At 39.4% G+C, this 144,179-nt stretch overlaps 3 protein-coding genes across 9 annotated transcripts in view; 2 read left to right on the top strand and 1 right to left on the bottom strand.

Annotated features, from left to right (window-relative positions):
* rps6ka5 (ribosomal protein S6 kinase, polypeptide 5) overlaps nucleotides 1-55,579 on the bottom strand; it is a 91,348-nt gene extending 35,769 nt beyond the window's left edge. Inside the window, 6 exon segments of the mRNA XM_028822168.2 lie at nucleotides 490-573; nucleotides 1,109-1,216; nucleotides 1,544-1,659; nucleotides 3,372-3,590; nucleotides 11,872-11,943; nucleotides 55,203-55,579. Of these exon segments, the coding sequence (XP_028678001.2) occupies nucleotides 490-573; nucleotides 1,109-1,216; nucleotides 1,544-1,659; nucleotides 3,372-3,590; nucleotides 11,872-11,943; nucleotides 55,203-55,260 (657 nt within the window). The 5' untranslated portion in view covers nucleotides 55,261-55,579.
* A 5,895-nt stretch (nucleotides 55,580-61,474) lies between these two features.
* Nucleotides 61,475-119,543, top strand: LOC114666679 (D-glutamate cyclase, mitochondrial-like). Of its 5 annotated transcripts, XM_051919771.1 has the most exons (15): nucleotides 61,475-61,718; nucleotides 67,829-67,976; nucleotides 69,743-69,847; nucleotides 82,022-82,133; nucleotides 82,770-82,923; nucleotides 93,534-93,732; nucleotides 97,712-97,850; nucleotides 99,406-99,528; nucleotides 101,234-101,434; nucleotides 101,733-101,993; nucleotides 104,000-104,099; nucleotides 107,259-107,407; nucleotides 115,294-115,413; nucleotides 116,581-116,732; nucleotides 119,019-119,543. In XM_051919771.1, the coding sequence occupies exons 4-15, from the start codon at nucleotides 82,031-82,033 to the stop codon at nucleotides 119,157-119,159; spliced, it is 1,842 nt and encodes a 613-aa protein (XP_051775731.1). In that variant the 5' UTR covers nucleotides 61,475-61,718; nucleotides 67,829-67,976; nucleotides 69,743-69,847; nucleotides 82,022-82,030; the 3' UTR covers nucleotides 119,160-119,543. The 5 variants fall into 5 exon arrangements, with proteins under 5 accessions (XP_051775731.1, XP_051775733.1, XP_028677462.1 ...); XM_051919773.1 differs by lacking the exon at nucleotides 67,829-67,976; XM_028821629.2 differs by lacking the exon at nucleotides 69,743-69,847.
* Nucleotides 119,544-125,576: 6,033 nt separating this feature from the next.
* Nucleotides 125,577-144,179, top strand: part of LOC114667178 (D-glutamate cyclase, mitochondrial-like) — a 71,246-nt gene continuing 52,643 nt past the window's right edge. The window contains exons 1-4 of one of the 3 annotated variants that reach the window (XM_028822374.2): nucleotides 125,577-125,820; nucleotides 128,208-128,322; nucleotides 129,167-129,320; nucleotides 136,254-136,452. In XM_028822374.2, coding sequence (XP_028678207.1) covers nucleotides 128,220-128,322; nucleotides 129,167-129,320; nucleotides 136,254-136,452 — 456 coding nt within the window. In that variant the 5' untranslated portion in view covers nucleotides 125,577-125,820; nucleotides 128,208-128,219. Of the gene's footprint in view, nucleotides 125,821-128,186; nucleotides 128,323-129,166; nucleotides 129,321-136,253; nucleotides 136,453-144,179 lie in introns of all 3 variants that reach the window. The other 2 variants (XM_051919769.1, XM_051919770.1) reach the window with 2 other exon arrangements.

Genomic DNA, 144,179 nt, shown 5'->3' with positions numbered 1-144,179 from the left:
CATATGCATTTGTATGTCGGCATTTTGCTTCACCACATTGAACCATTTATCAAACATCAAAGCTCGTACATTGATCCTGTACGATCCGCAAAGTGACTTTCTGTCACAAGAAGACAGTAAACGAAGACTCTGGCGTCACATTCCGACTTGATCACACTACTCCCCATGACTTTTTGCTGGTACTGCAACTTGCACAGTCGTCAAATTAATTTCTGAGGACATGCTCAGAGGATGCGTCAAATGAAAGTAGTAAATGTGTGGCAGCCATGCTGTGTGTGCAAACATGTTCTGAGCGTGAAGTATAAACCGGCCCCAAAACCAGACAGATCATTAATGTGTCAAAACAACTTCACTTCACTTACAAACCTTTCAAACCATTGCTCATACCTGAAGATGCCACTCAACTTTTGGCAAACAAGCAAACAGCAGCAAACCAATATGAACTCTGGCTGATCGGAAAAATATCTGAAAAATGATGGAGCACAATACCTTATCATGCCCAGAGTCACCTCCTTGGACTATCTCCGGTGCCATGTACTCTATCGTGCCACAAAAAGAGAATGCTCTCTCTTTCTGGAAAAATTAAACAATAGTTAAGTATTTCACATTTCCCATGATACATCTGAAGTGAACAAAGCACTACTTAAAAGAACTGACAGAAGATCAATCAGACTGCCAAAAAGCTTTTTCAAAAGCCACTTCCCTTTGTTCATAGCAATTAACCTGAAGTTTTGTTATTGAGGAAAAAATTAAATGCAATCTGTACAGCCTTCCCAAACACTATTATTCTATAGGAATTTCTTTAGTTGATGACATTACACTTTAATGAAAGCAAGGGAATAAATAGCAATGACTTAAATAGCACAGGTCTAATTGCAACAGCCTCTCAAGTTTGCTCTTTAACATATGCATAATAATGCTGTTAGGCTTTAAATTTCAAAATGCAATAAAATTAGTTTTATTATGGAAATAGAAAGAAAATGTCATTTATGAAGGGCTGCTGTGTGTCACTGCCAAAAGGATTTTTGCACAGCTGTATTTTCCTCATATTTACATTTCTCCATATTTAATAAGGCAAATCTAGTTTTGAGAAGTTACTTACACCCACCTCATCAACCACAAACTCTTTGCTTAGCCCAAAATCAGTCAAAACTACATGACCACTGGAGTCTAGGAGAATATTTTCAAGCTTGATATCTCTATATATAATGCCAAGCTGCAGAAAGAAGACCAGAAAACATTATTAAATTACATTTTATATAGTCTGAGAATAAGCAAGTTTGTAAAAAGGACCACAGTTAGGGAATTAATCAGCTCATTCACAATTAATCCACACGTCCAGATAAGTCTTGTTGACTTCGACTTCAGTATATTATCCAGCTAAACAAAGCCAACTAACCAATTATATCAATATCTGCACCCCTTCATGAAGCGAAGACTTTCACAACAGGATAGGATTGTAAGTGAGGGATACAATGAGAGGAACCCAGTAGTACAAAAATTACAGAGAATGTGAGAACAGTACAGAAGCTGCCTATCTTACCTTGTGTAAGTGTTCAAGTGCTAGGACTATCTCCCCACTGTAAAAGCAAACCTCACTTTCTTTAAAGCGCTCCTTCTGGGAAAGGTGTGTGAAGAGCTCCCCACCATTCACATAATCTGTAGCAGAAGACAGAAATATACTTTTTTTATATAAATTGCCAAGATGTCCTTATAGTGCACTCCTGTTTCTGACATCAAACACCATCAATGAAAGACAGCGAATCCAGGCACCTGTTCTCAAAAATTAAAAAAAAAACCAAAAAAACAGCACTCAAAATGGGGTAGACAATGTTGAAACAGTAGTGAAATTTGGAAATTATGCACTGAAATAAGGGACTGAATCTCCTATCATTTCTTTATTTGAACAGAGGACCCCAAGCACACCATAGCAGAGTCATGAAATACAGTTCAAACTCAAAGAGTTCAACTAGTAAACAAAGGGTTTAAAAAGCTTTGAACATAGATTCAGTGTTGTATATTTGGGCTCCAAGTTCACAAAACTAGTTAACCAATGCATGATTGCAGTGAGGGCATATAACAATATTTAGACCTGGCAATGCAAGAGACCAGTTAATTTATAGTCAATGATGATTTCTAGGGTCTACTGATGGAATGGATTGCATAAAAATAAGATGAAGTCCATGTATTTGTTAACAAGAGGAGGTGTATATTATTAGAATAAATTTAGCAGATTTAAAACAGATTCTATAGTGGAAATTATGGGCATTAGGAGACTGGAAGAAAAGTAGGCAGCCAAAAAAAAAAAATCTAATCACTTATCCAATACATATTCTGAACCTGATAAAGACAATTCACTATTATAGAATTTTACGACTTATGCCAGCAGCATTGGACACCATGCAGGAAGCAATCCTGATAGGCATTCAGTTCCACTGCACAGTACACTCACTAACACACAAAACACTTTATAGAGACGTCAGTCTGGCTAACCTGCATGTTTTTAGAATGTAGGAGGAAAGCTATGTTGTCAGTGAAAATGCATACTTACAGTATATCTGTACTGTTGAACTAGCGAATTCCAAGATAATTCAGGACATTTTAATTTAAACAAACTCTAAAGCAGTGTTTATAATAACATGCTTTTAAAATTTGGTTTGTCAGAGAATTATTCTTGTAGCTGTTTAACATTTTCTATTATAAGTTTTATATTAGCATAATATGTAACAGATGAGTCAAACTGAATTCATTTTCAAGTGTCACAACATCCTGGTGCTATCATTTTCCAAATATGACCCTCTTTTTTTTTTTTTGCATTTGTCCAAAATTGAATGCTTCCTGATGGAAATCAAACTTATCAGTTTTACATTAAACCATTGCTTCATAACTCCTGTAAAACAGTCTCTGTTGTGCTATTTTCAAAGTATCTTGTAATTAGACTGTTATTGCTTAGTCTGTGTACAAATACAGGATTACAATATTGAGGTTGCCTGCAGTATAATTGGTAGGCTGCATTACATTCACCAACATACCTTTCAAATATATAAACACACATATTATCTCTACGTTCATCAAATTTTAGATGTTATACCAATGAATAATAGTTTTGTCTATTTAAACTCCAAAATATTAGTAAGTAATGCTCTTGCTTTACCCGGAGAGAGGAAAAAAAATCTCTATATTAATATCAATGTTTAGGTACACATTATTCTCAAGATAATAAAAAGGTTACTAAATAAGCTAAAGGTTCAGCCATCTACCAAAGACATTGTGCATTAATTAGCTGGAATATATGACAGTAAGTAAAATCACATTTGTATGATACTTCTGCTTGATTAATAACCCATAATTAATTCACCAAACGCTCTTACCTAGAATAAGATGCAGCTTGGTATCAGTTTGGAAAGCGTAGTGCAGGGTGACCAAGAAGGGAGACTGGCGGATGTGTTCCAGCACCTGCCGCTCTGTCCTTGTGTGTTCCGCTGTTTTGGCTTTCTGAATGATTGTCGCTTTTTTTAGCACCTTCATGGCATAAAGCTTTCCTGTGTCATGTCCACTGATTTTCCTTACTAAAAACACTTTTCCATAGGCTAGTGAAAACAAAAAAAAATATACAGAGTTAGTCAACGGTTTAGGGCATATGGATTCCTTTTAACTCGACGAACTCTTTTCTGTACTAATTTAACATATAAACATGTGATTACACAGTATGCATAACCAGGGAGAAAAATTTCACAGAAAGCAAGCCTTAATATACCTAGGTGATCTGAGATTTCCATGTCTATGATGCACCAATGCTTTGTGAGAATTTTTTTTTTTTTTTTTAACAATTTGGCAGCCCGGCTGTACCTCAAGGACTGCACGCACATTAATTTGCCACTGGTAATCGTCTTAAATGAAACTTTATTTATTTATAAATGTAAAACAATACTATACTTGTTCTTGCAGTTTAAATTGGACTCTACAGAGCATAGGTGAAAATGTGGACAAAAGGCTTTCTCAATATGTCTATTGAATACTGAGCTACATCTTGAGATTGCGCACACAATGTAAAATCAACATATAATTTGGTGTTTTTTAAAAATTTAGAAGGTATACTTCATGAGATTTTATCGTTTTAAAAGAAGTCATGCTCTGTTCTTTGTCTCGTTGCCTGTTTCCCTGGGTGTTGTTTCTAGTAGTTCATTTTAATGCAACTGCCGTTTTTGCCAAAAGTGATTGTAACACTTAGGGTAGAGCCAGCTCAGACCAACACCCCTATCCAGACAAAATTTCCCCCCAACATAATTTCTTTTTCAGATATGTATATATGTTTTTTAATGAATGTGGTTTGATCATGACTGCAGCAGAGATTCAGTTCCCAGACTTGTCAACTACAATATCACACATCAGACTTGATGCAGTGTTACTTCATCTATAGTGATGTGTTTTGCCAGCTAAATATTAAGCCAACAGTGCATCAGCAGTTTTGTTTTTGTAGCCTTGTTAGCTGTATGCAGTGGTAGATTAAACTACTGAAGAATCATTCTTGACCTTGTGTGTCTATAATTATCTATTTCCTATTATTTTTTTAACATTATAATCTTGTGTTGCACAAAATGGTATATTCAGTGCTGTGTTGAATTTTCTGTGTGAATGAGCCCATTTACTTGCATGTGCCACCCCACACATAGATAACAACCTATGCTTTATTTTAGGCTTGATGAGCCCTGGCATATGCAGACATTCTTCTCAGGATTTAGATGAATAAGTCAACTCTCTGAAGCAACCCCTGAAAATAAAATTGCTTATTCCAATGTCCCACTCTTGTGCATTTAAATACTACTTGTGCAGAGTCAATACTAGCTCTCAAAGCACGAATATTCCTGCATCAGGAACAAAGATAGCCCAGAACAGCAAAACACTTCATGACTTTGGCAATGCAGAAACAATGTCTTGAGGCAGTCTTCAGTTGTATATACTGTCCATCTCAATTACTTTCATCAACTGCAATGTTCACGAGATTTGTTGTGTTGTTTTTAGATCAGTGTGCTATTGTTATATTACACAAAAAAGACCACTGTCAACTGCTTTGATCAATTTCACCTCCCCACGTAAAAGATTTTATGAGTTAAGGTTATTGGACATCTGTCAATGTGACTCACCCCTGAAGAGTTCAAAGTGTTCCTGTGTCTAATAACAGATGAAGAGAAGGTACTGGCAGCAAGCAACTGAGTGAGCAAGCAGTATCCACAATAGTTCAACAATTCTACCCAAATTTTCATAGCACACACTACTGGAGTGCTTAGTGGATAGCCTTACATTGTTTATTCTCTATTGCTGGCAAGTTAGCTTGTTTTTCCCCTATTCTACATAAATACTAAGTTTTCATTTCACAACTGCTTCTTCTTTCGGCTGCCGTTAGGGGTCTTCACAGCAGATCATCTTGTGCCATATCTTCCTGTCCTCTCCATCTTGTTCTGTTATACCCACCACCTTCATGTCCCCTCTCACCACATCCATAAACCTCCTCTTAGGCCTTCCTTTTTTCCTCTTGCCTGGCAGCTCCATCCCTAGAGTCCTTCTCCCAATACACCCAGCATCTCTCCTCTGCACATGTCCAGACCAACGCAATTTCGCCTCTCTGGCTTTATCTCCAAACCCATACATAAGCTAAAAAGTATAAATTACTCAAGAACAGGAAGCAAGAAGGAGGACTGTGGAGAATGATTAACAACATTAATAACTTCCCATAAGCTGTAACTCATATGTAAAATTAAATACATTTCTTCAAATTGTCTTTGTGCAAGTTAACTTTTAAAGATGGAGAAAAAAGAAAAATACACTTTACAAGTCACTGGTTTACATGTTTCTGAGATAATACATAAAATGAATGTGCTTGCACTATACAGTTTGATTATTTGTTTGACACACCATGTATCAGCTGACTGGAAACCTCTACTAATATTCCTTGCATTACCGCCTTTAGAGTTAAATAAGTGAACAGGCCCACAAATAAGGAATGAGAACAGAAAGTTTGAAGAAATAAACGTGTTGTTCCACAATGATTTGATTAACAAAATGTACTGCAAGAAGGCACAATTTGTTCCACAAAAAACACGTCGCTTGCCCCTGGGCATGCAACCAGGCACAGACGGTAGATCCACCCCCTGCAACCACCAAACAAACAAACAACAATCCCCACTTAAATACACATCAGAATAACTAAAAAAAGACACAAAAACATCTTGACTTGCCTAAAGATAAAATAGACCAGTCACAGTCACTGCGAAGCATTATAATGTCATATTAACATGGGATAGCACCAGCAGCAGTGCTCAGTAATGCTATAATGATTGTAAAAAATAATTTAAAAGTTGATTTAAAATTACTACAAAACCCACAACTACCCTATATTATGTGCTTGACAAGAAACATTAAAAATGTATTAATTACTTTTACTCGCTCAAAAATGACCCCAGTTCTATTATTAGAATATCCTCAACAAAACCGACCAATTTTATTTTCTTGCCTCTAATTGGGGATTTTTTTTTATACCTGGTATGTACTCATTGTTATTTTTAAAATGTCTTGCTTGTTAAGAGGTAAATATACCTTTTTTTTTCTTTTTCTTTTCATTTCTTTAATGTTCTTCAACAAATGCTGATCTGGGACGTGTGGCGAGTGAGTTAAACAGGACAAGTGTTGGTCATGTTACCCCATAAGATTTCTTTAAAATACTGCTATTATTCTAGCGGTATTTTCAGTGTGGCTGTAATGGGCTTAGTTGTTCTCCCGGGGTGGCAGTACAAAACACATGGCCTGTCCTGGCATTCATAATTGTCATTGGTCACAGAATGGAAAACAAAACCTTGAAAACTTTCTGAATATGAATATTTTCAAGCCAAGAAAGTTATTAAACCTTGATCTGCATTTTGAGATTACACACACAATAGAGATGCTCCAGCTGCCATTCTAAATTGGCACATTTTCACTAAAAAAAGACTCAAATAGGCAGATCACAAAAAACGATCATTTCAGTCATGGCTTTTCTAGGCTTTACAGTAATTTAGTTGTAGTGCTCCTTTCACGTGAGGTATTACAGTAATTGAGCAAGTGAACACGGACACCATTTGAGTTTGGAGGGAAAGCTTGTTTTAAGTGCAGCAGCTTACATTTTCAATTGGAAAAACAAAAGATAAAGATGAATTTGAAATTACTGCTTAGTTAACAATAGTCCTGTTAGCTTAACAGAAAATATAGTCTTTTACTGTACTTATAAACCTCTTAAGCATGTTAGTCTTGTGTCTTCTTGATAATAACAATAATAATACATTTTATTTATATAGCGCAGTGTTTCCCAAACTTGGTCCTGGTGAACCCCTGTGGCTGCTGGTTTTTGTTCCAACCAGCTTCTGTTTTTAATTGAACTACTGGGCTAATTACGTGAACTGATATTTCCCAAGTTTTGTGTTTAGGGAACAATATAGAAATTAGAAAACAAAGTTTGCTTAAAAAAAATATATATATATTAAAAATGTACCAAGCAGTTATATAGGAATAATGTATTTTTTTTCTTTTTAACAGTATTTTCATCTTGATTTTCATTCTACTTTTCTAGGTGTTCTAATTGTTGAATTAGTGGGTCTGTCTCTAAAGTAGTTGCAGCCTTTGATTATTCAGTGTTGTTTGTCTGGGTGTCTGATCTGCTCATTTTAAATTGTCATTATTAAGATACAACAGAGGGGGAAAAACTGCACAGAAAAAGGGCAAAGTATAATGAAATCAACAAAAGAGTTAAGCATTTAAATCTATAGCAAAAGCAGAAATATTTCTAAACGTCTTATAAATGTAAAAACCATGCTGCTGTGCTTTTCTGAATGTCGAATAAAAGAAAAAAAAAAACAGCTAATTAAATGAGATCAGTGCTATCAGGTGTTGTCACTGATTAGGAATCCGGTTGGAGCAAAAACCTGCAGCCACAGGGGTTCACCAGGACCGGGTTTGGGAAACACTGATATAGCGCCTTTCCCATGCTCAAGGCACTTACAGTACATAAGAAAGAACGGCAGGGTATACAGTATATAGTACTGTACAAACCTGATAAATAAATAAAGAAGAATATGATAGTAAATTCAGAGAAAAAAAAAGCCTAACAGACAACATAATTGATGGGTCTCGCGCGCACACACACACAGGTTACATGTGCATCTTGACAGAGAAGTAAACTGAGAGAAGGGTAATAAAGTCAAGTAGAGCTATAAGCCTTCCTGAACAGATGAGTTTTGAGTTGTTTTTTAAAACAATTCATGGAGTCAGCTGATCTAATTAATTTCGGTAGGTCATTCCAGAGTCTGGGCGCTATACAGCTGAAGGCCCTGTCACCCATGGAGTGTAGATTAGTGAGGGGCACAACAAGATTGCCAGAATCAGAGGACCTTAGTGGGCGGGCAGGCACATAGTGATGGAGAAGGTCACTGATGTAGTTTGGCACAAGGTTATTTAAGGCTTTGTAGGTTATTAGTAGGATTTTATATTCGATTCTGTAAGACACAGGGAGCCAGTGAAGACAGCAGCAGGATTTACAATAATTGATGCGGGATGTGATAAAAGCATGGACAAGTTACTCAGCATTAGAGAAGGAGAGGAAGGAGCAAACACGGGATACGTATGGAGGTGAAAGTAAGAAAGTTTCTTAATGTGATTTTATGTGGGCAGAATAAGAGAGGGAGGAATCAAAAATGACACCAAGATTCTTTACAGTAGAGGCAGGTCTGATGAGATCACCGCCAAGATGGACTAGGAAGGAGCTCATTTTATTAAGTTGCATTTTAGTCCCAATTTGCAGGAGTTCAGTTTTGTTGCAATTTAATTTGAAAGAGTTCTGCTCCATCCAGGTTTTAATTTAACTAAGGCAGGTTGTGAGCTGAGAAAGCTCTGATGAAGTTCCACTTTAACACTAGAATTACCAGAGCCTACGAAAAAACTCGCATATCCGGCCCTCCTTAAATCGCTTCTTAACTCCGTTCACACCTCTCCGCCAGCATCCTTTGTCCTCTAAATGTGCTGATAAAAGACAAGCTGCCAGCAGCTGGCTATTCCATCCCCCCACCGACTTAGAACGTGAGCGAAGTTTTCCCAGCTCACGCCTTGATTGATTATGTGGGAGTGAAGTGGAGTTTAAAGAGAGTCTAAGTAAGATCGGGGGAGGGGTGATGTTAGAGCGCCTGCGCTTATTCAGTGCAGCAGGGACAACGCACATGTTGCGTTGCATGTTGTGTGCCTCTCTTGACGTCACTTCCGGGACCGAGCCAATGGAAGGAGACCTTACCGGCTCCGGCCCTTGTGATCTCACGTCCGGGCTCGAACCATTGGCTAAAGAACATGGGCCCGATCCTTACAACCTCACTTCCTGTCTTCCCCTTTAAAAGCCTGCCCCTTTTCCCTATTTCCTCAGTCTTGTTTTGGACTCTGTTGTATGCACATCAGTGCTATATATTTTGAAAAAAGCAACTTTGCCTGGATACCAGATTATACGGGTGGCTGCCCCAAACCTTTATCTGAGTATGTCTCGCTATTGTGACAATAGTAAATGTATACTTTACCAGTAAAAAAAGCTGTAGTGCAATTCATGATTACAAATAATTAAAAGCTAAAAGTGCAAGTATATTTACATTTCAGCAGTTTTTCATTACCAATACCAATTTATTGATTGTGTAAATGTGTATACAATGTATACATAGTTTTTTTTGTTGTTGGAGAAATGGTGAAAACTATTTTTAATAAGCGTTGTTTCAAATTACAGAAAAAAAATTAATGTGACAGCTTGCAAATTATGAGAAGCATTTTCTTTTCTTTTATACGATATGCATTACTGACAAATATTTTTGTATATATATATTATTTGTATGTATTTTAAGGAAATTTTGTTTTACTATTTTTATGGTCACTAAAAAAATAGTACTACAGAATTAAATTTTAAATAAACAGTTAACACCTGTGACCTATAGTTTAATCATAACAATACACTTTAATATAGGACATAAGGTTTCTATGAACCTGATTATGCAGGAGTTTAGTGTAAAAAGTTATTTAAAAAAAAAAAAAATCTGAACCAGTATCAGAATCGGACAATTAAATAACATGAAACTGGTGATCGGTATCGGCCATAAAAAATTTGACCTGGAGCATCCCCAATACACACGGTAAAATAGCTTGTACATGACATATCATTAGTGAAAAAAAAGACAAGATTATGAGATTCAGCCATTTTAAAAGAAGACCAGTTGTTCCATCTACCTTAGTGTTAGTCTTCCTCCACTACAAGGGAGTGTGGTTTCCACTCAAAACACACTAAGCTGTTACTTCTTTATTTATGTCAGAATTCCACCTACGAAGGCCACTGCTGTCACACAAGCAACCCGAAAATATATTCTTACCTCAAGAAAAATAGTAGGAAAATGCAGTAAAATTATTATTTACAGATCCCTTTTGGTGTCACAAAAATGAACTGTAAACATGGAGGGCATTTTTTCTTGTATCAAAACTTTTCCTGTTTCAAAGTGAACACATTCATTAAGTTTTTAGGCTTATATTTTCTTGTCGGGGCCCCCTGCCACTTGACTTCCATTTTAAAATACCAGGTCAGGCTATGTATTTTTTAAAATTTAAGAAAACTCTTAAGTATTAGGATATACTTTCATGAGGCAAATGCAAATATTCCATTATTTGTAAAGCAGTAACTTTGACTTGAAAAATACTACACGTATCCTTTAAATGGAGCACACAAAAATCTTTTAATAACCATTGGACAGTTTGCATCTTTAAACATTGATTGGCAGGTAGGAGTGTGGACATTCTCGAAAGTGTATGAAATTTTAATTGAAAAAATAAATAAATAAACCAGAGTCACTATGGTTGCAGAGAATAAAGAATTAAAGTGTTTTGGTCACTGGCAGATCCACAAAATATTCGTAACTGCTTACAGTTGTGAAAGGAGGGTATTGAAGGTTTTGGAATTTGCATGCTTTCACCTTTTCCAGACAAATTCAGAGTGTTTGACTCCTGTCACAGTCATGATCACAAAGGAAATGGGGCTAAAATGGAAAGTTATTTAGAAGCAACAGGATGTTTCTGCTGAATGCGTACATACAAAACTTTCATTTTCAACTGTCATATTCATCAAAATCCTTAAGGATGATTTAATTATTTTGTATTTCTTTTTCAAAACATGTATCTGCGTATAACAGGAATGTTTTGCTTCCTAATGTTAATGATTATTTTTTTATATATTTAATTTTTTAAAGACACAAATTAACTAATTTCTTAATATTTTAATTAATTTTCTGAAATGGTCTTATTTTAAAGCTGGGTTATAAGAGGCAAGGATCAATCCCAATAACACTATGCAAAAGGCAAAACAGAAAGGAATTCCAGCGTGTTACAGGGTACAGCTCACTCACATTGGGAAAGGGTGAAGGTGGCGACAAATCAAACTTGTATATCTTTATGATTTGAAAGGAAATAATTCTGAAATAATCCACGCATATACAGGGAGCACATGCAGATTCCACACAGACAGCAGTTGGAACCTAATTCTCGGGAGTTGTGAGGGAGCAGTGCTACCTACTGTACCACTATGCCACCTTTATGACACAAATAAATATGTATGGATCCACTTCTGCTATCTGTGTTGCATTAAAAACTAAAATAAATTCCAATATATGAAACTTATATTAAAAGTCTAATTTCCTTTAATAAATATAGGTATTATATATGATCATAACATGAAAGCAGTAAATGAAAAAAGGAACCATAACATGAATAACATTATGGCAAATACGAAGTCTTCTACAAGAGAATATTTTTTATTAATTTCAAAACTATACTTACCTCCTGTACCAAGGACCTTCAGTAGCTCAAAGTTCTCGATTCCCACTTTTTCTGCATGGCCCGTCAAATTAGCTACAATAAAAAAGAAGATGCATTAATGGAGTTAAGATGGCACAAAAAGCAATCGCTATAGGTCAGCCTCCACTAACATCTGCTTTATCTCTAGCCAGACATTGAAAACCTAGTTAACATAAGTTACCCTTCAGCACACAAAGCAGCACCTGGAGCTCATTTTCCATGATGGGCAGCATTATTTCACTGAGACACTGCGTGGTGGTAGCCTACATGGACATTAGTAAGGATAAAAGCAGAGCTAAGCTGCTTAGTATAATGCGTCTCCTTCAGTGGGTCAGCAACAGTTAGTGTAGCGGAAATGACCCACCACTTATGTAACACCAGTATTACCTGCCACGCATTTCATTACCAAATGCAGCAGCAAACAATTGTACCTAGAGGCATAAATCTTAGATTTTCTAAGACAGGCCACCTCAACAGACACTCTAAGGCTACTGCCTACTGATGCATTTACTATTCTCATTTATAAAACATCTGTATGCAAGCCCACATCATTCAACCATTCATTTTTGCATTGATTCAAAATCTATCTATAGGCTTATGCTTTGTTCCAAAATTAATTTGATGTTCCCACCCCGGAAACAACTATGTGCCCTTACTATTACAAAAAGTAACTGTTTTAAGACTAGCAAAACAATGCAGACTTCAGCAGTCTGTGGGTTATTTTCCCAGGTATCATAATTTACCTCTTGATCGATAATTTTTTTTTAATAATTTGACAAACAGGGCTCCACAAGAATAAGGTGATTATGTTGACTTAACTTGGCGTGGTACCTTTATTTTCAGTTCTTTCATGTAATCATTTTCTACAACAGCTTATACAGGTGAGACAGGAGGTGCTAACAACTGGAGATCAGTATATTTGCTTAGAAGAAGGTTTTATCTAAAGAGACTTGCTCAATTATGTTGGTCTCTTTTGTAACATCGGTCTCAGGGACAATTTGGGAACAAGTGCTACAGGACAATGGTACAAAATTGATTTCCACAAGTGAAGAGCTCAGAATAAAAATACAACTAACAGTTCTCAGATTTACAAAGCCTAACAGCTAATATCAGTTAGACAGAAATTCATATTTACTAAATGAGTCTTCAAATACTTCTTAAACACAGTGAGAGTCAGAATTTTGCATGGAGGTTGGCAGCTCACTCCACTATCCAGTAGCTACACATGAAAGAGTCTAGACGGAGATTTGATACCATACAGAGGTGGCATCACCAGACGCTGTTCAACAGCAGCCCTAAGTGGTTGAAGAAAGGCATAGAACCTCACAAGATGCTCCACTTGTGCAGACACATCGACTACTCTGTAAGCAAACATTAAGAATTTGAATTTAGTACAGTACATGCTGTTACATGGCGGTGCAGTGGTAACGCTGCTACCATGCATTAAGGACACCAGAGTTTGCATTCTAAGTCCTTCCTGCATGGATTCTGCATGTTCTCCCTGTGTCTGAGTGGGTTTCTACCAACTATTCAAAGACATGCAGTTTACATGAATTGGAAATGCTAAATTGGTCTTAGTGTGCATTTGGGGGGTGTGTGTGTGTGTGTGTGTGTATGTGTGTGTGTGTGTGTGTGTGTGTGTACACCCTGTGATGGACTGGTAGGTTTGTTCCTGCCTTGTACCCCATGCTAGCTGTGATATGCTCCAACACCCAAACCACGCAACTCTGGTCTGGGTTAAGTAGGTTAGAAAATTACATGGCATGCTACTACAAGAACCAGTGAAGTGATCAGAACAGAGGAGTGACATGTGCCCGAATTGGCAGGTTGAACACCAGATGTGCCGGTACATTCTGAATCATCTGCAGCAGCTTTGCGACACATGCCATTGCTCCTGCCAGCAGTGAGTTGCAGTACTTCAGCCCTAAGCAAGAATCTCTTTCTCGCAGGACTTATAACGCTGCTCGCGTTTTGAATGGCGGTGGGGGTTTTATGAATGCACGCTTAAGAAATGCGATCGGTTCAGCTGCTGTCTTGCTGCTGCTGGCCAGATGTGTGTTCTGCTTGTTCGCGCTAAGCATCAATAACTTAAACGCCTGTACAGCAGCTGTCATTCCGCCACTTCACGTCTCTGCCACTAGCGTTCTGAAGGGGGGTTGGTGGGGGCTGAGGGCTGAACGCATGCTAAGGAGAAGCACTCGGATCATCTGCTGGCTTGCTGCAGCTGGTGAGCTGCATGTTCTGCTTGTCGTTATTTTAAGAGCAGGGAGCACCTGAAGTGTGTCTGCCAAAAGCATTCCAACAACTGCTAAGTCAGATGTCAGTGAACTTGTTTTAAATTGTTTGCAAGTAGGGCGTGATGTGCAAAATTCACCGTGTCACGGGTTTTGCTTCCTAAGGTTGCAATGTTTAGTCTTGTGTGTCGTCAAAGTGTCTCTCCGAGATGATCTGGTCTCGATCGCTTCACTCAACCCAACCCCAGAGGCATGCTACGCTCCTGCCACTTCGCATCTCTCCCGCTCACGTTGTGAAAGGGTGGAGCTGAACGCACGATAAGTAGAGATCAGCTACTGGCTTTGTGCTGCTTCTGCCAAGATGCCTGTTCTGCTTGTCGCTATGCGCGTCGCTCATTTAAAAGCCTGTACAGCAGCTGTCCTTCTGTCTCACTGCCTTGTCTTGCGTGACGTTAAAATGTCTCTCATGGGATGTCAATTGTCTTCCGAGAAAATCAAGCTTCGCCTCCCTGCCAAATTTTTTTTTTTTTTTTTTTTAATAATAGGAAGATGTTACTCATATCCTTAGCCAGAAATCCACATTTCATATGTGCTTACAAAGTGTGTTTTAATAAGTTGTTTGTGTGTTTAAAGTGTGTGGGAGGGATATTTTAAGGCTTAAACTATATAAAAAAAAATGTTTATTTATATGGTCTTTCTATATCGTGGATTTTCACCTATTGCTGATGGGTCTGGAACGTAACTTCCGCAATAGGCGGGGGATCACTGTACTTGGCTCTGATTCAGGTTACACTTTCAGTGTGTCAGTGCCTGGCACATATCCTGTTGCTGCGGGTTTCTGCTCCTGAATGACCACAAGCAAATAAGGTATTCCGTATAGTAACAATGTAAGGTATAGTGAATTGGGATGTCAGAAAACCACAATTTTTGCATTTGATTCTAATACATGTTAAATTATACAATACTCAATGACTATTTGATACCACAGCAAAAAAAGAAAATTCCATTCAACAGGCTTTTATTAAAAGTACCTCCATTACTCAAGTGAACAAAATTGTGCATTTTTCGGTAACAGAATATAGAATGTATATATACTAATAGTAACACAAGTTTTATAACAGTGGAATATCCATCAAGCAGTTACCAAGTTATCATTTACTGAAAGTAAACTAGGATTGGCATTCATAAATATCAAAATACAATGCAGGGCTTGAATTTTAACATGTGATGGACATGGAGATTCTCCAAGTGTAAGAACTTGGCGTGAATTTTATAATCTTAGGGGAATTTCAGTACAGGATTTATAAAAAACAAAATCATCGTGGATTACTTGTCTTATTTTACCATGTGCACATTCTAAATTTATTGTCCGACATCTTCTCTCCAGTAACTGAAAAATACTGGCTAAATTAATACTAAAAAAATTGTAAACATTATTATACCTGTACTGTTGAATAAGTGAATTTCAAAATAATTCAAGATATTTTAGTTCAAACAAACTCTTTAAAACTTTTTATAAACAGCATACTTTTAAAATCTAGATAATCAAAGAATCACTCTGTTAGGTTTGTAACATTTGATTTATATTTGCATCTTTAGCTGCTTAAAAAAATAAATAAATAAATAAAACTTACTAAAAAGTAAAATTTAATGGATGAATCAAACAGATTCAATTTTCAAATGACACATAATCCAAATTTTCCAAAACTGACCCTCCATTTTTTAACATTTATCCAAACTTTAACACTTCTAATGTGAAATCAAATTTGTCAATTTTACATTAATTCACAGTTTTGGAACTCCTGTAAAACAACTTTGCTTGTGAAATTTTCTAAGTATCTTATATGAGTGATCAGACTTTGGTATTGCTTAGCCTGTGTACAAATCCAGAATTAGAATACTAACATCACCTGCAGTGTAAATGTTAGACTGCATTACATTCACGAACAGGGCCTTTCAAATATTAGATATACAGTGTCCAGATACTAGCCATTGCTATGTCCCAAACATCATGTTGCCCTGAAATGGGGGGAACCATGTAGAAAAATTGTCATTTCTACATGGAGTGACGAAAATGTGTGCAAATCCCCTTAAATGGAGGTCTGCAACGTGCGCATATAAATTGATTTTTAATTTTAAAGTGTGGAGCAGAGGAATAAATCAAGATTTTATATATTTATTAAATTTTTTAAATGGTATTATACCCGCATCATGCTAAATTCATATTGGAAGTTAATGGTTTATATAGTCACTGCGCATTCTGACCCCTAGGGATTCAGCCTCCCCTGCCACACTTTGCAGAAATATTGCAATATTTGTATATTAATGCACTTGAAATTGTAAGGACCCCCCCCCCCCATTATAATATGCGTATATCAGCATGGGGGAAGCTCAAAAAAATTATGGGCTTCAGTTGAACCCAGAGAACAGTATGGCAGTCAGGTTGCCTCTAACCCCATGCAAGGGAAATGTGGTAAGGCAGGTCAACATGCATATGTTTGGGCTAAGGGATGAGGCAGCTGGAAGCCGCGGGAGTGGCACTTATCCGTTATTTACTTTGGTATTATTTTGGTACAGGTAGTGAGCTGCAAAAGATGGTATCGGTACCTAAATTGAAATTTTAGTACCAATCCAACAGTATAACATTATATGTGTATGTGTACACATAACAACAGCTGTGCATATTTCATTAAAGGGAGATGCAGTTCTCAATAAACAAATACCTGACTTGAAACATATATAGCAAATAATAAAAGAAAAATGCTAATTTGTTCAACCAGAAAGATTCACTGTAACACAAGTTAAACTCCTGCAGAAATTGGGAAGCCATTTCAAAAACCACCAAACTTTGGTGAGCTAGATCACAATGTAGAAATATGTCTTCCATTATATCAACCTAATCATCACACCATGACCTTTTTTTCCACTGTCATTGCTGCTGTGAAGAATTCTATTGCATTTTCACTTATCTGAACAACCTCACAAAAAACTAAGTCTGGTTGTGATGTTGAGGAACAAGCCTGTATACAGCTGCTGACTAATGTTCATATTATTTATGAGTTTTACACAACAGAATGGACTCCATTTCATCACGTAATTTTCAAATTACACAAGTCAGTATTATGGACCGTATTTGATTTGATTGCTGTGATAAAAGAATTGATTTGAAATTGAAAATTAAGAGAGCTCCTCTAATGAACAGAATGATAGTTTATTAGAATGTTCACATCAACTGGAACAAACATCAAACCACAAGATTATTAAGAAACCAGTATTGCAAAATATGAGCTTCCTCTTGAGATGCACAACTTTAACTTCTTACTTCTGCTGAACCAGCACCATTGCCAGCCTGCTGGTTTCTATTCTACCTATTTTTTAACCTCACAACAAACAGTTGGTGGTAAAACACATGCTCATGTTACTTTTTAAAGTAAAGGTTTTCAGACAAAATATCATTCCAGTAATAGCCTTTGATTTCTAAAAGATGGCAATATTTTATAACTTAAGCACAAAATAGCATAAATAACATACCAATCAAAATTCAGTGACTGAATTAACAGAATATACTTGAATTATACATTTAATAATAAAATTTAAAATTGAGAACACTGCAAAACAGCATCATGTTAAACATAAATTTCTGCAAATGACTTAACAGAAGACCACCAAGGCATTTCCTTTCTGTGAACCTTCCATTCCACACTTGGTGGATTTGCTATTTCTACAGACCATCTCCTTTAAGTCTCATCACCATTAGTGGGTCTTAAAAGCGTTTACCAATGAACCACTGCATGACCTGTACAAATGTGGTGCAAGTAAAACATGTTGGGCATGTCTAGTAGATTTTTTTTTCTTAAATATCGAATATGCAGAACTTAGTAGGTTGCCAGTAAATGCACCCTGCAGCAGAGATCATTTATAAACAGTTGTGTTCATACTGGTAAAATAGCTACATAACCACTTTTCACCAGATTTCTGTGTTATGTTGGAGGCCAGCAGGTTGGTAGACTTATTCTTTCAGACAGTGGCCCAACCATGCTCACCTTAAAAAAATAAAGTAAGATGCTGCAGATGTTCTATCAGATGGTTGTGGCGAGTGCCCTCTTCTACGCAGTGGTGTGCTGGGGAGGCAGCATTAAGAAGAAGGATGCCTCACGCCTGACAAACTGGTGAGGAAGGGCAGGCTCTATTGTTGGCATAGAGCTGGACGTTTTGACATCCGTAGCAGAGCAACGGCACTCAGCAGGCTCCTATCAATTATGGAGAATCCACTACATCCATTAAACAGTGTCATCTCCAGACAGAGGAGCAGTTTCAGCGACAGACTGCTGTCACTGTCCTGCTCCACTGACAGACTGAGAAGATCATTCCTCGCCCCAAACTATGCGACTCTTCAATTCCACCAGAGGGGTAAATGTTGAACATTATTCAAGTTATTGTCTGTTTTTTTACCTGCATTTTTTATTACTCTTTAATTTAATATTTTTTGCTGCTGGAGTATGTGAATTTCCCCCTGGGATTAATAAAGTATCTATCTATCTATCTATCTAAACACAAGTAGACACACAGTGCCTCAATTTATATAAAAGAAAGATGAGCAGTGAGACCATACAACTTCTGTTCTCAAGGACCAAAAAGCCATGTAGCTGGGCAAAAAATAAAATATTGGCTGTGTTTAGTGTGTTTAAATAATCATGGCTTTTGTACAGTATGTATTATAGGCAGTGCTAAATGTGTCCGGTTCTACTTTCTCTTTGACCATGTCACTTATATGTACAGAGAAACCTGTTTCTGTGAAGAGCTGGGTTTTCCACTGTCACTTTCTTGTGAATGTTACAGCATTCACACAGGAGTACATGAGTGATTAGTACTCCACGCTCTGCAGATGTACCACAAGAAAATAGTGATAGATAGATAGATAGATAGATAGATAGATAGATAGATAGATAGATAGATAGATAGATAGATAGATAGATAGATAGATAGATAGATAGATAGATAGATAGATAGATAGATAGATAGATAGATAGATAGATAGATAGATAGATAGATAGATAGATAGATAGATAGATAGATAGATAGATAGATAGATAGATAGATAGATAGATAAAAAAAGTTTAAATCTATTCAAATATTTACTTATTGTTAATATGAACATTCAATTTGTAGGCCAAAGTGGGCACTGCTCATTCTGTTGGTTTTCTGTTATACAGAAGGCCAGTTAAGACAGCAGATTTAACAGGAATGCAAAAATCCAGCTTCACCCCCAACCTGCACTCCTGAGAAAATGGCTTAACTGCAGCTCGTAACATTCTTGGTCAAGCTCTGTACTTCATTCGATAACAAAGGTGTAAGACAGAGTTGAACTGACATCCCTGCATACTCCTTCAGACATGAAGGAGCCCAAATGGACACCTAAATTTCAAACAAAGAGCTATAATTCAATGAGTGGCGACCTTGATGGGCAAAATGATGTGCTTATGACCAGGCAATGATTTTGTAACTGGAAGTGACTTTAATCCATCACCAGAGGTTTTAAAACTACTTGCATTCATCTCTTCTGTCTCTTTGAAAGTGGAGGATGTCTCTTTCTGAAAACAAAAAGTGGATAAGCCACTATCTCTTTGTGGACCTAAAAGCTAAGATCCAATCTCCCAAGCCAAGCTCTGTGCCAGTTGACTGAGGCCAGTCTGAGAAGACAAAGAGCCAGTCATTTCTTCAAGAAGGGAACATCAACATCTAAACACTTGTGCCAGAAAAAGTAATGCTTTTCCTTATGAAGTTGCACAGGACACAGCAAAAAAGCCTAATTGAGAAAAGCACAGCACAACACAAAGAAGGACCACATCACAAAAGCAAAAAATGCACTCCAATGCAAGAAGAATCCTCTTCTTAAACACAGAAAAGCAATAGCAACAACTCCACACAACATTGGACATCATCCTTAAAGACTTGGTATTGTAAAACTGTTCACAGGTATCAAGATAAATTTGAATTCTAAATAGCCAGTAAACAGCCAGCCTCTTCTGCGTTAGATGTATGTCTGTCTTGTGTACAGTCATCTATGTCAATATATATGCAGTTACCATATTTCTATAATCCTTGCGCTTATCAATAATTTATATTATTTAGTTTCAAAAATGAGTGGGTTCCAGTTACCTTAATATATGCCTAATGGCTCGAGACTGCAGAAGGCAAAAAAAAAATAAAGTAGGAGCCTTACCAAAATATTTAATTAAAGACCATCATTGCTGAAGGCAAAATTGATCATTAATTATAAACGGAGTTAAAATTCTCTCTCCTTCCTGCATTATTTTTGACATCCCTAGGGATGGGCAAGTTAAAATCTATCATCTTCTTAATAATCCTTATTTTTTGGCTAAATACATTGGTGTTACCCAAGTTGAAAATAGTAACCTATCACAAGACATAACATAAGCTAAAACATTTGTTGGATTTTACCTTAACTGTGATTTGACAAGCAGCATCAACTATAGAAAAATAACTACAATGGAGTAGTGATACTTTGGTTTGTCTGGATTCTGTCATTTCAAACACTGGTGGTGCTTTGCCTGGAAGCTCCATAAAGGACTGATACACTTCAGTTACTCAGAGTTACGCCATCCAGGTATTTTTAGGGACAGCATGTACTGCAGTTTGAGGTTTCATACAGTAAAACTCTCTTGCTAGCATACAAATACTTCTGAGGGTTGAATCTTTGCTTCAGCATACTAAAAATCTCACTATGAGATTAACAGGGTGTTGATTTTTCCAGCTGTGTCTCTGGCCTTGTGCATCTCATTTTGCTTTATATGAGGCCAGGCTGGGCAGCACCCATGCCACACTCGGTAAATTGTGTTCACATACTAAAGTCTCCCTTTGTATAAGAGCGGTGTTGAAATCTTTTGTTGAGGGCTATACCCAAGGCAGCCAGCTAGTCTATAGAGGAAAGAAAGCAGTGGTTGCACTCAATTTTTATTGGAGGAGGTAATAACTCTTACTGGGCTCTTTGGTTATACAGAAGTCCAACCTTATGAGTGATAACTTATGTACAGGTTTATGTATTAAGTATTGCAAAGACCAGTTTATGATCACTGTTGTTTCTGACCAGGTCAAGGACCCAGAACTTGAGCAACAGTAGTTGATGTCTCGATATGACTAGATAGAGAGATCTCTTTATATGCATTCAGAGGTCCATTTTAGCCAGCCTCCATGCAGAAACTGAACTTTATTTATTTATACTTCATTTTCACAGAGGTGTGGGTTGGTGTTAAGGGTAGAGCACAGATCTGCAGACGAAAGGAAAAGAGGTTAATGCCACATTGTTCTGTGACTGCATGCACAACTCTAAGGAATTTATCTTTGGCAGTGAGGTTTGTAATAACTTTATCAGAAGCAAACATGTAACATTACAAAGTGTGTTACCAGTATTCAAGATACAATTTGGATGGACACTACAGTAAAACGTGCACGTATACAGAAAGAACTGAAGTTCATGACATTGACAACTGCCACATGAAACTGCAACCCCTAAAGAGGGGAAAAAAAGAGCAGCTTACTTTAAGCTACATATTTTTAAAATGCTGGCACGGTGGCACAGTGGTAGCGCTGCTGTCTCGCAGTTAGGAAACCCGGATTCGCTTCCTGGGTCCTCCCTGCGTACAGTTTTCATGTTCTCCCCGTGTCTGCGTGGGTTTCCTCCCACTGTACAAAGACATGCAGGTTAGGTGCATTGGCGATCCTAAATTGTCCCTAGTGTGTGCTTGGTGTGTGGGTGTGTGTGTTGATATAGCGGGTTAGATAATGGATGGATGGATAAAATGATTTGTCTTGATAACAAAGCTCAATAGGCCAGGAACTTTTAAAATTAAATTCAAATGGTGGAAAATAAAAATATATACATATTACAATATCAAAAGGCACCAGCACTTGCAGTGTATTATGTATTAACAGAGAATGGTATATGGGTTTTCTTGCTGAGCATCATGCATTTTTTTTGCTTTACTCAGTTTTTTTTTGTTTTTATAAATTGAACAGCATGTTTTATAGCCAATTCACCTGCTTTAAAATCCACTAAATCCAAATAAGAGGCATGAAGACTATAGCACCCACAGCAAGCCTGATACACCTTTGCTTCTCATTGTGTCTCACATTCGCACTTCCTTCTCCGTTGTTTCACCAAAGCCAGACTGACCAATCAGATTACTCAAACAGACCGATCACACAGACCATAATGTTTTATTATATAGTAGATACGTAATTCCAGGAAACTTGGCATACAATATAAAAAGGGGAGGTGCATTCCCATACTGTAATGCTCTGTGTTCAATTCAAAAGCATAAAATATTTTAGCAAAAAATGCATGCATTTTGCTAAAAACTACATGGGGTAATATATAAAAAAATATATAGTTTTTGAGTGGAGTATCCCTTTAGGGAATTCACTCGTGTGGGTCTAATTTAAAATCACCAATCTATCACATTTTTGGGATGTAGGTGGAAACCACAGTACTGCTAAAAAATCCACACAATCACAGGCTGAACAATAGGACCCCACACATACAGTACCCAGCTAAGTTCTGAACCCAAGACTGTACCATCAGAATGAAGCGTGGAATATGAAATATCACCATTGTGAGTTGACAACTGATGATACTGTCAATTACCAAGTTAAGGATTACTCATCTTAATTGAGAAATCATCAGTAACTCTCCCACTTTTTTGTCTAAAAGCTGTTAGAGCTTAAGTGTGTTTTATATATGGCCTGGACAGCTCATTTATGGAAGTCAGCCTGGGCAACTGCAATATTGCTCATTGTGCAAGACATCCCTGTTGAAAACCCAAAGTGCAATTTTGCAAACAAGGTTTTCCAGCCTTTTGCAAAAGACGATTAGAAGAGCAATATACAGAAGACCAAAGGAAATAGCACCGCAGAGTTTAAATGCCACAAAGTAGAACATAATAAAAAGTTAAGCCAAAAAAAGTATACAGTAAACCAAACAACCACCAAAAAAGCAAAGTCGTGTCTACAGACCATTCCTCAAATGCCACTTGATTTCATTAATGGATAAATATGGAAGACAAGGTGCTTGGTACTTCTGTGATCCTCCAAAAAGAGCCATCTCAAAGTAGTATAAGCAGATAGAGTAATTTTGAGAAACAAATAGGATATAAGTGATGAAAACATTTTATCTGCTATCATTTCACGGATGTGTAGCCACCACAAAAAAGCCACACTGGTGATTTCTCAGTAATGATGTGTACCAGACAGAAAAATAAAGTGTGTTATGACCTAAAAAAAAAGTACACTGAATCATAGTTCAAGCATGAAAGTAGTATTCTCTCTTCTGTCTACGTAAAGCCATGAGGTGAAGTGTAGCCCATAGAAATTCACACACAAGATAATGTGCTGCAGCAGACATTTGGGGACCGCACTAAAAACAACTGTAACTCAATTCACTACTCACTTTAGGAAGGTGACTTCACAATATTTACAACCACTGAAGTCTGCTTCTGTTATTTGTACATGGTTGGATTTCTCAAGCAGAGGCTATGGACAGTGGATTTTTGTCTTTCTTTACCGTTTTGTTGTCTGGTCTTGGATTACTGTTGTGGTATAACAGCCCCCCATACACAGACAGACAGACACCAAATGTCCAAAACATGCATGTTTAATTTCTTTTATTTCTTTAACACCACCACACAATGCCTTAACAGCCCCAAATGCTCACAGTCTCTTCTTCTCTTTTCTCCAAATCTATCGCCCTCACTCCTCCTCTCACAAGCTCTGTCTTCCTCCTCCCGACTCCGGCTTGACTGATGGAGTGAGGAAGCCCCTTTTATAACACCCCAGATGTGCTCCAGGTGCTTTGTAATGATCTTCCGACAGCACTTCCTGGTGTGGCAGAAGTGCCACATGAGCACCCAGAAGCACTCTGGGTGTGCCTGGAATTTGTTCCAGCAGGAATTCCAGTTGTGGCGCAAGTGCTGCAGTCCAGGGCTCCATAGTTCTCCGGGTGCCCCCTGGTGGTGGCCACAGGCCCCAACAGGTTTGAGCTTCCAAACTCTGATCCAATGGCCCCCATGCAGACCAGGGCGGCTGCCCTGTGCATCCCATCTCTCTGACACTGCAACACTGCGGGCTTACAGCCAACAAATAATTCAGCACAATTGTTTCAAGAAATGCCAAGGGGGCTTTCTTTATGCTAACTGCAATATGCCTGTATAGTGCCTCACTGTGATTGTTTTCTTTCTTTTTAGTCATACTGGTGTGTGTTTAGACTACAGACGTATATACAGTTAGGTCCATAAATATTTGGACAGAGACAACTTTTTTCTAATTTTGGTTCTTTACATTACCACAATGAATTTTAAATGAAACAACTCAGATGCAGTTGAAGTGCAGACTTTCAGCTTTAATTCAGTGGGGTGAACAAAACGATTGCATAAAAATGGGAGGCAACTAAAGCATTTTTTGAACACAATCCCTTCATTTCAGGGGCTCAAAAGTAATTGGACAAATTAAATAACTGGAAATACTGTTCATTTCTAAACCTTGGTTGAAAACCCTTTGCTGGTAATGACAGCCTGAAGTCTTGAACTCATGGACATCACCAGATTCTGGGTTTCCTCCTTTTTAATGCTCTGCCAGGCCTTTACTGCAGCAGCTTTCAGTTGCTGTTTGTTTGTGGGCCTTTCTGTCCAAAGTTTAGTCTTCAACAAGTGAAATGCATGCTCAGTTGTGTTAAGATCAGGTGACTGACTTGGCCATTCAAGAATTTTGCACTTCTTTGCTTTAATAAACTCCTGGGTTGCTTTGGCTGTATGTTTTGGGTCATCGTCCATCTGTATCATGAAATGCCGTCCAATCAATTTGACTGCATTTAGCTGGATTTGAGCAGACAGTATGTCTCTGAACACCTCAGATTCATTCGGCTGCTTCTGTCCTGTGTCACATCATCAATAAACACTAGTGTCCCAGTGCCACTGGCAGCCATGCATGCCCAAGCCATCACACTGCCCTCCACCGTGTTTTACAGATGATGTGATATTCTTTGGATAATGAGCTGTTCCCACGCCTTCTCCATACTTTGTCTTGCCATCATTCTGGTAGAGGTTATCTTGGTTTCATCTGTCCAAAGAATGTTTTTCCAGAACTGTGCTGGCTTTTTTAGATGTTCTTTAGCAAAGTCCAACCTAGCCTTTCTATTCTTGAGGATTATGAGTGGATTGCACCTTGCAGTGCACCCTCTATATTTACTTTCATGCAGTCTTCTCTTATGGTAGACTTGGATATTGATACGCCTACCCCCCTGGAGAGAGTTGTTCACTTGGTTGGCTGTTGTGAAGGGGTTTCTCTTCACCCATGGAAATGATTCTGCGATCATCCACCACTGATGTCTTCCGTGGACGTCCAGGTCTTTTTGCGTTGCTGAGTTCACCAGTGCTTGCTTTCTTTCTCAGGATGTACCAAACTGTAGATTTTGCCACTCGTAATATCATAGCAATTTCTCGGATGGATTTTTTCTGTTTTCGCAGCTTAAGGATGGCTTCTTTCACCTGCATGGAGAGCTCCTTTGACCGCATGTTGTCTGTTACAGCAAAATCTTCCACATGCAAGCACCACACCTCAAATCAACTCCAAGCCTTTTATCTGCTTAATTGATAATGACATAACGACGGACTTGCGCACACCTGCCCATGAAATAGCCTTTGAGTCAATTGTCCAATTACATTTGAGCCCCTGAAATGAAGGGATTGTGTTAAAGAATGCTTTAGTTGCCTCACATTTTTATGCAGTCGTTTTGTTCACCCCCACTGAATTAAAGCTGAAAGTCTACACTTCAACTGCATCTGAGTTGTTTCATTTAAAATTCATTGTGGTAAATGTACAGAACCAAAATTAGAAAAAAAGTTGTCTCTGTCCAAATATTATATATATATATATATATATATATATATATATATATATATATATATATATATACACACACACACTACATACACACACACACACACACTAGTCATTTAGCCCGTTACAATAACGGGCGCTAGAACAGTAGTGCATAAACATTAGTAGGAACAGTCTATATTAAATGGCAAGGAACTTTGACCTCATTCTTTTTGTTGGTCGTATTTTTCTTTCTTTCAGCCTTTCTTTTGTTGATGTTTACTTGCTGAGCTGACCGTTCTTCGTGGCTGCCGCCGTGTATTGTGTGTCTTTAATTTTCTGTGACAGTAATACTGTCCTTGTACGGCTCTATTTAATAAGGGCGCGCACAAAAAGGCGAACTTCAAAAGGGCGATCTCAATTGAGCGCGGCGAATAAAGGCATTCGTAGATAATTTAGTTCAAATGGCTCTGGAATATGTGAAGAGCAACAAAGGTGCAGATCTTTATTTACGCGCGCCTTTATTCGCTGCGCCCAATTGAGGTCAACCCTTTTGAGGCTAGCATTTTTGTGCGCGCCCTTATTGAAGGATACCGTCTTGTACGTCCGCTGGCTTGTATGTCCGTAATATACCTTTAATTTTCCGTGGCGGTAATACAGGTGTGTGCGTCGGTAATATGCCTTTTAATCTCCTCTGACAGTAATACTGGCTTGTATGTGGCTGTAATATGCGTCACTGTATTGTGTATCTTTAATTTCCTCTCGTAGTAATACTGGTTTGTATTTCCGTAAAACACCTCTAACTTTCTCTGACAGTAATATCACGCATCGCACCGTGCCCCGCGCATGCGCACTTCATCAGAAGACACCCACACACGGACACCTGGACGCACATAGGGATTTTTTATATTATATATATGTATTTATCTATTTATGGCTTTGTTTTATTTAAAGAGATTCTGTAAAAAAAAAAAATCCAATACAGTGTTTCCGTTCAGCCATGTTTTTGTGTGTTTTGCTAGCCACCTAGTACAGCTATATCAATATGTTGCTCCTGAATAAGGAAACACACTATGTATGAATTATCTGACCTGTAGTGCATTACTTCACATAAAGTTCTCCAAGGATTTATGAGCAGACTCTTATCTTGTGCAAGTGTATGATGTACAAAATGACAAAAAATAAACTTCATGAACTAGGCAGTTATGTCATTTTAAAAACACAGTTTTCCGTTACAATTTTGATCATCTTACTATTGGCAACCTATAATTAACTAAAAAAAAAGACATTTGACTTTTCCCTCTTATCCACCAGTTTTTGTATCTATCCAGTCCTATTCAGAATTAGCTATATGGAACAACTAACCCAAAATAAAGTGGTTGAAATGAAATAAAAAGCAATAGTGGAGACATCAGTACATCTTGGTACATTGACACCCAGCCACACACTCAACAGCATTTCTGACTTATCATGTCTTTGAATGTGGAGAAAAAAATCTCATTATCGTTAAAGTAAAATAATACAAGCATGAAAAAACACTGAAACTAAACCCAAAAGAATAACAAATAAAACCTGAATTCAAGTACTGTTGGGCAACAACACTAATAAATCCACACTTTCTGAACCTGTTTTTCTGGTTAACGGCACCAATCCCAGCAACAATAGGTATGAACTGATCCTAGATAGGGCAATAACTCATCCCATGATACACTCTTGCGAACAGCCACTTAGGTGATGTTTTCCACTTCTAAACTATCAAACAAGTAGGAGGATGTCCAAGTACCTGGACAAAACCCAAACAAATATTGGAAAATTCACACAGACAATGAATGAGTTATGAACTACACCCAGGTCACTGCGGGTTCATGGTAGCAGTCCTAGACATAGTGTCTGTGTGCTGCCTTCTAGTATGAACTGCAAGCAAAATTTTAAAAATGTATTTACTTTTTCCTGGAACAATACTGATCTTGGGCAGCAGTCGATAAATACAGCTACAACTTGGAGGGGATTGTGCCCCTTGTATACATTGTCCCTGTTCAAGAATTTAAGACTTTTGTTTATCTGTTTGCATTATATACAGTATATCTATAGGAAAACCTGTTTTATATAAAACTTTTATTGGTTCGTTGATGGCATAGGCCATTCATGAGAACCAATACAGGATCTGGTGGCTCACTACAACTCTTCCCAGGATAAATAAGAGGAGCACTTACAATACCATTTCTAGTTTAAAAACACACCAATATATGTTAATTTCTCATGCATGCCCAATTTGGTTAACACCTGTTTGAGGCCAGTCAGTGCCAGTTGCAGTCTATACACCAAAATGTGCACAGCAGTCTCAGGGTGACTCAAACAATTGGCAAGGGGAGCAGCAATGTCTCAGTATTGCAACATAATATAGTATGTGGGAAAGAAATAATAATACATGAGTGACAGTTAAATGAGCTAAAAAGCTCTGCGGCTTGTCCCAGAGGATACAGCCATCAGACCAATATAGGACTGCCAAAAGAGTGCATGGGAAAAAGAAATACAAAGCCTACAAGAAGAGTAAAGCAATGGAAAATGTGAGAAAACTATGACACAGAATGCCAGCATTTAGTGCTACTGAAGAAAAATGGCTAAGATCGACAAGTGACAGCAAGAATGTATACTGGTTGCTAGCGATGATGCTCACTCGATGATGTGCACTCTTAGAAAAGTTGTAGCATGAAATGTGGGCACACTCTGTTGAGGTTCAGGAAATATTTTTGCTCTGTTGGGCTTTGACATTGCCTCAGTGCTATTAACATTATTCAGACTTTCTGATTGAGGAATAAGCTCAAGGCAATGAAGGCAGATGTCCACAAAGTGCCTTTGTTCCAACAGCTATGAATCAGAGATAGTGGTCAACCTTACAGTGAACATTCCGGTATCCATTTTATTTCTTCCTTCTGCATCACCAATTTTAAGTCTAACTCCAGATTATGTCATCTACAGACATTCTCAAACAACTCCTCCAATGTAAGCTTTGTCACGTTATGCATACAGAAACATCTGAAACTCACCAATCACCAAGACGAGGATTTGGTGTTGAACTTTGGCCATGCCAGGAATTTTCTGTGATCGGTCACAATAATGAGAGAGGATGTGGTGGTCGTCCAGTCCTATAAATACAGGATCTTGCTAACCATCTAAAGACAAGGCTGGATTTTAATGGATAACCTACACATGCCATAACAAAACAAGGGCCTGACAAGGCTTTGCTTTTGGAGGAGGCTCAGGTTTTTAAAGTGTGTGGCAGGCTGCTAGGAATGTTCTTCCACTCTAGAACAGCATTTGTACCGTTGTAAACTATGGACTGATGTGGGCGTATCACCAGTTTAGGGTGTGCCAGTGGCCTGAATAAACTGATAAGGAAAACCAGCTGGATTATAGAATTGAGTCTGAATTCACTAGAGGTAGTGGCAGAAAAAGAGGATGATGACAAAAACCGAGGCCATCATGACTAATGCTGCCAATTCACTCCATTAAATGTAGCCACCAGATGAGCTGTTGAGTTCTTTTCTGTACACAGTCATCAAGCACATCTTCATCCAATTTAGCTAAAGCAGATGCAGCATAAAAAAAACATGGTTCCTGCCTTGTGCCCTGTGTTGGCTGGATTGGTTCCAGCAGACCCCCGTGACCGTGTTCGGATTCAGCGGGTTGGAAAATGGATGGATGGATGGATGGATGTCTCCAGTTCTACGTTTTGCAGTTATACAATAGTTTGTACTTTTTGATTTTTTTTTATGTTCTTTGTTAGAGTAACTGAGTTTCTGACCATCTCCTTTGTGACATTGAGGAAACTATAGTATAAAGATGAAAAATTATCATACTGTATTTAAATCTGCTGCGACTGTAAACAGTGCTACAGTAGCATCTCAAAACAGGAACACCACAACAATCGTACTTTTTTCCAAATCCTACTTTTACATGCGTTTCCCCTTGTTATACTGTATCTACTGTAGATCACAGAGGAAATGCATTCACATGGGAAACAGCTTTTGAATTGAAGACAGGAGTCTTGACCAACAATTGTGGGGAGACAGGTTGGTCTTCAATGCAAAAGCTTGATCTCATCCGAACGTGTTTCCTCTGTGTGCACTGTTCTGATTTTCTGAAAGTATTTAACTAATCATATTTCAGCAAAATGTGCATACATTTTGTCTGCTAGGAGTATATAACTGAATGGTCTGACGTGGATTATTTGACAAGATCATTGCGAGATTTGTTTTCTCACGGGCCTTTTTGTATTGTGTACTGTGGTCCATCGGTGTCCATAGATGCCCATTCTATTTGAACGATTGTCATCTCTGTTCTCATGAAAACATGAGCATAAACCATCTTGTCAGCCATCACCACAAACCATACTAGTGAGTAACATAAAAAATACCATTTTTGGATGAAGTTTTCCTTTAAATACGAAACAAGCAAATAAAATTTTAGAGTGGTAAATAGTTAGAGGTTACTGTTTTCACCAGACCATCAAAGTAGGCTCTATACCATCAAATAGGAAGCATTTTAATAGAAAGTTTATATCTATGCCTCAATGGACGTGACTTGTCCAAGCTTGGTCATATCTACGGTGTAGTGTTTGTGTTCCTCCCAAAACAGAGTTTATATAGCATAGTACCACATTCCTTTATATCTCCAACCCCTGCTCTTCCTTCTCCCGTTTTAGGGAGTACTTGCCTCACTTACAGTTAACTCTATACTGAAGTAAATATCTAGACTTGGGATGCCTTTAAAATCCTGTTCTGCAGTTATTTCCCAGCAAATCCCCAAACTTTCTTTCTTAGGGTTGACCTCCTAAAAGTATAGGTGGTGCTGTGATCTTGTGGTTCCTACGGTTTTTGCACTTCTAGAGGCCCAAATACCCATTAGCAAGTTCTTAATGCTACCATCGAAGTGCGTCAGACTGCCTGCCAGACTCTCACTTCTCCATGATATTCCCCGAATATTCCCTTGGAAGCAAACAGTAAATCAACTATAACATGGCAGTTACCATTTGACCACACCAGTAAAAGTGCCAGTGTGAATCTTCTGTCTTGTGCGACTTTATCAGTCAAGAATCCCTTTCCATTAACACTGTGTGTTTAGTTTCCACACATTTTAGAACCATGTTAACGAACATCACAGTCCTAAGTACGTAAGTGTTGATTAATTTAAACAAAAAAAAAAAAGGTGACACAACTTTGAGAGTCACTGTTTGAAAAAGTAATTTAAAAAGAAAATTGGTATCAGTGCAAAAAAAAGTAATATATACTTTACTAAGAATTTCTAGCAGAACATAGTGGTCTTAACTTTCTGTTACATTACAAGCCACATGACAGTACAAACAGGAATTTCTTGAAGATCCTTGAAAAACTATTTGCAGTTTGCATCTATGAGGCGAAGGAAGCTTAACTTTGTCCAAAAAACAAGGGAAAGTTGCCTTATCGGCTAGTACACAGGGGACAAAGAATCCAGGAAAGGCAGCATCCAGCCTCTGATGAATTTTCAGAACAAATAAGAGTTTGGAGGGAGAACCATTTATAGTAAATATGCCAGTAGTAAAAATAATAGACTGGTATGGAAAAACAGAGCGCAAGTGTGCAAATTAGTGTGTCCATATACTGATGGCTGGTCCAAATTTGGTTCCTAACTTCTAACTAGTGCTGCCAAGAAACATTCTGGCTCCCATGACCTTCAGTTTGATTATTCACTTAATGGGCACACAGATGGACTATATGACAGGAAACATGGACATTACCATACAGGCAAGGAAACAGAAGACCATTATTATCCTTTTTATTATGTCAGCTAACTCAGAGATCCAGGAACTGCCATTAAGGTAATACAAATTCAGCACAAGGTGGTAGCCAATTAATTGTTAGATGCCACCATGTATGGTAAATATTAAGAGGCTGCAAAAGTAAAATTTAGAAAGAAATACAAAAACCTAAGAAATGAAGCATGTTTAAAAGCAATAATTTCCTTCAATGAACAGAACACAAATAACTATACTCATACAGCTTTACTGAATGGTTTAGAAGGGTTAAAAAAAAAAAAAAAAAAAAAAACATAAAATTAACTAAAAGTAGAGCAACAGGAAAGCAAAGGCTAGCTGATAATCATCATTGGCTTGCCTCTGTTTTCCTGTGAACTGCTGCTTTGGGCTTTCTTGTGCCTATCAAGTTAAAGAGGATACAAATATCTGAGGGTCAAAGAACAAACAAGAAAGTGCAGACATTCTGTTTAAAGCTAAGAGGTGGTATAGTGGCAAATACCATACTGCACGTTACCTCCCAGATCCAGGGACCCTCTTCAGTTCACAAGCTGGTCTTTTGTCTATTTAGAGTTTTCATGTTCTGCTACTGCTTGCTTAGCTTTCCTCTAAATCCACCAGTTTCCTCACACAACCCAAATATGTGCATGTTACATTAACTGGTGAACCGAAACTGGCACTGTATGATCAACTGTAGATGAGTAAATGTGTGCCCGAAGATAAATGAACATCTCCTTTAGGACACCTCAGATGGGGTGTAGCTCCTTGAGAATTTGTAACGGTTTATACCTTTCACCTGGCAACCCGTTGCCTCTGTCAATTTAAAAATATTAATGGTCAAACAAGCAGCAGTTGGTTCCAGACCTGAACATATTTGAGAAGGAAAGCTAGCCACATGCTACATACAATACAAGGCTATAGAATACATACTCACACAAACTGGCCTAATTAGTAATTGTACATAGAGTAAGACGCACACTGATCAAGTTCCCTCTAAGTTTAAACAACTGGCAGGGCAGAATTATTAGTAGTTAAGTGAATACTCTGGTCACCTGAAGTTTACTACACAACCAGCTGTTGTAAATTCACAAAGGAGAGCTGATGGAATTTGTGCTCATTTTCCCTTTAAGCCATTTCCCAATTACAAAACTGAATTTTTTTTTTTTTTTTTTTTTTTTAACACTAGACAAAGAATTTTACCACAGCTGGCAACTAATTATTCAATAATCATTTTCCCATCATTCATTAGCAACAATATTTAAGCTAGCAGGTTCCTTTCTCATTTGTAGCATCATGTAGTTTTTTATTATTGTATTTTCTATAGCCCTGTGTTGCTCCTATGACATAGACAACTCATTTGTATTTCACTTGATAATACAGTGGAACCTCGGTTCACGAACGTCTCTGAACAAGTACAAAATCGGGTTACGACCAAAAAGTTTGCCAAAACTTTTGCATCTGTTCACGACCACACACTTGGTATATGAACAAGCCAGTTTCCCTTTCGGTTTGTGCACGCCGATGATTTCCGCACATGTTCAGTCTCTCCCTGTGCGCAGAGAGAGAGGGCTGGCCGCATAAGGCCAAGAAGGCAGTTAAAGAATGCACCGGGCTTGTTTTTAAAGAGACTGATTCTAGCATTGTTTTAACCTCGTTGTATTTAATGAAGACTTTTTTCTATTGGATTTTAACCTCCACTTCACTTCTGTTTACAGCGATCGGTTTGTAGCGTGCATTGTTGCAATGTTACTTTTCTTAGTTGTTTATTAAATTACAGATTTTTCAAATGTTCATGTTTTTCCCTGTGCTTAAAACTCATTAAAAAAAAAGGCGTTTTTAGCGAGCAGTTCGTAGCGCTATAGCGCGAACTCTTGCAATGTTAGTTTTCTCTGTTGTTCAAGGTTTTACATTTAGTTTACTATTATGCTGTGCATTCTATGGTATAATTAACTATATTTGTGCTTAAAAATCTTTAAAAAATATATATTTACATACAGTTTGTAAATACAATTAATCCGTTCCAAACCGTACATACAATACTATGGGGGAAATTACTTCAGGTCAGGACCAAATCGGGTTACAACCAGAGTTTTGGAACGAATTACGGTCATGACCCGAGGTTCCACTGTACTGTATTTGCCCTTGTGTTTTGATTATTGCATAATCAGAATGCTGGTCTTGTCCTAAGTGACAATGCTTTTGATTCACTCTACTAAGCTGAGTCACAATACTCAGACATTTCCTTGAAACTACTTTCAAACATCTAAGTAGTATGTACAATATGTAAAGGGTGTTATCTAAATAACCTTTATTCCACCAGTGAAGCAGAGCATCACCAAAGATGTAGTTGCTATTATATGATGAATTATGTGAAGCATGTCACGATCATTTGTTTCCCACTTCCAAAATTACAATCTGAAACTTCCTTTCTGAACAGACAGGGAGGGTCTCTGAAGCTTTTCAAATACTGCACCTAATTTATTTATTGTGTGTTATTTGCCCAGGTTCCTTTCTCAATAGACACTGACAGAGAAGTGATCAGAGGCCTCTCTGCACATCTTTTTGTAAAACTCTTTAATTCATCCATCATTTAATATGCTGATCCAGGTTATGTTCATATGAACGGTTCTTGACACTTTGGTGGGCAGCTAGAGCCACTAACAATCAAACAGCAGTCTTTTAGCCAGTTCTCCTCATAGACCAGCAAGCTACAGTGCTGAAACAGGACTGTTTCTACATTTTTTGTCCATGTTTATAGGTAGGATGACCAGAATCTTCCAGAAATAATATGGGATAGGACTTCCCTCCCCAATATATTCTGCTCCTGTGCTTCAGTTTTTGTACAGTTTTTGTACCCTTGGTGTTAGATGCTCATCCATTCATTCACCCTTCTAAACACTGCTAACACAAACAGCACCTCTACAGAACTAGGAAGAGTACTGGCACAGCCATTCAGACCCTACAGGTTATGTTAGTGGTGCATGGTGAACAATGCATTACAAAAGGCACATCAACAACAACAGCTGGCCACTTTGTAAGACACAATCCACCAACCACAAACTCTAAAATTTCACATCAAAACTAGACAGTCATTGTACTGACACCATCATCAAGGGCAGAGTTATAACTTACAGAAGCAAGATCTGGGGTGCCTGGGGGCTCGATTTTCCATGGACATGGTTAAAGCAAGCTGTCTAGAAAGTGAACAAGTCAACACAGATGTAAGCTTTGTATGCTGTTATGCACTTGTCGGACCAATGCAGCATCACAATGAAATCTTTTGTATGATAATTTAAATAACAAAGTGGTTCAAACCCAACTCATTGCACTAATTCACATAACAATACTAACTGAAATGGCAACAGGGTTAACATGTACAAATATTAAGAAGTCTCAAGGAGAGCTCTAGGAATCACTTGCTTGCTGAGATTGCCTCTAAAGGTTGTGCAGTAAAATACTAGGTGAAGGGTCCCATCATTTTTCTCCATGCTGTTTTAATCTGCTTTATTACTTGAAATGTTCTATTGAATCAAAAAGTCTGCTTTTTGTTAACTATGGAATAAACAATGATGGGTGCCAATTAACTTGAAGCTGACTAAAGTATTTCATAGACAACTGGTTCCTTTTTTTTTCCCATGATGGGGTATCAACAAATTTGTTTACATCTGTAACACTGATATAAAATTGCTAGCCTTCCAATTCCCACCAGGCCCTCTTGTATTTATGAATACTGTAAAGATGTGCTGTCAATTACTGCAACCCAACTCCAGAGTGCAAATTTCTTCATTTCTGTTGGCTATTTTTAATTTTACTACTGTAAACTTTGTAGGCAGACTGCATGTGGAGGTGGCAGTAATTAGAGCTAACAGCGCTTATTAAGTAGACTCTTTCTATAAAATTATGGTGGCTAGCAACCAGAGAAAGCCATTGCTGTTCTTCATTTCTTTTGGATGCCTAACTTAGTATTCAGCACTGAAGTCAAGATTCAGGAATGTCTGTTACCTGTTTTAATGATTCAAAAAATGCAGTCTTGTGAAAATGTATGCACACCCAATGAAGGTTTTTTTTTTTCTTTTTTAATATATATGGACATATAAATATTTGATATTTATTTAAACAGTATCTTTAGATAAAAATGATGTAAATTAAGAAAAACAAAAAAAATAATAAAAATGTGACTTTGCAGTAATTTATTACACAGAAAATGAACACATACTTTTTCTACGAATGGAAATGGCAGAAGTACACCCTTGGCTCTAATAGTTGGTGTTGCCCCCTTTGGCAGAAACAACCTGAAGCAGACGTCTCCTTTAACCATCTCTTCCAGTTTCTGACGGGTTTTTTTTTTTTTTTCAGCCATTCGTTGGTGGATTTACTGATATATTTAAGGTCATTCTTAAGTTGCAGGATACTCTTTTGGTTGAGATTCAATCTTTTGACAGACATTCTCACATTATCCTTAAGCACCCTCTGGTACAATGAAAAATTCATACTGGACTAGCTGTGCTACCCGTCTAAGAAGTCAACGTAGACTTCAGTGTGAAAGTTTGTAGTGCACTATACAATTCCTATGGTGTTTTTGAAAAAGCAGTGTTAATGTCTTGGATACTCCATCTACTGGAATAACAAATTCAATGCATTTTACTGTTGACAATGTTTGTGATGCACCAAAAAAAAGTATGTGTTCATTTTCTGAATTTTGAAATGACAGCAACATAGCAACGGGGTGAACACAGACACTTAAACCTTTAGTGAAGGTGGAATCTAAGATGGCAAGCTTCCTAGACCATGATGTAGCAAAGCAACCCCAAAACATAACATTTCGACTGCCATTCTTTACAGCTGGTATCACATTCTTCCAGTCAAATGCCATCTTTGGTTTTAGTCTAACAAGTCTTCTGGTTCTGTAGCTATAGTAAGTAATTATTTCTACCTCATCTGTCCAGAGCACATCGTTCCAAAAGTCCTGACCTTTACCAACGTGTTTAAGTTATTTCAAAACAGCAAAGGTTACCGCTGGCACAATTACCATGTAGATCTAATTTTAATTAGAATGCAGAATCTTTTTAATGGTAGAATGACAACAACAGTGGCAAGAGATACTTGCAGGTTATATGATGAAATTCTGGGGTTCTTAGAGATTTCTTTCAGCATCTTGTGTTCTGCTCTCAGGCTGGACTTGCTGGGGCAGCCTTGCCTAGCTATGTTGGCAGACGTTTGAAATGAATGATCACCCAAGACAGGTTGGAATGTTTGATTACCATTTGTTTGGAAATCTTTTTAAATTCCTTCTCGGACTCACAGACATCTTTAACATTTTTTTCTGATGGACCTTAAGAGAGCTGTTTTGATCTCAGCATGGTGATAAAACACACTTCGACAATAAACAGCAAACTAAACTAAATGTCTGAGGTTTAAATAAGAAGGTTCAGACAGGATCTTCTCTTATGATATCCTAATCCGGTGCACCCGATTCTAATCTGAGGTAGTTGTAAATGTCGGAGAGCACCTATTTTAATCATATGTGAAATTTGCATTTATTTTTATTTATATTAAACATTAGACTACAAAATGTAAATGTGTTATGATGTTTGTCATGTTATCCATTATCTACTGTTTAAATGAAGATCAAATCTGGATATTTCCACATAGGTTAAAAATAAAAAATATTTCAAAAGATGTTCTTACATTTCAACATCCTTTAATTGATCCCGTATGTACCTAACAAAACACAAGTAAACATTATATATTGTCTTAATGTGAAACTATGCCACCACAATTCACTATAAATGTATTATTTGGGACTAACTAAAACAACATAGGAAAAACTGATGAGAACAGGCCATTTGGTCCAATGTGTCCTTTCCAACTTTAAAAAAAGACTGTCAAGGTAACATTTGAAGGCCCTCAAATTAACACTATTACACAAATGTCTTCCAGGTAGCTAAATGCATTAGCATAGATCAGGCATGCGCAACCTTTCCGCTATTGACGGCCGCACTACAGACTTTTTACTTTAATAACGGCCGCACTACAGACTTTTTACTTTAATAACGGCCGCCAGTAAGTCCAAGTAAACTTAATAATGTTTTATGATTTATGTAAAAATTTACAGATTACACATTAAAACAAGAGTATGATATATCTGACAATATTCAATTTACTGGTCTACATATGTAAAACAATGTCTACGAAACGTCATATAGGACAAAAAACCTTTACAGCAATTGTTTCAGGAAGTTTGGAAAACATCGCCATTAATGGCTTCCTTGCTCTTGCATGTTTGCAGACAGACTTGCAAAGTCAGGGGACTCGCTGGAGACCATTAGCCGTATTCCAGACTCTAGATTGCTGTCTACCAATCGGGTTCGGTACTTGTTTTTCAGATATTTCATTCTGGAAAACGCTGCTTCGCACATATGATGACCGTTTGCTAATGGCGATAGGCAGTGTATGGACTTAGCCACAAGGCCGTACAGGCGTACACTCCCATTTCCTTCTCAGTTCCATATTGGCTAGCCGCTAGTCACGTGACTTCACATGTACTCCTGGGTGTCAGCCCATTTCAACCGAACTTAATATTCAAGTAAGCAAATCGGCTTTCGGCGTCACCATACCGACCCGGCCGACAAAGATTCCGCGGCGTTGAGACCCCTTACTCGCTGGAGTCCAGAGACCCTACACCTGCACGGCCGCCATTACGTACACTTTAATATACACGTCCACGGCCGCCAAAGTCCTTGCCCACGGCCGCAGGTTGCGCACAGCTGGCATAGATTCTACAAATTTCTGAAATTTAACAGGAGAGATTCTTCCATTCAAGATTTCACCATTTAACATTTTAATTAGAGTAGTGGAAAACACTGTTTAAGGTGCTGCTACAAAGTGTTGAGCTGGGTAGAAATCTGGAGGCCGAATAACCACCGTATATGGTTTACACTTCTGTCAAGCTCTTTTAACCACTTATACTATAACTTGTGCAAAGAGATGATGTGTTCCTGGAGGATTCCACTACCACCAAGATAAAAATGCTGAGGTGTGTGTGACGCGTGTACTTGTCTGCTTGTTCAGATCGACATGTAGAAGGATTCATGTGATCAGAACAAGTGTTAGTCCTACTGCTCAGGAGATCACTGTTGTGTTCTTTGGGCACTTTACCTAAACAATTTCATTTTATGCAATAAAAAGGAGTTTATGCAGTACAGTTGAACTTCATTATCCCTCTCTATGAAGTTCTTGAATAAACTTCTCAACAGGAAAAGGGACCTTTGCAGTCAATTGATCCAGAGTTACTTCTGTCTAAATCTTCAACCAATTAATACATACCATAATCAAGAAATTTGTGTTTTTCAGTACTATTACCTTTAGCCAAGGTTTTCAATACCAGCAACATCTTAGCCACTTCTTCTCATGAAACATCACCAAGTTGAGCTGTCTTGTATACAAGCCATAGCAGACAACATACCAAACAAAAGGGTCAGCCTAGCATTTTTATTTAAGAACTTAGGCATTGGGGGTAGCTAACTATAACATCAAAATATAAATGAACATACTCACATCACCATATATAGAAATCCTGCTAGCAGCATGATGTGTATACCTCCTTTACTCACGCCTTTCCTTTATTTTTTCAGTTAGCTGTACATGAATGTGGTGGCTTTGTGAAATCTTGGGTAAACCACAAGATGTTGGTTCACTCCTCAGCACTGATGGCATAACCCTAAGGGGTCATTACCAGTGATTCAGCTGGGCAACAAGGAAATAGCCATTGTCATATTCTTGGGATTTTTCATATTAGTGTCAGCTAACTAAATACAAAGAAATATAAAATCGATCAATCTTAGCTCAGTTCTTCCATTACAGATTCCACCTACAGGAGCCAATGCCTATATTGGCAACACTGGACACGCGCGCACACACACACAAGAAATGAATCCTAGATGCAATTCTAGGCCACAGAAGGGAACATTCTCAGACACACACTCATTCATGTCAGGTTGATACAAGGTTATATTAACAGATAACATGCTGTCTTTAGGTTATGTGACAAGAACAACATAGAAGAAAACAAACACAGAAACAGGACTCAGATAGTGTTTGGGATGGAAATCAAAACCTAGGTCTCTAGAACTGTAAAAGAAGAAAAACAAAAACACTGAACCCCTCTGAAAAAGGTATATATTTGTCTGTGACTGAAAAAAACAATGTTATTAAATGTTGTTCTGAATTGTGGAGATGAAGAACTCTCATACATTTCATAATAGAATGACTAATTAAAACAATGAAAGAACATAAAAGAAACCAAATGCAGTTAATTATACTCATTCAGTGAAATCCAAAACTGCTTAATGTTTGCTGCTTTAATATTACACAGCTGTAGCCAGGAAATAAAAAAAGCTATACTTCAGCAATACCACTTTCACAAGAGCCCACCCAAACAAGAATCTAAGGTCCATCAATCCGAGACCTGGGAAATCATATAACCATTTTTTTTTTTTATAGGAAATTAACATAACAAAGCCCTTTCGAACCAAGTGTGGATGCAGAAGCCCTAATCGTGGCCTCTCTAAACATGAGGCCTGCTACTATAAACCTAAGCACAGAAACGGGTTGCTTAAGAGTGCAGAGTTACTAGTGTGTGTATTAAAAGGGAGGGTTATGGAACGCAGTAGGACAAAAACTGAGTAAACACTACTGAAAGGAAGAAGCAGAGAACAAATGTGAGACACTTGTATATTAACTGTTTCCTTGGAGTTGTGCAATGTTACAATATTCTCAACAAGAGAACAAATAATTTAAAACAGTACAGTCAACTTTATAGGTCTACATACCCTTTCAGATTTCTACATCAGAATGAAACCAAAAACACATTAAAATTGTGTATCTTCTCCTTCTATGTGTTCAAAGGCAAAACACCCCAAGTAATAATGAAAAGAGTTTAATAATCATGAAAATACAAAAATGAAAAATGTATGTTATTCCACCTTATAGACTATAAAATAAGTGACCTGTGTTCAAGTGCAGTGCTTCTTGAACAGCGCTGGGAAACTTTTTTTATATATATAAGTAATGTAACTAAATTACTTTTAAAAGTAACTAAATATTTCATATGCTGTAGTTACTTATTATAAAATGTGATGCATTACAAACAGTGCATTAATTTTGCAAAACTTTTTCTTCTTTGTAAAATTGTTAACTGCACACTTCACTGACCAGTATTTGTTATTAAATCCAAAGCCCAAATAAGAACCTTCATGAAACTGACAAGAAACTCTGCCATATTTGATCATTTTCTTGTGTTTTATAAACATGTTTAGTCCTTCATGTGCTGTAAAATAAATAACACTCTTCCCCTTTTCCCATCCCCACTCCAAACCCCTAAAGATTCGCAGTATGAACACCGGCCACTGTGCTACCCGATCACACAGTTTCAAACTGTCTACAGAAAATAACTGGTTTAAAACTACAGTAATCTGACACTTTATTAATATTTTTCTGTTACTTGATTGCACGTGGTACACTATCTTCTGCTTGGGTGAGTAGTTTGAGTCCACCAGGTCTGCCTCCTGCTTTACACAGACTGCTGCTGTGATAATCACAGGCTCTCTGTGATCCTAAACTGAGCCAGTTATTTTTACCCCTCAACACATGCAGGATTACTTGTATCCTTATAACTTTTGTTCAGTTTTTTTCACTTGACTGCATGCTACGCCCATGTTTAACCTCTTCCTGAGCTGTCACCAGACTGACAGAGGATGCACATGAACAACGTTACAGTGACAGCAACATGCAACATCTTTGGATTAAAATGACACTACTTCTGCCAAACTACTTCTGACAAATAACACCAAGTTGGTTTTTTTTTTTTGCTGTTGGAGTGGCAAAAATAAGCTGCTTCCCTGGTAACATATATCTGCTGGTATTATTACTTCAATAAAGTATCGAGTTAGGTTACTTGTTTCTTTAAAAAGTAATTGGACTACATAACACGCTACTTTTAACGCATTACCCACAAAATTTCTCTTAAATACTAAATCATTTGATAGAGTTAACATCTCAAAATATAAAAGTCATTTGTGTGATTAATTATTTTAAACAAATTGTAACTAAGGAGATTTTAAATATCCCTTAGCTCCCACTCGAATCTGTCATTAGACATGGACGACATATTATACCATCACTATCTTGCCTAAATCAGATGGTGGTTCCAAAATGGATATCCAACGAAGGAGGAGACCTAAGGTCCTGTAAGATGTCATACCAAAGACTAAGCAAGATCTGTCTCTTGTCGTTGTATCCCAAGAAGTTCATTATTCTGGTCTATAAAGGCAGATGGAAAACATAAAAACTACTTCTTAAAAAAGTCAGCACTAGAATCCTATTTGGATTTTGCAAAAAAAAAAAAAAAACACTTTGGAGATTCTGATGCCTTGGGGGAAAAGACCTTTGTAAACTGATGAAACAGATTTAAATAAAAAAAATTACGCATAAAACTAAAGTGGCTAAAGAACAAAACATCAACCACCACAAATGTACCAATTTAAGCCCTGATTCAACCCAATCGAAAACATGTATAATGGTGCTGGATTGTTCTTAACCAAAGAAAAAAATTACTGTGTATGTTCAAAGGTCTGTTTATCCGTCCAGTTGCTAGGGTTAGAAAGAAAATTACTAAACAGTGATAAAATGTAAAAGACAAGTGAAAAAAAAATCAAAAATTATAACAACAATACCAAATAAGGGTATAAAAATAAGAAAATTGGTTTTACTGGCCTATTCCATTTTGAGTGACATTATAGGCCGCCAACAGCAGCATGGTGGCGACTTTCTTGCACTCGCTCGACCCACGTAATGTTTATATCTGTAATGCTAATGGCTGATGACATCACATGGTGCTCAATGAATGAGTGAAAATAACAATAAGTCAACAAGCACGTCAGAAAACCAAAGCCCCGACACAACTAGGCTAGAGCCACTAAATCAGACCAATGTGGTAATGACCACTGACACATTTTACCAGTAAAACACTAACTATAAAAGTGTTTGGTTCAACGAGTGACACAGATTGCAGGAGGAGAAAATGGGCTGCTCTACCTAAAGAGAAAATGGAGATCAGGTACATTTTATTATATCAAACAAAATGGACAACTCATGCACTGTATCAAATAAATAAATAAATAAATAAAATGCGAGGTCTAGGTTGATAATATAAATATTCCCTCACTGCTGTGTAGCTCAGAGTCAATCTCCAATCTTTTTGCTAGCCAGCAGCTGATTATAGTAACCATTTTACGTTGAACAAATTTTAATATCTAAGAAATACTATGCATCCACAGTTTTGGAATTAATGTGGTTTTCAGCATCAAAATGAAAGGCTTCGTTTTTGCATTTGAAAAGCAAGGACTCTAAAGAGGATTTGTAATGGCCATGAAATTCGAGGCAGCTGCAGATGCCAGCACTCATGCACTAGTTACCACAAGGCAACATTGCATTAATGGTATAAAGCAAACTTTTATAGGAATACAAAACTATTTGAAAAACAAAAAACTGCCTCACCTTCGGAGAGGGTGGTCACCCTCCATCCACCTATTCAAGTGGCATTCGTTTTATTTAGCTTTCTTGAAACTCACTTGAAGTTAATGCATTTTGTATTTTCTTTAGTAATGCACCAAAAAATAAAGAAAATGCTGAATGTTGCCCTAAATGTATTTTTAAATAAATGCTGGGCTTTTAATACAGTAATTGTAAATAATGCAGTCGTCTTCTTCCTAATACTACATTGTTAAATAATCAATATTAGGTTATTCTGTCAAAACAAACATCACTATTTTTTTTTGTTTGTGTAACTTTCATCTGTATATATTATGATATATAAAGGCAAATGAGTTTTAAATTAAGGATGATGGGCTAAAAAAACTACATTATATGAAATAATTTACTCTTGCATTCACTGCTCATACATTAATATTCTCAACAATAAACATTAAAAAAAGCCACAGAAAAAATTCACTAAAAATTTAGATGATTTCACCATCTGTTCCTTCATTGAGTAATTATCCACAACTTGAGGATGGTGGGCTAAAAAACTAAAATATACTAAATAATGTACACTTTAAAGACACCACTCATAAATTATTATTCTCAACGATTAATCAGTAAGCATTAACAAACACCATACAGAGCAATGCACTACAAATTTGAATGATCACACCGTCTGTCTCCTCAGTGAGTAATTATCCACAAACTGTTGACTGGTAACAGATTTGAAAATATGCCATTCTAGCTTCAGCCACAATGAGTAAGACCAAGCAGATTTCAGGAGGAGGCTGTTGATAAATATTTGGCCGGTGGCTGTTATCACTTTGAACACAAGCAGAAGCTTCCGATTGCATCCCTGAAAACCTCACTAGACACTGAAAAGCCATTTGTACACTCTGAGGCTCAGTCTGAAAAGGCACCAGCTTCCCGTATCACACTTTTCACCTTGGCTTTGCTAATGCAGGTACACACAAACTGACCAAAGCCAGAAACTCTGCTCTGGGTTAGATCTAAAAATAATGTTGTAAACGCCTAAAGATGTATGCTAATGTGACGAGAATGTTTGAAATTGCTGAAATTTTACAATATATAAAATTGTTTCCTGGACAATGTGCATTTCATAGAAGTTCAGAGGTGTGTTTTCCCTAAAGTATCTAATTTTTCTTTTATCTTTCACACTTTTTTTTGTTGTAAACCATACTTCAGGCTTGTCAACACATCACCACAAACTCACGTTTCCTGTGCTCTCTTCCTTTTTGTTAACCAAAACCACATCAAAAACAGAAGAAACTAAACTTGTCCAAAACTCACTGGGGGTTGGATAAGAAAAGGAAAAAAAATGAAGACCTGAAAACTAAACAGCTGCTGTTACTATACCCTCCAACCTTGACATAATCCAAGTAAGTGAAAATGTAATCCAGGGCAGTGAGGCAGCAACCTCTTAAAGATGTTGACCACATAGTGACTCATCTCTCTTCCAGCTAACTTCTCAATTAATGGAGATTTCATTTCCTGTTTTAAGACTATTGTTAAGTAGAAAGAAAAAAAATAGAAGAAGAAGAAGAGGCATTAGAATACCACTCCATCTTCAGATGGCCGTGCTTTCTTCAGGTTTTAATTGTAGCCACACGGTTTACACTAAGATTTTAAGCAGCATCTTTTCTTTAACTTGGCCTCCAATTTCTTTGCTTCCTCACACCATTCAACTCAAAACCCTCTTCAACTTTTAAATCGGATACATGTTGTAAGACTGCACCTACTTTCTTGAATGCTCACGCAATCCGCTAAATTCACGTTGTGACTGGTACACTGTACAGTAAGTGACAGTCGTCAAATTATTAAGGGAGTCTTAGAAAGGGCCCAAGTTTTTTTGTTTTTTTTTCCCCTTTTTGGGGTCTCATACCCACTGATGTGCCTTAACCAGAACTAGAGGTGTTCCAGTAGGCCTTTGATTTATTTATTTTTTATTGGATAAGGTACTGTTTTGGTCATTTTTTTATTTACACAAAATATTTAAACATGTTTTTACTTTCAATGTAAACACTACAAAGTACTTCACTATCAACAGTAGCCTATAAAATATGCAAGAATAAAAGTTACTTTCTCCCATTTAAACAAACACTTCACTGCAAGTAGTAGCCTATAAATAACAAATAAAAAGCTTCAGGTTGCAAGTGCTTATAAAAATGAATCATAAATGTGATTCCCCAGATGTAGCATTTGAAGCCGACAACAAAAAATCAGAGTGCATATATTTGAGAATTTAATGACTAACTTTTTTGAAGCAATACCAGTGAACAGCATCTTTAAAGTTTTCTGTCTCTCCTTTACCATTTGGTTTGAAACTGCGGATGTTGCATTTGACTTTGAAATCTTATTCATCTCAACTGTCACTTGTTTTTATTATTCTTACATAAGGTCACTAATGGAAGAGCATCTTTTGTTCCAAAAAGCTATGACTGTGACTAAGGGCAGAAAGTATCTAATCATCTAATGGAATGGGATTTTGGAACTTTAAGAACATCATGTTCGGTCCTGAATGGCCCATCCAGGTCCCTTTGGTGATGCCTATGTGTTGTTTAGTATTCTAGTGTTCATTACACATGTATTCCTTATACCCTGAGACTATTTTCAAATTAATTCATTTTAACTTTCACTGCTTGATTACATTTTACCAAAGCTGGCTACCAATTCATTGTTACTGCTAGCAAGTCTGATTTTACGTGAACAATGGACAGGACTCTGTGGTGAGTCAATTAACTGTTTAGCAGCATAGGCCTAACCACTACATTGGTAGGTTTGGAAAACATAGCCAAGTAATCTTCGGAAAATCTCAGCTTCACTCAGAACATTACCTTTACAGCCTGCTAATACTCACTTGCCTTTTACATTATCCAATATATCCACCCATACACAAACACTTTGCACATCTACTAGTCTTAAGACTTATTTAATTTTGATTCACTAAACCTTCCTCCAAATAGCAGCCTCCAGGACACTGTCTCACTTGTTTCACAACCTTCCATCACTGTCATGATGCAGTCACCCTGTTCTTCATTTACTTAATTGTTAGGAGATCTGACCCCATGTGTTTTAAGACCATGGTCAAGCCATAGGTACATGACAATTCCCTGCAGTTAGTTGTTGCTAGTCACCCGACAATGCCACTGTTGTTGAACTGTAAACTCTTCGATTGCCAGCCCTGAAGTGAGGAAAGAGACTTCCAATACAAATTAACAGTGCTGATTCCATCTCTGCTTTTCAAAAACAACCCATCTCCTCAGACTTTTGTCTTTAAACCCAGTAGTCTGACATCTCTTATTGTGAACTGTTTGCTTTTAGGCTATTTATATAATTTCTTTCACACTACACCCTTTATCTCTGGATTTTAAACTTTGTTGGGTTTTGTCCCTGTAATTTGACCACACTTTAAAAATAACATAAGTAGTCAGTCTAATTGTTCTGTTTTACACTCTGGAATTCTCCATAGGTCTGCTCTTAAAGCTCCATCTTTTAAGTAAAGACTAAACCATCTTTTGCATCTCCATCTGTAAAATGCCTGCCCTTGCATGTGGTCTTGGACACATACTTTGCCATACCTCACAGTGCCACAGTTCCACTGGGGAAGGCCATGAATTTACAGTGAAGGTAGGGATTCTGTGCTGTAATGTCTAATCCATATTACTAACCGAGAATGGCAAACTGGATGGCATGGACCCAGGTACACGGCGATGGACGCAGGAGACGTACTGCGCAGGCGTCAACAGCGCGCGTCTCATAAACCGCCAGCGAAGTGTGATCCACCGCGCACGAAGGAGTCACTGTTCAAAAACGAAACAGCTCATGACGTGAATGAGAAATGAAGCAACAACGCGCCCATAGCTAACAACTACCGACACGGACACACAAAAAAGAGGATTAGTAATATGGATTCTGCGCTGCAGCCCAGATTCAAATGGAAGAGGCTACGGAGGCCCCACAGGTCCACAAAGATCACCGCCATATTGTGAGTGGCACTACTGCGGAGTGAAGGCGCAGGCGTCACTGCCATATTGTGAGTGGCACTACTGCGGTGTGAAGTTAGGAATGATGTGCTGCTTGGGATTGCACAAACCAGCTCGACAAACGGAGCTACAAACACGAGCCCGCATGGATAAAGAAAATAAACGTGGGCGCCTACTACGTGCGTCTGGAACCACGGAAGCAAAACTGTCTCGGCTCCAGAACCAAACAGCTCAACTAACACAGCTACAAAAACACGCCAGCATGGGCAAATACAATGAACATAGGCGTCTACAACGCACATCTGAAACTGCGGAAGCAAAGCAGGCACGGGGGGTTGGCGAGGGAAGCCCCCTACTTTATTCTCATTAGTGTGACTCATTTTGATGAACTGGAAGAATCCTCATGCACTTTCCATAGCTCAATGGGAAACCAGAACTTAAAATTATTAAAAATTGTTTTTTTTAAAAAAAATGGATCTTTCTTTGTATGAAACTAAGTTTCTTCAGAATCTTGCATGCATTTATTAATGTAATTCTAAAATAATTCTGCCGGACTCCTGACAATATTTCTGTTGTTTTAATTAATATAAGCAAGGACAATAAAATGAACTTATTGTTAATAACTAGCTCTCTGCGTTGGATAAGGGTGGGGATTTAAGCGTTTGTTTCAGATTATTAAATATTTAACTCTTGGTATTATTTAACCTAATGACTATATTTCAATGTTAATATGTCTTATAATTCTTTTATTGTAATGTACATATTTGAAATAAATAAATAAAATGTACTATAATAAAAAAATGTATATTTAAATGTGCATTACAATAAAAGAATTGAAAGGAATGTATTGACAGACAGACAGACAGACAGACAGACAGACAGACAGACAGATAGATAGATAGATAGATAGATAGATAGATAGATAGATAGATAGATAGATAGATAGATAGATAGATGTGAAATGCACTAGATAGATAGATAGATAGATAGATAGATAGATAGATAGATAAACTTTGTAGCTAGAGATCCACAAAAGGGGAAAATGTGTCACGTATATTAAAATAGTTTTTTATACTTAAGCTTTCAACAACCTGCCAGGGGTCATCATCAGAGGAAAATGAATAGACATACATAAATCAAAGGCAATGTGTGGCTGGTGAAGGGTGGAGATGGAAGGGGGTTGTAAGGGGGTTGGGGGTGGATTAGTAAGGTGGAGTTCGGAAGGTGCTGGTCATAAAAGTCTTTTTTATTATTTAGATGTTCTTCTTTTTAAGCCTGCATAAGTTAAAGTCCAAGTGTCTATTAATGGCATTTTCATTAGTGAGCTATGATTCAGCCAGCTCTCTGGCACTCTTAGTATTGCCCCTGAACTTTACTTTCACAGTATCCCAGTTAAACGTGTGTCCGGTGGAACGTGTAGGTGTGTAAATCATAGACTGTGGGTCTTTCTTTCTGATGGCATTGTGATGTTCCTGTATACGTGTTGTAAGCCTTTTAGATGTTTGTCCCACATATGCCGCTGGAAATGTATTGCATGGAATGCTGTAAACTGCGTTTCTTGTCTCTGTTGTTGACTTTTTGTTTTTAGCACTGAAAAGGACAGTCCATAAAGTGTTTGCCAGTTTGTGCACTATCTTGATCCCAGATCTGGACAGGACACATGCTGTACTTTCTGACATGCCACAATGATAACAAAGGGTGTGGTATGTGGAGGGGGGTAATTCAAAATGCTGCAGGAGACACGGTTATCCTGACCACTGCACAAGTGACTTTTTAATATACTGCATTAAACTAGTTGCTCATCTTCTCCCTGAAAGTCTATTATGATTCCTCCACTGACATGTTGTCATTTTATTTCGTGCCGATATCAGCAGCCCTAATTATTGCTAATAAGTTTCATATTTCTTTATGGTTACATGCATCATGGTTATTAAGGAAGGTGTTATCTATTTTTATTTCAAGGCGTACATACACAAAACCATAAGTGCACGAGTGACATTACACTTTGTGAAGTTAGTTATAAATCCACCTCAATAGTACTTTCCTGTAACAGATCTCAGATCATTTATTGTGATTTCTTTCTTCACTTAGTCTGCTTAGATTTATGTTGTGGCACGTTGCACTGTCAATAACAAGGACAGCCATGTTCTGAAAGTGAATAAAACGAATACTGTAAACTGAATACTTTTAACTCTCTACCAAAAAGTGGGACGAGTGAACAGTTTCCTAATATTACCTTGCATGTTTTTTTTTTCTTTTAATACACAGAATTGGATCTTGTCAGCTATAAATGAGTATGTTGATACTAATGCATAGCCACATCCTGGAGCTGCTGTAACAGTACATCTTTAATAATGTTTCAGATAGAGAACTGCATACATTGGCCATGTTAGTAGGGCCACAAGTACTACTGGCAGTGATACTGCACCGGGAATCAATTTCAGTATTTACTAGGAAATGAGACTCTGTCCTCTGAACTGTTCATGCATGCAGCAGTCATTTTACTATTTTTAAAGTCTATATTAGCACAACCAGTACAATTCAAGATTTTTCTGGAATACTGAAATTGCATCTTTATAAAATGTGTTTTAGAAATTAATGTTTTGTTTCAGTATAAATAATGTTTTCATTTTAATCTATTTTAATTTCTGATTTTTTGGTTTCTGGTTACATCTACAATGTACTTGGCACCTCTTTTCTTGCATCCACACCTGCCCGGATTGCCTCCAACTCACCACAGCCCTGCACTGGATTAACAGGAATGAAAACAAACAGATGACTGGATTAACTCCACTGGCTCCAGTCAAACTCACTTAAAAGTTTCTACTGTTTAAACTGTATTTTTCACTTATCTGGATGCCAGTGATTTTCACGTGCCTATAGGTGTTAGTTAATACGGAATTTTTATTTTTTAATTAGGCGACATTTTTATTTTTAATCAACTTGTTAGATTACACTTTAATCTTGTTTGCTCTGTAAAGCATTCTGTGATGTTTCTACAAGTATATAACTGATAATGCATCTGATTTAACACTTTTATGATTACACAAGAATTACTTTTTATTTACTTGTTACTTGCAAGTCCCTTTGAATGGCCATGGTAGAGAAACAGAAAACTGTTCATTCTATTAAAACTGAAGTGTGAAAGTATTAAATCAAAATTCATTATTGCCCACATGGTGGAGAACTCTGTATAATTCTGTGTGCAAATGTAAAAGGACCAAAACCCCTTTCATAAATGCAGGAGTTTATGTGGAAATTCCTATGCTCTGCATGTGTGTGAACAAAATTCATGGAAAGATGACAAGGTAATTTCCCATGTCAAGAACAGTATAATGTCTAAGAACGTCCAGGCATATCACACAAAACCTCACAGAATATTAATGTACAAACATATTTAAGTAAGTGAACCACTCATAAAAGACACATCCAACAAGCATAACAGTTTTGCTGAGCTTACTTTTCTATAATCTGCTCTCTGGAAAGTGTCAGTAAATGGGCTGTGGAATTATAGCAATAAACTTCATCCAAGTAAGAAGGGCCTACATACTACAAAACACACCAGTGAGCTGACCACTTCATAGCTGCTGTTTTCCACCAGAGAAGAAAGTGCTAGGCTTTGTAGAAACCCCTTTGGCAGCAGTTACAGCCTTGAGTTTTTTAGGTAGGTTTCTAAAAGCTTTATCCACCTTTATTTGGGCAGTAAACCCAAAATAAAGGTGGATATTCCTTCTGCCAGATCCCCTCAAGCTCCATTAGACTGGATGGAAAGTACCTTTAAACTGCTATGTTCAGTCTCTCCACAGATAGCCACTCAAAGACAGTCAACGAATCATCTAGAAGCCACTTGAGCATTATCTTGGCTAATTGCTTCAAGCAATTGTCATGCTGGAAGGTGAACCATCACTTCAGTCTGAGACCACATACACTCTGGAGTAGATTTTATGCAATGATCCCTCTGTATTTGGCTGCATTCATCCTTCCCTCAATTCTAACCGGTCTAACTGACCCTGCTACTAAGAAGCACACTCACAGCACAATGCTGCCAACACCATGCTTCACTGAAGGGATGGTACTGAGCAACTGATGAGCAGTGCCTGCTCTTTTCAAACAATACAATATTTTTCCTAATGTTGTTTGGCAAACTCTACTCAGGCTGTCATATGCGCCTGACTGGTGAAGTGCTGCTAAGATGGTCATCCTTATGATAGGTTCTCCCATCTCAGCACTAGTCTTCTGAAGCTCTCTGTTAGAGTGACCATTAAGTTCTTGGTCATCTCCCTGATCAAGGCTTTTCTTGCCCAGTTACTCAGTTTGGGCTGACTGCCAACTCTTATTGTGGCCACTGTGTTCCTAAGAACACAAAGTTTTGAAAAGGTTTTATCCCCTTGCCCTGATGTATACCTCACAACAACTTGCTCACAGATATCTACAGAGAGTTCCTTGGACTTCACAGCTTGGTTTCTGTCCTGACGTACAGGGTGGATTATGAACTTTATATACACAAGTACATGTGTGCATTTCTAAGCTATGCCCTATTAATTCAATTTGCTTCAGGTGGACTCCAATCAACCTCTAGGCATATCTTAAGAATAATCATAGCAAACAGGATATACCCGACCACAATTTGGAGTGCCACTGCAAAGGTCTGAATGATCAGATGAATGAGAGATTTCAGTTTTTGATTTTTAATAAATATGTAAACCTTTCTGAAAACGTTTTCACTTTGTCATTATGGGTTATCGAGTGTAGAATGATAGTCAAAAATTGTAAATTTATCCCTTTATTATGTAGTACTAGGGTGTTGTACCGTGTTAGCCATTATGAATGTAGAGAAAAGCCAAGCAAAATGACACCTTTTATTGGCTAACTAAAAAGATTACTTGCATATTGTAATCTTTTTAGTTAGCCAATAAAAGGTGTCATTTTCCTTTATTATTAAATCTACAACACAATAAAGTAGCCAAAAAGTGAAGGGGTCTGAATACTACCTGACCACCCTGTATACCCAGTCATTTTTATATCCCACCTAGACAGTTATGGGTTGTGGAGTGCCCAAGTCTGTTACAACAGCATGCCCAGCAGCTTCTGTTTTGAACTCTGGTTGTCGGGGGACACCTGTGGGTATGCAAGAGCCACACACACTACAAAGTGACAATACAACTCACCACGCTACTGTGCATTCAAGGCAAAAGAATTCTCCTATAAAATGACTTTATGAACTTGCCATTTTGTGGAATTGGTTTGTCTGTTATGGAAACATCCAAAAAATGAGGCAGGTGAACTGCTTTTGTTATTTAAATACAACTTACTGTCATGTGAAAAAGTAAGTACACCCCACTGAAAAATATTTAAAAAGACAAACAGCAGATATCTCATGCAAACGGTGCCTACAGATAAAAGTGGTCGTCTTGAACAAATAACACATAAAACTGACATGGTGTATTCATTCTCATAATATAAATTAACAAAAATGCATAAATGTTTTATGGAAAAAGGTAAGTGCACCCCTACATTTATCTCTTCTACAAATCCATCAAATTAGAATCGGGTGTTCCAGATGAGGTGCCAATGATTAGACCCTCCTTTGGGAGTATGCAGGTGGACCCTGTCTGTCTTATTTAAACCACAGACACTGAGGGTCTGGTGTTCTCTTCGCTGTTGACATGTGTGGTGTCATCATACCAGGATCAAAAGAGCTCTCTAAGAGCCTCTGATAAAAGGTTGTCGATGCCTAGGAGCCTGGCAAGGGATTTAAAAAGATTGTCAAATTACTTGAAATCAGTCAATTAACTGTAAGGAAATTTATCTACGAGTGGTGTAGATTTCAAATTACTTAATTTGTCCAGGTCTGGCCAACCCAGCAAATTCAACCCAACAGCTGACCTTTTGATACTAAAAGAAGTCTCCAAGAACCCCAAACCTTCAGCGTCGGATCGGCTGGTAACTTGTGCAAGAGTGCATGCATGCAGAAAGAGATTGCACAAATTGACCTGAATATGCAAGTTGTGCCAGGAAAAAAGCCATTGCTCTCCAAAAAAAAAACATTCTGCAATTGAACATCTAGGCAAAGACCTGGCCTTCTGAAACAATGTGCTCTGGACAGATGAATTAAACATGCAGTTGTTTGGCCACGACAACAGACATATTTGTTACAAACTGAAGACAGCATTTCTGGTGGAAAACCTATCAACTGTGAAGCTTGGTGGTAGAAATGCTCTGGTTTGAGGTTGCTTTGCTGCCTCAGGACCTGGGCACCTTGCAGTCATCAAGTCAACTTCTGCATCATATCAAAGTGAGCTTAAGGAAAAGGTGAAGTTGAACCAGAAATGGACCTTTCAATGCCATAATAATCTGAAAGCACACTAGCAAATGGCTTAAATAGAATAAATGAAGGGTTAGGGACTGATTTGAATGCCATCGAAATGTTGTGGAGGCATATTTGAAACAGGCAGGACATGCAAGAAAAACTACGAATATCTTACAACTGAAAGATTTTTTGCATGGAGGAGTAGTCAACATCGAGTCAGTGTCAAAGACTGGTGGGCAGTTATGCAAAACACTTACAAGAAGCCATTTCTGCTAAAGGGGGCAACACCAGCTTCTGAGGTCAAGGGGGTATTTATTTTTCCCCCAGTTAAATATTGATTGATATTTTTTGTTGAATAATGATTGAAGAGGATTTATTTCTGTTTTGATTTTACTCAAGTATAGCACCTATATCTGTAGGCACTGTTTGCATGAAAATCTGCTGATCAAGTATGTTGAAAAAAAAAAATCAATTTCCATGGGTTGTACTTCCTTTTTTACACATTATATAAGATTCATCAATCAAAAATCATGACACGTCAAGTTTTTGTTTCTCCTAGAAGGTCTATCGCTATGATTAAAACTTGCATTACACTAAAACAAGTTAGCAAAGTGTGTCAGTCCACTTAGACACACTACAACAAAATAAAGAAAGTTGGGGTTTACCCTACATGATACCCAAAACCAATCATAAAACCACCGGGCTCTAATGTGCAGCTAAGTTCTCCTTTTACTAAGTAGTGTGACAAACACTGTAAATGAAAAAAAGTGGGGGAAAAAATCAGGAGTACATTAGGTATTCTTACAAACTGCCACTGAGGTTTAAAACAGTGTGTCAAAGGTGGTAGTGGCTGAAGTGATGTTAGTTCTATCCCAACACTTGTATTCCCGGTGCTTCTCCACTCCAAATATTCACGTCCGCTGAACGAGCTTTAGAGAACAAGGGGATAAATAATGAGAACAGTATGCAATCATATGTGATCCATGCCATGCAGCAACTTAGTGCCAACTTCTGTGGCAAAATTCCTGGCCTATACTTCCTCTTAATAAGCACATACAGAAGCAATCGTAAAGTAAAACCGCCAACAAGAACAAGAGTAATTATTATACGACAGGAAAGCAATTGTCAAAGTGCACCAGCTATCCTCCATGTACCACCTGCATATAAACAAAAGTAACATGCTGTCAAACGCAGATTCTTAAGAAGGCGCTATATGCGATGATGGCTGTGTAGCTTATCGCCGTTATAGACTACTCAAAAACTAACGAATTCTTTCCTGTCCGCTAGAGTGCGAAGAGTGTGGCCCAGTGCTCTTGGGTTTTCACCGAAGTGAGAAAGTTGCAATGCTCATTCCAGTACGTCTGTCTGCCCTTTGTCCTGACACTCGCACACCAAACAGCACTATTCAACTGGCACCCTGAGCCCGCCGCGCGCCATCCCAAGCAGCTGTCACAAGATTCTCTCGGGCTCCCGCCGAAGTTTCCTACATAATCCCGGGAGACAAATGGAATAGGAAGCGGCCCCGCTTCCAAAAATCCGTAACTCACCGTTCTTTAGCTCGTGTTTCACTGTAAACAGGTCACCTTCCCCGCAGGGACCCTCCATTATTTGCAGCACGACGTCAGGTGAACTTTCCAAAGCCGTAAAACCGGCGCCACTAGGGTTTCCGTGTGGAAGAGCAGTCAAAGAATGTAAACGTAAAAATAAAGAACACAGTCCTTTCTCCCCGCTGCGGGGCAGCTCCTGTACTACTACTATAGCACCACTGCCCTACTCACGTGCCCCGCCCCGCAGCCGGCGCCATTGGGGTTGCTATGCGAAGTCTCGGCCGCCGATAGGCGTTCTGTGCTGTCAGGGTGCGCTGAAGCTCCACCTTAAAAATAAACGACCCCGCGTCTTTGCTGTTTTACTATTGGCGAATCTGCAGAGCTCCTTATCTGTAATTGCCTAACTGAAATTGTCACTCATTTGCTTTCCTCCAACCCTACCTGCTAAATCAGCAGGAGGCGGGCCGTATTCGTCTTCACGCACTAATTTCTTGGGCGGGCACTGAACGCTACGCCTCACACGGAGCACTCGGAGAAATACCTTTAGAAGTGGGCTGTGGCATGGATTGGAGAGGCTCTCGACGATGCCTTCTCCAACGAGGAAAATTCCCCTCGCGTCCACAGACTCGCTGGTGCTCTCGACTATTGAAAGTATCCATTTCATTTAGAAAAATATGTTTAAGGTAGCAAACAGTTCTTATAATTTCATTTGGAATGTATTAGACCTTGCGGTGGGCTGGCTCCCTGCCCGGGGTTTGTTTCCTGCTTTGCACCCTGTGTTGGCTGGGATTGGCTCCAGCAGACCCCCGTGACCCTGTAGTTAGAATAAAGCGGGTTGGATAATGGATGGATGGATGTATTGGACCGGGTGTCCAACTCCGATCCTGGATGGCCACAGTGGCTACAGGTTTTCCTTCCTGGCACTTTTCTTAATCAGTGGCAAATTTTTGCTGTTAATTGACTTCTTTTCCCTCCATTTTAATTGCCTTATTTTTTAGAACTTGGTCTTCTGAATTGCTTCTTTTTTCCTTAAATAGCATCAAAAACAAGTAAGATGTGAAGTGAGCCAATGACCAACGACCTTAGAACAGAATTTCGCTTGGCAAATGCATAAATACCTCAAATTCGATCCAATCAATGTCACTCCAACCAATTTCTTAAATACAAGCCAATTCATGTTGTTAATGAAACAATTTATTCAGTTCCATGGCTTGTTGGTGCTTTTATTCTGCCACAGCAGGGGGGTATTTTTCGTACGTGGATTACTCGCTTAGCCGGATGTAATTGTTGACGATTTGGCCTGATCCTGGATCTGTCGGTTTTTTGAAACTCTTGCTGGAAGTGTTGTCATAGCAACACATCCAAATCCGCAAACCTGCTCGGAGCAGGTTTGTTCTGCGCAAACAAGGATTAGTTTACACACGTGATCAGTGACGGTGCGTGGAAGTCATCCAGTCAGGGCTTCGCCGTTCATAAATGAGCGACCAATTGATATTGGTGCGCAAATTATACGAAGAGAATTTCATATAAAGAGGGTTTTGCGCGATCGGCAAGATCCTTTATTGCCCCCGGAGGAAATTCTGTACGAAAGATACCGCTTTAGCCGAGGGGGAATATTGTACCTCAAAGATTTATTAGCTCCGTATATTCGAAGTCAAACTCGGCGAAGTCGGGCTCTCACAACCACACAGACAGTAGGCATTGCTTTGAGGTTTCTTGCAAGCGGCACTTTGTTATATACTGTAGGCGATGCGGAACATCTATCGAAAAGTGCAGTTTGCCAGGCAATTCGTAAAGTCTGTTTGGCTCTGAAACATTTCCTTCAGGTTTTCATTGTGTTTCCTGGACACCTGCATGTGCAGACAATAAAAAAGGCGTTTCATGCCATTGCAGGTAGGTAATACACAGGCTAAAACACCCACAGTTCCATAAAGAATCCCGCAATCAGCCTAACATTCTCATTACCAGGATTTCTAAATGTGATTGGGGCACATGGAACTGATCAGAGTGGAGTTTGATCAAACATTATTTGGAAAATGTACCTCTCCTCCTGATGAATAATCAGACACAGTGTCTTCATCAAATATTTGACCTTCGTTAATATCTCGTTGGTCAGACACAGGTTCAAGGGATATGACATTCCCTGCAACTGACCCAACAAAAAAGAGGGCTATATGGAACATACCTATAGCACACATGGAGGACAAATATGCAATGACCATCCTTTACCTGAAATGAAGTGACCACTGCTTCCTGCCACTGGTTCTGAGGAGGAGCTTCCCCCTGGAATGCCCTCAGAAACAGGGCGATGGGCATTTCGCTGGAGAGCCAACTCTTCTGCAGGGGTTAGGTCTGGACCGCGTGGACCTCCACCTGTTTTTTGCTTGTCTGCCTCCTTATTAGCTTTAACATTAATGTTTTTATATTATATATGATTCTTTATGTCAACAATACTTTAAATAGTTATATACCAATATTTACCAGTTTGAAGTATATTCTTGTACTTCACTTTAACCTGTTCCCATGTTCTCCTTGTGCTCACGTTTGATCTGGAATTATGACATATTAAATAATAATTAATCTGACACATAGGAAATGAAACGCTGCATTCAGTAAGTACAATGTACACTACTTAGCGTTTAATTTTTTCGGCCACTTTTTGCCAGCCGTCTTTTCTGGTCTGGGCTGCTTTTGCAGTGTTACCCCTTATGTATATTAAATCTTGAAATTCTTTGTGTCCTTCGAGTAAAAGGTCTTGCGCCGCGTGTGTGAAAAAAAATGCGCTCGTTCTTTCGTCATTTTGTTGCAGCCTATCAAAGACTTGCTGATCATGTTTTCTAGACTCAATATATATGGGCTTTTCACTCAGCGCAGGCGCGCGCATTCATCTCGTACGATTAGATCCAGCTACACTAATCTAATACACAGCTGCGTTTGAAAAACCGACTTATCTGGATGAGTTTCACTGGCATTATCTCATCCAAGATGAGGCACCTGATCTAGGATGGTTTAAGCGACGTACGAAAAATACCCCCCAGACATTTCCTAAACTGTTGATGTTCTTTTTTTTCCCTACAAGCACTGTCCACATATTTTGTGGACATGAATAGATCAACATTACTGAGACTTTCACCTTTGGTCATTTTCATGTAAAGTATGATGGACACAGGTTAGGTGGTCATATGTTAGCTTACTTTGTATCTCATTATTCTTTGGCTGCTAGCTGAGAAAAAAAAAAAGAAACAAGGGGTCTGAGATTAAAATATCAAGCCAATACAAATTAAAGCAAAAGAAGTGAATTAGCAGCAAAAACTGGTCACTAATTAAAAAGCTGATTAGAATGAAAACTTGCAGCTCTCCAGGATCAGAGCCGGACATCCCTGTACCAGACAGTGGTTCTCAAGCTCAGCCCTGGGAAACCCATGTGGCTGAAAGTTCAGACCAATTTCACAATTTGCGAATCCTTTTACCTCTAAATGGTCTAATTTAATGAGATGGCTTTTTATTTTCTGTTATCTGGCATTTAGAAAAACACAGCAATGTGATTTTTACAAGTGTTTTATGTTTGCTATAGTTTTAAATGCTTAACCCTCTTTTGTTGTTTTATGTTCCTTTTTTCTGTGATGTTTGCACCCTTAACTGTATCCTGACAGAACAGAGAGGATTCTGTTTTTTTGATTTCTCCAATGGCTTCAATACCATCCAGCCACCCCTATTAAAGGGTAAATTCGGTATTTTTGAGGTTGAAGTTATTTCTTTACTAACATGGTATTTATGCATTTGTAAAATTCTGTTAAAGTTGAGTGATTTCTATAAATTAAAAAAAATATCTTGCCCACACTGGCACTTTATAATGGAGGTTATGGGGCATGGAGGAAATGCTTAAAAACTTACCAAATAAATCAATTTTTCAAGCCAAGACAGTTGTCAAGTTTTGGTCTTGCAATTACACACACATTGTAAAATAGTTTATACATGTTATTTTCAAACAAAAAAAACCCCCACCAATATTCTGAGATGCAACCATTTTAAAAAGAAGACCAGTAGTGCACAACAGCTCAGCTCTTAGTCTTCCTGTGCAACAACCTTCCCACCCCCAGGAATGTGGATTCCTCTCAAAAGACCAAATCACAGTACACTTTCCATGTCACATGGTTGGTTTTGTTTTGATTTACTTCCATATTTATGTGAGATGTGCTCCGGCTCTCTTCAAGCACTGAGGGTGTTGGTGGATGTAGAGGTGGTGCATTGCTAAGAGTACTTGAATGACAAATCAAGGACAGGTACGACTGGTCACATAATGCAGAGGAACTATAGAAGGAAGGACAGAGCAGGCTCTTTATCTTAGGGAACTGTGTTCCTTTAATGTGAGTAGTGACATCCTTTACATTTTCTACAACTTTGTGATGGCCAGAGTGATTTTCTATGCTGTGCTTCAAGAGTGGTCCACCAAATTAACAAGCAAAATAAAAGGATAGGCTCAGTTATAGGACACACTCTGGACCCTCTGGAGGTAGTAGAGGACAGTGTCATCTTTGGGTGCTCATAGGCATTCAGCCCTTCTTCCACCTGTTCTGTGTACTGACATGCATGAACGACTGTGTGAAAACTCCACAGGGGATCCTGCTACCCCCCTCCACCACTTGTTTAGTGTGTAAAAAATCCACAGGTTAAGTGCCCTCGACCATCTATGCTTGTCTAGAGCTAACAATGACCTGGTAGAAGAGGACAGACTGAAGACAAAACTGAGTGCCATTATGAACAATGCTGCACATCCTCTCTCTGACATACCAACACTGAGGACTTTCAGCCAATGGATCATTCAACAGAAGTAAGTCAAGAAATACTAAGGGGGCTCCTTTACACCAATGACAATATACCTGTGTAATGCCTCATTGTGACTATGTGTGTGTGTGTTTATTTATTTATTAATTTATTTAATGAGCTTCTGTAAAAGCCAAATTTCCCCTTAGGAACAAATGACACTCTCTCTATAGTCAGTCAGTCATTTTCTAACCCGCTATATCCTAACACAGGGTCACAGGGGTCTGCTGGAGCCAATCCCAGCCAACACAGGGCACAAGGCAGGAACAAATTCCAGGCAGGGCACCAGCCCACCGCAGAACACACATACACACACCAAGCTCACACTAGGGACAATTTAGGACTGGCAATGCACCTAACCTGCACGTCCTTGGACTGTGAGAGAAAACCCACGCAGACACAGGGAGAACATGCAAACTCCACGCAGGGAGGAACCCAGGTCTCCTTACTGCAAGGCAGCAGTGCTATCACTGCGCCATACGCTCTCTCATATAATTAATTATACATTTATAGTTGAAAGATATATATATATATCCATCCATCCATCCATTTTCCAACCCGCTGAATCCGAACACAGGGTCACGGGGGTCTGCTGGAGCCAATCCCAGCCAACACAGGGCACAAGGCAGGAACCAATCCCGGGCAGGGTGCCAACCCACCGCAGTATATATATATATATATAGTTATATATAGAAATTAAAACAATTATATTTATGTACACACTTATATACATATATCAAAATAATGTACAAATTGTTAAATTTTATATTTGTCATGTGTTCAGAGGGACCCTCCCTAGTCCCCAGGACTTCCCATACACGCCACACTCTAAATGAATCAAAAGAATCAATTTAACTAATCGTGTAGTTCGAAAGAACATGAATCACTGCAGCCCGCAATAGGCATGACGCAGGTCACGTAAAGTTAAAAACATCAAGGAACGTCCTCCGAGTCCGATAACTCTCCCAACAACTGTAATTTGAACCATACTGTAAACCGGGCATTCGATGGGCTTTCGTTCCTGCCGCTGGGGCCGTTAAGTGACTGACCTCGTTAGTATTTCGGTCGGCAAATATACACAGTTGGGCAGGTCGTGGAGCTGCTTTTAAACCGTCTTCTCCAGGTGTCCCCGACCTCTCGGACAGTTCGCTTCCACCTGTCCCGCTCAGGTCAGGTCCGGGTGCAGCGGCACTACATAGTATATATTGCAGCAAATAGATAAACTAGGTTACAATAAAATGTAAACACAGCCAATACAACAAGCACTGAATCATACTCTCATTCTTTATCCCCTGTCATCAAATCACACACAGCAAGCAAGCAGCGTAACTCGATGATGGAAGCACTAAGAGCAATCAGTGACAACTGAACATCAAATGAGAGAGGAATTCAAAGTACCGTTTTTGACATACTGCGCCGCAGGGCATCCTGGGATTTAATAGCGCTACCTTTAACTTCCTGTACTATAGTGACCATCAATGTGTATGTACACTATAGTTTGAGGATTAGTTATATTTCAACAAGGAGACAGTTGGATAGGCGCTTGATTAAACTTGTCTAAGTTCCAGTTGCAGTACATGAGCTGACCTCGATTCCTCGGACTCAGAGCGACTTCTTTTCCTTTCCTTTAGCTGAGGGAACCACCGATACAGGGCTTACAACCGGAAAGTGTTCAGCGGCGACAAATAAGAGGTCTGCATACGTTCTCCATCTCTCTTCTCAGTCAAGTAAACCTTTTTTTTCATACATTCTTTATTGACAGTTATATACGTTCAAACATAAAAAGAATGTCAAGGTCAATTAACAGAAACGCCGCTAAACACACATTCTTGTCTTAAAATCACTGCTGACAAATTATTTGCATTTTTAATTATGTATTTTTATTGTGTGCATCTCTCCAGCGTAAGTACGATCGAATAAACCTCTCTAGCCCGCCCGACCTCCGAGTCCAGCAAGCCCTGATGTGATGGCGGTGGCAGCGAGTGCAGGATTTCTCCAAAAGGTCTATTTACCTTGGTTAGTGGGCGGGAGAACTAATTTGTTCAGTCCGAGGTTCTGCGAAACTGTTTATCGGTGGGCGGAGTTTTTTCATTTAGGCTTTTTTGGGTGTGTAGAGGACCCATTAAAAATGAGGTGCATTATTTAGGGTCACAGCTGTGCTACTACAAAAACCAAGGAGCTGGTGGTGGATTTTAGGAGGCCCATGCCCCTCATGGACCATGTGATCATCAGAGGTGACTGTGTGCAGAGGGTGCAGACCTATAAATACCTGGAGTGCAGCTGGATGATAAATTGGACTAGACTGCCAATACTGATTCTCTGTGCAAGAGAGGACAGAGCCGGCTATACTTCTTTAGAAGGCTGGCGTCCTTTAACATCTGCAATAAAATGCTGCAGATTTTCTATCACAGGGGTAGGCAACGTCGGTCCTGGAGTGCCACAGTATGTGCAGGTTTTTGTTCCAACCCAGTTCCTTAACGAGAACTCAATTATTGCTGATGAAGCACATATTGCTTAAGTGGCATTTTAATGCTTCATTTTAGTGGTCTCGCTTGTTAAGGTTCTCCAGCCTTAATTGCTTATTTCAATCTTAAACTGCTGCATTCAGTGTTTTAATTGCTCCTTATTAGCAATACGATGTAAAACAGGGGTGGGCAATGTCGGTCCTGGTGAGCCGCAGTGGCTACAGGTTTTCATTCCAACCCAATTGCTTAATTAGAAACCAATCATTGCCAATCTCAGACCTTATTTAATTTTATGGCTTGTTAGTCTGTGCAATGTAAGGCTCTTATATCGTAGATTTTTTTCCTTTCCAAGGATATCATCCAAATGATTTGAAGCCTAAAACAGATCATTTTCAGTCTGTCACATTTTTCTATTAAGTGTTTTATTAAATCAAACCGTGCATGATGAACACACACAGATGTAATTGGAAAAAAGCTAGCTGGAGAACTGCTGGCTGCTTTGTCTTTTACATCTTATTGCTAATAAGGAGCAATTAAAACACTGAATGCAGCAGTTTAAGATTGAAATAAGCAATTAAGGTTGGAGAACCTTAACAAGCGAGACCACTAAAATGAAGCATTAAAATGTCACTTAAGCAATATGTGCTTCATCAGCAATAATTGAGTTCTCGTTAAGGAACTGGGTTGGAACAAAAACCTGCACATACTGTGGCACTCCAGGACCGACGTTACCTACCCCAGTTCTATCAGACGGTTGTGGCGAGCGCCCTCTTCTACACGGTGGTGTGCTGGGGAGGCAGCATAAAGAAGAGGGACGCCTTACACCTGGACAAACTGGTGAGGAAGGCAGGCTCTGTTGTAGGCACGAAGCTGGACAGTTTGACATCCGTGTTAGAGCGACGGGCGCTGAGCAGACTCTTGTCAATAATGGAGAATCCACTGAACAGTATCATCTCCAGACAGAGGAGCAGCATCAGCGACAGACTGCTGTCACTGTCCTGCTCCACTGACAGACTGAGGAGATCGTTCCTCCCCCAAACTATGCGACTCTTCAATTCCACCCGGGGGGTGGGGTGAGGGTGGGGGGTTTAAACGTTAACATTATTCAAAGTTATTGTCTTTTTTACCTGCATTTTTATTACTCTTTAATATTGTTTTTTTGTATTAGTATGCTGCTGCTGGAGTATGTGAATTTCCCCTTGGGATTAATAAAGTATCTATCTATCTATCTATCTATCTATCTATCTATCTATCTATCTATCTATCTATCTATCTATCTATCTATCTATCTATGTATCTACAGATTTACCTCACGTCCTACGGTATGTCAGATACCGTAAGTCGGGGGTTCTCGAGTTCACCAAATCGTTTCCAAATAAATGATTCACTCTTACTTCCAAATGATCAATTTTTAGTTTTTTTTTCTACTTTTATTTTGCATTCCGTAATATGTGTTGGTATATTTACATGTAAACAAAATTCAGACATTTGCCCTTTTTGACATGTCTAACTTTCTGTTACCACAGCTTTTATTTCAATTGTTTTTACAGAGTTTACTGCCTTAATTGTATGGAAATACTTATGATTAGTGATTGGGTGACAATGACACAAAATACTAAAGGGATGTGGCAACTTCAGTATAAAATTCACTTGTGAGCTAAAAAAGGCTTAAATGACCAAAAGATAAAAAAAGAGCAAAATCTTAAAAAGCAAGAAAAAGAACAGTAATTAATGTCACACAGAAAAAAACGCAGAAACATGGAAATAACAGCTTGAATAATAAAGGCAGGAGTCCAGTTAAAAGCAGAGGGTGGTTGGAATGAACACTTTCAGCTGAGGTGGTCTGTAGGTGGGCGGCACGGTGGCGCAGTGGTAGCTTTCGCTTCCCGGGTCCTCCCTGCGTGGAGTTTGCATGTTCTCCCCATGTCTGCATGGGTTTCCTCCGCATACTCTGGTTTCCTGCAGGTTAGGTGCATTGGCAATTCTAAATTGTCCCTAATGTGTGCTTGGTGTGTGTGCCCTGTATGCGCCCTGTATTTCGCCTTATACAATTTCTGGTATTAGGAATTTGTTAGTTTTCGCATTGTTAGTTTTCGCATACCCCTTGGGGTCAGAGCGCAGGGTCAGCCATTGTATAGCGCCCCTGGAGTAATTACAATCTTGCTCAAGGGCCCAGCAGAGTAGGATCTCTTTTGGCAGTGACGGGGATTCGAACCGGCAACCTTCTGGATACCAGCACAGATCCTTAGCCTCAGATCCACCACTCTGCTCCTGCCTTGAGCCCTGTGTTGGCTGGGATTGGCTCCAGCAGACCCCCGTGACCCTGTGTTAGGATATAGCGGATTGGATAATGGATGGATGGTCTGTAGGTCTGAATTTGAAGATCATTTATTTGAGCATTGTATTACTAATTAGCACATAAATGAATGCAACATTGAAGGAGCGGCTCTGCTTTAACATTCAGCGCCATTTGCACCTGTGTCTTATTCTCAGTATTTGGGTACAATAATTGGCTCCAGCAGACCCCCATGACCCTGTGTTTGGATTCAGCGGGTTGGAAAATGGATGGATGGATGGATAAAGGAAGTAAGCTCCATAGAAATAAGGTGACTTAAAAGGAATATGGTAAAGGAAAGTTAACATTTAAAGATAAGACAAATAAATGTACATTTTGAATTTTGCTTACTTGTCAATATACTAGTACAAATTTCTGAATGCAAGACAAGAGAAGAAAAAGACTAATTAAAGAATTAGATCATTTAGAATAAACACCCACAGCCACAGTCATTTTTAATAGAAAGTTACAATATGAAATAAGTCTCACTTACATTAACACTTTTATAACTTTGAAATTACAAAAAGTACACAAATACCTTTTAACAATATTTCAGTGACAGAAAACATTGCTTATTCAGATTTGTTTGTCTGCTTATTGTAAATGTGGCAAAATAAGCACTTTTTTTTTTTTATAATTTAAAATCATAAGGATGGAGTAAGTTTTTTATACTTTTGGAGACTTAATTGATTTAAAAGTTGGAGTGTGTTCACATATTTATTTCATCAACGAGAGAGATGTCACTTTTTTGTTTTTCTAATTATTTTGTCATGGGGTATGTGTGTTGTGGCACGCACAAATGACAGACACATGCACTACTGTTTCAATCGCTCATGCTGACTACTGAAGATTTGCATATGATTCAGTCATCAGCCAGCGAATTTATCCCTATTTTGAAAACTTTCCCCCATCCATCCATCCATTTTCCAACCCGCTGAATCCGAACACAGGGTCACGGGGGTCTGCTGGAGCCAATCCCAGCCAACACAGGGCACAAGGCAGGAAACAATCCTGGGCAGGGTGCCAACCCACCGCAGGACACACACAAACACACCCACACACCAAGCACACACTAGGGCCAATTTAGAATCGCCAATCCACCTAACCTGCATGTTTTTGGACTGTGGGAGGAAACCTGAGCACCCGGAGGAAACCCACGCAGACACGGGGAGAACATGCAATCTCCACGCAGGGAGGACCCGGGAATCGAACCCAGGTCCCCAGAACTTTCCCCCTTTCTATGAAACTAAAAAAAAAACTATCTATAAATATTGTTTAGTAATTTACATGCTTAATAAACACTATTTCAGAAAATGGAGCACTGCCCTGTTGTGAAGAAAGGTTTTGTCACTTGTATAAATAAATTATGTTGCTAGAGGTAGTTGGTGAACTAGCTGTGAGAACAGTTGAAATAAAATATTTTAAATTATTCAGATGAAAAGTTCCTACTTGCAGTGAGCATTCCTGGATACCATCTGTTTTGCATTTCACAGAGAATATTCACAAATGATGGGTTACTTTTGTTAACCAAAATAGTTTAACATGTATGACTTGATAAACAACCACACTAATGGAAAAAACCTCAGTTAATGTATTCATTAAATATATTAAAGTCTGCTGAACTTGCTGCTTATAAATCTCTCATCATATATATACTCTGCCCTGAACATGTAAAGGCAATGTTCCGTGCTCTGATATGAAAAGTTTCATTTGAAAATGAAACGGCAAAATAGTGTTTATGCCAAAATAGAATATGTAATCACAGTTTCTTTTACAAGCCAAAAAAGTTTAGAAAAAACAAAGCTGATGATTTAAATAATAGACACTACCTACAAACTATGGTTCTGTACTGCATTTACTGCAGAATCTCTGCCTATAGCTTGAAGCTTTGGGAGCTGTAATTACACATGACAAATGTGGTACTGAAATATACTCGGAAGATTTGATTCCAACCTTGTGAAGCTTCAGTGACAACTTCACAGAACTTTGCAAGCTAACACCAGCCCGAGGTTTTCATTTGCACTTCTTAATAAAGCTAAAAAATGAACAGCTTGAGTATAGCCTGGGGCCCATTAATCCCAGGCCACTCAGACCCCTAACCAATTTTAAACAATATTTAAGATGAGTGGGCTGACTAATGAAAAGTAGCTGTTGAGTTTGTTGGTTATTGCTGGTTGATGGCTTCATCAGGCATTTAGGGGTGGACAAAATAGGGGAAGTATGGAAGTCTATTTCCATAGGAAAGTAATTCACATAACAAAAAACTTATTTTTAAGAAATCCCATCAAGTCGTCCCCACTAGAGTACTTTCTCCTCTCCCAAAAAAAATTTCACCCCATGACTTCAATTTACCCCCAAAGAATGAAGGAGATTTCCTCTGACCAGAAAACCTTGAGGATCAGTTTTGCTGTCAGGAGCAGCTGTCAGACATGTAAAAGAGAAAAAATACTATATACAGAATCTGCCAGTTGAAATAATCTCCCTCATGATAAACCTGACTAATCTGTAATTGAACTTGTACTGAATGTTTCTGTCTGTTTTAAGGATAGGCAACGTGTGAGAGAGAGAGAGAGAGAGTTGCTTTGGGCAGGATGGATTTTGGCATTTGTTGATTCATCCATTTTCTAAACCCGCTTACCAGGGCAGGGGGCAGCAGCGCTCACACTGCATCACCATGCTACGTATTTGTTGATTATTAACATATTTTTATTAGTTGTGGCATTAAAAAATGAAGAAAAAAATGTCCTTTGTTTGAGACTTACTTTAGTAACAAATGCATTGTTGCATTGAAACTTAATGTATCTATGTACTGCACGTCGGAAAACTCAGGAATTGCTGAACAACAGATACTGCTGTTTTAGCTATATATATTAATTACTTCAGTCATAAGAATGTACAGTATTTGCTTATTAAATAGTGACCCTATAAACATAAGCTTACAATATAAACATAGGAAAATAGAAGGCATAACCCCAGTAAGTAATTCTGTTGTATATTTGCAGTTATGAAAACAGATGGAATGGCACAATGAGTAGAGCTGTTTCCTCGCACTACATGGACCACAGTTTTATTCTTGGCTAGGAGTCTTCTGGGTTGAGTTTACATCTCCTTCCAGTGTTTGTGTGGGATGATTTGTGCTAGATTGGAGAGGTGAGAGTCTAGTTTCTTGTTGCAATCCAAAGTCCACTCATAAATTTGTCACAGGCTGTTTACAGAATAACCATCTGTGTGAACCACAGTAATAAAATGACAACCAATCAGCATCTGTTTCTGCCTTGCACTTGTTAATTGGCTGTGCCTTCCTGTAGCCATGTACTAGAAAAACAGAGGATCAGAAAATATTCTTTTTTTATCAATCTGTATTACATAGGTATTCTGGATTAGATTAGATAAACTCTAGTGTTGCCAAGGGGAATTTAGATGCAGACACATAAAAAAACAAAGATTCAGACAGGACAAATAATACAATCCATCAATCAATCAATAAATAATAAATGAATATTGTGCAGAAATTTCAAGATGAAGTTAAAGAGTATAAGTATTTAGTTTGGGATGGTAGAAAAGACCCCCAGTTGCACTTCTCAGCACACCGTTGTGGAATGAGCCTGTGGCTAAAAGTGCTCCACGAGAGTGCCTTCTGCAGGGGATGGAGAGGATATTTCTTAATGGCATCCAATTTTGTTCCATCCTGTTTTCCATAACAGTTTCCAGGTTTCACCGTATGATGCAGCAGGCTTTCCTGATAAGTTTGTTCAGGCATTATGCATCTTTTGAGCTCAGGTTGTTTCTCCAAGAGACTGTGGCATAGAACAATACATTAGACTGATAGAACATTTGCAACAGTTTGCTGCATACATCAAAAAATGTGGAAGTCCAGTATGCTCTGGCCTTCTTGTACAGCACCACTATTTTGTCAAACCAGTCCAGTTTGCTGTTTATGTGAACCAAGTACTTGTAGGGCTGCACCACTTCCACATCCTCCTCCTAAATGATGACTGGCCTCAGAGGCTGTTTGGCATGTCTGAAGTCCAACACCAGGGGCCTCATATTTAAATGGTGTGTACGCACAAAAATGTTGCATACGCCCGTTTCCACACTCATATCGCAATGTATAAAAGCTAAACTTGACATAAAGCCACGCACATTCTCATGCCAGCTCAGACCATTGCGTATACAAGTTTTCGGCTCGGTTTTGCAAAATGGTGGCACCCAGCGTCAAAGCAGTGCTACTGTTCCTGTGTGGTTTCCCTTTATTTTTTAGATTCACATCCCTGACACAGCTTTATCAAATACGCTGAAATTAACCACATATCGTTTATTAGTTTAAGGCATCTAATTGTAATCAACCTGTAACAATATAATGGCCCACGGAATGGCCAAACTATTCCGAATAACATAGCTGCTTTAGCGTTGTTACTTTCATTACACCACTCAGTGTATTTTAACCCACTGTATCTGAGTGTGGAATCACAGCTCTACAGCAGCTGATCAGAAAGAGGATTATCGAGATACAGCATCCAGCATACGCTGCCTCAGCCATGCGCACAGTCTATTTGAACTGCTTCTATATGGCAAATGCTTCAGAGCCTTTCCTGTAAGGACCTCATGGTTCAGAAACCATTTCATCCCAAGAACTCTAAACGCACTTAATCAGTCCATCAATTCCTCCTGGTAGAACTGTTTGTACTTATAAGTACAATTACCTCACTCTAAATTTGACAAAATAAACTACGTGATTAAAGTGGAAATTTTGAGATTAAAGTTGACATTTCATCCCTTTTATTCCCACTGTTTCCCTATTTTTTTTTCTTTTCTCTGTACCCTAATACGCTTCCATATGACACTCAGATGGTGGGCTACGACTCGCGTTTTCACAGCGTCTTTGATATCTGACCACTTTTTTTTTATTATTTCAGGCACTCTGCGACTTTCTGAACTTGAACTTTCGAGTTTCTCCGCCACTCTATGTCACTCAATCAACTTCCTTTTGTTGTTTATACCACTGCTTAAACCAACAAATAGTAAGTTTTTCTTTGCCTCCACTTGGTACTTGCTGAAATTCTTCTGTTTTCCCCATGCTTTTGCCATTGTCATTTCACAGAATACTGAACTTCAGGGGCTATTTATATTGATTTGCATATTCAAAGAGGTGTAATTCCAGGAGGAGTCGGGGTGTGGCAGCTAGCACATGCACGTGCATTACATTTCAGGCTGACCAGGATTTATGTAGGGGAAGAATGTGGAAGTTAGCATACGCACAGAGGTATGCATCTGGATTTTTTTGCGTGTACACACATTTCTGTTTTTGTCCGTATGCCATGTTTTAGTGTGAATTCTATGCATGGCTTAACACATGAGGCCCCAAGTCTTTTGTCTTGCTGATGTCGAGTTGCAAGTAGTTCTCCCTGTACCACAAGACAAAATCCCCCACAAGCCTCCTGTACTTTGACTTGTCTCCATTATTAATATAACCTAGGATGGAGGAGTCTTCTGAAAATTTCTGTGGGTGGCAAGTGTTGGTATTGTACTGGAAGTGTGTTGTGTTGAGGGTAAACAGGAAGGGACACAGGACAGTTCCCTGAGGTGCTCCAGTATTACACACCACCGTTTGACACACAGTCCCTGAGCCTCACAAACTTCTGCCTGTTGATTAGGTAATCCATGATTCAGGAGACTGTGGGGGCATCAAGATGCAAAAATCAAAGAACTTTATCCATACTGTGGTGCCAGCTTTGTACAAGTGGGAGAAGGCTGTGTGGATCAGAGCATCCTCCACACCTATGTGTGTCTGATAAGCTAACTTTAGGGGATCAAGATATTCTGAAGCAAACAAAAAGTAAAATAAATGTAAATTAGTCATCTCAAAGAGTTGGGATACCTACCTGGTTGTGCTGTTTTCAGTAACGCACACAGGGCTGAAGTGGTAGAAGTCCTCAAAGAACATACCACAAAGCTCCAAAACGTCTCAAGAAGTACTCAGAATGCCCACTAGAGACAGTCAGAATCCTCAGATTGTCGCACAAGGGTAAATGACAAATCTTTATTAAAAATAAATTTGTTATAAACAAAAATACTCTGTAACAAGAAGCTCTGAGGAACATAAAAGGCAAAGAAGGCAATTCCTTCAAAATAGGCAATACCAATAGCAAACAGAGTCACAAAAAATCCAAAAGAATACTCGAAAAACAGAGCAAAGAGATTTAAAAAATCCAGAAAATCAGTAATAACCAAAAAGAGCAATAAACACAGGGAACTCGCCAAACCACCTTGCGTATACAAGTGCACCCACATTTGACTGAGGGCTTTCCCCAGTTGTGATTGACTGATGGTTCAGTTTCCTGGGGAACCACTTACAAACTCAGAACAAGAATTTAAACATAGAAAGTAACAATGAATGGCTACTACTGATGACTAGTCAGGTTTTATAGTAGGCTCCCAGAAAGAGCAGAGCTTCCTAGGTTTGAGAGGTAGTGTGGTCATTCCTCTCCCAGGCAGTGTATCTCTGATAGTGTTAGCAACAGTGCCCCCTCTCCGCTTGGGGTGGAACTGTTTACATGGATAAAGCCTTGAAGATGGCCCGTAAACACACATGTAAACACAATATTAATAATATTTTAAAGTATTTAAAAAACATTCAAGCGTGGCATATTGAAAAAATACACACCAGGGGGTAGCTACTGCATATCCGTATATTTCTGTCTGTCCTTATACCCCTTTCATCCATCCATCCATTATCCAACTAACTACAGGGTCACGGGGTCTGCTGTCATTAGGAAATGTTCTCATCTGTCCATTTCTGGAGTCCATTTATTCCGTCACAGGGTTGCATGGATCAGCACCTGATTCATGGAAGGAGCCAACCCTGGATGAGAAGCCATTTTAGTGTGAGGTTACAGAACATATATTGTAGTTCTCATACTGAGTTGTAGAAAGTTAAAACCTATGGCCAGTGCAACTGTCCAGGATGGAAATTGAGCGCACGTGATTTAGATAATGCCTTTTCATAGAATGCTTCATTTTTATGCTGATAAAGATACAATACAGTACAATTGTTTCAATATTGCTATAAATTACTTACTGTTCCTTGTGGAGCATTGGGGTACGGGTTGTCTTTACCGGTTGTAGTCTCTAGCTATGTCTACTACTTCTCTCCAGGGGCCTCATGTATAAACGGTGCGTACACACAGAAATGTTGCGTAAGAACGTTTTTCAAATCGCGATGTATAAAACCTACACTTGGCGTAAAGCCACGCACTTTTCCACAGTACCTCATACCCTGTCGTACGCAGGTTCTCCGTTAGGTTTTGCAGACTGGCGGCACCCAGCGTCAAAGCAGTGCTACTGTTCCTGTGTGGTTACCCTTTCTTAGATCCACATCCATGACGGCGGCTTTATCAAATACACTGAAATTAACCGCATATCGTTCGTAAATTTAATGCATCTGATTGTAATTAACCTGTAACAATATAATGGTCCACATAATGGTCAAACTATTCTAAATACCATAACTGGTTTAGCATTGTTACTCTCACTGCACCTTAAACTTCTTCTTCTGTCAGGTGCTCCCGTTAGGGGTTGCCACAGCGGATCATCTTTTACCATAGTACTCGCACTGCACCACTCAGAGTATTTATATCACTGTATCTGAGTGTGAATCACAGATCTACAGCGATCGGAAAGAGAATTATCAGTATACAGAATCAAGCACACGCTGCCTCAGCCATTCGCTATTTGAACTGCTCTCATCCGACCAACGCTTCACAGCCTTTCCTGTTCGGACCTCGCAGTTCACAAACAGTTTCATCCCAAGAACTATACACACACTCAATCAGTCCATCAAGTGCTCCTTGTAGAAGTGTTTGTACTTGCAAGTTACCGTGAGGTAATTGTACTTAGGATACAGTTATAATATTGCACAACCTGAGCCACTTTATAAAGCGCATATTTACATATGATGACAATATCATTTTTAAGATGAAATGCAGCAAAATATGTTGATTATATTATACAGATAAAACTTTAACTACATGGTGCCGCAGCGCTAGCGAGCTTGAGCTTCATTCACGGTTTGTTCCTGCCTCGCGCTGTTTTCATGCTGTGGCTGGCACGACACTGGAAGGATAGATGGATAGAATAATTAAATATTACGAAGATATTTCGATGTTCCTTAAAAGTTTTGAAGAATAGGCGTTCTAAGCGTACAGATGGCTTAACGTCTATTACAGAGCTGATTGTGTGGTGATTGGGTATTTGGAGAAAGAAAAGTAAGGACAGGAATTGGGGGTTAGTACGTTTGAAAAATACAGTACTTCTGTAAAAAAGCATTTCATTGAAGGTCGCGCATGGCGCAGCAAGCATCTTGCTGTAAGACATGAACAATCTCTGCGCCACCGTGTTCCCATACCATATTTATTTGTTGAGCGCTTAAAAACACAGCATTACAACCGACCAAAGCGCTGTACAGTTAAAACAAACAGGACTAAAAACAAAATATTAAAAGCAAACATTAGGAGAGAATTTGAACTAAGAAACTAAAAACAGGTCAGAGGACCCAATAAAATAGAGAAAATAGCGAAAAACAAGTAGAAAATGAAACAAGTTAAGAATTAAAAGCCAATGTGAAGAAGTGCGTTTTTAAGCGTACTTTGAATGTGGCAACTGAAGTGGCTTGCCTAACCACTAAGGGTAGGGAGTTCCAGAGCCTGGGTGCACCGACAGAGAAAACCCTTTCACCACGAGCTTTGAAACGTGCCTTGGGAACGGTTAGAAGCAGCTGATCTGCGGATCTAAGAACGCGGGGGTGATTGTATCGATGGAGCAAAACACTCAAATAGGCGGGGGCTAGACCATTTAATGCCTTATAAGTTAGGAGGAGTATCTTAAAATCGATCCTGAATCTAACCGGCAGCCAATGTAAGGTTTTTAAAATTGGAGTAATATGTTGGCCTCTGCCACTCCCTGTTAGAAGCCTTGCAGCCGCATTTTGAACCAGTTGTAGTCTAGAAAGAGTGGCTTTGCTGATGCCATAAAGGCAGGAATTAGAGTAATCAAGCCGGGACGTAATAAATGCATGGATTACTGATTCCAGGAGATGGTTAGACAGAATAGGCTTGAGTTTGGCGATATGCCTGAGCTGGAAAAAACAGGATTTTACTGTGCTGTTGACTTGAGCATCCATTTTCCCATGTTTAATAACATGCTTTAACTCATATCATCATGAAAATGATATCACGTATACTTCTCAGTATTTTAATTACTCAGAGAGCTGTAATATTACGAACGTAATGGATTCTGTGTCCTGTCCGAAGAAGAGCACGTAATGATTCAGGCACATAGAGCACATATAAGATCAAATACAAAACAAAGCATTTAATGTGCTACTTTAGTTACGATGGGATTTGAGAAACTAGTAAATTAAACGATTTTAAGATGAAGTTTATAATGTTCTACTTTAATGACAAAATAAACTACGTGATTAAAGTGGAAATTTCGAGATTAAAGTTGACATTTCGTGCTTTTTTCACATTGTGTGCCTTTTTTTTTCACTGTACCCTAATAAGCTTTCATATGACACTCAGACGGTGGGCTACGAGTCGCCTTTTCACGCCGACTTTAATATGTGACAACTTTTTTATTTCGGGCACTGTGCGACTTTGTGAACTTGAGCTTTCGAGTTTCTCCAACACGCTATGTCACTCGATCAACTTCCTTTTGTTGCTTATATAACTGTTTAATCCAACAAATAGTACGTTTTTCTTTGCCTCCATTTAGTATTCGCTGAAATTCTTCTATTTTTCATCGTACTTTTGCCATTGCCTTTTCACAGAGCGCTGGGATTAAGGGCTATTTATATTGATTTGCATATTCAAAGAGGCGTAATTCCGGGAGGAGTTGGGGCGGGACAGCAGTTGCGTGCATGTGCGTTTATTTCCATGCTGAGCGGGATTTATGTAGCGGAAGAACGCGGAAGTTGGCGAACGCACAAATTCCTTCATCTGGATTTTTCTGTGCGTAAGCACATTTCGGCTTTTGTGCTTATGTCATGTTATAGTGCGAATTCTATGCACGGCGTTATGCATGAGGCCCCAGGTGATTTTCATATCTTATAGAATAATGGTTTCAGGAGATCATCTCAACCCCATTATGACACTGGAAGAACATAACCTTTACCTAGGCAGCAATACTTCTGATGACGATGCAGACAACAATGTAGCGAGGCAAGTTTAGGCAAAGCAAAAGCTGTCTTTCAGAAACTCCACTCGGTATGGGCTAGCAAATCAAGCAAAATATTTTCAAGTTATGTCTGTATATTATATATGTTACCTCCACGGCAAAACATGAGTGTGAAACATGGAAAAGTATGACAATTAAGAAGTAAAAGACATGAGCATCTATCTGGGCATCTCGTGGAGGGATCATGACACAAGCAAGGGATTATGTGAAGATCAGGAATGGAGACTTCACACAATACTGTACAAGGAAACGGAAGTTTGCAGGCAGCATCAATACCAGAAAAAAGATCAACATCCATGGTAATGAAATGGGAACTGGAAGGAGGAAGAGCACGCAAAGGAAGGCCATATAAAACCTGGCAGAGAACCTGCAATTGCTATAAATAAGTAACATTTAATTAAAGTGGCTTGATCAGAGATGCACAGTGAGGATCAAACCAACGTCATCATTGTGATTTAAATTTTAAACCTTTATCCACCTGACAAGACTGGTAGCCATACAGAACCCAGCCTGTCTTAAATTCTTTATCCATCTTCTAATCTCCTATTCCAAGATTGATTGAAGCAGGAGTCTATCCTAGCAGAACTAAGCACAAGCCAGGAACCAACTCATGATGGGATGCCAGTTCATTTTATGGCATATATACATACCTTCGCCCATTTATTATGCCAGTCATCTAACATGTCGTTAGGAGATGGGGGATTCCACACATACATGTCCATCCATATAGACAGTGACCTAGCTGGAAAGTGAACCTAGGTCTCTGGAGTTATGACAGTGCCACCATACCACTTTTCCTTATGTTAGTCTCTCTGAAAACCTTTTAAGTGAATTGCAGCAGGGCTTCCAGAACTCTCTCCAGGGGAACATCAGTGGCTGCTTTGTTTGTTTATTTGTGTTTGATCAGTTTTAGACACAAATGCCATTTCCTGTCTCCTCTTGTCTTTGTTTAGTTATTCCCATAATTTCAGCTCTCATAATGTACAATCAGTAAGAACACTCAACATGATCATTCACAATTAAAAAAAAACTGAAGAGTGAGTGGTCATGTCTGTCTGCTGCTCTTACTGAGATCTGCAGGAATAAAGAATGAATGGATGGATGTTTGTGTTGCTGTCATTGCTTTTATTATATGTACATCAGTGGTGCTCTTTTTTTCTTTTTCATTTTATTTAAATAAATCCTTTTAAATTCTTTACTTGTTTTAAGTATTGGCAATAAGCAGGAGACAAGCAGCAGTCTGCTGTAGAAGCTGTATATTTCATGTCCATTCACCTCTGTGTGGTCACAGTCACATGACTGCTTTAAAGCCAGTCAGCTTTATGAAAAGTGCTATTTAAAACTAAGATTGTTTAGTAAACCTGTAAAAAAATCTTTTTCTGCTTTTGAAATTAAATGCTTAACATTTAAGCAAGAGTTCTAATTTTGGTCAAAAAATAGTCCATATTTTTATGCTAAGTAGGTATTTGCAGTAGCTATAGATTTCACCAACTACTGCAGCTGCTGGTTTTGAGCATGTGAAAGGTGCTATATAAATGAAATCTATTGTTATTATTACTATTGTTATTATTCGGGTCAGCCAGCCTTGAACTGATTTTCTTTAATCAGATGACTTCAATGCTGTCCCAGATATTATGAAAACAAATCTGTGTGCTTTACCACATGAAGAAATGTATTAAAATTCATGTGTTTTGGTATACCTGCAAAAACCTTTGAAGGATATTTTACTGATGTTTATTTTTTTTTCTAGTTAAGCTTCTAGAAGTACAGAAGATGGATTGTAGATTGGATGAGGAAATTGCGTATTTTTGCTTGTCTGTTTTATTTTTCTTCATTCTTGGGCACCCTTAGGGGATAACTTGGATGTCTGCACCATGTACAAATGGAAAGCATCATGTCTACAAGTAATATGCATAGTGGGAAGGTGTACCTGGCATGTAGTGGGAGATCAGCATTTCAGTAACTTGGAGCGAGCACTCACAGTGATTTCAGGGTAATTGTAGAGCAGCAAGTGCATGTGACAAGGTAGTGGCCGGCTTCAGAAACTCTATTTTGGGATGCATTCCGATTATATAAAAGCTTTTGGTGCATTGCAGATTAGGTGAGTACAGATGGAGTCCAATATGGAATGTTTTCAAATCTATAGTTGAGCTGTGGGAGTTTGCTGGGTAAGCTCTGGGCATCACAGAGCTTGGATAAAATTTAGGACCATGACTGGTAGTCCTCTTTTAGATAAGGAATAAGTCACATCTACTGTGTCTCTCTCTCTCTCTCTCTCTGATCATCCCGATATGTTTTGAAGAAGCAGGAATTAATTTTAAAGGACTGCCCGAGAAAGCGTACTGCACTGGCAGCAGGGATTTTGCACAGAAAGATGGATGGGCAATGTGTTAAGTGGGTGACTAAATTGTTTATTTATCATGCTTCTATTCCTTTTTTTTGCACTATTCATTGGACAAAAAAGTGATTTGTAACCTTCTTAGCATTATGTTTACACTCGCAAAAATTAGTAAAAAATGTTGAATTATTTTTTCAACAATAAAAAATGTCATTATGTGTAACAGAAACATATACGAGTACTGTATATACCAAAACATCAACATAAATACAGTAGTAAAGATATGCCTGGTGTCCACTGCTCTACTAATGCAGATTTAGTACATGTCCTTTGTGTGGTGTTTTACGACAGTCATGCATCAGTCCTCACAACAGGTACAGTAGTAACATATTTCTTTGCACACGTTTTTGTTTTTTTGTGTAGAATGTCAGTGCCTGATTTGCACGATCAATGCCACGCATTGTGTTATTGCAGGCTACCACAGCTCAAGGCTTAGCGACTTCTACATTTCCCAGATACTGTACGAACATTGACAGTTGTTCCATTAACAGTGATTAGGGGGCTAATGTCTTTCTTGTCCTTCCACTTGAGTGGAGTTATTTTGCCTTTTTACTTGCACCACAGTGACCCTTTACTGGACCAAATTCACCAGGCACGTCAGGACAGTTAGGTTGTACAGTGCCCTATCCAACGTTTTCACTATGTGTGTCAACGTCTGATGACCAGTTCACATTGTCATCAGTGTCGCTTGATTCAACTAATGGTTCAGTTTCAGCTTGTTACAGCTTTTCATCTATACTCAATTGTGTTTTTTGGTTGGAGGTTGCATCCTACTCGTGAATATTGATGAGCTTACATAGAGATGTAGAGAGTATAGAAAAATTCACAATTTTTTAATTTGTAGTATGATGTTATTTCACCCATAAAATGGCAGCAGAAGAATTGCTCTGAGAGTTATTTGGGCTTTACTCTATATATCTCTTGTGACAGTAGATGGCGCTATACCAGCGCTTAACCCGACACAGAGAGATGCAGGAGGCACACTTTCAAAAGCACACCTGATTTTATTTTATTTTCTTCCCTTGTGGGAAACATCTTCCCCGTCTCCCACAAGAACAACTATACAGTCCAAAGCACAAACCACTGCATAATAAATTCCTTCTCTTCTTTTCTCCTCCTCTGCCTCCGCCTTGAGCTTGGCCAGCTTTGTCTCCCTCCTCCCGACTCTGGCTCACCGAGTAGTCTCTGTTGGCCCATTATATAAGGCACCCGGAAGTGCTCCAGTTGCTCGTTGACCTAATTCTGGCAGCACCTCCGGGTGTGGCGGAAGAGATGCTTTCCAAGGCTCAGCAGCCGCTGCAGCACCCCCTGGCGGCACTGCTGCAGCCCATAGGGGCTGCCATCTAGCGTTCCGGGGGAGATAATGCCATGACCAGGCTTGCTCCCCAGATTCTTCCAGCAAAAAGGTGTCCCGGCCATCTGTGACACTCTTTAAAACAGGTTAGCCCATGTACTACTCATGTTTAGCCGTGTTTACATAGAATTCCGAGCCCAAGAGACACTAGGAGATTAAACTTTTTTTTTTTTCATTTTGACATTAACTTTGGCTTAACTTTTTGGATGCTTCATTTTTTGGTTTTGTTAAACTCCTTTTTATTACCCAGATTGTGAAAAACATAAAACTAACAAAATGATTTTTCAGCAGTACTCTCATTGTCACTTTCCTCTGATTGCTCAAAATCCTCATCTTTCAGTGCAGAATCCAAGTCATCAACAACACACAACACATCTCTGGCAGAGGATTTATTTTGACAAGAGCAGCTGCCGGCATTTAATGCCGTGCTGTAATGAAATTAAATGGCGATTCATTTTTATGTCATGGTCTTTGCTACCATCTAGCTGATAAAATCATATAATACATTCCAGGTGATTTTTCTTGGCGGTTAGCCTTCAATTCTTTATAATAAAGAAATTTGTGAATATAATTGCAGCTCTAGTGTTAGACTTATTGACTGTGCCGTCGCCAGACCATTTACAATATCATCACTTTGTTTGTTTCTTCACAGTACTAGAGACTGTTGTTTCATTCCCAACACTGTGCCTTTGTGGTGTTTACATGCTTACGCTGTATTGAGCTGGGTCTCTTGGTGTAATCTGCTCTGTCATTTAGACACCTTAAATTGTGCTGATTAGAGCGTGTACGATCGTACCTGGCGACATGGTGGCGCAGTGGTAGCGCTGCTGCCTCGCAGTACTGTGAATTTCCCATCGGGATTAATAAAGTATCTATCTATCTATCTATCTATCTATCTATCTATCTATCTATCTATCTATCAGTAAGGAGACCCGGGTTCACTTCCCGGGTCCTCCCTGCATGGAGTTTGCATCTTCTCCGTGTGTCTGTGTGGGTTTCCTCCCACCGTCCAAAGACATGCAGGTTAGGTGCATTGGCGATCCTCAATTGTCCTTAGTGTGTGCTTGGTGTGTGTGTGTCCTGCGGTTTTGTTCCTGCCTTGTGTCCTGTGCTGGCTGGGATTGGCTCGAGCAGACCCCCATGACCCCGTGTTAGGATATAGCGGGTTGGATAATGGAAGGATGGATGCTCCTTTTTTTTTTTTTCCAGGCTTTCCCATGGACACCAAAAAGTCTTCAGGTGCCTGTGATCCTATATTTTGTAAAATGAGTTTCGATCATGGATAGATACATGTTAGTTTTATTTGAATGGTGATGATACATAGGTGCAACTAACACAGAAAACTGTCCTCCTTTAGGTCTGTTCATTTTTTATATGAACATTTGACAGGTAATATTTTGACACACACAAGAATTAAAGACAACGACTAATTCAGAAAAAATGAACACATCTGCGCATTAAATACTGTGGTAATCTTATGTAACACACTATTCTTCTTTTTTCTGACATTGTAGGGCCCATTCCTAGAACTCATACTTTGTCAATATGGAATCACTAAATAACCCGATATGGACATCTTTAGAGATGTGTCAGAAAATGTCCACACGAATATGGGGAGAATGTGCAGTCCCAACAAGGACAACAACCTTGTACAGGATTTGAACACAGTGTGCTGCTTTTGTGATGCAGCAGTGCTGCCCACCTGTAAAGAAAAGCACATACAGTTATTGTTCATGTAAGCAGGGAGATTACAATTTTTATTAAAATATTGCATAGCGTGAAAATCTGTAATCAAACTCACTCGGATTAAGAAACCCAGCTTTAGAGCATGATGTCACAGTAACTACATCTACTGATTCGACTGATGCCTTTATCCAAGACATTTGAGATAAAATTGATTATATTTCTTTTTGTTTTTTTCCCAATTGGAGCACAGCTACACACTGTCAGTAACAGGATCCGAACCCACCACCTCAGAGTTTGAAATCTAAAGCCTTAGCCACTAAGTCACAGTGCCTGATCTTCTTAAAGAGTTAAAAATCAGCTTGAATACATCATATAACTAGAGTCTTAAAAAATACGTTACTGATAAAGAGGCATGCTGAGTGGTACAGTGGAGCAGAGATTAGCACAGTTACCTTGCCCTTTCTGAGGCTGATTTTTCCAAAACCAGTTACTGTTTAGATTTTGCACAATATTCCCATGACCCATTGGGTGTACTGTAGTCACTCCACTCCAGTGCATATTAAAATTAACTGTTGACTCCAAATGACGCAGTATGAGTGTGCACTGCTCCAGTCTGCCTCTGTCTGCCTTTCTAAGTTTGGTTCCAGTTTTGAGTTCCAGCTCCCCATGGCAATCTAATTGGTGCATCCAGAAAAGAAACGAATGGACATTGTCTCACCCTACAGGACAGGATGTATTGTGAATCATGCAGCATGACACAGCATACATATCATTTATAAAAAATGCACTCTGTCTCCTCAAAATACCTTCCATGTCCAAAAATAAGCAAGGGAATAAGAATAAACCAAAATGAAGGGTCTGTATAGACTACTATGAAACACTCATTGCAGCCTGTGCTTCCACAGACCCACAGAGAAGTGATGTGTCTGATTCCACAATTTGTTCTATTAAAGTTAAGGCTTCTCCTCTTTGTTTTAATCACATTTGGTCAATTTAATTTTGGTTTCATTCCGTGCATCTCCTCCTGTTAACACTGCTTTTACTTGGCGAGTGCCCTCTTCTACGTAGTGGTGTGCTGGGGAGGCAGCATTACGAAGAAGGATGCCTCACGCCTGGACAAACTGGTGAGGAAGGCAGGCTATATTGTTGGCATAGAGCTGGACTGTTTGACATCCGTAGCAGAGCAACGGGCACTCAGCAGGCTCCTATCAATTAATGGAGAATCCACTACATCCATTAAACAGTGTCATCTCCAGACAGAGGAGCAGTTTCAGCGACAGACTGCTGTCACTGTCCTGCTCCACTGACAGACTGAGAAGATCATTCCTCCCCCAAACTATGCGACTCTTCAATTCCACCAAAGGGGGTAAACGTTGAACATTATTCAAGTTATTGTCTGTTTTTTACCTGCATTTTTTATTACTCTTTAATTTAATATTTTTTTGCTGCTGGAGTATGTGAATTTCCCCCTGGGATTAATAAAGTATCTATCTATCTATCTATCTATCTTTTTTTTTTTTGAAGGAAATAGAAATGTCTCTGTTAGCCAGAGGGTGCAGATTACTGCATTCTGCAAGTCGGATAACGGCTCAAAGAAGAGTGCTAACGTCCAGTTACAGAACCACTGTGCCCAAAGGTAGGCTGGTGTTGCCCATTTCTCAGTTTCACTTTAATTAATTACTGCACAACTTTTCTATATCACTTACAAGCAGATGCCTGCCAGATAGGTATAGTCTACTGTTCAGATTAGTCAGAAGAAGGTCATAACAAATTTATAAGAAAAGAATCCAGGATGCCTATATGCACAAACCATTACACTGTGGTATAATCTTGGTACCTTTCATCCCTGTGACAACATTATAAATGCCTAGTATCAGAGGGAGCTTGCTGTCTAGAAACAGTTCCATTCCTATTCTGACTCATCCTGCTGCCCTGTTGAGGCTTCTATTATTAGAACATATTCTCGGTTTTATACAAAATGCAGTTAGGTGATGTAAAGTTCTGATACATTTTATGATGAACCTGCTTTTTACTCACTGTAATGGTAGTTGGCCGTATTTTTTGGGAACAGTCATGTAACCAACCTTTGGATAGCATGTATTGTCAAGCTGGCACTGACTATCCAAGCGTTAGAGTTTGTGGTCATGCAGAGCCTCCATGAGCACAACATACAGCATGTGAGAACTTAACAAGAGCCTGGTTATCAAGAACTCTGCATAATTAAACAGCACAGGAAAAATAAAATTCTATTTGGTTTATTTTTCTTTGGAAGTGTACAAGCAGCCTGGCATTGTGATCCTGCCAAAGCAGTTTGCGGATGACTTTGAACAGTTCTGTTCCTTGAACAGTGGACCCCTGCCTCTACTGTACAAAGGCCAACCAGGAGAATGGCGCTGCTCTGACATGCTGGGGAAAGTGGATATCAGGTTGGTATGTAGTAACAGATGAAGCCCTCTAAGTGGCAGCAGAGGATAAGTAGAGGATATCCAGTTTTTTTGAGATACCCAGAATTTCAAAAACAATGTCACTTTATGGCAGCATGGTGGCACAGTGGTAGTGCTGCTGCCTCGCAGTAAGGAGATCTGGGTTCGCTTCCCGGGTCATCCCTGTGTGGCGTTTGCATGTTCTCCCCGTGTCTGCGTTGGTTTCTTCCGGGTACTCCGGTTTCCTCCCACAGTCCAAAGACATGCAGGTTAGGTGCATTGGCGATCCTAAATTGTCCCTAGTGTGTGGGTGTGTGTGCGTGCCCTGTGGTGGGCTGGCGCCCCGCCCTGGGTTTGTTTCCTGCCTTGCTCCCTGTGTTGGCTGGTATTGGCTCCAGCAGACCCCCATGACCCTGTAGTTAGGATATAGTGGGTTGGAAGATGGATGGATGTCACTCCACTTTTGAAAAGGAAGGCAATTGTTTATACTGTTGTTTTTAAAAGGAAATATGATAAAAGTATTTAGAATATAATTAACTAGTGATTCTGAGTCAGATTAAGCAGGTTTGACAATCCATATATATGAAATTGTAATGTTTGTCCACTCGTCACGTGATTACTTGTGAACGAATGGCCTGGAATCTTGATCTTGGGCTTTAATTGAAAAGTCTTTTTCTGCTCCAGCACTGTGCCCCTGTGCACAAAGCCAGGTCCATAAAGATGGACCGTGTTTTAATTACAACACACTTTTCTGTCCCAACAGTTGCCGCTTCCTAAATTTTTAGATTGCTAGAGATTTCTTGAGGCTGAACTGCTGTTGCTCCTTGACCATTCCAATTCATTACAACGGCAAATACAGTTCACTGGGCAGACCTGGCAGAGTAGAAATTTCATCCACTGACTTGTAGGCATCCCATGGCAGTGCCATGTTTAAAGTCACTAAGCTCTTTAGTACAACCTGTTCTAGTGCTTTTTCATGTCTGTTAACAGTCTGATGCATGCGCAATTCATTTTGTAATATTACCCACCACACTAAGTCTGTTGAACCTGCTCTCAGTGTTTTCTAAGTAAGTATGCAACTTTGTTCCCCTTCTCTGACTCCCAGAAGTGCACTGCATTTAGTCTTAGTCCACTGCTAGTCCACAGTTCTGGGTCACACTGCAACAGCGCTAAACCCAAAAGTTAGTCTTGTTAACGTAAATACGTACTGGGACCAGATCAGCATGGTGTAGCACACTGCAACTGACCCTAGTGGTTTCAGAAAACACATTTTTGTTGACCTAGGCCTAATGGCCACCCAGATCCTCCTGGACAGTGTACATTTACATTGTCCAAGTCACTATCAGTCTTGAAAAACTAGAGATTTGATGACACCTGAGTCACTGTAGAAGTGTTGCCCTTCTAATCAATGACAAGTTTCATAAGATTGCTGGGAATGCAGAATCCCGAGAGGGGAAAACGAGAAGAGAAGAACTTAAATACTAATAATAAGTGGTGTCCATCACAAAGTGTATTACACATTTGAAGGCCTGCTGCTCTATAGGCATAATGTGAAAAGCCAGCGTGGTTAAGCAAACTCTAACATAATTTTGTTATACTTTAGTCCAAACATGTTGTAAATACAGTAACAGCTAATGATAATTGTGAAAATGACAAACTAAAAAGTGTATTTTTAGCGCCCTTTTAAGTGTTATACAATGCTATAGTGAAAAGCAGGAAACCAAAGCTGTGTGTGTGTGTGTTTTTTTTTCTATAAACCAACACACAGGTGTCATCTCATAATAGCTTACTTATTTTACTGGAGATTCAAGTACATTTGACCTTATGTTTTTAAAAGTATTTTAAATAAACATATGACAAGTGGGCGGCACGGTGGCGCAGTGGGTAGCGCTGCTGCCTCGCAGTTGGGAGATCTGGGGACCCGGGTTCACTTCCCGGGTCCTCCCTGCGTGGAGTTTGCATGTTCTCCCCGTGTCTGCGTGGGTTTCCTCCGGGCACTCCGGTTTCCTCCCACAGTCCAAAGACATGCAGGTTAGGTGGATTGGAGATTCTAAATTGGCCCTAGTGTGTGCTTGGTGTGTGGGTGTGTTTGTGTGTGTCCTGCGGTGGGTTGGCACCCTGCCCGGGATTGGTTTCCTGCCTTGTGCCCTGTGTTGGCTGGGATTGGCTCCAGCAGACCCCCGTGACCCTGTGTTCGGATTCAGCGGGTTGGAAAATGGATGGATGGATGGATATGACAAGTGTTAATTTTTGTGTGTGCTATTTGTTTAATCGTAGCACTTCCATCTTTTACTATGACACAGAGGATAATCTGATCACATTTATAACGACAGTCATGCAGGAATCCAGAATATTCCAAAGGATTCAAAACATTTTTCTCACAGCTGGATAAACACTTTTAGGAGCAGTTGAAGAACCTGATTATGAAGCCCAGTAATACCAATCAAAGCCTGTCCATCCATCAGTTTATTCTAGAACAGAGTTTCATAAACTTTTCTTGGTGCAACCCAATCTTGTGCTTTGTAGTGTCTTGAGACCCAACTCTTTTTGAATGCCTGGATGATCATCTGGGTCCCCCTTTGAGGATCGTGGCCAGTCTTCAGAGCTGGAGTGAGGGTCCCTCTTGGGGAATTGTGGCCGAATGGGGTGGGGTTGACCTCTTGGAGGTTTTTGGACAGGAGGGAAGGGAGAAATTGAGGATGAACGTTAGAGCTATGTCGATTGCTTAATCAACCTGTGGCGCAACCCACTTCACAAACCATCTGCTACCCATTACCATTAAACACAATAGGAACTCACAAGTCATCAGCGGCAACCCATGACCCAAAATGTCAGAAACTCTGTTATAGAGTTGCAGTCATGTGAAAAATTAAATACACCCCTCAACATATTTGAAGAGGAAACCAGCAAATCTTCATGCAAACAGTGCCCACAGATAAATATGATCTACTTGAATAAAAAAAGGAAAATCTGGCCTTTCAATCATTTTTTTTTCAGCAAAAATATTATTGATGTAATTGTCTGCTGGTAAAATAGTAAGTCCACCCATGGCCTCTGAGCCCTGCTTTAGGAGAACTGACTTCTTGTAGGTATTTGGCATAACTGCCTACCAGTCTCTGACATTGACACTTTGAAATTTTGTCCACTTGTCCGTGCAAAATTCATTAAGTTTGAAGATGTTTGTGAGTTTTCTTGCATGTGCTGTCCATTTCAAATCCCCCCACAACATTTCAAAGAGGTTCAATTCAGGGCTTTCACTAGGCCAGTACATAACCTCCATTTCTTCTTTTTGAACCATTCCTTGGTGGATTTGCTAGTGTTCTTCAGATCATTATTGTGTTGAAAGGTCCATATCTGGCTCAACTTCAAGTTTTGGGAATGTAGCCATACATTCTCCTCAAGCACATTTTGATGCAGAATTCATAGCTGACTTGAAGACTTCAAGTTTTCCAGGCCTTGAGGCAGCAAAGCAACCTCAAACCAGAACATTTCCACCACCATGTTTTATAGTTGGTGTAAGGTACTTCCCCTGAAATGCTGTCTTCGGTTTGTGCCAAACATGTCTACTTTTACTGTGGCTAAACAACTTTATCTTTTATTCATCTGTCCAGAGTGCATTGTTCCAGAAGCCCTAGTCTTTGCATAGATGTTCAGTTGCAGACTGTAGTCTTGCTCTGATGTTCCTTTTGGACAGCTAAGGCTTTTTCCTGGCACACCTTGGATGTTGGTCAAATTTGTACCATCTCTTTGTGATTACAGATGCATGCACTTCGTCTCTAACTGATGCAACAGTTATCTGCGAGTCCCGCTGTACAATCGGCCGGATCAGATCGGCAGCTGATTGCTGATGACCATTTCTTAATGAGGTCTTACAAATTGCTACTCTGGTCCTATTAAATTCCTAACAATAACGAGACATCACAGTTGTATGCAATAGGTAAATGTGATATTATATGCAGTTAATTATATTGAATTCAAACCACGAAGCATAAGAACAACACACAAGACAAGCACAAAATAACAACACATAAACAACAGTTAAGAGTCAAACAGATCTTAATCCTGACAATCTGCAAGATCAATCCAAGGACAGATGAATTTCAGTTCAATGCCAAAGAGAAGATGTGGAAGCTTCCAAGATAAAAGATACACATCATTTCTACTATCAGAACATTCACACTTGCACACTGCAATAGATATACCCATTGGCAGAAAGAAGAAGATGGATAGAAGGAAGAGCCTGTGGAAAAAAAAAAAGTTGTTATTGGTGGTAGTGAGGGTGAACAATCCTTAAACACAACAACAACAACAACAACATTTATTTATATAGCACATTTTCATACAAAAAGTACCTCAAAGTGCTTTACATAATGAAGAAAAGAAGAATAAAAGACAAATAAGAAATTAAAATAAGACAACATTAGTTAACATAGAAAGGAGTAAGGTCCTATGGCCAGGGTGGACAGAAAAAACAAAAAAAAACTCCAGAAGGCTGGAGAAAAAAATAAAATCTGTTGGGGTTCCAGGCCACGAGACCGCCCAGTCCCCTTTGGGCATTCTACCTAACATAAATGAAATAGTCCTCTTTGTAGTTAGGGTTCTCACGGAGTCACTTGATGCTGATGGTTATACAGACTTCTGGCTTTTAATCCATCCATCATTGTTGGAACATCATGGTGCTTTGGGTAGATGGTGGTGGCACAAGCCACCACCAATAGGACACCGGAAAAGGAAACAGAAGAGAGAGTAGGGGTTAGTACAAATTTTGAATGAATAGTTATTATAATGAATTGGATATACAGAGTGTCAGGATTAAATTACAGTGAAGTTATGAGAAGGCCATGTTAAAATAATGTGTTTTCAGTAGTTTTTTAAAGTGCTCCACTGTATTAGCCTGGCGAATTCCTACTGGCAACGCTTCACTTCCTGTCCAGACTCCACATTGGAAGCCGTAGACAGGATGACAAGGGATGGTTAGAAGTTGCACCACATTGGATGGATGGGTTAGCTGGTTGAGTCAGTTTTAGTCAGGACTTCACCTTTGCCCTTGCAGCCATGGGTGGCCCTACCGGTAGTACGTGACTCTCGACAACATTGCTTAGGGGATCATTGATCATGCAAGCCACTCCCCCACGTTATGGCAAGACTCAGTGGAGGGTTTGTTAATTTAGATTATGGGAATGAATGTATCATGTCAATTATATGCGATTTGTTCAAGTAGATCACCTTTATCTGTATGAACTGTTTGCATGAAAATCTACTGTTTGCCTGTTCAAAAATGTTGAAAAAGTCAATAAATGCCATGAGGTGTCCTCACTTTTTCACATGACTGTATTTAATCCATCTCATCAGTTTGGAGCTTATCCTTTCAACAATATGTGAAAGGCCCAGGATGAGCTGCCAGTCTATCACAGGATGCGCTCGTACACCCACACGCCCTCATACGCCCAGGACCATTTCTGGGTCATCAGTGACTACAGCATACACATTTAGGGTATGGGGGGAACATTGGAGTAGCCACAGAAAACCACACACAGACATGGGCAGGATAGTCCAAGATTAAACCTCAGTTTCTTTGAGTTAAATTCCAGCAGCACTAATAATAATAGTAATAGTAATTACATTTACATATTGCTTTTCTAGCAACCCCAAATGCTGTACACATACAGTGGGGAGACACTTCAACCACTAATGTGTAGCATCCACCTGGATGATCTGACATCAGCCATTTTTGCACCAGTACGCTCATCACACATTAGTTATTAGGTGGTAAAGGGGTGGGAGATAGTCAATAGAGCACAGGAGATGATTAGAGGGTCATGGTTTGCAGTTTAGCCAGAACATCAAGGTACATCCTATTCTTTTTGAAAGATGCCCAGGGATCTTTCATGACAGCAGAACATCAGGACCTCAGTTATGTCAAGTATGACACCATTTTTACAGCACAGTGGCCCCGTCACTGCACTGGTGCATTGTGATTCACACATAAACAACAGGGTAAGCGCCCCCAGCTGAACTAACCAACACATTCTCCAGCATAATCCAAGCTTTTCTCTACAGTAATCCCTCACTTATCGCGGGAGATAGGTTCCAAGGCCGACCGCGATAACTGAATTTCCACGAAGTAGGGACACCATATTTATTTAATTATTTAACGTGTATTTGGACGTTTTTAAACCCTCCCTGTATTGTTTACAACCCACCCTTTACTCTATTAATAACAGGGACAACTGCTAAGCAATAAGAAATCGGTAGATAAGTTTACACTTACTGTATAGCGAAGTACACGTAGCTATATATGACGTGATGATGGTGATGAATATGCTGCGCAGTAAAAATGATGATGATGAAGGTGATAATCCCCTGAATGCAGTAGCAAGAGCACGTTAATGCTGAATGAGTGAGATGAGACTTCCTAGTTAATGCAGCACTCCGTCGCTGAGCCAATCAGCAGCACACAGGAACTTAACTGCGTGCTCTGATTGGGTAGCTTCTCAGCCATCCGCCAATAGCATCTCTTGTATGAAATCAACTGGGCAAACCAACTGAGGAAGCAAATACCAGAAGTAAAAAGACCCATTGTCCGCAGAAACTCGCGAAGCAGCGAAAAATCCGCGTTATATATTTAGATATGCTTACATATAAAATCCGCGAAGTCGTGAATCCGCGAAAAGTGAACCGCGAAGTAGCGAGGGATTACTGTAATTGGTCTCCCATCCAAGTACTGGCCAGGCCTGAACATGCTGAACTTCAGGTGGATGACCTGTTCTGAAGTGCATCTGGTGTGGCTGCTGAATACTTTGTCACTGCTTCACTCTGTAATTGATATTTTTTACTCGTATGCAGCATGTCTGCACTAAATTATAGAAATGAGCAAGAGAAATTTTAGGTAAAAGAACAAAATGCTGTCAGTATTATTGATAGCTACCAAAGTTCTGCCAGTGTCTACTGGTGGAGCACTTCTTGTATCTTATTTGTGTGTTTATTTCTGCTGTTTTATTTTGGAGTTAATAAATTATTCATCTTGCTCAATGAAGTGCCTTCAGATGTTACTTGCAGTATAGTATTGTATAAAACTGACCATTGATATCCGTAGGATGCTATGTCTCACTTTAACCAAAGTCAATTGAATTTACAGATTTTGGACCTAAGCCTTTTTCTGTAAGTATAGCAGGGTGTCATTTTGGGTGAATTCCCAACACTTTTGTACATCTTTATCCTTCTGTCTTGAGCCGTTCTTTTTTTCAACATTCTTCCAACTGCTGTTTGATAGCTGTACTCAAGCCTTGACATACTTCCCTAATGGGATTCAAGACTAGGCTATGTAGGAGATATTCTACTACCTTCTGTTTTTTTTTTGGTTTCTAAGCACTGTTTTGGGAATGTGCTATGGGCTTCTCCTACTGAAAGCTGGACACTTCTTCCAGATGGCACCAGCTCTTCATTAATTGTCTCATGTTTAAGTCTATTCTTTTTGCATTGTGTTCTGATCAGCTTCTGGATTGCAGCTGATGAAGGCACACTAGAGTTTTGAGTTTTGTATGGCTATGGGTTAAGGTGTACTCTCTGGTTGGTTCTTACTGGTGTAGGAAAATAGGAATAACCTGAAAGATTTGTTGTCATTCAGGGGGAAAAGCAGGTGTGCTGAAACACATGTAATTTAAACCATAAAAGAAGAGAGATTGTGAGCTTAATGCATTTTGCTTAAATGAAAAAGAATGTTTGTGTGTGTGCTTGTGAACGAGAGCCTGTCCAGGGCTGGATACTGCCTTATTTTGTAAACTACTGAGATTGGCTCTAGCCCTTCGTAACCATAGGATAGATTAAGCAGAACTGAGAATATGTCCAGGTGGGTTTCCTTCCACAGTCGAAAGACATGCAGGGTTCGATGGATTGGCAATGCAAAATTAGCCACAGTGTGTGTGCATTCACCCTGAGATGGTCTGATGTCCTGCCCAGTGATTCTTCCTGCCTTCCACCCTGTACTTGCTGGGATAGGCTCCAGCTTCTCCACTTCCCTGCTCAGGATAAAGTGGGTTTAGAAGATGAATGGATGTGAATGTTATATTACATTACTTTACATTACATTATGACAGTGTGCCACAGTACTCTCTTTAGCTAATATAGAGGGGTTCAAGTGGAATGAATCCATTACAAGTTAGAGACACCCTCGCAGTCAGAATCTCGATTAGGCACTTCACCTGAGGGGGTTCTCCTTTCATCTAATTTACCTAGGTGGACGCTTTTTGCGCTTTGTGCGGAGTATGGACCTCAGTAGATGTGCACTATGAAGGGAGTGTCACACTAGCAAACAGAAGCTGGTTATCCTTGCCCATTTAAAATGTATGCAGTCAAAAGTTCACAAAACTGAAGAAGGAGCACTGACTATGGCTTACTGCATCTTTGTGAGAAAAGTCAAGAAAGTCCAGCAGCCAGGAGCATGTCATTTAAAAGCAACAGGGGAATGATTACTGAAGTGTGGAATTATGTTGTTCATTTGGATTATTGTTTGTGTTTTAATCATTTTTAATTTAAGTATTCACATTTTTAATGTAGAAATCTTAAGATGGAACCCATAGTCTAAAAGACACATGATGTATTACAGCAAAGATGTAAGATACTAAATCCTAACTAGTCAAGCCAAGCAGATATACAGTAAAGTGTACCGATTCTAGAGTCATATATTGCAGAGGCGTCAGCTAACAAATCTGAAGGTGTACGCAGGGCAGTGGACGTGGACTTGAAGTAGTGGAAGGTGTATTTTGGAAAAACTATCTCTTCTTCCAAAATTTATTGAAGTACTGTGATTACTACTGTGACTTTTGTGCTCAATGCCAGCAGTGGCCAAGCTGACTTAATGCAAAGTATATTTTCCACGCTGGCATACACTTCAGTGCACATATATGTATCATGGTTTTGTTCGTACAAGGCATGCCCTTCATGAATGCATACATTGATACATGACACAAGATGTAACGTAATGCACACTAAGCAACAGTAAGCTAGCACATGGAATGTATGTAGTGTCTTACTGATATGGAGGTACGAGACATACTTACTTACCAACCGCCCTGGAGCGGACCAGAAGAGGTGACAAAAGCAAAGACATAGGAAGTGATGCCAGAAATCCACACGAGTGACCATTTCATCTGGATGTCGGAGAATGTAACTTATGAATAACACTGATTGCTAAATGTTAAAGCCGCCCTGGACAACATCCACTCAGACATTGCTCATTTTTTGTGAGTTTTTCTAAGATTAGAAACATCCAGACTGCTATCTATTTTATTTTCTATTGTATGTTCTTCTATTTAGTATTTCTTATACTTTAATAAATACCATGGTTGCTTTAACATTTCTATACTTTTTAAATAGAGTGATTGAAATAATAAAGTAAATATCTAGGCACCAGATGCAGTGGGAGTTGCCATTTGCTCAAGTTTGCAGGGTTATCAAGGCTGAGAGGTTGCACCTCAATAGGAAGAACATTGGCATTGTTTGGTTGGTAAGTGGCATATAATAAAAGTGTGTTAAGCCATCATGTGCCCCTTGGACACTTGTACATTGTTAGTGCCAGAGATTGTCAGTCCTTATGTAGAGTACGAGTTCTAGGAGTGACAGGCTTGTTTAGCATCACTCAAGTCATTGTCTGGCTAAAATCTTGAAGTTTGTTTGTGTGTGTCTGTCTGTATGCTAATTTTAAGGTTCAGGAGTAGACCAGCCTAGTAAATGGACTTGGTAAATCTCATAAATCCCACAATCATATACCGACTCAGTAAAACTCACAAGTAAAGGAATAGATTTTTCTTGTTACGGGCTACTGTGGACCGATGCTACTTCTGATAGTTGAAAACTCGGGTTGGGGGGACGATAATGTACAGAGAAGGTAGGGGCTGACACAGAAAGACATCAGCGGACATCGTCAGGGAAGTGCAACGCTCATAGGGGTCAGAGACAGGTTATGCGCGGCTGACAAATGGAGCTTTCTATTTAGCTCACGCTGCAAAGCACTCAGTTCTAAGCCAGAGAATGTGGTTTTGCAGCTCACCACAGCTTAGATCCTTTAACTGAGATGTATCGCGGTATGAGTCCAGACACAGCAATTCAGTTAACAATAAGGGTGGGATTTGCACTGTGAATGGGTGGAGTGTAGTGGTAACGCCGCACAGAGATAGTGGAGGCTGACACAGTGAAAGATCATATATGCCACCAGGGAAGTAGGTAGGTCTTGCCCAGTGACAGATGACCCATGATGATGAATATGTGCCATAGACATTAATAATTGCTGTCTGCTTGTCAATCATAGATTGAGGTGCAAGTTTTCCATAGCCCTTGGATATAACCATGGCTGCCACCCATCTAATCCTGGTTTCTTCTTTTGTAAATTCATTAGTTCTCTTGTAGAAAATTGAATTTAAATGTTAAAGTTGTAAGTATGACAAAAATGAATCTTCACAACAATTCCAATAACTAAATGGCATTGAATTTTTATTTTTATATGTGTTAAATTTTACTTGTTGCATTAACCTGAAATTTAAGTCTAAGTAGCCTATTTTCAAGGCCAAGGCAAACTAGGTGAGAAGCGCCTTTACTGTCTCTGTTTCCTTACACAGGACAAGTTTCCCTCAGTACTACAAGTATGAAGCTGGAAACCTTTGTGCCAGTCTGCCTGACTTGCTGCCACATACAGGAGATCTGGAAGAGATGGTGGTTTTCATTTTGGGTTACAGCCCGTCTGGTGATATGACATTACAGACAGCAGATAATTCTTCCCAAAATGTAAACCAGAGTCACACGTTGAGTATTTACAAGGTAAAGAATTTTTGGGCAACATGAGTGTCTGATGGTTGCTGGGACACAAGCTTTTTATATTAATTGCACATTAGGTGGTTTGAGGCAGTCTCAGCCTGCTTGTACAGTGTAAATAAGATGTTTGAACATTAGTCATGCCTTTCACAGGGAGGACCATTATATGCATTTAATAACACCTAAATAATGCAATTCAAGCATTATTAGATCTAAACACTTTGGATGGCTGATGTATAGTACACAATTCAGATAAATAGGCAGGAGCATACCCATGTATTGTTTTAAAAGCCGGCAGCACAATTTTAAAATTAATTCTAAAGCTAACTGGCAGCCAGTGTAAAGAGACTAAAATTGGAGATACAGAGGCAAACTTTTTTGCCCCAACCTAAAAATGAGCAGCAGCATTCTGAACCAACTACAAGCTGCATATCAGGCATTTACGGATCCCAGAATACAATGAGTTTCAGTAATCAAGCTGAGAAAAGATAAAAGCATATGAGTAGCTTTTATTGGCTTGACTATGCCATCTCTAATGGTCGATTATTAAACTGATGAACTGCTTCTCTCTCCCTCTGTGGCAGTACACAATGTATATGCGGTAATGTAATTTAGCGGGTCCAGAGTCTTTCAGGCGGAGCAAGGAATAGAATTACATATAGTTTCAGCACATGTTTTAACGGAACATTGTACAATGGAGCTATAAGACATCGAGAAGGCGATTGGCAGAAAGTCTTTATTGTCAAGGTAAATAGTGCTGAGAGGTGTCTGGTGGGGATTGGTAAAGTTCAGAATATAATTGTTTATTACAATTCTGACAGCACTATTTTAATTCTGTTGTAATTTGTTAATATTTCATGCCGGAAAGTCTTACTGAAAAAAATTGTAGTAGTCTAAAAGCAATAATCAAGAGGCAATGAAGCCTTGAAGGAAGTTGAATGTCCATGTTGAAGAAGAGGCAGGATTGTTGCCCAACCTTAGGGTGTCCAGGGTCAGATGCGAAGGATCAACTTTACTGTGTGCTGCAGCTTTTCAAACACAGTGAATTAAGGTGAAATTAGGAAAAGTTTATGAACCTTTCCAAATTGTTGTATTCGTGAACCCCTTTGGCAATAAATTCTGTTCTGATCTTCATTCAAGTCCTCATGAGAAGTTAAGAAAATAACATAACATTCTGAAACCTGCGTAATCCAGCAGCACCAGTGATATGGTAGGAAAAAGCCACAACACACTGTCTGTCCATTCAAGCACACAGTCACACTCGGACAGGACTAATGTGGAATTGCCGATTAATTTGATCTACATGTCTTGAGGAATGTGGAACAGAAACTGAGCACCTGCAGGAAACCATTGCTCATCGCTAATGTCTCACTTTATTTAAATATGTGGAATGTCTCAATTCTGTTTTATCCCAGTAGTGTGAACTGTGTGGAGGGTTGCTCCCCTTTACTGTTTAAAGTGTTTCTGCTCATACACGAGGAGGCCATCATAGATCAATATAAAATCTGTTGGTTAGCTTATTGCTAAATTTTTTATGGCTCTGTGTTAAACACAATTTCATGAACTGTGTTTGTGGCGATGTTGCTATCAGCTGGAAGTTCATGAACCAGAGCATGTCTGCTTCACTTAATGATACTTTTTATAAAAAAAAACAAACGTTGTGAATATTTGGATTAATTCATTCAACATAGATTTTTTGTTAATTAATTATTCAATAGGATACACTATCTGTTATTGAGTCATTGATGGAAATAGCATTACATTTAAGTTTAAATGAATGCTAAAGAGCAAGCATGAACATAACTTTGCAAATGTTTATCATTACAGTAAACGCTTAAAGGATATATCAGAATATGGGCCCTCATTTAAGCAAATTGTACAAGACCTGTGCAATATGGCCACTTTGACACATACAGTAAATTGCAGGAGTTAGTGTTTATTTTTGAATTATTTTGTAGGAGAACTAAGCCTCCTAAACTATAATTTCTTTCATGCTTATCTAACTGCCATCCCAGAAACAGACACATACCACAAAATAGAACAAAGTGCTTAAGTTTTAGAAAGAAAAAAAAGTACTCAGCTAGGATTTTAATGCTCACTTAACTTTGCATATACAGACACCTGTTAACACAAGAAGCGAATCACCATCGTCATTAGAACTTGAATCTCTGGCCTGGTAGAGGAAACAGGAATATAGCTTGCTTGTAAATTGCTTGACTGTTCCTGAGTTCTTGGCTCTTCAGCTGTGTTTATGTGGCTTGGTGTGGAGATGGATGTCCAAAGGGCTGGATGGGATCCTTTAAAAGCAGACAGACAAGACAACAAACAGCAGATGTTATGTTAGGAAAGACTACCAAGAAAAGTAAAATGACCAGAAGATTAAACAGAATCAAGTAACAAAAATGGTCAAAAATGAGAAAATCAAAAGGATCAAAAATGTCAAAACCAGAATGTTAAGTAAAAATTGAAATTCAAAGTATAAAGCAAGAGTTCACAACTAGGGAGATGTTATTTGCAATTTCGAATGAGGAAATAGTATTAATTGCCCACATGTAGCAAAGTGTTACATGTCTTATGACTAGATCCCAAGCACTAAAGAGTCCCAGAAACACCCACTAGAGGGGGAAACTGTCACACCTGGCTAATAACAAGGGTAAACAAAGACTCTTTGTGTATAAAAATATTTATTTTTAAATAAGATAATTTATTCTTAAATATGAAAACATCCTGGCTGAAACATAAGAACATTTGTGGAAAAAGCAGAATCAGTTATAAATACAAGACAGGAGACACTGTGTCCTACTGGAAGCAGCCTCTGAAAAAGATTTAGGGTTTTGTGTTGACAGAATATTTTCATCGTCTAAGCTATGTGCAGAAGTAATTAAAAAAGCAAGTAAGGTGTTAGGGTACTGTATATCAATAAAACTGTTGCGTATCAATCAAAGGATGGTGCCCTTAGACTAAATAATGCACTTGTGAGAGTGCACCTGGAGTCCTGTGTGCAGTTCTAGTCACCACACTACAAGAAAGAGAGAAGAGCACTTGAAGCTGTGCAGAGGAGAAAGTGCATCCGAGGACTGAAGGACACATCCTACTGTGACAGTCTGAAAGAATTCAATCAGTTTATTCTCAAGCAGAGGAGACTGCGTGAGGTCCTAATCCAGGTCTTCAAAATCCTCAAAGGCATTGATAAAGTAGATGCAGTAGATTTCTTTCACCTTAATGGTGTATGATGACTGTGAAGACATCAGTGGAAAGTAATCTTTACACAAAGAGTTACGTGAATCTCAAACAAACAGCTGGTCCATGTAGTTGAAGTAGAAACCTCAAGAACCTTTTAAGAAGTATCTGGATGCGATATTGGAACAGCTTAGCTATTGGCTGAACGAACACACTTGATGGAGTGAATGGTCTCCTTTCATTTGTCAGATTTCTTGTTTTTTTGTTCTTTTAACCTGTTGTATAATAAAAATAAGATCACCACCTCTGAGGACATGCACCCCTACGAACCAAGAGCCACATCCTAACAACAAGCACACAAAACGATGGCATCCAACACAAAAACAAAGTGGTGTTAGAAATGGTTCAAAATAAAATAACAAAAGTTTAAAATCTTGAACTCTGAGCAAACACGCTTTGAAAGGAGGCATGGACCTTGAAAACTGTAATTGGGTACAAATCCATAAAACTGATACAAAGAAGCCCACAAAAAGTTAATATGTGAATATAATCATAACAGCAGAGTGTGATGATGACTGCCATTTCTGCTACTTTATTCAAATATTTTTTTTGGAAAAAACTCAAATAAGCAATATAGTTGTCCAAAAATGCTCAATTGTGTCAGCTCCCTTCTCTGTAACCAGAAAATCATTGCAAGTTCTTGACTATACAAATGACCTTGTGCCTGACCTTCAGCTCGTCTCCTTTTGAAGTTTGTCTTGACTTGCACAAATTATATATTTGTATAATTATCTATTCCCCAAAGACCACAGTGCCATGCCAAGAAGTAAGTCCATTCCAGTGCAACTTGCTGGTTTCCATGAGACCTGTCCCTGAGAAGGAACTTTCTACGACAGTCCAGATGGAAGATCGTCATGGTGCCCCAGTACACATTGGATATCCTGGTGAGATGTGCTTTACCTTTCATAACAAAGTAAAACATGAAACATGTTTGTAAATTTTGATACCTAATTACTATTATGAAAGACTGGAAGATGATAAAACATAACATGTGCTGTAATCACAACCTCCGATCATTTGTTGTAGCCAGCTAACAGCCTTTCTAATCTTACCCTAGGAATTTTTTTCCCGCTGTTCCTTACTGGACACTTCTAGCTCAAAAATCATCTTAGGTCATCTTGCATGCACTGCTAGTTTGAGATCACCTCACAGATTTTCAGATATTTTTAAGTTTGGAGATGGTACATACTATTCCAAATCCTTAATAGTTCATTTCTTGAAGAAATCCAGTATATTTTGAGGAATTTTTTGATTATTGTCTTGTAATTTTGTTTGTTTGTTTCATTTTCTTTACCAACTGCTGGCCATTACCTTCCAGAATGTATTTATGCTTCACATAATCCATTTCCTTTTTCTACCCCCACAATATTTCCTTTGCCACTTGCTCCCACACAACCCCAAAGCCTGAAAGATCCACCACCTGGCTTAATAGTTTACCAGATATTATTTTCTTTGAACATAAGAATTTTGACAAATGAGAGGAGACCATTTGTTTATTTGGGTAATAATAAATAAATATCTCATCCAGATACCTCTTAAAGACTGTCAAAGGTTCTTCAAATGCTTTTTTTTCCCCAAACGTACCTTTGGCGACTGTCGATAAAGTGGTCACTTTTTGTTTATTCAGTCCACAACTCTTGGCTCAGTAACATTTATCCAAGCGTTGTGCTGCATACTTGAGACATTGACTTTTCTGAAGAGATCACAGGTATGGTTTTGCCCCTGAAGATTCTTCCTTACAGATCATGTTTGGGCAACCAGAGCTGCACAGTAGACTGATTCCCATGCCAACTAAACCTCCCTGCATGTTCCCTGTAGTGCTGTGAGGGTTTTACTTTGTACATTTGACTAGTCTACCATCAGCTGTATTGGAGACGTGTCTTGGTTTTCCTGATCTTGTGTTGACTTCAACAGTTTACCTTACCTTGTATTTACTAATCACATTTCAGATCGTGGCCATTATAAGCATGGAAATGTTTAAATATCCATTCATGGTCTTCCCCTGCTTTATAAGAGTTAATTATCTTTACTTTCAGATCATCATTCAGCAGGTTAGCAGAACCCATGACTGTTGAGTGTAAGCACAATGCTTTTGAGAGGTTCAAAAAGTCAAAATATATGAAGCTCTAGAATTTTCTTCACTTCCCTTGTGCTAAGGCATAATGAGTCTGAGTAGCTCCAGTGGATTATCCAGAGGGATAATCAAACCTTTGTGCATGCCACATATTATGGTTTATTTTTTCACAATCTGCTAAATTCAGAAAATAAATAGTAATTGTGCATTAGAATTTGCAGAAAAATGTCACATTTAAGTTTGTTCCCAGCAAAGGTTGTATTAAATCGTCAAAACAGGAAATTTGACCCAGTGAGTCTAACCTTTGTTACACACAAGTACTGTATGTGTTGGAGAGTTCACTGACAATTGTTTCATTTTTCAAGGGCTACTTGGCATAAAGGACCTCTCTAAACCAGATTATGGAGCAGCTGTGGAGCTCCAGCAAGGAGTCATTCCAGTGTTCAGGGCTTGTGGCGCCACAGCGGTAGAAGCCGTAAAAAGCTGCAGTGAGTATTTTTTGGGCTACAGAAAACTCTTCAAACAGAATCGTTTGTCTCCTTTCTTGGACTTTGTAGGATATTCATATGACAAAGATTTCACATTGCACACTCCCAGAGCTATGAACATTTACACATCAATATTGGGTACATCTCATCTGTTCTACTTTAGCCTTATGTAATTTGCCCACATTATTCACTGTGATACACTAGAAATGATAAATGTTCTGTCTTGCTCTGGGCTAACACCCTGCTTGTTCTAATAGCCTAAGGCCCATACAACAATATCCAGGGTCAATTTGTACAAAACAAAAGTGGCTAAAAGCAACACACAGAATGTCTAATATGTAGCTTCCCTTATGTGTTTTTGTTAGAACTAGTGCTGTTGTTTCTTTTCCCTAATACACAAATATGTTTCCCTTTTCCACTTATATTCTTACTACTCTTCTTCCCACCATATAGCAGTGGGTCTTTCCCTAAGTGCCCACTAGCAGGAGCTGGACTTTTAAGTTCCCCACCTGAGCTCCATCATTTTCGTCTTTTTTGAGTAACCTCTCACTTGGTCTGTGGCCATAAATTAGTGCAGCCTGTGTACTGACACATGGTTTACAGAAACTCTGTGTGCTTGAAGAGACTGTCTCTCAGCATTCTATGAGTGTGCCCCCTGACTTTACTTTAAACCTGCAAGTCCATCGGTATGTCAGCCAACTGTTAGATAATAACATTAAGAAATATCCAGTCCCTCCAGCAGATTTTCCTCTTTGCCGTCATTGCTAGTCTTACATTTACTGATTTATAAAGGTTTTTGTTGGCAGGTCCAGCCAAGTTCCTTCTTTTTAGCAGTGACTGTTTCTGGCAGGTTCCCCCAAAACAACTAATTTAAAAGAGAAACCTGGCTGTTTTCCATATTTAAGGTCATATAGAGAGGTATACTATTGAGTTGGGTTCATATCTCTATCTGGCTCGAATGTGTGAGATCATTTAGGTGACATCTCACCAATGTATTTTCCCTCTCTTATTCCATCTTTTGTTGACATTTTTAGCCAAATGTCTTGTCTCATGCTCCACAGTTATATGATCTTGTATACTTACAGTTTTTTGAGAATAGAAATGTGATTCTCAGAGTGATCAGCTAAGTCCTAAAATTACATTAAATTTAGTTCAATTTATGTACCCCTTAGCAATTAAAATATGGAACATAAGAATTCTGACAAAGCAGAGGCGACCATTCAGTCCATCAGTCTTGTTTGTTTCACTAATAACTAAGCTGTCCCAGTATCTCATCCAGATACTTCTTAAATGTGGTCATGGTTTCTTCTTCAACTACAAATCTCAGTAGTTTGTTTCCGATTCCCACAACTCTTTGTGTAATTAGACAGGTGCTTACTGACTTCAGTCTTAAATGCACTTCCCTTAAATGTAACTTAATTTTGATTTTTTTTTTTACTCATATCCAACTTTTTTGCATGACTGTTCAGATTAATTTTGGTGAAGTGACTTGCTCATGGTCACACATTATTAGTAGTGGGATTTGAACCCACAGCTTCAGGATTTGAAGTCCAAAACTGTAGCCATTACACCACACTACTTGTACTTAAGTCTACAAGTGGCCTGCTACAGACATTAAAGTTAGCATACAGTATCTGAGATCTGAAAAATAAACGAGTGTCAGCAGAGTAGTTCTCTCAGAATTAAGGTTCTTTCTCACATTTAGAGGCACCTCTGGCCTTCACTCACACTCCTGGCTCTGTATACATCTCTGAAGCGCAAGACTCCCAACTCGGTCAATTTTGTGGACCACCTGACTCCATCCAGAGTGTGTGCATCTCTGAGAATCCCTTACACTTCAGTTTGGCCTCTTCAGCTGCAGTCCAGAAGATCAGATCCTTGGAGGGTGTCATCATAACTGATCCAGGTAAAAAGTTAAAGCGCATAATGGGCTTTTTGTCTCGGCTATACAGTGGAAACTTTACCTACAGGAACATATTTAAGCAATGTATTATCGTTAACAGTTTAATGATTTATCATTTTTTAGTGACATTATTAAGAAGCTGGTTAGAAATTTTAGTATTTGGACCTAAAGCTTTGAGCAAACTACATTTTAGTCAGAAACAAAATGTCTTGTAATCTTCTCATTTTGCTGCATCCAGCAGTTTCTTAACATACTTATGTTCAGTTCTAGTCTACTTCAACATCTTCCTTTGCTTTGTTAGGAAACAGAGGAATACGAGCACTGTTTGTCCAGGATGAGCTGCTCAAAGCCTCCCTGTCCATGTCCCATGCCAAGTCTGTGCTTATTACTACTGGTTTTCCTACACATTTCAACCAGAATCCACCAGAAGAGACAGATGGGCCACCAGGAGCTCTGGCCATGGCTGCCATGCTTCAGGCCCTGAGGAAAGAGGTCGCTATTGTGGTTGACCTGCGAGCACTGGAAATGTTCCAAGCAATTATTGCAGAAGCACTAAAACAAGGTACCGTCCACTCATGACTGCAAAATGGTGCATACATCTCTCTATTATATTCTATAAAAAAATCCTGCAATGAGACAAGACTTTTTGGAAGAGATTTTTTGAAGTCCCGCGAGACGAGACTTTTGACATGAGATTGTTTCAAGTCACACCCTCCTCTCAACCATATTCAAACACGCACACAGTCCACTCACATCTCATTTGTATGAATGCTTTTGACAGACACATTTCCTGCGCTCTCAGCTCTTATACATTTTTACGTTTTCCTCACTTTAAGTTCCCAATTAAAGAAGACGTATTATGTCCAAATCAGTCAGTCAGTCATTAGCCAACCCACTATATCCTAACACAGGGGTCTGCTGGAGCCAATCTCAGCCAGCACAGGGTGCAAGGCAAGAACAAACCCCTGGGCAGGGCACACACACACCAAGCACACATTAGGGACAATTTAGGGTCACCAATACACCTAACCTGCATGTCTTTGAACTGTGGGAGGAAACCGGAGCACCCGGAGGAAACCCACAGGGAGAACATGCAAACTCCACGCAGGGAGGACCCGGGAAGCCAACCCACGTCTCCTTACTGCATTGCAGCAGCGCTATCCCTGTGCCACCGTGCTGCCCTTATGTCCAAATCTTATTGATGAATTTCATCCCGAAGGGATATCAACAGAAGAAATGAGTACACGGGCAATCCTAGCAGCGAAAAACAATTAAGTCAAATGAATTAACATGAAAATTGTCGATCAGTTACACAGCAAATTGGTTAAATGCGTATCATTAGACTATGCTGAAACAGTTGGTAATGATCGTGTGGAAGATGAAAACATCAGCCTACAATATCCCAAAGAATAACTACAACCATCCAGTCTTCCACCAGCCGAATTACTGTTGAAAGAAGGATGCATCCAAGAAAGGTAATGTAGTACATCTTCCCCGGTTAACATTAAACAACAAAGGAGCTCTTGATATGCCATTCGTATTAAAACGTTAACCGTTTCCTGTTAGAATAGATTTTGCAAAGACAACAAATCACAGATACAACAATCGAAAAAATTGGTTTATTTTTTGCGTTGTCACGATGTAAGTCCAAACACAGAATCAAAATTCAATGCAATATTGACAAAAATTTAATTCAGAAAATTGTTTTTGCTGAAGTTTTACAGTAAAAGTGCAAGTTTAAAAAATATTTGCATGTTAATTTCAGACCCCAAAAGAACAAAATCATATAATGCAACGAAAAACTCGAACGTAACATGAAACATGATTTACTTTCAAATTATTATGTTTTACTATGGTTAATTACTCGCTGTAATGTAAAATAGTTAGTTCTATTATGCATATGTAACAATTCTCATGAAAATAGCAATCTGATTAAATTGTACAACCGTATTCCCATACACGAGCAGCAGAACTGCAAAGAGACTAGTACGTAGTGATGGCACGGGGGTTGGCAAGTGAAGTGAGCAGGGGGCAAAACCCCTAGTTTTACTTAAAGATATTCTTAGAATTTAAAATAGGTTTTATTAACAAGGCTTAGCTAAAACTGTGAGTAGAGGGACAGGTGAGACTGCATGCATGGAAACAGACTGCTGAGTGCTCCACGCACAGTGAAAAGACCGAATGATGGTGGATATAAGAAGACTTTTAGAGACACAGCTCAGCCTGTGATCATGAAGACTAGCTATGCAGACATTGGCTAACTTTGTTTATACAACACCTTTTAAACTGTGTCCCCAAAGCACAGCTCTGCATTCATTCTTCTTGTCTTCTCCAAGAAGTACAGAGAGCACAGCTTAACCAACAGACACATGGTGTACATGTGGTGTCTCTGGGTTGATGTACAGTGGTATTGCCAATCAATTTGACAGCATGTGGAAAGAAACTTTTTCCAGCACTTGGAGAACTTCTAAACTCCACACAGAGAACACCCAAGGCTGGAACTGAACTGGACTCAAAGTGCCGTAGACTGCCTTTCCTGTCACACTACTACTGTGTCTTTTTTTACAGGCATTTTAAAACAACCTGTACCAATTCTGAGTTTTCAAGAAGCGGGCCAAGATGCAGCCAAGAGGTTCCTGTGTCACAATGGAGACCCCCAATCTCCCAGGTGAGCAGTCTTTCTTTCTTCCTAGTACTGTCTGCCAGACATTTGGAATGAAAACTGTTGTCACTGGCAAGTGATAATTAACATCAGATAGTCCCTGAGCTTTGACTCTGGGGAGGCCAATTAAAAGATTGTTGCTTTCCCATGCTGTCTAATCTCCACTTGTACCCAGAAGAGTAAGGGGGGGGGGGGGGGGGGGCACACATCTACTTGTGTTTTTTTTATTTATTTTATTTTTTTAAATTTTATTGATTTTATTGTAATCATTCCATACAAATAGATTAGTTTTTACAAAAAATAGGATTAAAAACAAATCAACTCCCACCCCTGAGAAAGAGAGCATGGCCAACGGAATAAAACTTAAAGCTAGTAAAAATAAACAAATTGATGAGTTTAATAGGCGGATAAAGGAAGAGAATCTACTTCCTCAGTGTTTTAAGAGCTTATTCTAAAATATTATTGATTAGATCCTGCCAGGTTTTGAAAAAGTTCTGCACAGATCCTTTAACTGAGAATTTGATTTTTTCCAATTTCAAATAATATAAAACATCAGTTACCCACCGACTTAAAAGAGGAGAGTTAGGATTCTTCCAGTTTAGCAAAATAAGTCTACGTGCCAATAGTGTAATGAAGGCAATCACAGTTTGTTTGTTCTTCTCCACTTTAAGCCCATCTGGAAGAACACCAAACACAGCTGTTAGTGGATTAGGAGGGATTGTGACACCAAGGCTGTCTGAAAGGCACTTAAAAATTTTTGTTCAGAATGATGTTAATTTGGCGCAGGCCAGCTTCGTTTACACTTGGGCTCAGCTGCTTGCACTGTGAAGAGCATCAGTGCCTCCAGACCAGAGGCCCATAATTCTGTTGGAGATTCGTAAGCCGTTCAGGGGTATCTGAGCAAGAGCAAATCAACCGGGAAAGAAGAGACGATAGATAGATAGATAGATAGATAGATAGATAGATAGATAGATAGATAGATAGATAGATAGATAGATAGATAGATAGATAGATAGATAGATAGATACTTTATCAATCCCAAGGGGAAATTCACACTACAAACCTCTAGTGCCATCTGTGGTAATGGGTAATGTAAAATCGCTCATGAACAAAATGGATGAATCAACAGCATTAGCAAAGAATAAGAGGGAATATCAGGAAAGTAGTTTTATGTGTTTCACAGAGGTATGAGGTAAGAAAAGAGTTACGCAGATTGCATGCAGGAAAAGCGGTGGACTCTTTTGAAGTCAGTGCAAAAGTACTATAGGCCTGTGCTGATGAGCCGTTTTGTGTCTTGAAGCACATATACAGTCTCAGCCTGAGACTAGAGAAGGTTCTGGTGCTTTGGGAGACCTCATGTATTGTTCCATTGCCAAAGACCAAGAATCCCAAAGAACTGAATGATTATATAGACCTGTGGCACTGACTTCACACTTGATGAAAACAATGCAAAGGCTGGTTCTTGGTCACTTGGGTGCAGGGTTGGACCCTCTATAGTTTGGGGTGGTGTAGATTGTCTGCTGCACAGAGCCTACTCTCACCTGGAGAGGGCTGAGAGTACAGTGAGAGTCATGTTTTTTTTATTTTTCTAGCACCTATAATACCATCCAGCCTCTCCTATTGAGGGACAAGTTGTGTACAGGGCAGGTTAACACTGTCCTGATTTCCTGGATTTTAGACCATGTGACTGACTGGCCACAGTACGTGAGATTAGGGAACTGTGTGTCGGAGAGAGTGACTAGCAGCACAGGTGCTCCACAGGGGACTGTCCTTGCTCCACTCCTTTATGCTTTTTACACCTCAGATTTCAGGTATAATTCCAAGACCTGTCACCTTCAAAAGTTTTCGGATGTCACCGCAATTGTTGGATGTATTAGTTAAGGGAAGGAGGAAAAGTACAGAAGCCTGGTGGGTAGCTTTGTGGAGTGGTGTCATCACAACCATCTCCAACTAAACCCCAAGAAAACAAAGGAGCTTGTGGTGGACTTTCAGGAAAAAGTCTTCTCCAGCTCTTATCATCATCCAGGGTGAGGAAATCGAAATCGCGATAGTTAAAACCTATGAGTAGTGTTTACCTGAATGATAAGCTGGGACAGGAATAGAATGTAGACATAATTCCTGTACATGAAGGGCCAGAGGCAACTCCATATTTTGAGGAGGCTGAGATCATTCAATGTGAGAGGCCTGCTACTGAGGCTATTCTGTGAGCCTGTGGTATTTAGTGCCATCTTTTATGCTGTGGTGTGCTGGGGCAGCAGTATCACAGCCAAGGATGCTAAGAGACTGAACATGATCATCAGAAAGGCCAGTTCAGTCCTTGTGGTGAAACTGGACACTGTGAAGGTGATAGTAGAGAGGAGGATGCTGGATAAGGTGCCCTTAATTATCAAGATCCCCTCCCATCCACTCCATAAATTGCTGCAGAGCCAAAAGAGTGCAAGGAGCAGCAGACTTGCTTCTCCCCTGCTGGTCTTTTCTTTGGCTGCTATCAAACAAAACAACTCCAGGCTTTAATCCACATATCCTTTACTGGATTATTTCATGAATTGTATGTATGGGATGCCAGACTCAGCAATCACTGGTACTTTATCCGTGGTTACTGGTCATCCTATGTATCACATTTATTGCATATATTATAATACTTTGATACTGAACTTTATTTATTACTGTGGGTTGGTAATACATCACTATTTTTGGTATTTTATGTTTTTTATTTATCTTTTCTGTTTCATCTTATATATTTTATTAGGTATTTTAATTATTTAATCTATATGTATTTGTTTTAAATTTTCTGTGAGCTGATGGAACACCTACATTTCTCTTCAGGTATTAATAAAGTGTTATCTTAGTAATGTATATTTAAATAAATTTAATGGCATCTTGATAAAAAACATAAAAAATTTCTGGGTGTTTCCAAACATTTGACTGGTAGTGTGTAATGTAACCGATTCCTCTGTAAGAGAAATTATGAAATCTTCAGACCGTGGCTACAGAGTTGAGGCAGGTTTGGAGCTAACACTCTCCTTGGTTCGTGCAGGAGTCCTCCTGGTTTGTAAGAGAGACAGATTGTACTGAATGAGGCCAACTCCAAAGCAAGCTTTGCTCTCCACCCTTGGGCTACATTGCAATTACTCTGCCATTTAGGTTGGCTTCTGTCATTCTCAGGTACGACCACCTAGTGGCAGTAGAGCGTGCTGGCAGGGCCAGGGATGGCAGCTATTACAACATGAGGAAAGTGAACATTAAGCACCTGGTGGATTCCATTGATGACCTGTTCATTGCAGCAAGCACCATTCCTGGCATCACCACGACAGGTAATTAATTTTCTGGCATCAAACACATCCTGCAATGGAACAAAATGGAATTGCAGTGGGACATTTCACGTAATTGACTTTCCATGTGGTAACACTCAGTGAAAGTTTCTGGATAATTAGCCGAGTTGTGATGAAACACTATCTGCTCATTTCATACCATTATAAAAAGAATGTAAATTACAATCAAGTTAGCTAGAAGTGGCATTTTTGTGAGCATGTTGTACTTACAGAAGTGCAAAATATAGGCATATTGCATTTATTCTGCGGTTCATTTTCACAAAAAATTGCTTTTAGTAAGCAGTAAATCAATAGCCAAAATACAGTCTACAAATTACTGTAAACAGAAGGAAGTGGAAAAGAGATAAAACATTGATGATCATTCTGAAAATTCTTATAGTATGTGAACTCGGCATAATACTGTGAAAACACTCGCACTAGGAGGGACCTGTATTTACAACAACAACAACAATAACATTTATTTTTACAGCACGTTTTCATACAATTGATGTAGCTCAAAGTGCTTTACAAGATGAAGAAAGAAAAAAAATATTTAAAAATTAGACAATACTAATTAACAAAGAATAAAGTAAGGTCCGGTGGCCAAGGAGAACAGAAAAAAAAAAAAACTCCAGAGGGCTGGAGGAAAAAAAAAAAACAAAATCTGCAGGGGCTCCAAGGCCACAAGACCACCCAGTCCCCTCTAGGCATTCTACCTAACATCAATGATCTCAATCAGTCCTCATGGTTTTCAGGCTTCACTTGAAAGAAATTAGATGATGATGATGGTCATGTGGACCTCTGGCCTTCAATCCATTAATGTAGAGACTGCACGGTGCCCTGCTCAGGTGGTGGTTGTGCAGATCGCCACCACAGAAAACCGGAAAAAGAACAGCAGAGAAAGTAGGGGTTAGTACGGATTACAGAGCCACCATGAATAATAATGATAATTAAATGCATATACAGAATATCAGAGTGACACTAAAATGAAGCTATGAGAAACCCATGTTAAAATAATTACTTTTTAGCATCTTTTTAAAGTGCTCCACCGTATTAGCCTGGCGAATTTCTATTGGTAAGCTAGTCCAGATTTTAGGTGCATAACAGCAGAAGGTCACCTTGCCACTTCTTTTAAGTTTAGCTCTTGGAATTCTAAGCAGACACTCATTTGAGAATCTAAGGTTACGATTTGGAGTGTAAGGTGTAAGACATTCCAAAATATAAGATGGAGCGAGATTATTTAAGGCTTTGTAGACCATAAGCAGTATTTTAAAGTCAATTCTAAATGACACAGGTAACCAGTGTTGTGACATCAGAACTGGAGTAATGTGCTCGGATTTTCTTTTCCGAGTTAAGATTCTGGCAGCTGCATTTTGCACGTGTTGCAATCGATTGATGTCTTTATTTGGGTGGTCCTGAGAGGAGTGCATTATAGTAAAACAAAAGCGTGAACTAATTTCTTAGCATCTTGCAAAGGTATAATGGGTGTAATTTTTGCTATATTTCTTAAGTGGAAAAATGCTGTCCTAGTAATCTGGTTAATATGTGCTTTAAAATTTAGGGCAGAGTCAATAATTACCCCTAAATTCTTTACCTCTGTCCTAACTTTCAAGCCTAATTGATCAAGTTTATTTCTAATACCCTTATTATATCCATTTTTGCCAATCACTAAGATTTCCGATTTCTCTTTATTTAGTTTGAGGAAATTGCTACTCACCCATTCAAAAACACAAGTAAGACATTGTGTCAGTGAGACAAGAGAGTCTAGAACGTCAGGTGCTGTTCATAAATACAGTTGCGTGTCATCAGCATAGCTGTGGTAGCTCACGTTATGCCTTTAGATAATCTGAGCTAATGGAAGCATGGAGATTGAAAAGAGCAGCGGACCCTGGATAGAGCCTTGTGGAACACCATGCAGAATATCATGTGTCTTTGAAGTATAATTACCACAACTAACAAAGAATTTTCTACCTGCCAGGTAAGACTCAAACCAATATAAGACCCTGCCAGTGACACCCACCCATTAACTAAGGCGATTTCTAAGAATAGTCTGATCGATGGTATCAAATGCGGCACTCATATCTAAGAGGATGAGAACAGATACACTTCCTCTGTCTGCGTTTACCCGCAAGTCATTTACTACTTTAACGAGTGCAGTTTCTGTACTGTGATTTGTTCTAAAACCCGACTGAAACTTGTCAAGAACAGCAGGTTTATTGAGGTGGTCATTTAGCTACATGACGACTGCCTTCTCTAGGATTTTACTTAAGAGGGGCAGGTTAGAAATAGGTCTAAAATTTTCAAAAGCAGAGGATTCGAGATTATTTTTCTTGAGCAGGGGTTTTAACTACAGCACTCTTCAGACAGTCTGGGAAGACCCCCATATCTAATGATGAGTTTACTATGTCAAGAACATTCTCAGTTAGCACATCAGATACTACTTTGAAAAAACGTGTTCCTATTGGGTCAAGGACGCAGGTGGAGGGTCTCAGTTGAGAAATAGTTTTATATAAATCAGGTGAATCTATCCTGGTGAAAGAATTTCATTTGCTTGAAATAGAATACCGGGGTTTAAGAGGATCAGTATGGGGGGATGTACTATATTATTTCTAACCTTCCATTTTTGTCTAAGGTTTTGGAAAAGGTTGTTTTGGTTCAGCTTCAGGATCACCTCAAAAAATTCACTCTGCTTGAAAAATTTCAATCTGGTTTCTGATCTTCTCACAGTACAGAGACAGCCCTGGTCAGAGTCACCAATGACCTCCTGATGGCCGCTGACCAGGGCTCTCCATCACTCCTTATTCTTCTGGATCTTACAGCTGCATTTGATACGGTAGATCATAATGTTCTCCTCCATCATCTTCACTATATAACTGGACTTTCTGGCATTCCTTTGGAGTGGTTCGAGTCCAATCTTACAGATAGGGCTGAGTATGTGGCACGGGGGATGCTAAACCTCGTACCCATACGGTCATCTGTGGGGTCCCACAAGGATCAGTCCTTGAGCCGACCCTTTTTAAAATCTATATGCTACCCCTGGGTCATATTTTGGTAGGCATGGAGTTTCATTCCATTGCTATGCCGATGTTACACAGCTCTATGTGAGACTGGATTCAACTTCTTTTACACCTCCATCAACTCTTTCCTCCTGCTTGGATGAGATTGAGGCTTGGATGTCCAAGAACTTTCTTAAGATGAACAGCACCAAAACTGATGCTCTTTTAATTTGTACCCCCCATCAACTTTGTTCCTCCATAAATTGTGTTTCCTTTTCTGGCCATACCATTACTTTCTCCCCTTATGTTAATAATTTGGGTGTCAAGTTAGACTCCCATTTGTCATTTGATACACATGTCCATCACCTCTGTAAAGTTGCATTCCTTCATCTTCAAAACATAGCCAAACTCCGTCCCTGCTTTTCCCTTTGTGATGCTGAAAAGCTGGTTCATGCCTTTGTCTCCTCCAGGTTGGACTATTGTAATGCACTCCTCATCGGGATCCCCTGCAAAAGCCTTCAAAAGCTCCAACAAGTCCAAAATAGTGCTGCAAGGATCCTAATGAGGGTGTGGAAATATAAACATATTTCACAAATCCTTCAGTCACTTCATTGGCTCCCTATTCACCTCCATATTGAATACAAACTTTGTTTGCTCACTCACCAGTGTATCCATGGAAATGCTCCACAATACCTTAAGGAACTTCTTATATTACAATCCACTACAAGAAACCTTTGTCTTGCAAATACCTACTGCCATTGCCCCCCTATGACCAAACTTTGTACAATGGGTGACCGAGCCTTTGCAGTTGCTGCTCCACGGCTCTGGAATGCCCTACCAGAGAACCTGAGAACACAGCAGATTGTGAGCTATTTTAAAAAACAGTTAAAAGACTTTTCTATTTAGGAAAGCATATTAACAAAATTGCTTCTGATTATTGTTTTATCTTTTTTTCATCTTATTGGGTCTTTGTTTAATTTTTTTATGTAGCACTTTGAGGTTTACTACAAATGTAAAGTGCCTTATAAATAAAATGAATTATTATTATTATTATATCATTAATTTTGTGATTAAAAAATACAGCAAAAGCCTCACAAGTTTCACTGGAAGTTTTTTGGAGGCATTCCATTGAGTGACCTGGATTTAGCAGACGATCAATTGTAGAGAATAAAACTCTAGCATTGTTATTTATAATTCTAGAGAAATTGTACCGCCTCACAAGACGGACTATGTTGTTGCATTCTGTTATTATAGCCTTCAATATTTCATAGTGGATCAGCGGGTTGGAAAATGGATGGATGGATGGATAATCAGTTTAGTTTTTCTCCATTTACGCTCAGCTCTCCGGCATGTTCTCTTTAGATCAGACACTCTTTGGGTCTTCCATGGTGTAACAGTGCTGGAAGATTTTTTAACTGTCTTTTCAGGAGCGACTATGTCAGCAGCAGCTCTCACTTTAGCATTAAAATTTTCCACCTTACTATTTACATTATGTAATAAAGGTGCTATATATGCACCCGACCCAACACAGATTGGACATGGAGGCACACGTATAAAATAAATAAAATTTTATTTTTCTTCAGCCGGAGGGCACGTCTTCCCCGTGTCCCTCAGCCACAACACAGTCTCAAAGCACCAACACACAAATGTAACGCACTCTTCCTCTGCACCACCACTCCTCCCAGGCGACCTTGTCCTCCTCCACCCGACTCTGGCGTCTGAGTAGTGGTCGCTGGCTCCTTTTATTGGGCACCCGGAAGTGCTCCAGGTGCTTGATTGCCGTCATCTGGCTGCACTTTCGGGTGTGGCGAAACCAGTGCCCAGAAGTGTCCAGCAGCTCCTGCTGCAGCACCCCCTGGTGGCACCTGCGGAACCCAACAGGACTGCACCAAACTCCAACTCGTATGAGGCTCTGGGGGAGTCCGAGGCACCGCTACAACCCAGGGAGTCTGCCATCTGGCGTCCAGAGGGAGATATTGTGTTTCCCATGCTTGCCCCCCTGGAACATATGCTGCAGGGGCGTCCTGGCTGGGCATGGGCCCCGGCCATCCGTCACAATTATTATCACTATTGTAGTAAGCACTGTAAACAGACTGGTTGCTTAAAATGTTTCTAAACTTTAAAGCTGCAGATGAATCAAAGAAGTGTTTTTTAACAATATGCTTCTTGTTAATTTTATCTATCAGTATTTCTATATTAAATAGTAAGAGAAAATGGTCAGATAAATCGATATCCACGATGTGTCTCACATCAACTTTTAGTCCTTTAGTAATCATTAATTTACCAGGAATTCACACATCATCAAAGTCATAGTTTCTTTGTAGAATAAAACTGATAAACCAGTAAATAGATTGAATTGCAAATAACACTTAAAGTAAAGTACAAGAAAATATGTGGAAATATAGCAGATGGCAATTTTTACATTGTTTTGTCTTCCTGGTCACAAATGTTAGAATTCATTTTTCAAGGTAGTTGTTACAAAAGCTTGTCAACAGATGGCAGCATTTCTCAGTTTTATTGGTGAACAAAGTACTGTTGATAAGTCAGACTTTGGGTCTATATGCAGGTTTTTGCTCTAGATAACAGATGAAGTAAAAATAAAGTGCGTTAATAATTCCATCCATTTATTGTTGGATCTCTTTAACCCGGCTCGGGGTTTTGAGAGCCACAGCTTATCCTGTCAGCATCCTGTGATCACTGCTCTGTTTTAGGTGCATTCACATATAATCATCATCATCATCATCATCATGTCTATCTGCCTTTCTACAGGAAACGACTCAGCTCCCAGTGGACTGATTTTGTTAAAATTTGGTGCAGTTGTTTTTCAAGGATTTTTTGGGAAAGTATACTTTTCATTGAGACATCTTGAATAGAGAATACTACACACATTTGAAAGGCAATGGTGAATTTTCAGAGGTGTCAATTTTAAAACCCGGAAAAATTCAGTGCGACTTCAGTTGCAGACTAGTTTATTATTTCAATTTTATCTTAAGAGAGGTCACTTGTATATTTTGTATATTTTCCTCTTTTTTGTGTCTAATAGCTGTTTCTAACAGCAAAACAGATCCCTATTACACTTTAGAGAAATGCCAGCAGAGTCACCTGCACAGCAGTGCCTTGTGCCAAATGCTGGCTACACAATCGTGGTTTTCAGCCTCAGCAAACCTCTGTGACTACAGCTCCCGCTGCTTGAGGTAAGTTTAACATGAAAGTCAGAAAAAAAAGAGAAACAGCCACTTATCTAGAAATGAATGGAACTAAAGGTGCCATGTAGTCTTCAGTCAGTATACATACAAAGTAAGAAACATATTATTATTATAATAAAAACAGCCTCACGCCTGAATCATCTGCACATTATAATGATTCAATATTTCATTTTGCGTAGGTGCCACAATGGCCAACCATGCATCATAGTCTAAAAACTTTGAGAGTTTACCAGAGATTTTACCTTCCCATTAGCTCTTTTAAAACTTTTATTCTTAAGAAATATGAGTTACAGTTAGCCATAAACCATCAATTAACAATAGCAGAAAAGTGCGTGAGCTGGAATGTGGTGTCCATAAAAGCTATTTAAGCCATGACAAGCCCCTTTGGGCTCCATTTTTAAATACACTGCACTGGAAAATGCTATTAGCAGATATTTTATGTACTCTTCTCGTAGACGTAATTGAATTGTGCTATCACTGTTATTTTTGAATATGACTTGTAAGAAAAAATTGATATCTGATTCTTTGATGAAGCAAATAAACAAAATTTTAAAATGCTTCTGCATTCAAATCTGTCAACCAAGTTCCCAGCACACCAGCATGCTGCGCCGAGTGTACATTTTCTAACTTATTAGCCTTCACATTCTGAATCAAACGACTCCTTTGTAAAAGCCTCATGAAAAGCAGTTTATGTTTCATCAGCACCAGCAGTTGTGATTGAAATGGTGTCATTCTCACTGGTATTCACTGAGCAGAGGTGCTTTGAACAAAAGCAAACAATGGGTGTCAAACTGCAAAAGTGTTCTTCCTTTAATGTATACAATACATAAACAATAAAACTTCATCCATCCATCCAGTATCCAACCCTAACTACAGAGTCGCGGGGGTCTGCTGGAGCTAATCCCAGCCAGCACAGGGCACAAGGCAAGAAACAAACCCTGGGCAGGGTGCCAGCCCACCGCAGGGCACACACTAGGGACAATTTAGGATCACCAGTGCACCTAACCTGCATGTCTTTGGACTGTGCGAGGGAACCCACGCAGACACGGGGAGAACATGCAAACTCCATGCAGGGAGGACCTGGGAAGTGAACCTGGGTCTCCTAACTGCGAGGCAACAGCGCTACCACTGCGCCACCCACAATACAACTTATTTTTTGTATAATGTTTTTTACTGAGTGTCAGAGTGCTGTGAACAATCATCAGTTAAAATAACAAGTTCAGATTATACTAATTACTAAATACAGAACCTCTACACATATAAATGTAGATTTGTTAAAACACACAAAGAAAAAGGCAGAAGCTGATTAAACATACATGGAAACCAACAACAGCAGTCCATTCATTAACTGATGAACTATGGCCAGCTGACAATGGAGAAGATTAAAATTGTGAAAGAGGAAATCAAAAATAAAGTCACAGCCCTGAAAACCTTAGTCATCTGGCTGCCTGTCCCACCTGTGTTTTTTTTTATAGGGGAGTTTGTGCTTATCCTATCAGATCTTTTAAAGGGAACACATTGTGGCAAGTAGTCTCAGCCAAAGTAGTTACTGCAGCCCTCCAAGACCAGATTTGCTAACATTTCTCCTAAAAGCAGAAATGACTGTTTCATTTAGGACGTGCACTTTTTTACTACTGAAAAGAGGTTTTTAGCACATAATAGTGACTGACAGAGTTTTGTCATTCAGGTATTGGAGATGGAGGGAATGAGCTGGGAATGGGCAAAGTGAAGGAGGCAGTGAGGAAGTGTATGCCCAACGGAGACCTGATCGCATGCGACGTAGCAGCCGACCACGCAATTGCTTGTGGTAAGTGAGAATGATCTTTCTATGGCAGACACCTGAGGTCCTAGGGAACATGAACTCATTTCACTTGTATGTGTATATATACTGTGTGTATATATATATATATATATATATATATATATATATATTCATTGCATTCGTAGTCTGTGTCACAATCTGATTGTATGGGTGGTTACCTTCCAGGTAACGCTTGTGGTTGGCCAGCAGTCTGCTAACATCCGCCACGGTGCCCTCAGTTTGTGAGGAGCAGATCATAGAATGGTTGAAATAGTTTACTGTCAAATAAATGCAAAGAGTACGCGACACGTGTTTCGCCCTCGTTATGGGCTCATCAGGCGTACAAACTCCACTGCACTCCCTCTCGGGAATCGAACCTCGGACGTCAGCACCAGAGGCGATGCCCCTAACGTTGCGCCACGGCGTGTGGTTCGTTTATTTGACAGCATGTAGATCGGGGTAATTACATTCATTGCATTCGTAGTCTGTGTCACAATCTGATTGTATGGGTGGTTACCTTCCAGGTAACGCTTGTGGTTGGCCAGCAATCTGCTAACATCCGCCACGGTGCATATATATATAAAATATAATATTTACTTTTTTTTTTTTTTTTTTTTTTTGAATGATCAAATGAAATTTTTTTTATTTTTTTGTCAATTTTTTACTTTAACTTCACATTTCATTATTGGTATTGCAGATTCAAGGTAAGGTTGTTATAAACACTGATCATGGTGGTGATGGCTGGTATGCTGATTAGCACATGACCATATCAACCTACTGTACAGTGCCCCTTTGTGGGACTCTCGCTCAGAGTGCTGATTTATAAGCCTACATTGCATGTTAAGATTGACTACTCTTTATTTTCAGGTCTTTTCATTTACTTAATAAAACGATAAGGTTGTAACGGTATAGTGCCTTTCAGGGTGAAAACCATACACATGATGTATACATAGCATAGAGACTTGCTGAGATTACACAGTGAGGCAGAAGTGGCATTGCAATTTGCAAAGCTCCACTTTCAATCAGGAGGGCACACTTCTCTCCCACAATGCCATAGAAGATATGAATGCTGTTAGTATCCTTTCAGAGGAGTCTATCTGTCATATTCTACTATTAATAGTATTTTTAATAGTAAATACTAATAATTAAAGTACTATTTTCTTATGTGTCCAGGTGTCTCCAACTGGGGTGGCTATGCCGTGGCTTGTGCCCTCTACATCCTCAATTGCTGTCTCGTCCATGAACGCTACCTCCGGAAAGCTGTGGGTCTGCCCAGATTGTCAGAGAAGCCATTCTGGACTGAGGCTCTCCCTGTGGTCTCCAAGGTGCGTTGACTGGCGTTTTTAGGCTTACTGGGAGATGGCTGTAGGCATTAGTAACACCACTCCAGTGACAGTTTCTAGTGGCCATTTAAAACAAACTGTATGCAAACTTGTTTCATCTTCAGATTACAGAAGTGCTTCTATGTCATAATATTCTGTTCACAAGGTTCAAGGTTGCTTTATTTAGTCCTGTTTACATAAGAAAACATGGAATTTGCCTTCCCAATTGCATCTAATAACAGGACAGAAAGAAATGAAACAAAACCAATACAGCAAAAACATAGAGGTTTCGAAACGATCCACTCAAACACTCCCAGGGGTTCACACATTTAAGACTTTAGTCAATCTGAATGCACTTAGTTCAACTGCAGAAGCAGACTTAAATGCCTGGAGGAAAACCACAAAATCCCAAGTGTAGGCAGCTAGCATTCTGGATGTTTACAAAATTCAAGCCCACAAATTTCCTTTTGTCTACACACACATCATTGGTTCTGGTGTTATGGTTTCACATCCACCTCATCTTTATTTTACCTTTTCCTAAGCAGTTTTGCCTCATTAGTCAGGCCTGATACAGCCTATAATTTCATTTTTCTCTGACTCTCAGTATATATATTTTTTCCAGCTGCTTTTTCGTTAGACTAAACTGATGTGCAATGGGTAAATCCCACTGGTAAATAGTCCTCAGTCACTGGGTTTGCAGCCTCAGCCCAGTCTTCTGTTGACTGCAATATTTAGTTTAACCACATTCACTTTATCAGTTTCATACTTTGTATTTTGGATTCTTCCCAAATCCCACAAATATGCATTATGGTGACTGGCTCCCTAATTTGGTAGTGTGTGAGTGTTTGAGTGAGTTCAGTTCAGTTTATTTTTGTATAGCGCTCTACATTCAGAGTCTGTACAGAGTGCTGTGAGAAGTTCACAGGTAAATCAATTACAAATGTTATACACCATTAATTATATAATGAATACACATAAAGACAGTTTAAACAGATAGGAAACAAAGTAGTTTGAAACTGATCAACATAAATGGAGAACAGCAATATAAATCCATTAATTCATTGTGGAACAATGGTCAGTTGACAACAAAGGAGAGGAAAACAAACGTTCCAGTCAGCAGCATCCCCAAAGGAAATAAACCTATGGGGGGTCCATGGTCAACTGTTAGAGAGAAAGTCAAAAACAGAGTCACTCACTGTTCTGGAGACCTCGGCCCACTGGCTGGTGATTCTACACCACAGTCTGTGCTGGACCATCTCAATCTGATGACAGAATCTTTACATCCGAGTCAGTGTGATCTGTAATGTGCTTGAGTACCATGTAAGGTAGATTCCTGCCCAATTTCTTTATAGTCTTATAATGGAAAAATTCAGTAAGAAAAAAATGAACAAATGAAATCCATGCTTACAAAATGTTCAGAAACTGACCGTCCCGTCCATAATCCACTGGGTCATGTTTCTATGTCCTGGTTTTGCTAAAGTCTGATGTATTGCTGTGATCTCGTAAGTGCCGGCTAATGTTTGACTGACCGAGTTGACATTGGGCCTTGAGCATGGGAAAGATGCAATATAAATAAAATGTATTATTATTAGTAGTAGTCATAGTATTATTGGCTGTTGCACACAAACCTGCAGCAGCTCAACTAACATTTTTCTGGAGGAGATCTGAATCTCAACACAAGGATATATTAACTTTTAGATAAAGACAAGGAGATCACTATGCACTGTGCAAATTATGCATTACACTATTTGCCTCAGAATTATTAAATTTATAAACTAGTCCAAAAAAGATTAGACAAATAAAGTAAAAAACATAATTTCCACCTAAGAATAAATGGCCAGATTACACAGTAAACCTACAAAGTAAAAAACTTAATTTCTATAATTTTTTGAGGGGTGAATTACATAAGCGCAGGGCACTAACCAATCTTGGATGGAATGCCAGTCCAATCTCTTGGTACACACTGCACCACCTTAGATTTGTAGATTATCATAACATACCGTACATGATTATGGCCTCTGGGTGAAAACATAACGTGTTAAAAGTGCACGTGTCGGAAATTAGAGCCAACAGGAGCTCTTGGACTGTGACCTTCACCAGGAGAAGCAGTTAAGAAAATGAGAGGAGCTCCTGGGGTACTGTGCCAACACTTTGGTGCTCTTCTTTCAAATTACAGCAATCCTTTTAATTAGTAATAATATTTTTAAATTGATGATTATATGACTAACATGAAGTAAAGGCTGCTCGATACTTCTGTGACAAACTGGATTCCTTTGCTTTACTTTGCAGGAAGAACAAATGATGCACATTCTAGTAAAGTTCGGCATCCGAAGTGGTAAGACTGGAACTTTGGGAATGGAGGTGGATGGCCTGCCATTTTACAGCATTCATTCAGACATAATTCAGCAGCTAAGAGATATCACTTTGTAGTCCCTGGTATGAGGCCAAGACGTTTTTAGAAGAAGCATTGGACATTTCACTTGTTTTCCAGACTATTACTGTAGTTGCTCATATTGTTTCATTTTTTTGTTCTCAGGTGTAGTATAAATAGCTATAAGTTTGTAAAATGTAGATAATGTGCAAAATAGCCTGTGGTAAATGATGGGGGGGGGGGGGGGGGTTTATGGTGGACCCATTAACTGTACTTTGTACTCTGGTACCAAATATACAGTAATTTCTGAATGAAGAATGTTGTCTGCTAGAATATGTGTATCTTAAGTTGATTATTCACGTTATTCATGATTGCGAACAACAATACAAACAAAAACCAGGCCAGCATCACACGAAAATGTCACTTAGCCACTGTCTGTTAAAGACTAAAGTGGCTCCATTCCAACCATTTCCCTTTGAACGCCATTCTTTTTACATTATCTGCCAATCAAAATTCCCTCCCACTGGTCCCTGCACACTCCTGCTGACTGATGGGAACTGAAGCCCTCCCGATTGCACTGCCACAGGTTCATCTGAGTAACGGGCTTGTTTATTGAACTGTAGTATGTAGTGACACTGCACTCTGAGAGCCTAATGAAGCAGATGATTTCACTTTCTCATTTTTAGGTACTGGTTTACACTAATCCCAACCTGAACATTGTAGGTATTATGACATCATAACTTTACATCATGTTGTCCCATACAGGCAAGCACTCATGTCTGCTTGGCCTACTGATTTATTTGTTTCCTAAGAAAGTGTCCGTCCGCTTCTGACACCCTTCTAATTTAAAAGATGCCCTCTCCTTCCATGCCCGTAGCTTGCTGTCACACACTCATCTTGCCCAGTCCATCCTACACACTTGCACAGAACAATTTATAACACTATAACAGGTTTATTATGTGTAGTTTTTGAGGAACACACCACAAATTTGACTTTTTTGGGGATCCTAGACCCCCATCACTCTCTGTATTTTCCACCTTGACTGCAAATCAGTTTTCTGCAATTATTAGTTCTAAGACAGAGTGAATGTTATAGGGCTCTAAAAAACTCCCAAATCAGACTTTACTTCTGAAAACTGGACCTTAAGGCTCCAATATGGCCTTGAAAAATATGGTAGGCCTCACAAAAAAACAAAGCAAGCCACCCCATCGCCCCCAAAGCTCAAGGAATGTGCTTTGCAGCCTGCAGAGATCTAAAGGAGCCAAAGTTTATATTATTCAAAAAAGGAGAGGGGAACCATAAAGCCCTTTGTCTATAAATGCAAAAATAATGTTTAACAAGGTCCTTAATTATTACAAAGTTTATTAAATGGACCAATTTAAGAAACAAAGAAAAAATTAAAATGGACAGGCAGTCATAACAAAGGAAACCGAAATATAACAAAACAAAGTCCACAATCCAAAAATCAATAATTAATAACAAATAAAAAATCAATAAGACACAGTATGCTAGTGTTAAAATGTGCTATTTTCGTTAATTTTTGTTGCCTTCGCTACGAGGTCTGAGTACATGTTGTATCTGAAGTATGGGGCTTTGGATCCCAAGGATTATGTATTTTACATTCATTTCTTGCATTATGCAATATTTACAAAGTTTAATTTTGATAAAAACTTATCACAACTCCATATGGTTTATAGTAGAGCGCAGATCATTGCCACAGTGATCTTTAACCAAAATCAACTGGTAGTATGTGATGTATCATGTTATTCAAAGGGCCAGCATAAAGACCGGAACATTCTATACTAGAGTATCCAATATTAGAATTCCAATTTTGATGTGCGTTGCATTATTTTGATTTGTCTATTTCTGGTTACAAACTAATATTTTTCTGGGTAAATGGTTGATTTTTTGCTTCATGCTTTAAACTTGATGACTGGTCGGCTCTCTTTTCTGGTTTCGACTCTAGGGATATATATTCTATACCTAATTCAGAGTGAATTCTGAATTGCAAAATGTGAACACAGTAAACTAATCATATCAAACATTTACACAGGTGTAAATAGAGCATTTTAATATAGAGCCATAATTTAATATACAAGGGTGACATGGTGGCTCACTTGCAGCACTGCTGCCTTGCAGTAAAGAGGCCAGGGTTCACATCCTGATCTTTTCCCTGCCTGGAGTTTGCATGTCTGTGTGGATGTCCTCCAGGTGCTCCCATTTCCTCCCACAGTTCAAAGTCATGCAGATTAGTTGTACTGGCAATCCTAAATTGGTCGGTGTGTGTGAGTTCACCCTGTGATGGACTGGCATCCTATCCAAGGCCTGTCTTGTGCCCTATGCTAGCTGGGATAGGCTGCAGCACCCCCCCGCAACCCTGTTCTGGACCAAGTGGGTTAGAATATGACTGATTTTAATATACACATATTCATTTTCTCTGTACATCTCCTTGTCAGTCCAAAAATTATATAAAACATCCACATACAGCTGTCTATATATATATATATATATATATATATATATATATATAAATATATATATATATATATATATATATATATATATATATATATATATATGGTTGAAATAGTTTACTGTCAAATAATGCAAAGAGTACGTGACACGTGTTTTGCCCTAATTCTGGGCTCATCAGGCGTACACACTCACTGCACTTCCTTACGGGAATTGAACCTCGGACGTCAGCACTAGAGGCGAAGCCCCTAACGTTGCGCCACGGCGTGTGGTTCATTCATTTGACAGCATGTAGATCAGGGTAATTACATTCACAGTATTTGTAGTCTGAATCACAATCTGATTGTATGGGTGGTTACCTACCAGGTAACGCTTGTGGTTGGTCAGCAAGTCGGCTAACATCCGCCACGTGCCCTCTTTCAGTTGCGAGAAGCAGATCATAGAATGGTTGAAATAGTTTACTGTCAAATAATGCAAAGAGTACGTGACCCATGTTTCGCCCTAATTCTGGGCTCATCAAGTGCAGTGAGTGTGTACGCCTGATGAGCCCAGAATTAGGGCAAAACAATCTGAATTGCAATCTATGTTTTCAATGTGGCATACACTTAAGAGAGTATCCAGACTCAAACTCATCAAGACCTACTGTAAGCAACACTTTATTATAAATATCAAACAAAGTTGAATTCAATTGTTCTCTCATTTCACTATGTATCATCGTTCGCATGCGGTACCGAGAAAAAGGCAGTGGGCCAAGGGGAGGGGCCTTCCTAACTCACTCACCAGCTTCGGGGCGTGGTCCTTAACTCCGCCTAGCTAGTGAACGAGAGAAGTCACAAAATCAACCGGAATGTTCAAGCAAATTATCAAAAAAAACCTGATCTAAATTCGTTAAGTAGTTCTCTTGTGAAAAGCGGACAGACATACAGACAGACAGACATTGGATTTTATATATTATATATTAGTAAACAGTAGTAGTAAACAGTAGTAATAATGTGCAGTTAAAGTGTCAACAGCATTCTCAGCATTTCTGGAGCTTGGTAATGTCAGATAACTATAAGAATCTTCACCAAGAAGCTCTGAAAATGTCTCCTTTGTTTGGGTCTCCATACCTCTGTGAGTCTGACATGAATGTCATGAAATCAAAGTTCAGAACAAGACTGACAGACGAACATTTAAAAGACTCCATCAGAGTGAACCTCAGTGACTCCACTCCACCACACACCTGCCTCTCTTGTTGACTCCATGCAGTGCCAGTCATCTAAAAAACACATCACACATGCAACTGGACAATAAAGTGAATAAAGTGATACAGTGACATGGAACAAAATGACAAATGAAGAAGTCAGATCTGTGGAATTGCATTGTTTTGTTTTGACAGCATTCATGTTTTAATTCAATATTGTGAGATACACTAGAAAATGCATACAGACTTACAAAATGCACTTGCAGGTGAACTAAATATTTTTATGATGTTTTAATGCAAAATGTGAGTTGTGGACACCAACATTTTGTAAATGTTCAGGCAAAACAAGCTTATTCAGTTTGTTTGGGAGAAAATAAGCTATGAGAATAAACGTTAGAAAACACAAGTAGCTCTCGGCCATTTTAATTTTGTAAAAGTAGCTCTCAGGGGAAAAAAGGTCAGAGACCTCTGATATATATATATATATATAGATAGATATATAATATATAGATAGATATATAATATATAGATATATATATAATATATAGATAGTGGGTGGCACGGGTTCGCTTCCCAGGTCCTCCCTGCGTGGAGTTTGCATGTCCTCCCCGTGTCTGTGTGGGTTTCCTCCCACAGTCCAAAGACATGCAGGTTAGGTGCATTGGTGATCCTAAATTGTCCCTAGTGTGTGCTTGGGGTGTGTGTGTGTCTGTGTGTGCACGTCCTGCGGTGGGCTGGGATTGGCTCCAGCAGACCCCTGTGACCCTGTAGTTAGGATATAGCAGGTTGGATAATGGATGGATGGAAATAGTAAAACATCAATGGAAAAAAAAAATATATACTCAGTAACATAAATTGCAAATGTCAACAAGTGAAAGGGAGAGGACGTACAGCCAGGGACTGAGCTCTGCCATAAGCATGCTTGTGAGGAAGTGGAGCCATGGCCACAGAGCATTGTGGTTTCATGCTGTTATCGCTTTCACTTCTCACAAGAAGACCCGGCTGCTGTAGCTCCCACGCCACACGCCTCTGTCAGGTTTGATGTTAAACCAAATTCATTTGTGTTCCACAGCATCAGGCTATGGCAACACCAGCCATCAGAGCACACTATTGGGTAAACGGTGATGCAAATCAAAGCAATAAGGCCTGGTGATCAATGGAAAAGTAATTAAGTAGTTCTTATAATGTAATGGACATTAATCTATATACACTATGTGAAATGCTTAGAAGCTTTAATACATGAAGAATTGAAGTACAAGGCTGGAGCCGAATGTGAAACTGCCAAGTGGTAAAAATGTCAGAAGGCTTTTCTCCGGCTGCCTTTATTTTAGTGTTTCTGAATTGCAAAGCTGCAGCACAGAAGCCAGAGGATGTGCAGTGGCCTCTCTGTTCCAAAACTGAAACAGACGATAGGTAGTTGTTCTTGCCGACCCCTCCATGGGCCAGTAGTGAGAGAGATAGTCCAAGCGAACATACAGAATGCTGAATCATCAATCTTTATTGTAGTGGTGAACTTCCAAAATGTTCCAGCTAAGTTTTTTTTTTTTTTTTGGAGAAGAACAAGAGCATACCCAGGTGGCCACAGTTCTCCATGAAAGGTCCACGTGATTGTCACCAGTTCTCAAAGAATCCATAAATTAGCCTCAATATCTGCAGTTCTCCATGTGGAGTCTTCCTTCCCTGGTCACCTGGGAGGTGAAGTGTCACATGGTGAAGGTCCAGAGTCTATTCTTGATCTGCATGAAAACAGAACTCTTGTCATCTGAACCAGCTGAACATACTGGCAGTAAATGTCAAAGAAAGGCCTGCAGAAGAAAACCTCATGCAGGATCTGTACATGACGGATTAGACTTGAGATTATGCAACTCAAAGTATGAAAGATCTTGACTTTATGAGTCTTGTTGAGAAGGAGCAATCAGGTGCAGACCTGCTTTTTGGTTTGTCTTATAATCTGATGATCGTCTTTGCCTGCTCTCTTTAAATAAAGACCCTCTGGTGGAACTCCTCCCGCCTTGGCATGCTGTTTCTACTTGCCTGTGGAGGGTTAATCAGGTAAGGTGCATTTGTTGGGACAACAAGAATGCAAGCACAGGAACCGATCCCCTGCCATACCAACACCGCGTAAGGATGTGATCAGCACAGGTGATGGGGATTTCAACTTCAGCTTACTGTACTCATTCGATTCTTTCGAATTACCCAATTAAGTGAATCAATTTATTTCACTTATTTTGATTATTTGGCATTAAGAGTTTGCACACTGCTTCACTTCTAAAGAGAGCCTTTCCTTCTGGTGCCTTAACTAGCGCCGAGAGCTCCCCGCTTCATTGAGTATTCCCAATCTCAGTAGCATTTCTGGACTACCACTTACAGTACTGTGCAGATACCCACGTGAGTAGTTACTGTTTCTGTTTGCTGCTTAGACTCTCCAGTTTTCTTTCGTGGCTCTCAGTAAGTTGCAATTCCAAACAGGTCCTTCTCCAAGCTCCACTTTGGAGTTCCCAACTCCATTGTGCTATCACTCAGATCACCTTTCAGTCTTCCCATTCCCTGTTCAGGTCTCCCAGTATCCATACTGGTCCTCCAGTTCAGCACAGATTCCTCAAGATCCTTTCACTGCTTCCATCTTCTGTGCAGATCCTCCTGTTTACAACTAGTGGACCCGTTTCCAATGCATATCCTCCAGTCCCACCTGACTCCAAGTGTAGGTTCCTTGGTGTCTTTTCAGTACTATCAGTTCCAGAACAGAAAATCTAATAACCTTTTAAGATTTGTTTTTTTTTTTGTGTGTAGATGCAGAATTTATCTTTGGTGTTCCTAATTCCAGTGCAGGTTTTCCAGTCATGTTGCAGGCCTCCCAGATCTTCCAGTGTGGATTCCAATGCCGATTTCTCTGTCAACCCTTTGGTGCAGCCTGTTCCTGAGTGGTTGAAACATTAACCTTCATCTCCAGCTAAAGCTTTACTGAACTGCAGCATGAAACATTTACAGCATGTCTGATTCCTGCAGCAGGTCCAAAGTGCACAAGTCATGTTCCTCTGAAGAGACAGCGAGGAACAACTGCTCAGGTAAAGTTGAGTTCCTTTTTTTTTTATTTCTGCTGTAGCCATTAAATGGTTGCACTGTTTTCTTTTCTGCGATACTCTTTGTGTTTCCAAAATGTTCCTGAGAATTTCTGCTCAACTTTGAGATTTAGCTTAGATTGCCTGTAAAAGTGTGGAGCTTTTCAGATGCTCTTCAATTATTGAGGTACGTCGGATGCACTAAAAAGAAATGGCAGTCATCGTTTTATTGATGTGTGCAGGCATGACCTCTCGGCAGCTGATGTGTTGCATACCAAAAATTCTGTCTAGAATTTTCACCAACTTTGGCAATGCAGAAAGCTGAAATATTCTCGTGCATCTTGAATAAGACTGATCCAGAGCATAGTTAATGGCTCGTCCATTAAAAGGCAATCATGTATGTTTAGGGATCTTTTCTGTACTAACAAAGTCTAACTGGGAAATACTTCTACTGGTTTACAGGGTCCATATTGTCACATGTAAAGACTACAGTGAAATTCTGACTTGCATGTGCTAATCAACATGCAACACGTCGCCCCCTCTCTGCTGCCAGCCATGATTAGCAGATAGATAGATAGATAGATAGATAGATAGATAGATAGATAGATAGATAGATAGATAGATAGATAGATAGATAGATAGATAGATAGATAGATAGATAGATAGATAGATAGATAGATACTTTATTAATCCCAAGGGGAAATTTACAATGACTACATTCAGAACTACATGACCTGGACACTGAAGATGAACATGATTTCAGGAAGTAATTTATTAAAAATCAAAAGCTGAAATGTCTCAGTCACGTGTCTCATTCTAGACACATCTCAAGGAGAATGAAATCACACAGGATACGCGTGATCACCATTTGACACGCCACAGCAAAGGATCTGAGTACTTCTATGAATGAGAGATTTTAGTTTTGATTTTGAATAAATTTGCAAACCTTTCTGAAAACACATTTTCACTTTGTCATTATGGGTTAAATGAGTGTATATTGATGGGCAAAAATTGGCAAATGTATCCATTAGAATGAAATCTACAACACAATAAAGTGAGCAGAAAGTGAAGGAGTCTGAATGCTTTCTGAATGCACTGTATGTCTTAAGGTGAGCCTAGATAGATATGAAAGGCACTATATAAGGTCCTCTTCATGCCCTGGCGTGTCTCACTTAAACAACACATACGGTACATACACCACCCTTTCTGGTGGGGAGTCTGGTCAGGATTTAAGTAGGTGGTGTGATTTATCTCTTAAAAAGTCAAATGCAGTTTGTTTATTTAATCTATCTATCATATAGTGCCTTTCCTATCTATCTATCTATCTATCTATCTATCTATCTATCTATCTATTATATAGTGCCTTTTATATCTATTATATAGTGCCTTTCACATCTATCTGTTATATAGTGCCTTTCATATCTATATATCTGTCTATCAATAATATATTGCCTTTCATATCTATCTATATATCTATGTTATATAGTGCCTTGCACATATCTGTCTGTCTAGCTAGCTATCTATCTATCTGTCTTTTTATTATATAGTGCCTTTCATATCTATCTATCTATTATATAGTGCCTTTCATATCTACCTATCTATCTTTTTATTATATAGTGCCTTTCACATCTATCTATTATATAGTGCCTTTCATATCTATATATCTGTCTATCAATAATATATTGCCTTTCATATCTATCTATATATCTATGTTATATAGTGCCTTGCACATATCTATCTATCTATCTATCTATCTATCTATCTATCTATCTATCTATCTTTTTACTATATAGTGCCTTTCATATCTATCTATCTATTATATAGTGCCTTTCATATCTATCTATCTATCTTTTTATTATATAGTGCCTTTCACATCTATCTATTATATAGTGCCTTTCATATCTATATATCTGTCTATCAATAATATATTGCCTTTCATATCTATCTATATATCTATGTTATATAGTGCCTTGCACATATCTGTCTGTCTAGCTAGCTATCTATCTATCTGTCTTTTTATTATATAGTGCCTTTCATATCTATCTATCTATTATATAGTGCCTTTCATATCTACCTATTTATCTTTATTATATAGTGCCTTTCACATCTATCTATTATATAGTGCCTTTGATATCTATATATCTGTCTATCAATAAAACATTGCCTTTCATATCTATATATCTATCTGTTATATAGTGCCTTGCACATATCTATCTAGCTAGCTATCTGTTTGTCTATCTATTTATCTTTTTATTATATAGTCCCTTTCATATCTATCTATCTATCTATCTATCTATCTATCTATCTATCTATCTATCTATCTATCTATCTATCTATCTATCTATCTATCTATCTATCTATCTATCTATTAGCATCACTACTATCTCCCACAGGCACCTGCAGACATGTCCACTAAAGAGTCTCTAAAGTTTCAGCCTCCATCTTTGATTCGAGCACTCATTCGAGATGGCAAGCTTGGCAGAAGAAGCACATCCGGTATGGCTGAAGGTAGGAGCATCCTAATCAGACAATGAGCAAACATGGGGCCACTGAGGTTCTTGTTCATGTTCACTGGGTCTTGACTTAAGGTCATTAAAAACAAATCAGACTAGCACCCTGCCCGTAAGTGAGGATTATTTAATGTTGTCTCTTAAGGTGCTGCTCTAATCCTCGACAAAGGCTGCTGGGGTATCCTGACCTTGATTCTTGGTCATTAGGTGTGAGTCCTAACCAAACCCTGAGTCGTAACTTTATTGGACACTGCAACACTGACTAGTATTGTTAAAGGGTAAACTAGCTTTGCAGCCTGACCCTAACTTAAGGTCCCCAAGAACAAATTAGGCTGGCACCCTGACACTGGGTCTTGAATATCTGGCACCTAAGACTTGAACCCCTGTCAGAAGAATTTGCCTGCATGTTCAAATAATTAATCATCAGGGAAAAGCTGACGATAAGCCATGGTCCTGATTGACAGTGATCAGAAAACAGCTTTGGCACTCCAAACCTCAGTCCTTGGTTGGTCTTACTCTAACCCTGACTAGGGTATGCTGCCTGGCACCATGTTCCTGACTGAAGATGATGACAATCAGGACACTCTGCCAATCTCACCTAGCCACTGGATTTTGGTCTAATGCCTTGAATGTAACTCCTGTTTATCTAAGGAAAGATGGTCAGGCACACTAAACTTCACTTAGGGTCATCAAGAACGGTTGGCTTGGCACTCTAGTATTGACTCAGGGTGATTAACAGCATGGCACTTTGACCCTATTTCCCAGTTGCCAGCCATTGGTGTGATGTCTTACATTAAACACTTCATTTCAGCCCTGTGTGTTTTCTGCTTATTTATTTCCAGGGTACAAGCAGGCCAATATTGTCATCTTGCCCACTGCCTTGGCTGACAACTTTAAACAATTCTGCCTTGCCAACAGTGGCCCTTTGCCTTTGCTGTACAAGAGCCAGCCTGGAGAAAGTAGGTGCCCTGACCTGGCAGATCAGTCTGACATCAGGTAAGAATAACCAGTAAAATAATCAAAAACAGAAAAGCCATTCTGCCAGTGTTACACTTCTCACATATTATTTCCTTGCAATACTTACACTTTCAGTTGCGTTATGTCATTGCAACACACGGTAGAAACACAAGGCCATCAGTCATCAGTATAAAAGCTCAAAGGTTAATATAGATGGCATGTGCTGAAAAGTCACAAATACTGAGAGGAGGTTAAAGACAGCACTGAGAAGAAGAAGAACAAACTGCAACCTGATGTGAATTCATCTGCCCAACTTCTATCTCAGGCATCCATTTCAGGGTCACAGGGGGCCGGCCACGCGTATGCCAGCCAACACTGAACACAACCGGGCGCCATTCCACGACAAGGCACTCTGCTGTGTGCAATCACAGTCGTCACTAATTCAAACAACACGCACATCTCTGTAGTGTGGGAGGAAACCAGAGACCCTGGAGAAGACACACACACTGACATTGACAAGCTCACTTTCTAAAAAAGTCCAGACAGAATGTAAACTGGCAATGAAAAAAGAAAGCAGTGATTTATAAATGGTCTTTTAGCTAAATTTAATGGAAAACCATACAAAGACAAGATATGACGAATGGTTTAAACCGGGGGTGTCCAATACGTCGCTCACAAGCAGGGCCGGATTTAAATGAAAAGAGGCCCTAGGCTATTCCACTTATGAGGCCCTTTCACCTTCCATTTTTAAGTTTGTAAATTACATGAGAGATAATAAAATACGTAATACGCGTTGATCTTAACCAATACATTTTTATGTTTGTTTATTAGTCATATGCGTAGAATTTCTCCTTATTTTCGGTTCAGTGTTTTAGTGTTCACTGTTTTTAGAATAGTGTCATTTTAATTTTGCTAACAATTTGAATGTAGGCCTCTCTTGATCTTGAGGCCCTAGGCTGAAGCCTAGTTAGCCTATAGGAAAATCCGGCCCTGACTCACAAGCTACCGGTAGCTCGCAACCCCTTTCCAAGTAGCTCGCCAAAGGGTTAATGAATCCTACATAAATTTGAAAACTTGATTAGTCAAACTAGGGGTTGGGTGATCTTTCCAAAAAAATCATATCACGATCCACAGTCTGAATTGCAATCTGTCTTTTCAATGTGGCATACACTAAAGAGAATATCCGGACTCACACTCATCAAGACCTAAGTAACACTTTATTTTAAATATCAAACAAAGTTGAATCCAATTGTTCTCTCGTTCGCTAGCTAAGCGGACTTAAGGACCACGCCCCGAAGCTGGCGAGTGAGTGAGGAAGGCCCCGCCCCTCGGCCTGCTGCGTCTCTCGGTACGGCAAGCGAACGATGATACACAGCGAAATGAGAGAAGTCGCAAAATCAACCGGAATGTTTAAGCAAATTATAGAAAAAAACCCGATCTAAATCCGTTAAGGAGTTCTCTCGTGAAAAGCGGACAGACAGAGAGACATTGGATTTTATATATTATATATTAGTAAACCGGGCGGCACGGTGGCGCAGTGGTAGCGCTGCTGCCTCGCAGTTAGGAGACCCGGCTTTGCTTCCCGGGTCCACCCTGCGTGGAGTTTGCATGTTCTCCCCGTGTCTGTGTGGGTTTCCTCCGGGCGCTCCGGTTTCCTCCCACAGTCCAAAGACATGCAGGTTAGGTGCATTGGCAATTCTAAATTGTCCCTGGTGTGTGCTTGGTGTGTGGGTGTGTTTGTGTGTGTCCTGCGGTGGGTTGGCACCCTGCCCGGGATTGGTTCCCAGCCTGTGTTGGCTGGGACTGGCTCCAGCAGACCCCCGTGACCCTGTGTTCGGATTCAGTGGGTTAGAAAATGGATGGATGGATATATTAGTAAACCTTTAAAATAATGCACAGTTAAAGTGTCAACAACATTCTCAGCATTTCTGGAGCTTAGTAGAGCCAGATAACTATAAGAATCTTCACCAAGCAGCTCTGAAAATGTCTGCTTTGTTTGGGTCTCCATACCTCTGTGAGTCTGACATGAATGTCATGAAATCAAAGTTCAGAACACGACTGACAGACGAACATTTAAAGGACTCCATCAGAGTGAACCTCAGTGGCTCCACTCCACCAGACACCTGCCTCTCTTGTTGACTCCATGCAGTGCCAGTCATCTAAAAAACACATCACACATGCAACTGGACAATAAAGTGACACGGTGACATGGAACAAAATGACAAATGAAGAAGTCAGATCTGTGGATTTGGAATTGCATTGTTTTGTTTTGACAGCATTCATGTTTTAATTCAATAGTGTGAGATACACTAGAAAATGCATACAGACTTACAAAATGCACTTGCAGGTGAACTAAATATTTTTTGTAATGTTTTAATGCAGAATGTGAGTTGTGGACACCAACATTTTGTAAATGTTCAGGCAAAACAAGCTTATTTAGTTTGTTTGGGTGGAAATAAACTATGAGAATAAACGTTAGAAAACACGAGTAGCTCTCGGCCATTTTCATTTTGTAAAAGTAGCTCTCAGAGGAAAAAAGGTTGGAGACCCCTGGTTTAAACAAATCAGTTTCATTTACTGTATTTTGGTGCTACCTACTGCGCCACCGTGCCGCCCACAATTTATTCAATATTATTCTTATCTAATTTTGCATTGTTTATTTTCTTGCATACTATTTATTCAGTGTTATTCTTATCTAATTTTGCATTATTTATTTTATTATACTGTATACTATTTCTTCAGTATTATTCTTACCTAATTTTGCATTATTTATTCAGTATTATTCTTACCTAATTTTGCTTTATTTATTTTGTTATATACTATTTATTCATTGTTATTCTGATCTAATTTTGCATTATTTATTTTGTTGTATACTATTTATTCAGTACTAGACAAAGAGCCCATTTCGACAACGTAAGTTGAAACGGGCATGAGTTTGTGTCAGCAGTGTATGAAGAACAAATGATAAGTAACGAAGAAGTTGTTTTGTAATGATTGTAGTCCGCTTTACTCATTACTGTACAGGCTTGTACTGTTAGTTGATGAATTTTCCAGGCCTATAGTATAATATTGAATGATGAATGTTCCAGTACAATATGGAATAGTAATAAGTATCAGCACCACAAACCTGATATAGGTGTATTGAATGAATGCGTAATTGAATCAGAATGCATAATTAGGCCTCGAGTTGTAGTCGAAATCGCCTTTCAGGCCTCTAGAGCTTTAATCGAAGTCGCCTTTCTCTTTGAATTTTTGCAGCCGTAAATCCGCCGCCTGCCGCAATGTTGGGGTTGGATGTGGGTCTCGTAAGGTTATTCGGGCAGCTGCGCAGAAGGCAACTGCGCATTCGGCTTCGGACGGACGGACGGATGTGAGTGAGTGAGTGAGGAGGCAGGCGAATTATGTATTAAGATTATTCTGATCTAATCTTGCATTATTTTTTTGTTGTATACTATTTATTCCATATTATTCTGATCTAATTTTAACTGTTTTTTTTCTTTGCTTGTAACTACTTCTTTGACATCTTCTAAAGCACTTTGAGCGACATCCTGTGTATGAAAATGTGCTACAGAAGTAAATGTTGTTATTGTTGTGAATGACATTCAATGATTATTTGGGAACTGACTGCTGGAGCTTTTTTGAGTTTTGGTTTGTCAGACTATTAAACCAGGTAATGAAACTGAAAGTGATCACAGACTGGATCAGACTGCGATAAAAGAACAACATGAGGTCCTTGTCTACATTAAATAGTTTGAGTTTATGGAGGAGAAATAAGCGCTGGTTTCATTTAGAAAATATTTTTTTTGTATTTGTATTCCAGTTAAGATTGTTAAGTATTTATATTCAGTCGCTATTTCTACCTCCTCTCCCAGAACTACAATAATTGAACATACAGATTTCTGTCTCTTAAAATCAAATATCATTTCTTTGGTCTTTTTTGTGAGAGAGTGAGCGAGTTTTTATTGCACCAGTTTACCATCCAGTCCACTTGATTTAGATAGTGGCTTTCATCCTCCCCAGATATGCGTCCTATGATCATGGTGTCATCCGCATACTTGATAATGGAGTAGTGGTCATTATTCTGTCTCGGGTCACTTGTGTACAGAGTAAACAGTAATGGTGATAAGACACACACCCCTGCGGACTTCCTGTGCTTGAATGAATGACTATTGAAAAAGTGTCCTGAACTTTAACTGTCTGTGAACGGTTTAAAAGAAAGTTCTGAATCCATAGTGTAATAAATGGGTTTACATTCATACTGTTCAATTTCCCAATCAGTATATCGGATTCAGCGGGTTGGAAAATGGATGGATGGATGGTATATGAGGCTGTATGGTATTGAACGTTGAGGAAAAATCCAAAAATAGTGCTCTGACACATGAACCAGGCTGATGAAGAAAGGTGTAGATTTGATGTAAGATAACAAGCAGAGCATCTTCCACACTTCTGTTTGCACAATAAGCAAATTGATTGTTGTCTTGAAAAGACTTTGTCTCTTTCATTAAAATGTTTTTCACCAAATGTTCAATGTAAGTGCCGCTGGTCTGTAGTCATTTAAACTGCTTGGCCTAGAAACCTTAGATACAGGGGTAATGATTGATTGTTTCCACAGATTAGGTACAATACCACAGGTCAGAGACCAGTTAAAAAGCAAATGAAAAACTGGGGAGAGCTGCTTAGAGCGAGACTTTAAGAGCCGACCTGATATGCCGTCTGGTCCCACTGCACTGTTTGTTTTGGCCTGCCGCAAGCCTTTCTCCACTTCAGTTAAACTGAACCCCATCACAGCAGAATTTCTGGTGTTTTTATAAAGCGTCTCCTTTATTTCTGTATTTTGGGTGCTGAAATCACTTGTTTCAAATCTGGCAAAAAAGTTATTCAGTTCATCTGCTAAAAGCTTGTGGTCTTTGTCAGCTGGAAATTTCACATTCTTTTTAGGGCCCAGTCCTGTAATTGTTTTTAGTCCCTTCCAGACCTGATTTGGATTGTTATCATTAAACCACCTCTTGATTTTTTCCCCATACAACTTTTTATTTTGTTTAATTAACCTGTTAATCCTTTGCTGTAAAATTCGCTTATCTTCTATCTTATTTTCTTGATGTGCATGTTGCTTTTCCAGTAGTAATGCTTTAACCTCTTTAGTGATCCATGGTTTACTGTTTGGATACAACTTGACAGTTTTTTCCTTAATGATCATAGACTCACAGAATTTCATATATTCGCTGACAGTATAGGTGGCCTCATTCAGTGACTGTGAGGATGTCAGCAGATCCCAGTTTGTACTGGAGAAGCATTCCTGCAGTTCCTCTACACTGTCCTTGCACCAGTTTTGTGTTGTTCGTATGGCTGGTTTTCCTTGTTTCAGTTTCTGTTTGTACTTCGGGAGTAGATGAATAACGACATATTGGTTGTTCCCTGAAGAAGGCCCATTTGTAATATTCTGATGGTGGGGGGGTTGGCAAGCGAAGGGAGCAGGGGGGGGGAAGACCCTAGCATATATATAAATATGTTACATGCAATGTATTCTTTTTATTTATTTAATTCCTGTTGTATTTTTGTCAACTGGTTTGAGGAGGTACGCACATAAGAATTTTACTATATTATGCTCGCATGACAATTAACTTAATTTTGAGTGTACCAATTCACAGACAAGATGGCCCAAGTGAGTCCTTATTACTGTGGGTGACAGATAATGTGTGAGGGGATGGAGGAGATCCCATATCAACAGCACATTATCCATCTGCTGTGATTTCACATCCCATCAAACGATAAAACGGCTAGGCTACAGGGTGCCAAGAAGAATCAAGTTTTAAACTGTCTATAAGCTGAATATGAGCACAACCGCCAGTGTAATGTATCGGGTAAAAAAAAAAAATATAGACGGTGCCATTATTGCGTTACTAAGATGATACAGTCCTCTTCAATTCTTGTCTTTGTCCTCCAAGAAATAAGAGCTAAGCACCTCCTGTGGGATTTTGGGAAGGTAGATGTGTGGCATGTCAGGGTTTAACAGAAAAGTGTGGTGTTTGTTGTCTTGTGGATTTGTTTGTGCCATATTGAGTAAATAATTTGTGATGTCATGTTTTTGGACGGTTGCTGCAATGTCATAGGGCTCATTTGTATTTAAAACTGAAAAGTTTTTCAGAAACAGCTTTACTATTAATAAAGCAAAGACAAGGCTAATAACATCTGATTTCTTTGTGTAATTTTCTTTGTAATTTGTGTAATTTTCTTTGTGTAATACCGGAGAGGACGGTAATGGGCTGTAAACTGAGACAAAATTCGCCCTTACGTTTTAGTTCAACTCTCTTTGCTTGAAGGAAAGTTACGTAGCTTTGTTGATTTGACCTCGATTCCCTGCGTGTGCATGTGTAGTGAAGAGCAAACAGCCTCTGAAATGGCATCAGCATCTGGCGAGACTAAAGCAAATGTGCAAAGCAAAATACCCCATGGACGTTTTACATATTATTGCTGAATCAGACTCTGACTTTGATGCAAGTGATCTGGAGATGGATATCGAAAACGAAAGTAAGGTACCAGCATCAGCCTGTCGGTCAACTGCTGATCGTAATGCTGAACACGTTCGTGTAGCTGATACACTTACAGCAGCGTTCGCCTAGGAGGACCACCACTTATGACGACAAGAGGTACAAACCATATTGCGTCACACTGCCAGACATGCCGAACAGGCACTATCAGCAGCCACAGCACGCAGCAACAGACGATTTATGTTGATCTGTGTGACACCAGTGCATTGTGTGCTTTTCAGAAAACTGAGGTTTTTGGAAAAAATATTCAGCCCTCAAAGAGTTAAAGGAATAGGTTCAGGTTTTAGCCTTCCTCTTATCGATCTTTTGTATGGAAAGATCTAAACAGTCATGACCAAAAGGTGAAACTTCTTGTTTTTCTTGGGAGATTTTTATGCTGTCCCCTATCTACTAACTTGTGATTTGTGCATTTGTGACTTTGTAGAACAGATTGTCCCCTGTACTGTAAGTTTCAGGATGGCATTTTCTGTGGCGAAGAGTCCAATTTATTAAAGTACTCGGGAGAGCTGGAAGACATGGTGACCTTCTACCTGGGATGCAGCTTTGGATTTGAACGTGCTGTTCAGGAAGTGGGGGTGCCCATCAGAAACGTGGAACAAAAACGCAATGTCAGCATGTATAAGGTAAGAGCAACAGTAAGCCTCTAGAGCAGGGGTCCTCAGTCACAGTCCTGGAGGGCCGCAGTGGCTACGGGTTTTCATTCCAACCAGTGTCCTAATTAGAGCTCAGTCCTTGCTTGGTGTTTGACTCTATGCCTTGTTAGTGCTTTCATTAATCAAATACAAATTTTAGTTACTTTGTAGATCAGAGGTCCTCAATTACAGTCCCGGAGGTCTGCTATGGCTCCAGGTTTCCACTTTAACCAATTTCTTAATTAGAACCCTTTATTTACTAATAAAGCAATACATTTTATGGGATTAATTTTAGTTCTCTTGCCTGTTACCATTCAGAACCCTTAATTGCCTATTTTAGCAGCTGCATTTATGTTTTAATTGTTGGCTGTTTTCTTAATCAGACATTAGTTAATAATGAGATGCAGGTAACTAATAAACCAGCTCACGTGCTCACCATGAAGTGTCTGTGATCAAAATGATTAGAAATGAATGAGAGGGGAATTGGAAGGAGCATTAAGTTTAAATCTATTCTGGTCCACGAAACACTTAGATAACATTCTCACAGAAGGAAACTCTACAGTGCAATTCAAATTGCAAGCATTAACAAGCCAAACGGTTCAATACCAAGTTTCATTATCAGCATGGACTGCTTTCTAATTAGGAAACTAGTTGGAATAAAAACCTGCAGCCACTGCGGCCCTCCAGGACCGTGATTGAGGACCCCTGCTCTAGACAGCGTTCTCCTTCAGTGTGTTTGTATTCTCTTTGGTGTGTCCTGACTTATACTGAATATCAGTCCTTAGACCCATTATTTTTTATCTGGGCCATAGGTGCCAGGTGAGATCAACCTTTAGAAAGACAAAGTTTATGTTGACAAAATAGCAGGTTTAATAAACGGATTTATTAATAACACAATACTTGTTAATTAGAAGGGTTCTACAGAAAGTTTTCAAACCTTTTTATTTCCAATACCATTTTCATGAAGACACTCACTAGGACTTTGCACCATTTTAACTCTTAGTCAGGTGGTTTGGCACCCTCTGTTGATGACCACTCAGTCAATATGTGAGTTGTCGCCAAGTCCTAAACCTGGCTGCACTTTAGTCATTTTGCTTTAGCAAACTGGCGTGTGTCATGCAATTTCTTTGAGCTGAAATTCAAAACTATTTACACACTCAGCGCAGGGACATTACTGAGAAGTACATGAGGAGATAGTGATGTTCTACAATGGTCAGACATGAGTGACAGATGTAGAGAACTGGGGATGGTGGTCATCATCAATCGCAAAAGAGGCCGGGCCACTGTGCCCATTGACTGATGAGTGGCATAAGAGGAAATTGCATTGCAGTAAGGAGAGACCATTGATTTGCAAGTGATGAAAAGCGGAGAGAAGTGCTGCATGACTGACCTTACAATCAACCAATAACAGTTTCTTTGAAAGGTATCTGTGAGCTTGTAGACTGCTAGTCTAACTGCAATGAGGAGCAATAAGATTGTATTAATGAGTCAGGAATTTCATATGTCTCAAACATAAATACGAATTTGTGAAAGATAATGCCTGAAAACATTTTGAAGAACCTTGTATTTTCTAGATAGATAGATAGATAGATATGAAAGGCACTATATGATAGATAGATAGATAGATAGATAGATAGATAGATAGATAGATAGATAGATATGAAAGGCACTATATGATAGATAGATAGATAATCTCACTTATAAAAGTGAGTACACCCCTCACACTTTTGTAAATATTTTATTATATCTTTTCATGGGACAACACTGAAGATATGACACTTTGATCCAATGTAAAGTAGTCCGTGTACAGCTTGTATCACAGTGTAATTCTGCTGTCCCCTCAAAATAACTCAACACACACCCATTAATGTCTAAACCGCTGGCAACGAAAGTGAGTACACCCCTAAGTGAAAAATGTCCAAATTGTGCCCAATCAGCCATTTTCCCACCCCGGTGTCATGTGACTCGTTAGTGTTACAAGGTCTCAGGTGTGTTAAATTTGGTGTTATCGCTCTCACCCTCTCTCATACTGGTCACTGGAAGTTCACCATGGCACCTCATGGCAAAGAACTCTCTGAGGATCTGAAAAAAAGAATTGTTGCTCTACATAAAGATGGCCTCGGCTATAAGAAGATTGCCAACGCCCTGAAACTGAGCTGCAGCACGGTGGCCAAGACCATACAGCGGTTTAAAAGGACAGGTTCCACTCAGAACAGGCCTCGCTATGGTCGACCAAAGAAGTTGAGTGCATGTGCTCAGCGTCATATCCAGAGGTTGTCTTTTGAAAATAGACGTATGAGTGCTGCCAGCATTGCTGCAGAGGTTGATGGGGTGGGGGGTCAGCCTGTCAGTGCTCAGACCATATGCCGCACACTGCATCAAATTGGTCTGCATGGCTGTCGTCCCAGAAGGAAGCCTCTTCTTAAGATGATGCACAAAAAAGCCCGCAAACAGTTTGCTAAAGACGAGCAGACTAAGGATTGCCATGGATTACTGGAACCATGTCCTGTGGTCTGATGAGACCAAGATAAACTTACTTGGTTCAGATGGTGTCAAGAGTGTGTGGCGGCAACCAGGTGAGGAGTACAAAGACAAGTGTGTCTTGCCTACAGTCAAGCATGGTGGTGGTAGTGTCATGGTTTGGGGCTGCATGAGTGCTGTCGGCACTGGAGAATGAATGCCAACATGTACTGTGACATACTGAAGCAGAGCATGATCCCCTCCCTGGGCCGCAGGGCAGTATTCCAACATGATAATGACCCCAAACACACCTCCAAGACAACCACTGTCTTGCTAAAGGAACTGAGGGTAAAGGTGCTGGAATGGCCAAGCGTGTCCAAACCTAACCCTATTGAGCATCTGTGGGGAAGGTGGAGGAGCGCAAGGTCTCTAACATCCACCAGCTCTGTGATGTGATCATGGAGGAGTGGAAGAGTATTCCAGCAGCAACCTGTGAAGCTCTAGTGAACTCCATGCCCAAGAGAGTTAAGGCAGTGCTGGAAAATAATGGTGGCCACACATCATATTGACACTTTGGGCACAATTTGGACATTTTTCACTTAGGGGTGTACTCACTTTTGTTGCCAGCGGTTTAGACATTAATGGCTGTGTGTTGAGTTGTTTTGAGGGGACAGCAAATTTACATTGTTATACAAGCTGTACACTGACTATTTTACATTGGATCAAAGTGTCACATCTTCAGTGTTGTCCCATGAAAAGATATAATAAAATATTTACAAAAATGTGAGGGGTGTACTCACTTTTGTGAGATACTGTAGACAGATAGATAGATAAGGCACTGTATACCAGATAGATAGCTAGAACTTTATTTGTCTCTGGTGTGACGCCACCAGGGGGCATACAGCCACCCTAACCCGGACACACACAGGCAGGACACAGGTTCCACAGAACACCCAGTTTATTTACAACAAAACACACTGTACACAAATCCCAACACAACAGCCCCTTCTTGCCACCAGTTTTTCTCCCTCCACTCCTCCTCAGGCTTTGTCTTCTCCTCCCGACTCCGGCCATATAATGGTGGACTGGCCCCTTTTTATAGGGCAACTGGACAGACTCCAGGTGCCTAACAAGCTTCTTCTGACCACACTAACGGGCGTGGTGAAAATGTGACCAAATAAGGCCCTGGAAAGGTCCATGCACCCCCTGGCGGTGGCCACAGCGTCCAACAGGGTTGAGCTCCCATGCTCATAATTCATGGCCCCACTGGGAACCAAGAGGCTGTCCTTTATCAGCCTGGGGGAGAAACTGTCCTGATAATACTGTCTCCCCCGGTCCTTCCACACACTGGGTGTCCTGGCCGGGTAAGGATTCCTGCCACCCACCACACTGGGTAAATGAGAAAGTGGCCTATCTGTATTGTGGAAGCTCCTTATGTGTCTTTTCATCTGACGTTTGAAACACTGCTCTGAAATAACAACATTTAAGCAGAGATCATTTTATGTAAGTGGTGCAGTGCGTATCACCACAAAGCACGAAAGGCCTTTGATATTCATTCATAGCCCGCTGCTCCTTCCAGCTTATGCTTTTTTTTAGCAATTTTCCATCAGGCTGGCATTTAGGTGGGATGCACAGACACATGCCACAAAGGTGTTCTATTAAGTTTAAGAAGTGCTGGTCTGGTCTAACAATATCAATGGTCAGTTTTACCATCCAAATATAATTTATTTGTCATGCATTTATTCTCATAACAGAGCTCATGTTCTCTAACCTAATATTGTCTGTACTGGTTATGTTCTTTATCAGGGGGATTGACTTCTGTACGTCAGCCCTGATCTGTTTCACTTTGCCCTCCTGTCATCACAACGCACATTATTGCTATTGTACTGTACATCTTTGGTGAGTCCAGGGTGCTAAAATCAAATATTAGTGAAAAGTGCAGTAAATATTTTTTTAAACGTGAATTCTTTGCTTTTATTTAAGAGGGTTTCATTCTTCAGTCATTAATTAAACAGCTGTGCTCTGCAAAACAGAAGGAACTCATTTAAGGTTAGATAAACTGGTGATTCGGGGTTTGTTCCTGACTTGCACCCTGTGCTAGCTGGGATAGGCTCCAGCAGACCCCCCGCAACCCTGTTCAGGACTAAGTGGGTGACTGACTAATACACAAAAGATAAATAAAGGACGCACACTTACATAAGAAAGATATGTAATTAAGAGAAGTAGAGTTCTTAAATATAGAATTTGTTTTTAAGTTTATAAGGACAGTCCCATGATAAGGTCAGGTGGCCAGGGTGCACAGAAAATTTTTTTTTTTTATATTCCACTTAGGCTGGAGAAATAAAATCTGCAGGAGTTCCAGGCCAAAAAGACCCTCCCAGCCCCCACTGGGAATTCTTCTTCTTCTTTCGGCTGCTCCCGTTAGGGATGCCACAGCAGATCATCTTCTTCCATATCTTCCTGTCCTCGTCATCTTGCTCTGTTACACCCATCACCTGCATGTCCTCCCTCATCACATCCATAAACCTTCTCTTAGGCCTTCCTCTTTTTCTCTTCCCTGGCAGCTCTATCCTTAACATCCTCCTTCCAATATACTCAGCGTCTCTCCTCTGCACATGTCCAAACCAACGCAATCTCGCCTCTTTGACTTTGTCTCCCAACCGTCCAACTTGAGCTGACCCTCTAATGTCCTCATTTCTAATCCTGTCCATCCTCGTCACCCCCTGTGCAAATCTTAGCATCTTTAACTCTGCCACCTCAAGCTCTTTCTCCTGCTTTCTGGTCAGTGCCACCATCTCCAGCCCGTGTAACATAGCTGGTCTCACTACCATCCTGTAGACCTTCCCTTTCATTCTTGCTGATATCCGTCTGTCACAAATCACTCCTGACACTCTTCTCTACCCATTCCACTCTGCCTGCACTCTCTTTTTCTCCTCTCTTCCACACTCCACGTTACTCTGTACTGTTGATCCCAAGTATTTAAACTCATCCACCTTCGCCAACTCTACTCCTTGCATCCTCACCATTCCACTGACCTCCCTCTCATTTACACACATGTATTCTGTCTTGTTCCTTCTCACCTTCATTCCTCTCCTCTCTACAGCATATCTCCACCTCTCCAGGGTCTCCTCAACCTGTTCCCTACTCTCACTACAGATCACAATGTCATCAGCAAACATCATAGTCCACGGGGACTCCTGTCTAATCTCGTCTGTCAACCTGTCCATAACCATTGCAAATAAGAAAGGGCTCAGAGCCGATCCCTGATGTAGTCCCACCACCGTCACTCCTACCGCACACCTCACCACTGTCACACTTCCCTCGTACATATCCTGTACAACTCTTACATACTTCTCTGCCACTCCCGACTTACAATACCACAACTCCTCTCGAGGCACCCTGTCATATGTTTTCTCCACGTCCACAAAGATGCAATGCAGCTCCTTCTGGCCTTCTCTATACTTCTCCATCAACATTCTCAGAGCAAACAACGCATCTGTGGTGCTCTTTCTTGGCATGAAATTCTGCCTAACATAAATGTTCCTAAGTCGTTCTTTATTGGTTGGTTTTTAGACTTTGTCTTAGCCCTAAAAGCCTTGTGCCAGTAAGAAACAAGAGAATATGTCTCCAGTCTGAACCTTGTGCTCGCGGCCACTCCTTCACATCTTCCTCATTGCCACTTTTTTTTAACCTTTTCGCACAGGTAGCATCTAAATTTCTCTGCCACAAGACATTCAACAGAAGTCAGTTTATTGGCACATCACCGCATTATGCCATTTTGAGGGCCAATTGCACATGAATTGGAAACAGATTAATTTGTGGCCCTGTTATGGCAAGTCAGAAACTTCAAATTAACTATAGAACAAGCTACAGATATCTGTTTTCAGTCCGGGACCATTTATATATTTAACGTTAATTTAACATTGGTGGTTTTACAGTGTGCTTTCATGAGCGGGCGCCATGGTGGACTAGCATTCCTCCCACGTGTTCATTCCTGCCTTGCACCCAGTGCTGAGTGAACAGACTCCCGACCCTGATGGAATGTTAAATTGGATTGAACTGTTTAGAGACAGTATTAGTTTCATTTGTTTTTAGGGATGAAGATCGAAAAACTGATAGTGAATGCCCACATCTGAGGAACATTTCGTTAGGATGGACTCTGAAGGGCTGATTAGCCTGTCTGCATCGCCATGTTTTTTTGCACTCTGAGTAATGTTAATGGCTAGTAATAATTTAAAATGATCTCATAGTCCAAAGGCATGCGGGTTAGGTGAATCGGTGTTACATACAGTGCATCCAGAAAGTATTCACAATGCATCACTTTTTCCACATTTTGTTATGTTACAGCCTTATTACAAAATGGATTAAATTCATTTTTTTCCTCAGAATTCTACACACAACACCCCATAATGACAACGTGAAAAAAGTTTACTTGAGGTTTTTGCAAATTTATTAAAAATAAAAAAAACTGAGAAATCCCATGTACATAAGTATTCACAGCCTTTGCTCAATACTTTGTCGATGCCCCTTTGGCAGCAATTACAGCCTCAAGTCTTGTTGAATATGATGCCACAAGCTTGGCACACCTATCCTTGGCCAGTCTCGCCCATTCCTCTTTGCAGCACCTCTCAAGCTCCATCAGGTTGGATGGGAAGCGTCGGTGCACAGCCATTTTAAGATCTCTCCAGAGATGTTCAATCGGATTCAAGTCTGGGCTCTGGCTGGGCCACTCAAGGACATTCACAGAGTTGTCCTGAAGCCACTCCTTTGATATCTTGGCTGTGTGCTTAGGGTCGTTGTCCTGCTGAAAGATGAACTGTCGCCCCAGTCTGAGGTCAAGAGCGCTCTGGAGCAGGTTTTCATCCAGGATGTCTCTGTACATTGCTGCAGTCATCTTTCCCTTTATCCTGACTCGTCTCCCAGTCCCTGCCACTGAAAAACATCCCCATAGCATGATGCTGCCACCACCATGCTTCACTGTAGGGATGGTATTGGCCTGGTGATGAGCAGTGCCTGGTTTCCTCCAGACATGACGCCTGGCATTCACACCAAAGAGTTCAATCTTTGTCTCATCAGACCAGAGAATTTTCTTTCTCATGGTCTGAGAGTCCTTCAGGTGCCTTTTGGCAAACTCCAGGCAGGCTGCCATGTGCCTTTTACTAACGAGTGGCTTCCGTCTGGCCACTGTACCATACAGGCCTGATTGGTGGATTGCTGCAGAGATGGTTGTCCTTCTGGAAGGTTCTCCTCACTCCACA

This window comes from Erpetoichthys calabaricus, chromosome 16, assembly GCF_900747795.2.
Source record: "Erpetoichthys calabaricus chromosome 16, fErpCal1.3, whole genome shotgun sequence".
NCBI lineage: Eukaryota > Metazoa > Chordata > Cladistia > Polypteriformes > Polypteridae > Erpetoichthys > Erpetoichthys calabaricus.
The sequence above is the reverse complement of the archived record's forward strand: the minus strand, read 5'-3'. Positions and strand labels throughout refer to the sequence as shown.

Bases quoted from the DNA above. Each gene is read 5' to 3' on its own strand.
- LOC114666679 (XM_028821628.2), top strand. From the start codon at position 82,031: ATGTCTCTGTTAGCCAGAGGGTGCAGATTACTGCATTCTGCAAGTCGG. The intron at 82,134-82,769 runs GTAGGCTGGTGT...TTTCTTTGGAAG, and splicing joins CAGAACCACTGTGCCCAAAG to TGTACAAGCAGCCTGGCATT. The intron at 116,733-119,018 runs GTGCGTTGACTG...TTTACTTTGCAG, and splicing joins CTCTCCCTGTGGTCTCCAAG to GAAGAACAAATGATGCACAT.